This window comes from Pinus tabuliformis, chromosome 4_1 (assembly GCF_031772625.1).
Source record: "Pinus tabuliformis cultivar Carrire ecotype Pingquan chromosome 4_1, CPIR1, whole genome shotgun sequence".
Classification (NCBI taxonomy): Eukaryota; Viridiplantae; Streptophyta; class Pinopsida; order Pinales; family Pinaceae; genus Pinus; species Pinus tabuliformis.
The window spans coordinates 679,586,454-679,730,632 of record NC_142303.1 but is presented as its reverse complement, the minus strand read 5'-3'; the positions used below and the strand labels follow the sequence as shown (position 1 = coordinate 679,730,632).

The 144,179-nt window shown below is 37.2% G+C and overlaps 2 protein-coding genes and 1 pseudogene across 3 annotated transcripts; all 3 read right to left on the bottom strand.

Annotated features, from left to right (window-relative positions):
* Window positions 1-26,347: 26,347 nt before the first annotated feature.
* LOC149177923 (replication factor C subunit 3-like) lies at window positions 26,348-141,989 on the bottom strand. 2 transcript variants are annotated; one of them, XM_089423485.1, is made up of 7 exons: window positions 141,915-141,989; window positions 141,594-141,753; window positions 140,802-140,883; window positions 78,698-78,827; window positions 78,545-78,608; window positions 78,368-78,436; window positions 26,348-27,008 (listed from the first exon to the last, which is right to left on the bottom strand). In XM_089423485.1, the coding sequence occupies exons 1-7, from the start codon at window positions 141,946-141,948 to the stop codon at window positions 26,909-26,911; spliced, it is 639 nt and encodes a 212-aa protein (XP_089279611.1). In that variant the 5' UTR covers window positions 141,949-141,989; the 3' UTR covers window positions 26,348-26,908. The 2 variants fall into 2 exon arrangements, with proteins under 2 accessions (XP_089279611.1, XP_089279612.1); XM_089423486.1 differs by having other exon boundaries at window positions 141,594-141,758; window positions 141,915-141,970.
* LOC149177925 (presenilin-like protein At2g29900) lies at window positions 41,783-42,754 on the bottom strand (annotated as a pseudogene).
* On the bottom strand, window positions 42,838-44,077 carry LOC149177924 (uncharacterized). Its single transcript, XM_089423875.1, has 2 exons — window positions 43,827-44,077; window positions 42,838-43,688 (listed from the first exon to the last, which is right to left on the bottom strand). Exons 1-2 carry the CDS (start codon window positions 44,075-44,077, stop codon window positions 42,848-42,850), a joined length of 1,092 nt encoding a protein of 363 aa, XP_089280001.1. The 3' UTR covers window positions 42,838-42,847.
* Window positions 141,990-144,179: the final 2,190 nt, after the last annotated feature.

Below are 144,179 nucleotides of genomic sequence, written 5' to 3'. Positions count from 1 at the left end.
AAAACCATCAAATATTAAAAATTATATTAAAAAAAAATCAAAATTAACTTATAAAATTTAAACCAAAAAAAAAATAAATATATATTTCAAAAATACACATCATTTAAGGAAAAAAAACAATATTTTTAACTTAAAAAACTAAAATAAAATAAAAACAAAATAAATAAATAAAACATTAAAAATAAATTTTAAAATTTAAATTAAAAACAAAAATTAAACATTAAAATAAAAACTATTTCAAAAAAAAAAAAAGCAAATAAAACGTTATTGTAAAAACCATTTTAAAAAAAATAAGAAAAACAAAAAAAAAACGGAAGAAATAGGCCCAGGGTGGTAAGGGTCGATTCCAGGAATCAACCCCTACCACCCCGGGCTTATTGGGCCACGAGGGTGGGTGGCAAGGGAGTTGCGCACCTACCTCCTCACCCACACCCATGGCCCAACAGCGTCGGGGTGGAAAGGGTCGATTCTCGGAATCGGACCCTGCCACCCCCGGGTCGGCTGGGCCACGGGAGTGGTAGGGGCCAACTGTTGGAGTCGGCCCCTGCCACCCCCTAGCCAACTGAGTCGCGGGGGTGGACGGCCCCGATAACAGGAGTCAGCCCCTGCCACCCTAGCCTATTTTTTTCATTTGTTTTTTCTTTTTTTTTAAATTATAATTTTTATTTTTTTATTTTTTATTTTTTAAATGGTTTTTTAATTTAATATTTTATTTTAATTTTTAGGTTTTTTATTTTTTATATATTTTTTATATCTGATTTTTTTCATGTTTTTTATCTTTTATTACTTGTGATTATTATTTTTTTTAAATTGTGTTTTTATATTTTATTGTTTTTATTTTTTTCAATATTTGAATTTTTGTTTTATTTTGTATTTTTTTGTGTTTATTTTTACAAATTAATTAATTTTTTTTTATTTTTTTTTATTGTTTTATTTTCTTTTCTTTGTTTATATATATATATTAATTATGAAAATCACCAACATTTAAAAAATATATATCTACGCTTAACACATCAGAAAATTCAAAATGTAAAAAATAAGATTGATGTTGCATCAACACTTTTCAAAATCAAGATGAAAATCACCAACCAAAAAAAAAAATGTTCATACTTGATACATAAAAAAAAAAAAAAAATTAAATTGTCAAAGATAAGCCCTCTAAAATAATGTGTTGATGTTGCATCAACATTTTTCAAAATCAGCATGAAAATCACTAACATTTAAAAAAAAATGGCCATACTTGATACATAAGAAAATTTAAAGTGTAAAAAATATGCTAAAAAAAATGTGTATTCTAAATCACAACTTTTCAAAATCGAGGGATTTTTTGCTACCTCAAAAAAACGGGTACGAGGTAATTTTCTCGTTTGATCGATAACTATGTTCAGTCAGACGAACCTGTCCAAATTCTCCTTGAACGTAGTCATGGAAATTTTTCCTATCAAGTGTGGCATGGAATGAAGCCCCTGAATCTACCACCCAAAGATCAATAATATTCTCTAATGAAAGAATCAAATCATCTTGAAACACATCACGTCACATTCGCTTCATGATTTTTCTCTTGATGTCCATCTCCTTCTTTTCCCTTTCGAGATTTACAGTGTTTCTTCAGGGGTCTTTTCTTCCCACATTTCCAACATACTATCCCTGATTTGGAATTGAATTTGTCTTTTCTTAACTTACTGCGATTTCCTAGGTCCTTCCTCTTTCCATTTTTCTTCCCTTGCAGTCAAAGCATTACTTGATGTCTCATCGGAGCTTTTCCATCACATTTCCTCACTAAGGATGGCACCAACAACATCATCAAACTTTAAAGTACTAAAGGATAGAGTTACTAATATCCATAACCTGACCATTCCAGCTTTCTGGCAATGAGCACAAAAATAACATAGCCCTAACTTCATCATCAAAATTTACCCCTACAGAACTTAATTGACTGGTAACTGTGTTAAATTCATTTGAATGATCAGCAACAGATCCGCCTTCTGACGTATTCATATTAAGTATTGGGGGTTTCCATAGTGCATTATATTAGATATCATTTTTTGGTATTCAATTGCATTAAGTGATTCATCTTTGACCATTTCCATGAGAGGTAGTCGTAACTGACTAATTTCCCATGATTTTTTAATAGTCCACTTAGCACTCATTACATCGGCAGAAGTGATGATTGACACTGTGATTTATTTCACTAGTTTCAATCCTACTTCTTCACCCTTGTGAGCATCACCCGATGCAATGAGTGTTAAATGGATTATTCAAAAATCATGAGAAATTAATCAGTTCCAACTACCTCTCATGGAAATGGTCATAGATGAATGACTTACTTAACGCAGTTGAATCCCAAGAAATGATATCTAATATTCATATTAAATAGAAGCTTCATAAGAATTTGATGTTGAGGTTTTTTCATATAGTTTTACCAATGGCGTTATTAAACCTTATTTTGTTGTTTCCTTTGAAATGTTGAATACTGTCGACGCTGCCAAACATAATTGTATTGTTCCTAGTGTCTTTCTGTCGAGAATATCTCATTTTACGTCTGTCATACTCGTCAGCTTGTTCTTTTTTCCACTTAATGGTAGGTACAGATCTTTCTTATACAAATAATCTTCCCTCTGCATCTTCCACAGCTAGCAGTTTTGGCTATTAAATTCCTCGACCCTAAACTTACCACCTTCCGCCATTGATACCACTCAAACCAGGAACCCTTCTCTCCTATGATTTTATTAGCCAAATAGACATTCAGCTCTGATACCAGTTGTTAGAAATTAATTAACAGAACAATGAATATACAAAATATTGTAGAAACACAAATACGTAAACGCATAAAAAAAGAGACACAGATATACGTGGTTCACCCAATTTGAGCTATATCCACAAAGAAACGTCAATTCCTTCCTTTTATATTTACCAGCAAAATGAAGAGATACAACCTACAGCAAATCTATTGTAATTTCCTCTTCGCTCTCATACAGCCTCCTCTCTCTCTCGCTTAGAATAATCATACACATCTGCAATACAATTCCCTCATATAAACTAAGGGTTGCTTTCTAGGGAAAAAAAATCTTAAATTAACATAACTTCTACTGTTAGATCATCTGCCTAATGAATAGCTCAAATTGACTATGAAATTACAATATTTTACAAAGCAATTTTTCATCTATTTTTAGCTTTGGGGGCATTGCCACCGAACCCCCACCAAGGGGATCATAAAATTCTTCATCGTCCCCCCTCCTTGACCCCCCTAACGACGATTAAACGTGTGTGTTGCTACCCCGTTAAAAACAACGATCCAATGCGACTGGGAAAAAAACAAATAAAACAAAACAAACAAACAAAAACAAAACAAACAAAAAAAACAAAACAATAAAACAAAACAAAACAATAAAACAAAACAAAAAAAATAAAAAAAAAACAAACAAAAACAAAAAAACAATGAGGAAGATGATCAGGCTCTACACCCAATAATATGAGTACCTTTCTCTAACGCCAAAATCTATGCCATATTGTTACTATTCAACCCACAAATTTGTGCAAAAACTCTCAAATTTGAGGAGTTACAATCTCGAAAATGCTTCCAAAACTAGCCATGTTTGGGTTTCCCATGGATGCCCCATCAAAATTCAATTTAATAATGCCTCTTGGAGGAGGCGAGAAAAAAAATATTATATGAGATATTTTGATCCAATTTTTCTGTAGGAGAGCTCATATGTTGAATAAGATTTAGTTTCTTCTTAATTATTGCCTCTACACTATCTACCTTACAAGCATTTAATGACCATGAGACAGCAAGGATGGTTTCTTGTATATTTTGTATAATCACCTCTTGAATCATTGTTACCATTCTCCTCTTCTCTCTAAAAATCCTTGCATTTCTCTCTTTCAATAAATTCCAAAGAATAAAGCCTTTCGCCAAAATCTAAGCCTTGCTGACTATGGGGTTCTTAAACATAGAAAAAATCCATTGAGAAATCAATGCCACTAAGTTCTCTCTATTCTGAGTATCAGTTCCAAAAATGAAAGAAAGAATAAATCAAACATCCTTTGCAAATAAACAGGAAATAAATAGATGATCTCCTCATCCATATTACGTCTCCTCATCCATATTACAGAGAAAACAAAGAGATGGCCCTTCAAAACCATTCTTTTTTATGCAGTCCCAAGTGAGTAGCCTACGCATCCCCACCACCCATAGAAAAAATGATATTTTCGACTAGTAAATCCCAAACCAGATATTGTGTTGAATAATGTTTTTCTGTAAACCAGAGTGCCCTGCAACAAAGGCATATGCTTAGATTTTAAAGTAAATACAAGAAAATGAAAATGATATTGATATTAAATAGTTATAAACTATTTTTTAATAAAAAAATCCACGAAAATGGAAAATTGTTGAGACCAAAAATAAAGCATTATCATTATGTAATCAAAAAAATATTCACAAGGACCTTCGATATTTTCTGAGATCCAATATCTCACACCAATCTTTAAAATAGATGATAGAATCATAAATTTCTAAGATACTCTAGCCAATATGAGGGCCTTCTTCAAAAATAGAAATACCAAAATATGGACTCTACTTTAGTAAAATTATTCACAACATTGTACTTGGTGACGTGGAATTCAAGTATTCTAATATTTTAAATAGCATTTGATTTTTTCCAAAAAAAAATGCAGAGAGTTTATTTTATTCGTCATTGGTTGAAGGTCATTTTCATGTTTTCTTATGCAGTTAAAACTTTAATGCTGCGCTTATTTCTAGGAAGGCAACATTTTTTGGAATGGGAATTGCTTATTTAATTAGAAAATATGCAACACGTATATATTTTCCTAAATTATGATGGATATGAAAGTTATAACCATCAAGTTATAGTTTTCATTTTAAAATATTATCATTACCTTGCTTAAGTTATTATTCATATCTAACCATGTATGGCATGTGTTTCAAGTTTATGTGTACAATTCTAGCCAAGAAAGATGTTAGATTGGATTCAAACTCATAAAAATATTCATGTGTTTCTATTCCTTTGATTTTAATGGGAAATGTTTTTGTAATTTTGTAATTTTTACTGGAACTCATTTATAACTGTGACATTTTTTTTGTAAGCAAGCAAAATTTCATTAACTTACTGAAAATTTAAATTGAGCATGTTCAAGAAACAAACAAAACCTATCTAACCGAAAGCTAGCATGGGGATGACCATCTGCCCTAAAGTGGGAAACTAGATGATCTCCCTAAGAGTCTTGAGACCAGTTTTTAACAACAAAATACTAGACTAGCATGTAAAAGAGACAACTAAATAATAGAGACCAATTGAAAGTGATTAAGGTCATGTTGAGAATTACCTAAAGGGATCATCTTGGCCTTCTAGTAACCATGGTGGTCTTTCCCATTCAACGAGTGCCCCTCCAGTGTTGATGTTGGCTTCATGTTGTGGTGCCTCTTCCATTGGATTGTTTGTCGTTGCTACCTTACTAATAGTGGCTTGCTCCTTCACCTCGTTACTTGATAAACCTGGTTTTCCTTATTTCCTGTCCTTCCTTTGCATAGGCCCCAACTTCTCAAGGTCGGGCAGCTTTGCACCCTAAAAGATCGAATTTGGGGACTAGAGGAAGAGGGGTCTAATTTGTCTGGGGAGTTGGAGGAGGCAGGAGGCAAGGTTGGTGGAGGAAACTAAATTCCCAGAGCTCCATCCAAAACTCACAGAGCCGACCGAACTTGAACCAGATGGAAATCTAAATTAATGATGATGGCATCCACAACAATAGAACTTCTTCCTAGTCCCTCAAGTGTCGAGCGAGCAAATTTATAACTACCCAGTGACCATCCCCTACATTTATTGTTTCCTTTGCTTCCATCATCATAACCATTTTCTTGAAGCATTTTTGTAGGTCCTCTTCAAACTGATATGCTCCATTCCATGCGATGGAGGAGGAGGTTGACTACCCTTCCTCTCCCTCCTCTCCTAGAGAAACCGCATTCAGGAACCATATTTGTCTGGTAAGAATGGTCTCTATCATTCCCTCCAAGCTTTGTGTCCCTCTTAGTTCTACAAATGTTGGAATGAACAGCGACCTACAGAGCTCTACAATTGCTTTAATGAGTAGTCCCCTGTGGAGTAAGGTCGATATCTGCTTCCAAAGTCGAAAATGAATGTGTGGTTCTTAACATCCAGCCACCCCATCCCCTGCAATGAATGTGGTCGATGAGGGTGGAAAATGGGGAGTGTTGCCATTCCCTCGCTTTAAATGTGCTACAGCGAGTTGACATGGGAGCATGCTTTATCACAAGTCATCAATGGAGAACATGAATCTAGGGTTATAACTATGACTTTTATTTGACAAGGTTTCTATAAATATTTACAAATGGCTAATGTTTTGAAATATAACAATGTTATCAACTTAATGAAAAAATTTCAGAGTTCTCATTTTTTTAGAGATCCCATTTAGCGGTTACCTTTACCTATGTTTCACAAAATGGTGTTACCATAACACTTCAGTTTTTCAGGACAAAATTCTTACAAAACTTTCAATTTTCATTTGAAAAGTTACAGAAAAGAAAACATTAAAATCAACAGCTGAAATAGAAAGTGGTGCTCATAACATAACCCTTTTTTATATTAAAATTACAACTTGGCTTGAATCATGCTCTCATCTACGATTATCGTTTGAACAAAAACATTAAAATCAACCAATGAAACTAAAAGTGGTGCTACTAGTAGCACCCTTTTTTCATAATAGTTAACATCACAACTTGTTTCAAATCATAGCCTTGACAATTGGTATCAATGTGAATTGAACTCACAAAATCAATCTTTGAATCAAACTCTGGCATTATAAGTAGTATATTTGGTTTTTCTTAGAATTGAAGTTGCATTTTTTATATCATTATCTAGAAAATTAACATGGTTACAAATAAAATTATAAAAAACAATTATGATAATTAATTAATTGATTAAAAGGAAAGAAAATAAAAACATATTTAAAAAAAATGAAATTGAAATATGAAAAAAAATCGAAAAATATTTTTATAGAAAAACATTTAATCAAAAATTCATAACAATAATAACAACAATAAATTCATATATATATCAAAAATTTCAAGTGAAATGCAATGGGAAATTATGAAAATTTACCTTCACATAGCTCCATTTCTTTTCATTTATATTTATATTTATATTTACTTTTGTTTTTTATTTTTTATTGTATCTTTTTTATTTCTAATTAAAAAATATGTATATTTTTTAATTAATTTAAAATTTTATTTTATTTTATTTTATTTTATTATAATTATTTTTAATAAATTTATATATTATTTTATTTAAACAAAAAAAACAATTAAAATTGATTTACTATTATTATTTTATTTTTTTAAATAAAATCTATTGTTTTTTTTCCTTTAAGTTGTTGCTTCAAAAATCTCAAGTGAAATGCAATGGGAAATTATGAAAATTTCCCTTCACATAGCTCCATTTCTTTTCCTTTTTATTTATATTTATATTTACTTTTGTTTTTTTGTTTTTTATGGTATCTTTTTTATTTCTAATTAAAAAATATGTATGTTTTTTATTAATTTAAAATTTTATTTTATTTTATTTTATTTTATTATAATTATTTTTAATAAATTTATACATTATTTTATTTAAAGGAAAAAAACAATTAAATTTGATTTATTATTATTATTATTTTTTAAATAAAATCTTTTTTTTTCCTTTAAATTGTTGCTTCTTATTTTTAAATTAAATTTGTGAGGTTTTTAATCAATAACTTTCATACAAAAATTGGGTTAATAATACACCCTATCACCAACTATGATATATCTTATGGACTTATTTTTGTAATTTTCAATAGTTAAAGAAAAAACCAAAATAATCATATGTAAATTTCTTTTTTTCTTGTTTTTTATATATTTGTTATTTGTTTGTTTGTTTTACTTGTTTACTATTTTTATTATAATACCATGATTTTAAAAGCATTGCATTTTTAAGCCTAGAACAAAAATTAAACATATTATTTGTAACACCCATTTTTCTAGCTTTTCACCCAAAGTGAATTATCCTTCATTTATGGCTCTCTGAAAAAATAGAGGTTATCGTAGATAGACCCAGAAGTGAAAGTAGAGGTTGAGACATAGGGAAAATTCTAAAATTCTAGAAGAAGAACATTTGAAAATATATTGTTATTTTTTAAATGGAGATTAAAACTTGCTAAGCTACAAATATGTGCCCAAAAGCAATTTGTCAGAAATTATTCAAAGATGCACTTATGAGGCAATTTTGATTAGATTATGCATTACAAGATAATTTTAGATGCAACAAATGTGTTGGCTTATCTTCATCATGATGCTAACCACCAATTGTTCATTGAGATAACAAATCCAAAAATATCTTGTTGGATTAAAATTATGAGGCTCACATTGTAGATTCTGGAATTGATGAGATTCTTCGAGTACATGCCAAAGCCTACTGGATGTTTATTATTGTTGGCACTTATGGCTATATTTCTATAGGTTCTTGTGAGGTTGTCTTTGGGATTCTAATTCATGACCAAGAGTGATTATGCAACCTTCAATATCATCCAAAGTATACACATCAACTATTTGATGAAATCTCTTCATGCTCAAACACTTGATAGTCAAACGTTTGATGTATTGTCAACATGTAAAGTAAATATTGACATTGTTATTATCAAGAACAAATTTTAGTTGATGATCAAGTATCTCAATGGGAATACCATGTTTTTTTGGGTGTATTCAAGTGATTCTACAGCATATTTAAAGTATCAATTAGAGTATTTAATGAGAGTCCATGTGGACCATCAATGTATCTCTTTTTAGGGAAAACGACTGCTGAAAAGTGTTCGTTCTTCATAATGACATGTGTAATTGTGATTTTATATAATTGATTAAAAGAAGAAAATAAAGTTATTTTTGTGGTACTTGATTCATGGGTTTCATGATCAAGGAATTTCATTTTAGTTAAGGTTCCCATTAAGAACGTTTAGGATTTATCATCTAGTCATAAAAGTCAAATTGAGTCAATGTCATGTATGAAGGACCCATCTTGGGCATGTTACATTTTTTATGAGTCATTAAAATAAGTATGAAAACCCTCCAAGACAAGCACAAGACCTCTCCTTCAAGTCGGCTTCAAAAAGGAATAATAATATCTATTCAAATGACACGTCGGCCTAGCTTGATGACAAGTCGGCTTATTATCATGGAAAACAACTATAAATAGGCCATGCGGCCTCATTTCAGAGCAAGGATTTTCGGTCAAGGTCTACAATAACAAAGAAGTGTGAGAAACTTAAGAAGGAAGCCTCCTCACCAGCGAAGAAGGAGGGAAGATATCCGAACTATTCGAGATATATTTAAGGTTGTCTCTTGTCACTTGTGTGAGGAAGGAGGCAGGATTTGTTGCAGAATAGGCCGACAAGAGTTCTAGATGGTCTGAGGCTAGTAGGGTCACTTGGGTAAGTCAAATCAAGGGAAGATTCATTGAATACATCAAGTCGAAGTATGTAAGGAAGTCTCCCCTCCAAGCAAAGTGATAACAAGGTACTTCATGCATTACATGTGCTGCAAATAGGGTTGTTGAAGCTAGCAGGTCTAATCTAAGAAGACTAGACCTATAAAATAGCAGGTAAGGAAGGAGAATCAAGTATATTGACCATTGGAGAAAGGAGTTAAAATAAGAGGTCTTGTGGCTTGATCTTGGAGTGGAAAATAGGTCAAGGGTTTTAGCCTTGGTATTAGTCAATTGAAGTCTCTATAAGAAGAAGAATTTGTTTGGTTTTTCCTCTCAAGTGGGAGAGGTTTTGGCCCTCACTGATAGCCTATATTTGGTGTCTCTTGTCTCTTTATGGTTAATGCTTGGTATGTGTTTGATGAAGAATAACATTATAATAAAATAAGTAAAAGAAGATCCTAATCAAGAGTAAAAAGCATTCACAAGCAGTTTTATATCTAAGAGAAATCACCTAATCTCCATGCCCTATATTTATCAACATGGTTTCAGAGCTAAGGTGACTAAATCAAGGAAGGGAATTTTATCAAGGGACACTCAAGGATCAAATCTTGAGGAAGGAATAAAAGAAAAGATAATATTGAAGAAAATATCTACAAAGAAAGCATCATAACCCTAGATCAAAGAAGCCTACAAAGAAGTATTGGCAACATCATCAAGAAAAAGCCTACATCTACTCAAATTGAAGAGATCTATGAATCAAGACTATTCAAAGGAAGCTAGATCAAAATGTGTTCTAAGGCGATCTCTCTCTCTCTCTCAAGAAAGACGCCTACCATTGAAGACATCATCAAGAAGTCATCATTGATCTTCATCAACAAGACTCCACCATCAAAAGATCCTAAGGGGTCTCCCTCTCTATGGGATCAAGGATCATTATTGAAGAAAACTATCTTCATCAAGGAAAAGATTTATATTCTCTATATCATCATCAACATCAAGGAAGAAACAATAATAAGAAGAATCCTATCAAGTAAGTATATTTATGTCAACATCTGAATCTGTCAAAATGTCTTTTTGCAAGGAAAGAAACAAATTGGTTGGGGTTTCAAACTATCTTGTATGGAATAAAAAGATAGATCTTAATCTCATTGAAAATGAGGTTATGGAAAATGTCAAAGGATCTATCACTAAACCAAGAAATAAATATTCTCACGCTCTTGCAAATTATATGAAAGGGGAAGTTAGGGCTCAAAGGATTCTCATAGAATCCATCAAGGATCCCCTCATCCCATATGTATCCAAACTCGAAACTTCAAAAGAAATCTATGACAAACTAGTAGAGTTGTATTCTGTAAGCAGTGTTGGAGAAGTCATCTCATTAATGAAATAACTCTACAAGCTGAAGATGTTAAGGGAAGATGGAATAACCTCATATTTTATGAGGATATCTAAAATTCGAGATCAACTACAAGATCTAGGAGAAGTCATGTCTAATAGAGAAATGACTACAACTGTATTAAATGCAGTACCAGAGGAGTGGGGTAACTTTACTTCAAGCATTTATGGTAAAAAACAAGCTACTTCATTCCAAGATCTATGGTCACTGTGCAAGATTGAAGAATCTAGACTAAAGGCCAAATCTGATGTGGGATCAAGTGAGAAAAACCAAGCTTATGCTTCAATGACAAGAAGAAAGGGAAATTTTGGAAATTTTGGTTCTCGGAAAAAGAAAAGGGACATGTCTAAGGTTCAATGCTATGGGTGTCAAGAATATGGACACTATAAAAGGAAAAGAACAAAAGAGAAAGAGAAAAAGGTCATATCACCAAAGAAGTGGAGGAAGTTGAAAAGAAGAAGCCCAAGATAGAGGAGGTAAGAGATCTCTACTATCACTGAGATAGTCTGCCTCACCTAAGTTCTTTTCAAGTTCCTAAGTCTTATGTTGTAAGATATGGCCATCATGATTCAGTAATAAAAATGATGGGATGCGTGAAGGCATCATAAAAGCATTGAAAGCAAGATCTCGGGACATCATCATAGAGAATCATGAAAGATGGTTAGAATCTATGTAAGTCAAGGATATAGCTCTTGGGAATCTCGTTGGAAACATAAGTGGCAAGGTCATATAATACAAGGTTCATCATACATATGTCAAAAGGAAACATCTGCTAATGGGGATACTTTAGATCCTCAAGATTCTCTGATGGAATATTCATTGAAAGGTTCACCGATCATGAGGGGAAGCAAGTGTTCCATCAAGAATTCAAAAATTGTGGAATTCATGGGATGGTGGTATGATGACATAAAAGAGGCAGGGCAATAGATTGAATCTTTTTCAATCAACGGAGCTACTATAGGAAGTTTGGATGACCCAAAGGAAAATGAGGTATGTATGCCTATGTTCAATATTAAAGAGTCATGTCATATGGTTGCAGGTAACATGGATCAATGCTCTAACTTGAGAGCATAATCAAAAGGAAGGATCTCCTCCCTTGAAGGAATGTAGGAATGTGTGGGTCACACATTCACTAGATGAAATCAACATAATATGTCCTCATATGAACTATGAGGTGGTTTTCATTAAATGGAGGAACCCTAATTGGAATTTCCTGAGAATGAAATATGTGGAGAAATGAAGGAAAAGATCGTGGAATATGCAACCATGCTAAAGACAATCAACATTCGGAAGACCAAGAAGATTTGACTAGGATATCTCCATGAAAGATATGAAGACTTTGATGGAATTTGAAAAAGAAAGAGACCCTTAACAATAGATATATCTTTTGGAGATGTGTCGATATGTATGCAGGATGTGAATGCAAGCTAGATGTCATGATGAAAGACCATCACAAAGGTAACTTTGATGTAACTGTTCATTTCTTATTTTTGAACAAATATCTGGATGGGATTATGCAGGGTTGTCGAGGGAAGATCTATGGATATATTCCACCATCGATGCCCAGGTAGTAGGATGAAATATCCTTATGGAAACATGGCATTGGGAAGGCAGAATGGCATGAAGCAAAGCCATCTATGAATAGATGGATCATTTTCTGATGATGACATGACCGACTCGTGGATGAAAGTGATGGGTGGTTTGTGCCCTATGAAGAAGTCCCAAACATGAAGACTCCTAGATAACGAAATGAATTTCATGACATCATGAAGAAGAGTTCTTCAAGCAACCGGTTGTCCCATCATCTCCACCTGAGGAGGTGATGTAGGTCCCTAACTAAGAGGGAGCCTAGAAACAAGTTTCTTACTAGGTAGAAACTTGGAAGAAAAATTCCTAAGCCAAGAGGGAGCTTAGGTACATTCCTTCTATAGGAATGAGTACATTCCTTTATTGGAATAGATATGTCTTCCTTAATTAAGAGGAGGAGATAGACACACCACTCTCATCTTCACTTGGGAATACAAAATGGAGGATTGGGTAAACATCTGACATCTAATACTCTGAGGATGAGTTAGGGCATCCAAGATATGAGTTATCGTACAAGACCAATATTCTTTGAGGACTAGAAATCCAAGATAAGAATGGTCCTAGTGGAACACACCCTGAGAACCCAGGTGAGGTATGTTCCGAGAGAGACAATGATGAGGGTGTTTATACATCATTGGCCTCACCAGCATTGAGCTCAGATCTCATGGAGAGATAGATTTGTTAGTCAAGGCCTTGCTATGTGACAATGTTGGTTGATATGATGCTAAACAAATGGGTTACCGATCTAACTCTTCTTATGAGAAATTATTCAAGATTGAGAATGACCAAGTACGAGTATGAATACCTCCCTAGTTAAGAGGGAGTGTTGAAAAGTGTAACTAGGTTCGGTCTTCATAATGACATGTGTAATTGTAATTCTATGTAATTAATGAAAAGAAGAAAATAAAATTATTTTTGTAGTACTTGATTCATGCATTTCATGATCAAGGAATTTTATTTTAGTTAAGGTTCCCATTGAGAACCTTTAGGATTTGTCATCTAGTCATAAAAGTCAAATTGAGTCAATGTCATGTATGAAGGACCCTTCTTGGGCATGTTACATTTTGTATGAGTCATTAAAATAAGTAAAAAGCACAAGACCTCTCCTTCAAGTCGGCTTCAAAAGGAATAATAATATCTCTCCAAATGACATGTCAGACTAGCTTGATGACAAGTCGGCTTATTATCATGGCAAACAACTATAAATAGGCCACTCGGCTCATTTCAAAGCAAGGATTTTTGGTCAAGGTCTGCAATAAGAAAGAAGTGTGAGAAGCTTAAGAAGGAAGCCTCCTTGCCAACGAAGAAGAAGGGAAGATATCCGAACTATTCCACATATGTTTTAGGGTTGTTTCTTGTCACCCGTGCAGGGAAGGAAGGCATGATTTGTTGCAGAAGAAGTCGAGAAGAGTTCTAGAAGGGCTGAGGCTATTAGGGTCACTTGGGGAAGTCGAATCAAGGGGAGATCCATTGAATACATCAAGCTGAAGTATGTAAGGAAGTCTCCCCTCCAAGAAAAGTGATAACAAGTTACTTTATACATTACATGTGCTACAACTAGGGTTGTTGAAGGTAGCAGGTCTAATATAAGAAGACGAGATCTGTAAGATAACAGAGAAGGAAGGAGAAGTAGTTTGACCATTGAAGAAAGGAGTTAAACTAAGAGGCCTTGTGGCTTGATCTTGGAGTGGCAAATAGGTCAAGGGTCTTGGTCTTGGTATTCGTCAATTGAAGTCTCTATAAGAAGAATAATTTGTTAGGGTTTTCCTCTCAAGTGGGAGAGGTTTTGGCCCTCGCTGATAACCTATATTTTGTGTCTCTTGTCACTTTATGGTTTATGCTTAGTATTTTTTTTATGAAGAATAACGTTATAATAACATAAGTAAAAGAAGATCCTAATCAAGAAGTAAAAAATATTCACAAGCAATTATCTATCTAAGAGAAATCAGCTAATCTCCATGCCCTAAATTTCTCAACAACGACTAGTAGCTCAATCCTTTTTATCGAACTATATCTTATGAAATGATTCAACTATCGATTAGGTCTTATAATTCGATGAGTGGTAGGCACTAAGGTCTCTTCAAATTCAAATTGCATTCTCTAGGTATTTAATAGTTATCAACCTCCTTCAATGGATGTGTACTTATGAATTCACATGACATGTATAAACAATTGTGAGACATCACTCTAATCCAAGAGTTTTATGTAGTTCATTTTTATTATATAATGTTGCTTATAAGAAAGTTTTAGAAAAATGCTCTTAGTTTTGGGAATGAATACAACTATTTATAACTCCTTGTTTCCTAGAAATTAACCCAAGCTCTATGTCTACTACTGGAAATGTTTGTCACTTTCGGTTCGTCTTCCCAATTTCCCCTTACATTTCTTGGCACATGATGATTATAAATGATATTGGGAATAGTTTGGGCACTCACATTTAAAAAAAAAAAACACAATACCATGCACATATGATTGACTTTATGTTGAGATTGACTTCAATAACGGTCTTACAAACAAAATGATTTTGAAATGGAAAAGTTTAGATGGACTCGGGTTTTGGATTATGAGAATATAGCAATATGATGTCATACTATCATCTTCCAGGATATTTACAAGATTCTTGTCCTAATGCACGAGCTCATTTTTCACAGAAAAAGGGATAAATCTAAATAAAATAGGTCTTCCAAACAAAATGATTTTGAAATGGAAAAAAAAAAATAAAAAAATATGGACATGGGTCTGGGATTATGAGAATATTGCATTATGATGTCATATTATCACATTCCAAGATATTTATAAGATTCTTGTTATGATGCACAAGCTCATTCTTCATGGAAAAAAGGGTCTAAATCTAAATAATAAAAAAATTGGACATTTCTGCCTAACGAAAAGAGTAAAAGGATGATGAAAAGCAAACACAAGATTGTGTGAGAGCTAGCCCTACTTGTCCAAAGTGTTGCTTGGAGAATTGTGTCTTGGAGGAAAAAGAGGAAGACAAGGATATTGATATTTCCTTTTGATGATGGAAATTGTTGTACATGTTGACTCTTATAGGTAAATGAAGCAATTTTGTTTATCTCACACCTCTTATTCTTGTATAGAATTGGTTGCATTTCCAGTTAGTGATCTAAGTGGAAGGTGAACAATGTGGATCCTTCTTCATAGGGGTGGCATGAGGTTAAAAGAAAGTGAGGTCCAAAAAGAGGAGGATTGAAGATTATTTTTTGCAAGGTAAGTATGACATTTACATTAATTACGTGATTTATTTTGTTACTATAGTGTTCCACTATTTTTCTATCATATTTTTTATATGCTCTTACAAATAGTGATTTTTATTTTAAATTAGATAGAAAACAATATATATATATATATATATATATATATATGAACTCATATTATATATTAAATTAAAATTAAATAATAATAATAACAACAATAACAATAATAAACAGAGAAGGGGTGTACTATTAAGGCACTATCTGATGTGAAGGTTATAGGTACCAAACTCCATGGGAAAAAATCCAACTATGTTAAGCTCTAGTGTGGCACAGGGTGCAACCCTCAGGGGATTTTGACAGCTTAAATGCCCCTAGTTTGTGGCTTCTCAAACCAAAAGTTAGATCTGTATTCATCTCAAGGCTCACACCACTTAACAAACAAATAATAATAATAATAATATCAGTACTAATAAAAAATTTAAAAGCTAATCAATTTAATGTTAATATTGATAATTTTCTCATCATACATATCAATGCTTAGATTAAATATAAAATTTCAATATTTATAAATATTATAAAATAATATTAGAAATAATGTAATAATAAGTTAATTTTTTCTATATGTTTTCTATAATGCTTAATTTCTCTCTCTCAAAGTTTTAACTTTAAAAATTAATAATCTTAAAAATAATATAATATTAAATTATTTAAAACTAATAATATTAAAAATAATATAATATTAAATTAACTTTTAATTTATAGCAATTGGATTTTTAAAGTGATATGAAGTTTTAATAATTTTTTTTATTAGAAAATAAAAATAATTTAATATTAAGTAAAATCCTTCTCTAGTATTTAGGGTTTCTTTATTTAAAGTTCTTAATTTAAAACTTAATAATATACATGGAATATTTTTATAATAAGTGGATTTTTAAAATTTTATTAGAAATTTATGATAATATAAAAGTTGTTTTTTTTTAAATACAAATATAAATAAATGGCTAGTAAATGTCTATATATAATAGTAAATGTCTATATATAATAAGCATTAAAGTAGGGTGATACAAGTTAAAATTAAAAAAATCATAAAACTAACTAAATTATAATTTTATTATTATTATTAAAATATATATATATATATATATGAGTTAAAAACATATACATTTAGAAAAAACATGGCATAAGATCTTTATCTATGGAAATTTATTCCAACCTTATCATGGAGATTCTTAATTTGTAAATAGACTTTGTTATGATACCATGGACCAATGTGATGACCTATCAATACTAGGAACTAAGAATATTTGATGTTTCCTTGAGCTAATATGGATAACAAAAAACTGTTATAAGAGCTCTTATTCATTTGATGTTTACTTGAGCTAATATGGATAATAGAAAAGTGCTATAAGAGCTCTTATTCATTTGATGTTTCCTTGAGCTAATATGGATAGCAGAAAGGTGTTATAAGAGCTCTTATTCGAAGAAGTTGGTTCTTGTAGTCATGGGTCCTAAAATATACCAACCACTGACATCCTTATGCATAAAATAACAAGGAAATCTTTAAATCCTAGATATAATGAATGGAAACTAGGGAATGTAGGTTGCACAGGATAATTGCAAAGTAGGAAATTATGGAACCCTTATGTAGTAGAAGTAATCTACCAAAAAGAGAACCAAAACTTCATGGAGTGATGTGGCTCGTGTAATAGAAGTGTCATTTTTTGGAGCAATTCATATATATGTTTAAATGGTTGTTGTTAGAAAATTAATTAACAGAGCCATGAAATGCATAAAATATTGTGGAAACACAAATATAGAAATGCATAAAACAAAAGAGACATGGATATATGTGGTTCACCCAATTTGGGCTATGTCCACGGAGAAACAGTCAATCCTTCCTTTCATATTATTCAGTGAAATGAAGAGATACAACCTACAACAGATCCACTGTAATTTCTTCTTCGCTCTCACACAGTTTTCTCTCTCTTTCTCGCTCAAAATCATAATACACAACCACAATACATTTCTCTCATATAAACCGTGGGTTGCCTTTTAAGGCAAAAAAAACCCCTAAATTAACATAACTTCTACCGTCAGATCATCCGCCTAATGAAAAGCCCAAATTGACTATGAAATTACAATATTTTACTAGGCAAATTTTCATCTATTTTTAGCTTCGGAGGCACTCCCCTGAACCCCCACCAAGGTGGGCTCATAAAATTCGTTCTCGCCCCCCCAGACCCCTCTGACAACGATTAAACCATTGTGTTCCCGCTCCATTAGAAACAGGGATCCAACGAGGTTGAAACAAAAAACCTTTGAACAATCAAAAAGATAATCAAGCTCCACACCCAACAACTGCAGAGTATTAACCAACAACTTATGTGTAAAGAAGCAAAGAAAATAATGAATTTTCACAAAGCATTCCATAAGATGGATTTGCCCTATAATACGTTGAAATTGATTTGAGAATAATTCAATGAAATGTATAACTATTTTCCAGAAAGGCTAGGTTGACGACAACTAGAAATAAGGGCATGAGATGCCATGAGACGGATGTTGAAGTTACTAGAAAATATTGCAGAATGATTGTAGTAGTAAATATGAATTGTGGGATGAAATCAAAGTATGGAATGCTGAGTGCATTTTGAGTTTACAGAGGGCAAGAGTGGAAACTAGAACATAAACTTTTGCTATTACTTTGAAATGGGAACCTTGAAAATGCATGTGAAGTGAAAATTGTATCAGTGCTTATCATTGGTTGCAAGAATAGTCAAGTTTGAAATGAAGCTATATGAAGTTGGAGTAACATAATTGCAACAGTATCATGTGTTGGAAAATGTTGAAAAATAAATTTGATATTAGGGTAAGATTGACCACAGAAAGTATATAGGAATGGCACTTACATTGTTAATATGTGGTACAAATAAAGAAAGGCCCCTAGTTAGGCTTGGCTAGAATTGTTCCTGGAAAAGGAGCAACCATGCACTAGAGAGAAAATTGGAAAAATAACTCAAAACCAGAATTTAAAAAGAAAAATGGTTACCATGGTTAAATGGGACATGAGGGATGCCCAACATCACAAAAGAAGCTGCAAATGTTAAGTTGTTCTAGCAACAATTGAAAAACAAGGGCAACAAGGCAGAATTGATCAAGAGGGGGATTTCTCACTTTAACCTTATTCATTTTTAGAATAGAATTGTATGTTTTAAGGAAAGTAACAAGTACAAATTTTATATATGTAAAGAATTGGTAATTGGAGAGAAACACATGGTTGATAATCCATGGGGTGATTGGAAATAGCCTACGGAATTGGGCTAGCTATGATGTGAAATTACATGTTATGCATGGAAGTTGGAAGGGGGAACCTTAAATCTTCTCTTCTTGTTTAATTATAATTATTAAAAATATCAAAAATTGTTATATTTAGCCATCAGAATGTTAAGAGTGTGAGAGAATAAAATAACTAAAATGAATATGCATTAGTAAACATATTGAGAAATATCATGTGGCAGAGTGCATTTAGATATGCGTAAACCTCTGGAATATTGCATAAGGATTAGATTAATATTAGCATGTTATATGTCAAGGGTATCTCAAAGTGATTAATTGAGGATAGTAATGCTATGTGATCAAAAATGGTTGAAGCATGGCTAACGATATTGATGATACTATTGCATATAATAGTTGCCTTCTAAAAAAATGATAAGGTCGAGAAAATGTGAATTGATAAGTTGGTGAAAAGATCGTGTGAGCCTCCATAGGTCACCAACTAATCAAATAACATCAAAGATGAAGATGGCAGCCATGCAAGCATATTGCATGTGTTGAAGAATTAGGCAATAATTCCTTCACTCATGAATGTCACAGAATAAGTTGCTAAGTCTATGTTGTGAATACAATTGTGTAGATGTTACCCGGTTGAGCATGGTATATGTAGAAAACCTTAGGCATATGAGATTATAGTAAACTAATTATGCATCTATATGAATAGAATGTTCTTCTTGTTATGTTGGTGAGGAATTAATAACGAACGCAGATCAAGACCTCTACCATGCTATGAGAATGGATGGCATATGAGACAATCTTGTGTCAACCCATAGTGATGTTGGATATGGATAGTGTTATACAAATGTCCAAGGGTTTTCCTACTTGTATTATTGACATGGAGTGTAACCTTCTTGCCAACACTACGAACATCAACAGAGAGGAAGGGTTTCCTAAGTAACAATAAAGGAGAAAAGAGATATGCCTCCTAATACACCTAAGACATTGTTTAGTAGAGAAGTGGTAAACTCCTATTGTTATGTTGGGCTAAAGAGCAAGGAGTCTAGATGGTCCAAAAAGTATTGAAAGGTGGCTAGATAATATGCCAAAGTGTTGTCTAAACCTTTTAATGCATCATGGTGAAATAAATAACATAAATTTCCTATTCTTGAAAGAGATGCAAGGATGCATTGATAGATGTGCATGAATCAATTATGTAAGTGTGCAAATTGTGGTTATGCAAACATACATGAAGGCATATATGCTTGAATGTGTTGTGTGAATATATGTTTTTTTTATGTTTCACTGCAATTAATACAACAACTAAAATTATGGAATTATTGGTAAATTCAACAATTTTGAGATCAATTTATGACTTGTTATGATGTTGCAATGACATAATGGTATGCTAGAGTAGTCATAATGACATAATGGTATGCTAGAGTCGTCATATTTGAATGGACTAAATGAAAACTTTGTTAAGAGATTGGAGTTATGCAAAGTCATCATTGTTGAAAGATGGAAAGCCCAAGAAAAGGGCCACTGAGATGACACTAGAACCTTATGGTTTTCACAAGTTATAAATTTATTAGAGGTTGTTAGCAAATGCCTAGTAATAAGTTGACACTCTTCTTACACACAAAATCTTGGCAAGATAGACCATTTTAGGCATTGATTAGCATATAAGGACATACTTGAGCATAGAAGGATGTGCGGCAAGAAATAAGCAACTTAAATGAATCTAATGTGAGAGATTCATGTGATATGATGGCCACAACCAAGGATGGTGTGTAGAGAGGAGAATGACTTGAAGCTTGGCCAATGGAAGCCTTATGATGCAAAAACTATAGCCATACATATGTACTCGCTTAAAATTTCATATGTACTTTGTGTTAGGACCATGCATGGTTATATTGTGGATTGAAAATTCCTATGGAAGGAATAATTGTTTTGCATAAACATATTCATAACAATATTTATATTGATAATGTAGGTACATGTTGCTATGCTAAGCCCTAAGATACTTATCAAGATAGTGAAAGCTAACATAGGTGTATTGTGTACAAAATAACCAACAGCGATGTAAAGTTGCAAAGAAGAGGATGGCATTGAATATGTAGTGGAATAATAAAGCAGCGACAAGGGAGCGAACAGACATTATGAAAAAGCCATATATGTGTTTAGTTTGAATTCTTTTAATGTTAAAAATTGTCATTACCCTATATAATGATTATGTGAACATGGAATGACTAAAGGTCTAACTCTTGAGAAATCTAGGGCATTAGGATTAAGTGATTTCTCTTCTATTAGTGATTGTTTGTGAATGTGTTTTACTTCTTTAGATTAGGATCTTCTTCTTGTTAGATTATTAGTATTCTTCATCAAACAGTAACCAATGCATGAACATAAATAGACGAGACAAATAGCCAAAACCTCTCATTATTTGAGAGGAAAACCCAAACAAATTCTTTTTATAGAGATTCCAATTGATGAATACCAAGACCAAGACCCTTAACCTATTAGCCACTCCAAGACCAAGACACGAGTTCTCGTAATTGTCTTCTCTTCTTGACTCCTCTCTCGCTTCGACATAGTTATCATCGAGACCTCATCATTGTTTCCACATCAACTTCTCGTCGTCATATTCTTACTTTTGTAATGGTCATCCTTCGAACTATGATAGATCCATTACCTCTAATTGTAATGGCATCCTTCTTGTTGTGATCACATTGACCCTTTAACATTGTAGAGGGGCACATAACTTACAATATTGTAATGGCACTGAATCTGTAGTCTTCAATATGGTACTGATCTTAAGCTTCCTCCATAGCACCGAAACTCTCTCACAACAATTTGAAGTGATTGTAATCTGAACTGTATAGATATCCTTGTTTCTGATTGTCTCTGAAATCTTAACCCATTACATTGTCTTCTATTTGAATCCGAATTTTTCATTGTTCTTGCTTACCCGAAGATCTCAGAGAAATCCGCACTGTTGATTGTAATCTACCATCCGAAAATCACAGAAGAATCTGAACTCTGAACTATGATTTATGCAAAGTGCTTTCACCCTATATATAGTGGTTGTTCTTCATAAATAAGTCGACATGAGCCATGTGAACCGATGTGTCTCCATAAGGTAAGGTTGACATGAGATCTTCACTTCATTTGGAGGTCGACTTCAAGAGAGGGATTTGTGCTTGTCATTGGAGGGCTTTATATATATATGACACATGATCAAGAAGAGCTCTTCATACATGACATTGACTCTAATGTTAAATCCTAAGGCTCTCAATGGTAGCCACTAACAAATAAAATCTCTTGCTCATGAAACCCATGAAGCAAGCCTTACAATAATAATTTTATTTTCTTCTTTACATCATTTACAAAAGTCACAATTACATGTCATTACGAATACTGAACCTAGTTACTCTTTTCAACACTAACAATGTAAAATGTAAGATTGTACATTTAATAATAATTAAAAAAATGCATCACTGATTGAAGAGCGGGGCACAATACTCGGAGCATATGACTCCATAAGAGGAGAAAGGCAAGCGGACTTTTTTTTGTAGGCTAGATGGAAATATTTATATTACGAGAAAATTGATTTTACATTGATAGCAATCATGTCCCAAAAAATTGTGGGAACCTATAAACTAATAGACTGACCATAACTTATTCCCATCGTTCCACATTTATCCAAAAAGGAATACAAGATACGCTTTAATAACATACTGACTAATTAGCCCATTGAGAGTTCCAGGCAATGGATTTGTTGGGCTTGAAAAAAGAAAGGCATGTGCACATATAGTCTAATACACCATAGAAGTTGCCATGACTGCATAGTAAAAATAAACAAAACATAGACCAAAAGGGATCAAGTGCCATGCAGAACTACTAGTCTAAGACAATAACTGGAGAGATGGCATTAGAGTTGCCTTGAGGTATTTCCTCTTCTGGTGCGTTGATGATAGTTGGAGTGTGAGGCTACAAATTGAAGCCAGAATCAGAGTCAAACACCACGAAGCGTTCCACCTAGTTCATACTGGAGACTAAGTCATCCAAGTGTACCTTATGTCCTGGAGTATCCTTTTGATCTCCTATCCTGCAAATAACTGATAATGATCGACTTGCTTATCACGGATGACCATGTGAAGCAAAGTCTTCAATTGTCAGTGTAGTGCTACTAAATGAAGAAAGGGTAGTCTTCTCTGCGGAATTTGCTTGGATCTGGAGTCCATCTAAATGTGGAGCCAGTAATTTCATAATTTGAACAGTAAGCTCGGTCACCAAATTCCTTGGCTTCCAGGGGAAGAATCTCGTTTCTAACATCAAGAGGGACAGTATCGACATGATATGTCATAGAATGCCAACCAAAAAGACGACGACGCCATGAAGTGCCTGCAACACCACCCCTACGACTAGGTTGGCAGAGTCGAGGCACCATACGAACAGTTATCTAAAGCAAACTTGACAAGGTTGGGCAAAACACAATGTAACTAGTCGAATGAAAAAACCCAGAGAACGTAAGCACCACCCAACCCTAATTACGACAGTATGATGAGGGAATCAACTGAAGGGTGTAGGCATTGGCGAGATTATGAGAACAGGGTTGTATATATTGTACAACAAACCGTATATACCCTAGGCCAACCACCTTAAATTGACAATTTTTGGACATGACGCAACAGGTAAGAGAACTGCAAGTTGACCTATGGAGTTGTGTTATGAACGAATTATCAAAACCACTATGAAAATGTTCCTAAATACCACACACCGCAAACAAGGACTGGGCAATTGAATGAGATGCCTACCAAGTCTAGGATTTGACAAGATGTAGAAGGCAATACAGTGACCAATTCGAATGAAGGACATGTTGTATTGTGGACAAATGAAACAAAAAAAATGAGCACCTCATACCCAAACAAAATGGATAAGAATGATACGAGTCGAGAAGGAAACTAGGACATATGCAAATAGGTTAACAAACATGTCTCTAGTTCGCAAAGCAGCAGCGGTAGCGAACCTAGGTTGTAGTCGGGTGCAACTAAAAGTTGATGTGCTTCCACAATCACAATCTGGAATATCCACCACCCTATATAGATATCCTTATATTTATATTAAATAAATTAAAGCAAAAAAAAAAACTCCCAAGCAGCATGTATAACAAGCCAAAACCAATGTCTGAAGGAGTAATCACACTGGAGAGACAAGTGAGTGCCAGTGCACACATATTAATGCCTACATTAAACACTCCAAACATGTGTGCACTGCCCTAAGATACCTCCATTATCAAACTCAACTGTTGGAAACCATAAACCAGAAGAATGTCAGACGAGAACATGCTTCCCTCCACCTGCCTCTCTTTAAAGTGATATGACGAAATCGACAAGGGTTGATTGTAAACACGATGGTGGGAGGGGCGCACGCATACACCCACTCCAAATAGGTGGTGTCGTTTTATAGGTACATGGAGGAGATACAAGGGTCTCCATCAGGATATGTTTGATTAATCGTTGTTTTATTAAAGCCTTATAGTTTAGTGCATTGAGATAAATGGATCTCCATAAAGATATGGTGTGTCTCTATGCCATGCAAACTTATGATATACATTTTTACCATGCAAATGAATTGTGGTAGGAATTTGAATGTTTTGGGTGTCATTCAAATTAACAAAGAGCCCTAATTATCATAAGCTTAGGTTACCTCGTGAACTATCATTCAAATGGGACAAAAAAAGAGACTTTTTTCTAAGCAAACTACTATTGTAATCGAATTATCACAAACTACAACCAAGAATTATCAGAAAATTACGACTCTATGGAATAATAATAATTGGCACTGGCATTCGTTACAACTAATAATCCTTCGAATCCCAGTACTTTAGATTTCCTGGTCAACTTGTGATGGAATCTTGTAGGGGAGTGGGATATTTAGAAGGACAATTGCACAAAGAACGGGATCTCATTCCTTGGGTAGTACAAACAGATGGGGAAAAGAGATATGGATTTGCACTCCTATATGAGTAAATATTCTTTGTGAAGCTAGGAATTGCAGTGTGAGAAAACAAATCTGAACAAACCATAAGAAATTTCATCCTCAACTCAAGAGTAGCCTTCGTTGTAGAGAGCATTGGGGTAACAAGGAGCATATGGTTTGGTGGAATGGCTTTCTGAATTAATTGGAGATAATCTTCCCAAAAAGATGTGATTTTTCAATCGTTTGCCTTCATTACTTTCTATATTTTTTGTTTATTTATAATTGTACATAGTTTTCCCTCAACACTCTTCTTTACACATTTTGATAGTGCATTGGCTTGTTAGTGCCGAATATGACGTTGTGGCATACCAATCCATGCTCTCTAGGGTGACCAAGGTACCCACTTCATCAAGATCTCAAATTCACCTTCACCAACCAACGGGAATTCCAACTACCAATGGAAATGTGTCCAGCACACAAAACATGCATATGCAAATAATCATAGGTTTATGATCTTGAATAGAATTCATTTAGACATGCAAATTTAATTGGTTCACCCACATATTTAGAATTTAAATAAAATGCACACTAGCAATTTGAGTCCCCAATCCATATCTATGAAATGGCATAACTCAAACAAACAAACAAAAATCCATATTCAAAAAATAGTTGAAATTTGAACAATACAAGATAAACCCGAGTATACTTATCTTTTATCAAAATTTTGTCCAAAACACATATTATAAAGGAGAAATTAAACGCCCCCGACCCCTCCCCCCCCCCCCCAAACCCAGCTAAAATTGTAGATGCCACTCTTGAGGGCTACGAGGCAACCATGGTGAAGGACCACGAACTTGCTCTAGGTGCACAATGAGGATTTAGAATTTTAAATCTTGTAGGACATTTCTTCACCTCTAGATGGCTGATGGTAAATATGAACCATATTTCCAGAGTGCACACTCACTGAGCATCATTTGTTTGAACTAATGGCCTATAAAATCTATTTGGTTTTGAAGTCTTCAAATAAGTATTGGCATGTCCACAAGGGTAACCCTATTAAATCAAGCCACCCTACGTGATATTCAAGTCATGGCATCCAAACCTTGATGCTTGAATTGTGATTCTGAAACGAACACTCTGTTGTTATGTTGTATCAACATAAAAACACTGCAATAAGCCAACCTCAAAATGGGTTCGCAGTTTTAGTGCATATGCCTTGCTCACAGATTGGCAACATCCCTTTACACAACCAAGCCTTTAATATTATTAACACGAACAAAAGGGAATTCAGGAAAATCTGAGTGCACACATATTATCAAAGCAGTACACAAGGTAAAATATAATGCATCATTACAACTTATAAAATAGCGCATCTTCAAAGACCAAATGTAAAACCGCAAAGACACTACCATCATTTACCATCCATGAACCTACCAACTAAATGACTGTTTACCATTGGGAATAACTATTATGAAAAAAGTAACAAGAAGGACACTAGCATCTTCAACAAATTGGCTGCTGATGTAGAGTATTTTACTAGCCAGTACCTAGTCCTGAAGCACCAAGTTTTACCAAGGAGTTCAAAACACAGGCTATTGAAAGATTAGAATGAATACCACAATTTGCAAGGGCATAAATAAGCCTCAAATAATACCTAATACATAGAAACCCTTAACCTCAATATCCCTAGGATAGTGAGCACATTCTAACATGAACTAACATGACAAAGGTAGCAGGTTGATTTCAACATGAAATACCCCAGTATCATTGATTCCTGAAATGTACTCATCTTCATCATCCATAGTCAACAATAAGAATGCAAGGTGTTGCTTTACATCACAAAATCAGTGTGGAGTTGCTCCTTGTTGCTCATCCCTTCACTTTCAATGTACAATTTCCATGAAAAAGAAACAAGCACTCGCAAAAAACCCCTTTACTGCATACCTCCCCTCCCCCGCCCTGTACCTGGAAATGAAATTCTTTAAAAGTCACTTGGCAGCTGCAACCAATGCACAGCGAGCATGTGTAAAAGCACTGACAAGAGATCCAAGTTGCAGTTTCTCACTTGTACCAAATGCCAACCTATACCTGCAAACCATGAATGGGAAAACAACACAATAAAAAAAGTGTCAATTTTGGATTAATGGATAATCAATTTTCAACTACAAAACATTCAGAGCACATTTGGGAACACTTCAAAAGAAAATCAACATGGATCTCAGGTAATCAAGAAAAATGCACGTTAGAAATAAACAGAAACAGAAACTGCAGGTCATGTCAGAATATTTTAATACAATATTAAAGAAACATCAAATCAAGTTGGCATTTGCATCTTAATTGACTATAGAAAAGACAAGAAGGTAAAAAAATTGGAAGAAATTAGCTTTACATGGCTTCAAAAGAGTAACATTTGCTGCGCAAATCAAAAAAGGTTAAAAAAATGCTTTGTTTTGGCAACAAATCTCACGGAGCTGCAAAGCACACCTTATTGAGACAGAAACAGCACAGCAAGAACTATTCAAGATGACAAGACATTGTCATGATAAACAATTCAAAGTTTACATCATACATGTAGATGTGGTTTAAAGGCAGATTAAACAACATAATAAACACAGGATTTAATAAAGATTCTTTAAGGATAGAGGAATATAAATGCAGTGCCAAATTAGGACAAGTATTTTCTGATGGATATAACTTTACAAAGGTTAAACAAATCCAAATTTAAAGCTTGACCTTGGAAAATAAAAGGGATTTCTGTTAATTTTTCTGGGAAACTAGCACCCGCAATTCATTAACCTAGCAAATTGCAGATCTACTGAATGAAAGCAAAGCTAAGTTCTTAACTTAATTGGTGGAAGCAAATTTCACAAAACCAAACTCAATCACAATGATACAAAACAGATTCTGCCCAATCAATGTTTCTTCATTAATATTCAAAACTTTCTTGGGCTCTTGTCCTAGGATAATGGCCCAACTGAGAAAGATTACAGATACAAAATTTCTCGATCCCCTTGGCTGATCTAGACCTCCAAGTTTCCCTTCTGCACCTCCTCGAACTCGACACACTAGAGTATCCCACTCCTCACTAAGCAACTCTCTCAATGTCTTGTGTTGTTGTATGGTGTGCCTTCTCCTCTCTTAGCCTTGTTTTATAATTTTACATTCAGTGAAATCCCTAACCCTAATCTCCAAAGTGATTGACAGCCGAGATTAGATCTCAGCTCACTTGAGATCAAGGGTTGAGATTAAAACATAATCATTAAAGTAATTTAATTTACTTTTCCTAAGTTTACATTAGCTAAATTAGCCAACATAATTAATTATGTGTTTTTCCTAAAAGTTAGACTTGGACTAAGTTACAAAAGCAACTTGCTAACACTTCAGCAAGTATCCTAAGGAGACACTGTAGACAACTTCTTACATGCCGAAGGCTTGTATAGAAGTACCTGCCCAAGCTACAAACATCAACACTCCCTCAACAAGGGAGGTATTTCTATCCCCTAGAGCTAGCTTTGATCCTGGAACTACATTTGCGACCTTGGCTACTCCCTCAAAACTAGAAGCCTTCCTTGCCATGTGGTCTGAAAACATCCTCGAAGCCCTACTCCCCTTGGTTTCGTTCCTAGAAGACTCTTGCTCTTGGACATCTTGTAAGGTCATTTCATACCAAGAGACCTTGACAAACTTGGAGGAATCTATTGACTGCTCCTCCCCACCTAAACCTTAAGACTAAATCCCTCTGAGCCGACTCAACCTTCAAAACTACATGCTCCTTGTTCTTTGTCATTGTTTTACTTCATGCCATTGCTCAAATAGGCTAGCCCTTTGGCCTATACAGATTGCTCTCATTAACTCCTATGATGTGGCCCTAATCAAAGTTAGATCCCATGTGTCTAACTAGTGCTTGTCTGTCCTGAAACACTACACAAAATCCCTTCTCTATCATAGAAACTAAGAGCAAACTCCACCTAAATCCTAGCATCCACAGCGTGTTCACCTCCAATTTGCCTCCTTACTCAAGCTGGAATATCATTGTTCCAACCCCCTTCACTGCATGTTTGGAATCAACACCAAACTCTACATGCAATTATGAGTCCCACTCAATCATGTTGTCAAATAGCTCATGTGCCCATATCATATGCCATGTGGCTCCATTGTCTAGTAGCCACACACCCACTGGCAATGTGTCTAAGCAAAGGTAGGAAGCAAGTGTGAACTCAATTTCAAACTTACTAGCAAACTCCTACTACGCTTCTCTGTCGCAACTACAGTTGATTGTGTGCCCTTTCCACCCTTATTCCTCTTTAAACATTGTGAGGCATAGCGTCACTTCTTATGACAAGAAAACCACTTGACCTTAGTCAAGTCCTTCTTGGATTGTGAGGTTGACTCCTCACCCATGCTGCTCAAACCTTTGTTCCTCATAGTTCGACTAGCAAGAGCAAGATTCTCATCATCCCCACCCTTTTTCTATCCTCAAGATGACGATTTCTACGAGATTTCCTTATAAGCGAAGTCATCCCATGGTCTACTCCAATTTGATAGTCTCTCATATTAGAGCGTCTATCAGAAAGGTAACCCATGGTTTTGTGAACCCGCTCAAGGCTACCCTTACAAGCTCCTCATATAACACAACTACCTGAACGACTCCAAGCTCATCTTTAACTTGTTGAATACTGATGGGGTATGATGCCACTGTGTCTAATTCAGTCATCTTGGTGTTTCTTTGCCTTTCCCTCAACACCAATTTTTTATTCCAATAATCACTCTGATATAGACTCGTCCACGCAGTCCACAACTCATGGGCACTATTCTTTCTTGAAATGTGAAGGATCACATGAACCTTCATAGCATCCACAATGATATGTATACCTTTCACATATTTCAAATTATGCGTAGCCGAAGTTGTAGCATATGTAGGAGGTGTAGCTTGAGCTTTTACAAAATCTCATACGTTGCTCTCCACGAGAACCAACACTATTCTCTCCTTCTATGGATTGAAATTATAATGTTACAAATATAATTTATATAACAATAGAATAAATATAAATAAAAAAATAGTAAATCATAATTATAGTTAATTAATGATTAGTTAATGAAGAGGCATGTCTTAATGGACATGACCATTCATGAAAGAGCACCTGCCTAGGTATATAAGCAGACCCTCATTGTAACATTCAATCATACTTGTACATTCATCCTATTAATAAAATATTATTTACAAATACATTTATGTATTTTATATTAAAATCACAAACACTCTTAAGTTTTGTCGCTTCAGTGGTATCAGAGCCATGCGAGCCTTTGGATGTTATCCGCTGCACAATATGCCATTAGATTATGTCCTGGAATCATTAAGCAATTAAGTGAAATTCGAGAATCGTTTCAGGAATTAAAAAAGTCATTTGTAGAACATTCAGCATGTCTAAAGGGAAAGAACATTGACATGAATGAGAATGATAATTGAAGTGGGTATATCACAGTTGAGGATGAAAGCAGGGAGGAAAAAAATGAATCTACAGAAATTATTCATGAAGAATCACTACATTTTGCAGAAGATCATGAAGAGGTTATGCCAATTATGGATTGTGATAATGATAAAGATGACATTCCAAGCTTAGGAGAAACTATTGAAGAACATGATAAAATTAATTCTATGTCTCAAGAAATTAGAGAAGCGTGCCCTAATCACGATCACAATCAGAATCAAAGTGTCAATAAATCTTAATTATTTACAATCACAATGCCTTCTACTCCTACATTGCCCACAGATGAAGTCACCTATACACTTGAAAAGCTAATGTTGTCCTCTTCATCAACTCCAATCAAGTCTTCTAATTCAATATTACTCTACATCCACTCCATCAAAATCACCTTCAATCTTACTGTGTATTTCAACTCCATCCTTCAACTCCACACTTCTTCACTATCAGTTTCTCTTCCAACTCCAAGCCCATTGAGGTCTCCTTCCATATTGTTTTCTCCTTCCACCCTATTGGGAGCCCCCTTAATAAAGCCCTTTCCTCTTTCATTAACCCCAAAGGTTCTTCATCCAACTAATAATGACAATTCTGATGATTCCTCCAACAATTTGGAGTTTGAGGATGAGGCAAAGGATGTCTCCTTTTTTAAATTTGATGTTCATGGTGGTCGCAAAGCTGCAGATTTTGTTGCTGAAAATATTGGAAACAATATTGTCAACGCTTTGCTTGGGCAACGAAAGATAAATTACAAACAACATATGATGAAGATGACTATGACTATGGGATTGACATTATTAATAAAAATAATCTTCTAGACCAGAAGAATCTTGAGGAGGCTGTGAAAGTCGAGTACTTGAGAACAGATGACGAGTTTTTGAAACAGGGTGTTTTCGGCAGTACTCCTTGTGTCACTGCTCTCATTATATGTGGTAAGTTAGTGGTTTCCAATGTTGGAGATTGCAGAGCGGTTATTAATACAAGAAGAAGGAGGAAGTTAAATGAAAGTCTAAGACAAGCAAGTGGTACAGCAGTCGTCATTGCCACTGCTGCCAAAGTGTAACCATGGTACAGTTGTAAAACAAGCAGCTTCTTCCACTGCAACTTATCCCAATATCCAAAATGTGAAGGAAAATCTAAAGCAGGAGGACAATCCAGCTTCGTCTTTAGCTAAATTCCAATTCAACAGCTCTTGTGTTTGTGAGCAGTCATATATATATATATATATATATATATATATATCAAACATTGTGTATGATCTAGTCCGTTTGCATCCACATGGCACCTTGTTCAATCGTATCGACCTGGAAGACATATTGGACAACCATTACAGACCTGAAGGGATTAAAACGGAGACTAGCAGGCCTTTCAACATATACGATATTCAGCCCCAACCCCAAATTAGAATGCAGATGCAACAATGTGTGGTCTTTAGAGACTACGAGTATAACGTTGCAAGTACTCAAAACGTGTTTATATGGCACTCGGGCATGATACACGACTACTCATTTGAGAAATTTACAGAGACTATTTACAGAAAAAAAAAACAATCGTCATTGTGATGGAAAACCCACATGAATCCACAAAAAGAAATGTGAACGAATTAGCAAGTTTTCAATCTCGTGATTCCTCAAGTTCTCAGAAACGTCGCCACCCCTCTTCTCTTATTTGTCTAGGTGTCCCTCATTCTACATCCTCTGCTTCTTCTGATTCAAAGGATTCCAATGCTGACACATTGGAAGATGCCACCAGCTCCAGCAGGAGAGAGAAAGAAGATGAAGAGAATGGTGAGGATGAGTGTGTTTATCCAGATGTATACAAATTTGTAGAGGTCATTGAATCTCCAGAAGCTCCAGTGTATAAAGAGTCAAGTGTTGAAACACTGGGAGATCAAGAAATTGGTGACGAATATGATTTTGCAGATGAATATAGATCTGTGGAGGTCGTTGTATCTCATGAAGCTGTGTAAAATAAGTATTTATGCGACCGAGGCTTTGAATACCTTACAGGATTATATGACAGTGAGGATAGGGATTATGAAAAATTATTTGAGGGCGAAGAGAAGAATTTATATAAACAATTCTGCAGAGAATTTATGATTTACAATCCTCAAGTTTCTGCTATCACCACAGTCAACACCCGACAATTTGTTCATGAAGAGAATTCCAGTCCTTTCAAGGGACAAGAGGATGAGGTAGAAAGAAAGTTTTAGGATTTCATGTCAGATGTTACAGGTGATGGGGATGACATTGTCAGATATTTACGATTCAAAAACAACAACAACGAGGTCACGGTTGCTCTGTCAATGGAGGAGATTAAAGATCTAGAGAAGAATATATCCTTCATGTCTACGGGACAGCATATCAATACTTAAATTCATTATCATCTGAGCCAATTTCCAAGAGAAATCCAAGAGCGTGTTCACCGATGTTTTGCATACATGATAAGCGTCAACATGAAAGAGCTTAATGATTGGAAAGACGCAACGCCTCTCTGTATTTCGTTGGACACATTAGACATCCAAATGAAAGAAGTTGATTTCAATATAATTCCTCTACTATATGGGAACCACTGGGCTCTGGCAATCGTACGTGGGTTTGGAAACCAAATGGATGTAGAATTTCCTGGTGTCCATTACAAAACTCCATGTGTATTGCACTTCAACTCGGTTAAAACCGTTGGGATAATAAAATGTCATAAATATGCCATAGCAAAATTTGTTGCTAAGAAGGCCCACATAGAACCAAATGAGTTCGAATGGCATGAGATAAAGTCTCCTCAACAACCGAATTCTGAGGATTGTGGGTTTTATGTTATGAGATTTGCAGTGAGTTTTTGAAGAACATAAGTTCAACACAACCAGTGCCAGTACCCGATCGTTTCCACTACAAAAATTCTTCAAATTATGCCAAGGATGAGGCGAGTGATCATAACGAAGGTCCAAAAGAAGGCTTGACTACAGTTAAAAGGATTTATTGTATCAATCAACAGAGATGACAGGCATATTGTGAAGATTTGTTACTTGGTCGAAAGTACAGAAGGAAATATCGGTATTTGATTGATGCAAGGCTCGTTTAAAAAAAAATGTTGACAATGATTTTCAATTGGAGTCTACTATCTATAAATTATTCCATATGGAACAGACTAACCATGCTAAACACATTTGTCATAACCATATCATACATTTGAACGCAGTTGTCACTAGGGACACAACCGTACAAATCCTTATGGTGACTATTAGTCATAAATATAAATAAAAGGAAGAAATTATTAGCGATTAAGCTTTGAGGACAAAGCTTTTTGAAGAGCGAGGCAATGCTACAAATATAATTTATATAAAAATAGAATAAATATAAATAAAAGAATAGTAAATCATAATTATAGTTAATTAATGATTAGTTAATGAAGAGGCATGTCTTAATGGACATGACCATTCATGAAAGGGCACCTGCCTAGGTACATAAGCAGGCCCTCATTGTAACATTCAATCATACTTGAACATTCATCTTATTAATAAAATATTATTTACAAATACATTTGTGTATTTTATATTAAAAGCACAAACACTCTTAAGTTTTGTCACTTCATATAAACACCCTCCAACTTGTCCTTGAACCTCAGACTAAATGTTGCCATCTAAAAATCAAAAAATCATCTGAAACAATTCTAGTTGTCACACATTGATTGGTACAATCTCCCTCTCCTTCTCTCCTTCTATGGGTTGACCTCCACCAATCACTTTGGGTCTTGATCACACCTCTGTCATCTTGCCTATGGATTTGTCTTCCACAACCCACTCCCAACAACTGCTCACACAACCCTATTTGCATCTTGTTGTTCAACAACATTGGTGTCTCAACCAAATCTAGTAGTCGTTCCACTGCATGTTATCCACTTCACCAAATCTGACCATGGCTTGTCAACCATCGTCTAGAATTTGCCCTTCTACCCACAGCAATCCTTTACAGCTTGTATGACGTTCTTGCATGATGACTATTCTCGTGTAGGTATGGATAGCACTACTAGCGATTGAATGCCTATGTTGTTGCAGCCTATCAAGCCCTATCCTTCTTTTGTCTACACACCAACCAGCCCTCTATCTAGTGGTTGGTTGTTGTCATCATTGTCGAGATCTGCTACCCTCTCGATAGCCCTGACTACTTGCACTTGCGCTCAGCCTCTCTTCTCCATGCGCCACCAGTTTCCTCAGCGGAATCTGCTGTCATTTTCTCTCGACTTGCACTCCTTAGAGCTCTGTCAATCGTCTATTCTATAGCGGCCATGTGAAGTTTGCAGGCTAGGTTTTCTCTATGTTGTTGGCTTTGCACTCTGGTGGGTTGCTGGCCATGGAAGCTAGTTGCTATGTGGGTATGACATCCCACTCAAGGTTGTTGACCCCCCTTAAAAAAGATTTAACATTTATGTTATTTAATTAACGTTTAAAACTCATCCTTTTCCCTCTGACAACACAGACCTGATATGGCTACCCTCTAACAACACAGACCTGATATGGCTATATATATATATATATATATATATATATATATATATATCTTTGTTGCTCAATCTCTAGTTGTGTTATCATACAAAACTTGATCTCTAGTTGTGTTATCATACGAAACTTTTCTTTACGTGTAAGATCAATTTCTTTTCTACCCTATACGATCTCAACCCTTGCACACTTCATGTTGGTTTGTATTGCACTATGGAAAACCTATGGCTATCTCCCTGAGGATTTTCAATGCTCCACGATGTAAATGGCCCATATGCCTTGCCATAGGTCCCAAAGGTCTCGGCCCTAGTCATGACCCACTCTACTACTCAAGGTTGTGGTTGCCTCAAACTATAGCCTATAGTGGTTCTTCACCCTCACTCCAATCTATTTCAAGGCTCTAGAATTTAAGGTCTTGAGGAAGGTCTTTCCTCTGTTGAAGATAACCTCAAAACCCTTTATCCTCTAGGGCCGAAACTGAAAATTAAAAAAAAAACAAAAACAAAAATGGTTCTTCTTAAGGCCTGGAACATAGAGGACATCCTTGAGATGAAGAGGGTTACCATACTCCCTCTCAAATCTGACAATACCCATGCCCTTGGTCAAGTACCTACCATCATCTCCTAGCTCAATGTGAAACTGCATGTCTTTCTCCAACAATTGGCTGAAATATTCCTCATTCTCAGTCATATGGTTGGAAGCTCCACTATCAATGAACCATATGTTCTTGGCTACTGAGCTTGCCATGCAAGATATAAGCGAGAACTCTTCCTCAAATTTGGAGCTAAACTCGTCCACCTTTGTCAAAGTTGCCACTCGGTCCTTCTTGGACCCCTTCTTCCTCTAAAGACACTTGGTGGCGTAATGTCCAAACTGATGGCACTGGAATCATTTTATCTAGTTGAGATGTTTCTTCTCTTTCTTCCCTTTGGAGCTAGACTTGGCCCCTCGTACGCTCGTCATGCTCTTGGCCTTGCCCCCTTTTCCAACTAGGGCAAAGTTCTCCTCATTTGCATGCTTTACATGACCTACAGATCTAGCTTGCCATCGAATCTCCTCTTGAACATAGTGACCCCACAATTGTTCCCTGTATGGAATCTTTTCTCTGCCACTCATTGCATCCTAGTGTTGAAATTTGTTTGACAGCTAGAATTTCTTGTCATGATAATTACTTGTGACTAATTATATATGTTTTCCATTAGTATCTACTTCATTCATTAGATCATCAAGCAATTATACAAATGCAATGCACAAAAAGACAAGAGACACCAGTGATTAGGTTAGAATCCAGGGAAAAACCTAAGGGGAAAACCAATCAAGTCTTTCCTTATAGATTCTTAGTCAACAAGAGAAATTCAAGTCAAACTAATCAGCGATCCAAGTGCCAAGTCAACCCTCCAAAATCTGTCATGTTTTGTCTACAAGATAGTCAATCAATCTGCCACATCTCTGTTCTTTTCCTACAAAGATAGTATTCTTCCTGTAGCTCACATTACTCAAAGATACTAGTCTCCTTGTGGCTCACATCAACAGAGATAATGTCCTTCTTGTGGCTTGCATCATTGCATAGATAATATTCTTCATCACACTGCTTCTATACTTTTGATATTCTTTGTATTGATTTTGTCATGCCTCGATAATAGTTATTGAACTATTGCTTGCCTCAGATATAAACATTGAATTGTTGCTTGACTCAAAGATATACATCAAATTGCTACTTAGCCTTCTCCTTTTGCTTCAGCGAGGATACTCAGATTTTTCCTTATGTATTTCGTCCTTCTTCATACTTTTTATACTTCAGAGATAGATGACTTGGATGATGTGTGTTGTGTATTTCAAATGAGAGATGTGAATAGGTTTTATATAGTCTTCTTCCACAAGTGAATGGGTGTGTCCCTGAGCAAGCCGACATCAACTCTTGGAGAGCTGACTTGGCAACTTGGTGAGACAAATGACTTAGACAAATTCCGAAATTTATTTCTTTTGCAAGGGTCATGAAGAACACATCGTTCTAAATTTTCTTTCGACCAATATAAAGCATGAAGAACATCCTTTGATAATAAAAATAATAATAATATTTTTTTCTTCTTTTTATTTTTACATAAAATACATATTGACACAATGAAATTTATAAAGACTGAACCTAGTTACAATTCCAACACCTAGAAATTATTGTTGGAAACACTGAGCAGGGATGAATCAATGTTTCCTAGCAATTTGTAACTTATTAATCTTCTCAGAGCATTATTTAATCTTTAGAATCAATTAAAATCATAAAAAATAAACAATAGACACAAGAAATTTTAGGTGGAAAACCCCCTCCCGTGCAAAAAACCACCTAACGCTTCTCTAATGATTTATGAGTACATCAAATGCTTCAATTCCAACTAAAAAGGGAATCCCCAACTCCCTAGTACTCTAAAAAAGCATTCAATTCCCCAGCACCAACTAGAAGGACACTCCAACGCCCTAGTTTTATCAGCAAATGTTGAAAGGATGCTCCAACACCCTAGTAAGCTCCAACTTTACCTAGCACCACTCTACCACCCCAAAGCGTTTTCAGGCCCCAACCTGAAGGTGACTTCAACAACCTACCTAGCACCACCCTACCACATTGAAAATGATAATGAATTTACTACTATGGACTCCCATACCAGGGATAATGGTCCACTTACAATAAATCAACTTCTACAATTTAATGTGGGCTCTCGTACCAGGGATAATGACCCACTTACAATAATCCTTTCAGATCTTGACACCCTTATCTCAATGAACTGACAACCAAGTGACAAAAGTACTTGTTGATGATACAATGAATGCCAATAACCCTTACTGCAGTTAGAGTGAATGCTTTGTCTGTCGAGAAATCTAGGGCATGGGAATGGAGTGATTTCTCTAGCAATGATAACTATTTGTGAATATTTTTTACTTCTTTAGATCAGGTTATCCTTTTCTTTATATTATTATAGTGTTCGTTTTCATCAAACAGCTACCAAACCATAAGCAACAATGGGACAAGAAACACAAAATATAGACAATCAGCCAGGGCCAAAACCTCTCCAACTTGAGAGGGAAACCCAAACAAATTCTTCTTATAGAAACTACAACGAATCCCAAGACCAAGACCCTTGACACGACAACCTCTCCAAGACCAAGACAAAAGACCCTTCTTCACTACTAGTTCTTTTTTCCCAAGTCAACACTAGTCAAACTGACTTGCCTTCTTTTGGATCTCAACAACCCTTCCAATTTCGAACTCTTGGATCAGACCTGCAACTCTTGGCCTCTTCAAAAACCCTAGTTGCAGTGTGTGTGAGAGATTTGTCCCTTAATTCCCTTAGCTTTAGGTGGAGACTCCTCTTGCAATTCAGCTTGAGAACCAACTTGATTTTCTCCCTTAATCTGACCTTCTAGTATGACTATAATATATTGGCTCCTTTTGCAGTAGATAACACTAATTCTTCTCACACGTGTGGAGTATATTAACCCAAAAACATATCAGAATTAGCTCAGTTATGATCATCCTTCCTTTGCTTGGAGATTAGCCTCTTCTCTTGTGATTTCCGCACTTCTTTTCTATCCTTTTATGCTTGATCGAATGGTGTGCTAATGGAGGTAGACTCCTCATTATATATAGTGGATTGTTCATCAAAATAAGTCGACTTCACCTTGTGACAGAGCCGACATTCTTGTCTAGAATAATCTTCATCTCTTTTGAAGGCCGACATGAGGGAGTGCTTGTGAAAAGGTCTTGGAGGGTTCGTGACACAAATATCTTCTCCTTTTACAATGTGTAACATGCCCAAATGCTCTTCAATACTTGACATTGACTCAATAGACTTTATGACTTGATGACCAATCATAATAGATCTCAATGGGAGCTTCATTTATAAAATAAAATAAAAATCCTTGAGCATGAAACCCATGACTCAAATATGACAAAATAATTTTATTTTTTTCTTTACATCAATTACATAAAATCATGATCACACATGTCATTATGAAGACCGAACATAGTTACATATTTCAACACTCCCTCTTAACTAGGGAGTTATTCATAATTCATACAAAGTACTTCGACTTTCTTAATTTGAAGAATCTCATAAGAAGAGTCGGATTGGTAGCCCATCTGTTTAGCATCATATCATCCAGCATTGTTACATAGCAAGGCCTTGACTAATAGCTCTATCTCTTCACACGATCAGAGCACAATGTTGGCGAGACCAATGATTTATAGACACCCTCATGATTGTCTCTCTCAGAACATACCCTACCTGGGTTCTCTCAGAGTATGTTCCACCAAGACTATTCTTATCTTGAATTCCTAGTCCTCAAAGAATATCGGTCCTCTACGACTACTCTTATCTTGGATTCCCTACCAAATCCTCAAAGAGTATTGGATGCCAGATGCTTACCCAATCCTCCATTCTATCTTCCCAAGCGAAGACAAGAATGATGTGTCTATCTCTCCCTCTCAATTTAGGGAGGACATACCCATTCCTATAAAAGCAATGTACCCAAGCTCCCTCTTAATCTGGGACTTGCCCAAGCTCCCCTTTTACCAGGGACTTGTTTCCAGCGACTTTCTCGATGGAGATTGTGGGATAAACAACTACTTGTAGAACTCCTTCCTTCAATGTCATGAATTTCTTCTTTGTCATAGAGTCTACATGTTGTGGGACCTCTTCGTAGGGCATAAGACCATCCATCACTTTCATCCATAAGTCATGTCAGTCATGTCATTATTCCTTTCATTGGAAACTAATTCATTAGTCCATATCTGGCCTTCCTTCATGCCTTGCTGCCATCACCATGTTTCCTTAAGGACCTTTCACCTGCCACATGAGCATCTGTTCTAGAAGACTTCCATAGTTCTTTCCCTTAACAACCCTGCATAAGCCCATCCAGAAATTGTTAAAAGAATAAGAGATGATCATTAAGTCAAAATTACCTTTAAGATAGTCTTTCATCATGACATCTTTTTGTTTGCATAAATATCCTGCATACATATTGACACATCTCCAAAGTATATATACTGTCAAGGGTCTCTTTCTTCATCAGGGTCTTCATATCTTTCATGAAGATATCATAGTCAAATATTTGGGTCCTTGGATGTTGATTGCCTTTTCCATAGTTGCATATTTCATGATCTCTTCCTTTCTTTCTTCACAAATTTCTTTTCCAGGAACTTCCAATCAGTGTTCCCCCATTTTTTGTCAACCACCTCATCTTTCATATGAGGATATACTAGCAATTGTCCCAAAAGGTACAAAGAGAGGCCGATAATATTATTAAATTGGAATTGTTGAATTTTTCTATAAGAGTTAATTGGTTTGTGGAAAACCTTGTTTTCTTGGAGTAGATCATTGTGCAATTATCTTTCTAAACGCTCTTTGTCGTTTGATAAAATAATCAGAATATTGTTTTCAAATTTCCATATATTTCCTCTTGCAGTAAATTTCAAATACAAAATCAAATTACAGAGTATATTGCTTTGCCGAAGGAAATGATAAGAATAGAATACAACATAATCAATGCTATTTGTGCTGAATTTATCAGTTTACAACAAAGAAAATTTGGCTTCCCTTGTCAGAGCTGAGTTGATTTGTGGCCTCACGATATCCAGCAGTCTATTTAAGGGTATTCAAGCTAAGTGCAACTTTGGGGATTGGAGTTATTCTGCTCTAATATCAAAAAAGAAAAAGGTGAGTCGTGATCTGAACCACGAAAGCTTCCATTACAAGACGAGTTAAGAAATAAAAAATTACACCCAAAGAAATTCAAACAGGGAAAGCAGGCAAAGCCTTCTGACAGAAGGCCAACAGAATCAATGTTACACCGAGGCCTGCTATTATGGCAAGGTAGCATGTGTAAACTGTCATGTAATCATACATAGCTGCCCTTCCAACCAATACGCTGTAGAATATGAAGTCACCCAATCCCAGTTTAATTGCACCAGATGCAGAAAGCCCAATCCCATCCCGTTGGTATGTATCTGTGTGTGTAAAATCTTCAATCCCATTTGGGTGCAACCTCCCCTCACTATCACTATCAGTTTGGGTCAATAATCCTTGTAGTGTAGAAGGCAATGGCAAAGAACCCACTTGTTGATTCACATATGTGGAAGAAGGAGTCCTCACCTGGTGATTTACGAGGGGAACTGATTCCTCTTCTGCTGGTGTCTCTGTGTCTCCTTGAACACAACTCCCCTCCGCCTCTTCGACTGGTTTCCCACTTTTGGGTAGTCTTAATTTTGGTTTTTTCTGCATTATTCCATGAACCTTGGCTCTGAACTACAGAGGCCAGAGCCTCCTTGTCTCATTTTGTTACAGTAATAGATTTTAGACTTATTTAGAAAAAAAAAAATTAACTATATATTAAACTAAAATATATTATACTAGGTATATATATATATAATAATAATAATAATAATAATAATATATAATACTAGCAATTGTCCCAAAAGGTACAAAGAGAGGCCGATAAGATTATTAAATTGGAATTGTTGAATTTTTCTATAAGAGTTAATTGGTTTGTGGAAAACCTTGTTTTCTTGGACTAGATCATTGTGCAATTATCTTTCTAAACGCTCTTTGTCGTTTGATAAAATAATCAGAATATTGTTTTCAAATTTCCATAGATTTCCTCTTGCAGTAAATTTCAAATACAAAATCAAATTACAGAGTATATTGCTTTGCCGAAGGAAATGATAAGAATAGAATACAACATAATCAATGCTATTTGCGTTGAATTTATCAGTTTACAACAAAGAAAATTTGGCTTCCCTTGTCAAAGCTGAGTTGATTTGTGGCCTCACGATATCCAGCAGTCTATTTAAGGGTATTCAAGCTAAGTGCAACTTTGGGGATTGGAGTTATTCTGCTCTAATATCAAAAAAGAAAAAGGTGAGTCGTGATCTGAACCACGAAAGCTTCCATTACAAGACGAGTTAAGAAATAAAAAATTACACCCAAAGAAATTCAAACAGGGAAAGCAGGCAAAGCCTTCTGACAGAAGGCCAACAGAATCAATGTTACACCGAGGCCTGCTATTATGGCAAGGTAGCATGTGTAAACTGTCATGTAATCATACATAGCTACCCTTCCAACCAATACGATGTAGAATATGAAGTCACCCAATCCCAGTTTAATTGCACCAGATGCAGAAAGCCCAATCCCATCCCGTTGGTATGTATCTGTGTGTGTAGAATCTTCAATCCCATTTGGGTGCGGCCTCCCCTCACTATCACTATCAGTTTGGGTCAATAATCCTTGTAGTGTAGAAGGCAATGGCAAAGAACCCACTTGTTGATTCACATATGTGGAAGAAGGAGTCCTCACCTGGTGATTTACGAGGGGAACTGATTCCTCTTCTGCTGGTGTCTCTGTGTCTCCTTGAACACAACTCCCCTCCGCCTCTTCCTCCTCTGTGACAGCTATTTTGAAACCCTGAATAGAATCCTCATGAGGTAGCAATGCAAAAGCAGAGGCAGTGCTCTCATCGCATCCTAAATTCAAGGATTTCAATAATGCAGATCTCGAACCTGAACTTGTTGGTTTCTTCCAAATGTTTCCCATCTGTTGTTGCGGGAGGGCTTTTTCTAATCTTTGCACGGATGGAGGAAGGGAAGGGTTTATCAAAGCTTCTTCTTCTTCTTCATTTTCAGTAGCTAGAGGGCGACTGCGAGGAAGAAGCACATTTTCATTTTCACGCTCGGGGACAGCGATGTGGGGTTTTCTCGTAACAGGGCGAGCCTCATAAATCAAAGTAGGGATTTCCTCATCTCTTGAAATAGCGAGCTCTACCAAAATTTTGAGAGGGCCACCAGGGATGAGAACAGCAATAACATCATATACTGCCATTGCAACAAGCATGCCTATGAGTACCAAGTAACCCTGGGTGAAAATTATGGGCACTTTGCACAGGGAAACAAAAAACACCCCACAACAGCAAAATTAAAAAGCACAACCCCAAAAGTAAAGCAGTGAATGGGTATAGAGAAAGCTTGCACCAGAAGCACGGCCACGCCCCCACCCATATAACCCAACACAACGAATGCTGCAAAACCCATGTAAAAACAAAGAAACTTCGTGCATTTGTAAATGAAAAGGCATACCAACAAGAACGTGACCACTGTGACAACAGCTACAAATACAAGGGTTAGTATGTCTACAGGAGTCAATTTTGGTTATTTCTGAATCCAGGTTATTAATTTTGCGTCCCTTACACTCCAATGAGGCTGACTGTGTTCCCGCCTGATCTACTGCCTTACCTGGGCCTCTCATTGCCTTAGCCTTTTCCTTTCCATTTTCTACAACATTCGGAAAACCACCTTCCCTTTCAATTAAATCAAAGGCGGACTTCTTTGCCCGGGTTTGGTTGTCTAATTCAATATTTTTAATACCGTCTTCGCTTTTAGAAATATTGAAGTCCTGTCCTGAAAGTTTCACTGTTCTTAGTTTCCTAATCGGCTCATCCAAGTCCTGAGGAAACCCCGGACCAGTTTCTGTATCAAAAGAAACTGTTAGCTGTTGTTCTTTGATGTGGTCGAAATTTTTGGAATTATTTTCTGGCTCCTTAATGCTGAGAGAATTGAACCTGTCAAAGGAGGCCCCAAAGTGCTTATGTTCCCCAAACATTTCCAGGCACAGATGGCATGACCACCATCTGTAATTAGGCCTAACTAAAGGTGGAAGCGGAGGCTTTTGCCCTTCTCTTAGACTGTCCTCGAGTAGGCTTTCAGACAATGGCCAACATTTCCTTATGTCCACACTTCTAACTTTTGCAACATATTCACTGTATATCCAAGAACCATGAACGCAATAATTAAAGGGCAAAGAAGATTCATTTTGAACTGTCAGCTGCTATCATTTTTATGAAACAATCAATGGTTAAAAGCAACAAAGAGAGAGTATAGGGCATGCGTTAACCTACCGTATGGAGAAACCTTCGCATAGGACGCTTCTGCCGTTAATTTTTCGATGGAGGTCTTGGGAAAAAATAGCTGGATTTCTGAAGGTCACAAAACCATGATCAACTTTGTCAAGATTCCGACGGTGAATACGAATTTCAGATAAAGCGTTCTTGACTGCAGTTGCTGGCCAATTAGATTCCGTATCAATCTGTACATTTTGCAGGTTCAGAAATGGTCGACTGCCATTTGGAGGAATTTTGTCCCCACCCATAGATGGTTCAAGAACACTAGGTAATACTCCACTTCGATTGTACTCTCCCCCTGCTTTCTGCGTAACTGAAACCCTGTTCTTTAAAAGGCACCCGAACGACCCTACTTGTCATTAGCCTGCCCAACCATAACATATCAGCATTGACAGTTTGTGTGAATCTGGTATTTTAATGAAGTCCACGGTAGTCCCATTATCGGGCATTCAAGTGTCAGACGAATTCTACAATGCCATCAAAATATGATCCCAAAATTTCAATATCTGAGAGAATAAGAATACATCCTGCAAGATAAATCTATATCCCTGCCCTAAAATGGAGTATGAATGTTAAGCCTATGGAAGGTCAAGACATCCCGTTGTAAAACAAAAGTATCGGAATAAATTTATGGTGGAAACCCTGCAAGATCTGTTTACAGGAAAGGTTTTACTAGGGCGTGTTCAGGCAAGGTTTCACAACGGCAGTACTGAATAAAAAAAATAAAAAAATAAAAATAAAAAAAAACAAAAAACAAAAAGGTTTCACAAGCGCGATGAAGCCCGTGACCGTGGCCCAAAGCAGCACATAAAGGCGGAGAGAAGCTTTGCAGGAGGGGGTCGATCCGTATTTTCTGTGGCCCAAAGCAGCAGCACAATACAAACGCAGAAAAGAAAAGGAATCAAAAGAAAACAGATTAACATGAGTCGGTGAAAATAAGAGAAAAATGAAGAGCAGGATGGCTCACCAGGTAAGAATCGGAAGATTGTTCATCATATATGAGAGTGGCGAAGAAAATAAAGATGATGACCAGTTAAGGAGATGATAGTGACCAGGTTCAATGCACAGCAGGTGAAAAGAAGGCAACTCTACCGATATTTGGAAAAAGCAGTCAAAGCGCAGTGCATGCTTGCCAGATGCGCGGGACTTCAAATCAATGGTTGAAAGTGTCTCACTTGATCGAACGGAGCAGAGTAAAAGTGTTGACAATTGTTGATACATAGGAAGGCCTATCGACCTAATTATGTTGATTTCATGTAATCAATGTGTGACCCATGCCTTCCTGCATCCTTCTAAAGGAGGGGATCATTTCTTTTGATCATGCTCTCGAAGTAGAGGATTCAAAATATCTACAACCATATGACATGACTTAATATATACATGTGTATACATACCTCATTTCTTCCTTTAGGTCATCTAAACTTCCTTCAGCAGCTTCCTTGATTGAAAGGACTTCAATCCCTTGTCCTACTTCACTTCTTTCGACATCATAGTAAACCTTCCAATGAAGATTCCAGCAAAGGACCTTGATCATCCTCATCCAGCAAATGCTTTTCTTGAATGATGTATGATGAGCTTTTATACTAGATGACTTTATTCTTACTTGTGCTTCTAATATGGTTTCCAAGAGCTACATCCTTCTATAGGTGATTGCATTAGACTTATATTTTCAACTATCTTTCATGCTTCTCTATGATGATGTCACGAACTCTTGCTTTCAATTGTATGCTACTATGATGCCATGATGCATCCTGTCCTGCTTCTTAGTACTTCCTATCATGATAGTTATACAACCAAACAAATAGAAAACAGAAACTTGAAAAGAACTAGGTGAGGAAGACTATCTCAATCATAGTGAAGATCTTTTACTTCCTCTTTCTTGGATTATTTTTTTCAGCTTCCTCCACTTCTTCGGTGATATGAGCTTCTTCTCTTCCCCTTTTGTTATTGTCCTTCTTGAGCTTAGGACAATCTCTCTTGTAATGCCCATATTCTTGACATCCATAGCATTGAACCTTTCCCATGTTCTTCTTTCTTTTCTGAGGAATAAATTTCCCAAACTTCCCTTTTCTCTTTGCTATGGTAGCATATGCTTGAGTTTTCTCATTTGATCCTATATCAGTTTTTGCCTTCAGCGTTGTTTCTTCAATCTTGCATAGTGACCATAAATCCTTGAATGGAGTAGCTTCCTTCTTCCCATAAATGCTTGATATAAAGTTACCCCATTCCTCTGGTAGTGCATTTAGTACTACGTAGTCATCTCTTTGCCAGGCATCATTTCTCCCAGATCTTGAAGTTGATCCCTTATTTCAGATATCCTCATAAAGTATGAGGCTATTCCTTCTTCTTTTGATATCCTTAGCTTGTATAGTTCTTGCCTTAGCGAGATTACTTCTCCTGCAGTGCTTACAAAAAACAACTCTACCAGTTTGTCATATATTTCTTTGGAAGTTTCTTGTTTAGAGACATATGGGATAAGAGGATCCTTGATGGATTCTATGAGAATCCTTTGAGCCCTTGCTTCCCCTTTCATATATAGGGAAAGTGCTTGAGCATATTCTTTTGGAGGTTTGGTGATTGAGCCCTTGACATGTTCCATGATCTCATTTTCTATGAGATTTAGATCCATCCTTTTCTTCCATGCAAGAAAATTTGAAGCCACAACTAACTTGTTTCTTTCCTTGCAAAAAGACATTTCGACAAGTTCGAATGTGGACATAAATATACTTACTTGTGAAGATGCTTCTTCAACTCGCTGCCTCCTTACATTTGGTGATGATATAGATAATAGAAAACTTCTCCTTGATGAAGATAGTTTTCTTCAAGAGTGATCCTTGGTTCCAACGAGAGGGAGATCACCTTAGAACTTTTGATGATGATGACAACGTCCTTGTTGATGATGATGACAACGTCCTTGATCTTGCTTCTCTTGGATGAGTAGACTTCAAGTTACTTTGATTTGTAGATCTCTTCAACTTGAGTAGAGGTAGGATCTTTGTGGTCCTTTTTCTTTGATGATGACTTGAGCGAGGATCCCAAGACTTCTGGTGTAGGCTTCTTCTTCGATCTAGGGTTTTGACACTTCCTTGTAGATCTTGACTTCAAAAATGCTATTAGGCTGAGATGATCGTTAAGATCTTCTTTGATGCCCTTCTAGAGTTTCGGTCCTTGAATGCTTGAGTTTCTCTTGATGAGCTACCCTTCCTTGATTTGTTACCTTATCTCTGAAACCATGTTGAGAAATCTAGGGCATAGGAATGGAGTGATTTCTCTAGCAATGATCACTGTTTGTGAATACATTTTACTTCTTTAGGTCAGGTTATCCTTTTATTTAGATTATTATAGTGTTCTTTTCCATCAAACAGCTACTAAACAATAAGCAATAATTAGACAAGAGACATAGAAAATAGGCGATCAACCATGGCCAAAACCTTTCCAACTTATGAGGAAAACCCAAATGAATTCTTCTTCTCATAGAAACTCCATGTAACGAATACCAAGACCAAGACCCTTGACACAACAACCTCTCCAAGGCCAAGTCACAAGACCCTTCTTCACTACTGGTTCTTTTTGCCCAAGTCAACACTAGTAAAATCGACTTGCCTTCCTTTGGATCTCGGCTACCCTTCAAATTTCGAACTCTTGGATTAGACCTACAACTCTCGACCTCTTCAAAAACCCTAGTTGCAACATGTGTTAGAGATTTGTCCCTTAATTCCCTTCCTTGATTTGTTACCTTATCTCTGAACCATGTTGAAAAATCTAGGGAATAGGAATGGAGTGATTTCTCTAGCAATGATAATTGTTTGTGAATACATTTTACTTCTTTAGGTTAGGTTATCCTTTTATTTAGATTATTATAGTGTTCTTTTTCATCAAACAGCTACTAAACAATAAGCAATAATTAGACAAGAGACATAGAAAATAGGCGACCAACCAGGGCCAAAACCTTTCCAACTTATGAGGAAAACCCAAATGAATTCTTCTTCTTATAGAAACTCCATGTAACTAATACCAAGACCAAGACCCTTGACACAACAACCTCTCCAAGACCAAGTCACAAGACCCTTCTTCACTACTGGTTCTTTTTGCCCAAGTCAACACTAGTTAAATCGACTTGCCTTCCTTTGGATCTTGGCTACCCTTCAAATTTCGAACTCTTGGATCAGACATGCAACTCTCGACCTCTTCAAAAACCCTAGTTGCAACATGTGTTAGGGATTTGTCCCTTAATTCGCTTTGCTTTAGGTGGAGACTCCTTATGCAATTCGACTTGAGAACCAACTTGATTTTCTCCCTTGATTTGACCTTCTAGTGTGACTCTGATATCTCGACTCTTTTTGCAGTGGCTAGAACTAATTTTTCTCGCTCGTGTGAGGTATATTAACCCAAAACATATCAAAATCAACTCGATTATGATCCTCCTTCCTTCGCTTGGAGATTAACCTCTTCTCTTGTGATCTTCGCACTTCTTTTCTATCCTTTTATGCTTGATCGAATGGTGTGTTAATGCAAGTCTAGAATAATCTCTATCCCTTTTGAAGGTCAACATGAGGGAGTGCTTGTGACAAGGTCTTTGAGGGTTTGTGACACAAATAACTTCTACTTTTACAATGTGTAAAATGCCTAAATGGACCTTCAATACTTGACATTGACTCAATAGACTTTATGACTTGATGACCAATCCCGTTGGGAGCTTCATTTATAAAAATAAAATTCCTTGAGCATGAAACCCATGACTCAAGTACAACAAAATAATTTTATTTTTCTTCTTTACATCAATTACATAAAATCATGATTACACATGTCATTATGAAGACCAAACCTAGTTACATATTTCAACATTGTCCTTCTGTGAGTACTGATAATGAAGCAGGTATCAAATGAAACTAACCGTGCTAACACACATCCAGAAGTCTGTAAAATAAAACCTTGGCTATTGTAGGTTTGGAACCCTATTACTGTCATCAAAGTCCAAACTTCAAGCAATATTATCTGCCACACCTTTGATGAAGCATTCTATAGGAGTTAAGGTCTGACCACTGATGTCTTTACCGTCGTTCAACTTTTATCCTTCGTTCTTTCATTGCAAGACAATGATGAGACTCTGTCTGGTAAATGATAGGTTACTGAAATAATGCTTCTAAATGCTTTGAGTGCTTGCTAATTCACAAATGCTTTCAACCTATATATGTCAAAGCTTTGCAGTAGCAATATATCATTCAATGAAGAACTTCATTCCAGTTTGTAAGCTAAAAATGTATTTTCGAATCCAACTCTAACTTTCAACACTGCCTTCTCACTCTTTACTATAGATTAATTGAGGCTTCAATAATTCAAACAGGAGGACTCAATAGTTGGTTATCATGATAAGATCAACATACCTATGACTTCAAGGCCAAAATTTTAGTGTTGCTTCTTCTATACTTATAGGTTACAAGGTCGGCTTAGCTAGTACGTAGCTTGAGTCTTGATTAGGCCACAGATATATACAAATAGCACAATTTATATTTCATTGTAGGTGTCTTCTAGTTAATGAGTCGAGCAGTCCCGAGACATACACTTGTAAGCTTCAGAGTTCAATGGTTTCTCATGTTGCTTCGCTTGCAATGGAGGCTACTTAAGCTCAGATATTTAGACTTCTAAAGGCGGGAGTTGCAGTCCTAAGATAATGGCAGTTCTTCAACATCAAACTTCCATGCGGTTGGAGGATCAACCATAAGAAATGAGGCCGCACACCTCAAGGTTACTTCAGTTCGGTGCCTTAGGACATTGTCACAGTTGTAATTTGAAGTTTGAATGATAGGAATTAGCCAAGCCCTTACTAGAACTTAATCCGCATATTGATTGTCGCTACTCATTCTTAATTCTCTGGAGCTTCAAACCACATACAAGGGTTTCTTATGCTTAGATCCGCAAGATTTGAATGGTATAGCAAGTATGCCTTAATCTTGTCTCAACGAACCCAAGATTTAATGCAAAACTTCTACAACCTTCACTCGACAGAGATGCCATAGAACTTCCTCCTTGCCTCAGAAAATGGTGCCCTAATGAGACCCCAAACTCCTTCCTTTTGCACAAGAATATGAAAGCAAGACCATTCCAAAACCATAGAATAAAACACTCTCCTGATATTTCGTTGTCTCTATAAGGGCCAAGTTAGATTTCAAATCTTAATTCCAAAAGAATAATCGTTTTGTTCATTACATATTGGAGGAGAGATTTCATCTCTTTTATAGACTTTGAAGGGGCTTCAAAAAGATGCAAAAAGTTCCTAATTTGAAGGGAGACTCCAAATTTGAAATTCAAATTTTGAAGGGAGACGCCCAATTTAGGGCCTTGACAGTTGATCTTAGTTTGCCTTTTAAGCCTAAAACCACTTCTTTTTTATTTATGATTTTAAAATAGATTTGTAAAATCTTCCAAAATAAACTTTTGCCATAAATAAGAATATTTTAATCTTTTAATAAGAGCCTTGTAGCTTTGACCAAAGAGATGTTTCCAACTCAACACCCTATGGGATTTTTCCACAAATTGGGTCCTTCTTCAAACTGGAAAAACTCACAAACAGTGACTCGAATCTGCTTGACGAGGAGAATCCATCAAGGAGGATCCAAACTCGAAACATCATGAAATGCCATGTCATTTTAGTTGACAAAAATGTAGGGGATCTCTTGGTGTTGCTTTCGTTGACATCAATGACAACCACATATCAATAGTTATCCCACGATTTGTGAAGCCCTAATAGTGCAAGACTCACAATGTCTGCTTTAGGCACTGTCTCCCCCACACCGGCAAGGTCGTCCTTCACTTGGGTAAACCTTGCGGGATAAGAGATTAGGGACTCAAACTTACCCATTTGGATATTTTTGAGCTTGTCCTTTAGCAAAAGTTTTCTAGCCTCACTGGAGCCCTTGTATAAGTTCAAAATGGTTGTCCGCATTTATTTGGCAGTCTTCTTGCCGGAAATATTTGGTACAATGTGGTCTTTGACTCCCTCAAGAATGATCCTTCTTGCTCTGGCATCATTCTTGTTATGTTGAGCCCACTGCAAGGGGTCGGTTGGTGTGGCTACTAGGTTCTCCACAAACTCATTCACACCCTGCTCCTCAAGCACCACAGTGATCCTCTCCTTCCATGAGCAAAATTTTGTTTCTCCCTCCAAAACTGTGTTCTAGTCTCAAACCATGGTAAGGCATCCTACTGGTCGAATTCTTCAAAAACCCTAGCGTGTTGGCCTAATTGGAAAATCTATGTTCTGTGGGTCAAAACCCTAGGTCACACTATTAGAAACCCTAATGAAACCCTTCAATTGTACTGCACCTCTCCTTTGCGCCTTAAACTTGTTCTTGAGTTCGAAACAAGGGTGTTGGTCTTCACTTAGAGATGTGGATTTGATACAATGTTAGTTTTCTTAAAACTCAACAACTAATCTATGAACTATGTTAAGAAAAGAGCTGAAAACTGAACTTTAACTTTAATCCACAAATATATTGAGTTTACTAACTAGCATGCAGCAGAAAAATAAGGAACAAAAGAAGAAAACTCACCATAAAATTGAACACAATAAATTTTACCCAGTAGACCCCAACTAGGGGAAAACCTACAAACTTGGTGGGGCTTCTATTAGGTTGCTTCAGCAAAAGTATTGTTCAGAAAAATATAACAATAAAGGGAAAACTTCCCTTTGGCTCTGCAAATTCATCAACACATTGATACACCCTCTCTCAACCTCATGGCCCAGTGAACCTATACATTGTACGAATTCGTACAGCTTTGTATGGCATGAATACGACCTCTTCTACACCTTGAATATGGCCTAGATGAAGTATATTGGATGTTGGGTAAGATCTGAAGCTTGAGTGCCTCTCTTTCTCCCTTAATCTACATTGATATGAAGTCAGAGATCACTGAAACCCTAGCCAAAAGTGTTCTCTTATTGTTTCCTTTAGCCACCAAGTGTCTAGTGCATAAATGATCCAAGTGAACGCCCTTTCTCCCTCTTAAATATTGACATGGGCTCACAATTTCCACAAAGGGCTAAGATTAAATCTCCTTGGACGGTTGTGATCACTCTAATTCTTGACTATAGGAAAATTTAAATTTTCCTAAGTCAAGGAATAATAAAATAAGTATAATTGCGCCTTGATCCCACGTGTGGGTCCCTCTACCAAATTTAGTGCACCTAATAAATCTGGTTGAACCCCTTCCTCCTCTAACTCCATTTAACATGAATGTCATGAGTTGTTATGTGCATGATAATGACAGCAATGACCACTTGCACAAGAAAGCAAAATGCAAGATAAATTGCTTGGACAATAAATATCATATTGTGTTATAGGTATCTATAAAAAGAATTCATAGAACCAAAATTATTATGTGCTAGGATTGGTGAAATAATTATAATGTCTTCTAAAAATAGAAGTACAAAGAGGAAACAGAAACGACTCCTACAATAGGAGTTATGATTACTTTAATGTACCTTATCTTTTCCATCTTACTAATTCTCATCATGCCCTCGCATCATGTTCATGTTATCAACTCAAACAGGTGCTTCTGCATAAGCAAGGTGTCTAGCATGCAAAAGATGTCAGATTGTCTCTTTATGTGCTTTCTTAAGGAGAGTGATTAATATGATTTCTTTACTAAGTCTAACTTAGGAAAAGCACATTAATTAATTTAATTGATTAATGTTGGTTGTTGAGCTAAATTTCTAAGAATACATAATTTAATTACTTAAGTGACTTAGATCTAATCTCTACCATTGATCTAAGTAGGTTAGGAATTAATCATTCCCATCTATCACTTTGGAGATTGAGGGTTTTGGTTTTAGCTACATTTTTGCCAAAGGTACGTGTGACACTAGTGAAAGCATTAATCAATCAATGTATTTGCAATTGCTCAAACTCGTCAAGGACCGTGTGCTCCAAGGACTCGTAAAATCCAGCTTTGACCTCCTCAATCTGATCTTCTCCTATCCAAACCTTGTAATGATAGTTTGGGTCCAAGAAATACCCAACTAAATGGATAGGGCGACGGGGTTCACTGTTCCATCTATTATCAATGATCACCCAAATAGACCCATACTTACCTACTCTATCATTGTAGGCTACTATTCTATGCTCATTTGTTTGATCCATAGCCTCGTAGATGTAACAAATAGTTTTTCCCAATCCCTACTACTCTTTTCCAGAAAATGTTGTCAAAATTTTATTTGTGTTGTCTTTCCCATCCAGTTTGTGAGCCCCCTAAGATACATTACAATCATCACTTGAAAACACTTACTACGAGTTTTGTGCTTGTGAAGGGAGAAATTGCATTATGAGAAAGTGAGTTGCAAATCTCGTGAACGCAGGCCTAACAAGCACTTTGCCATTCTTGATATTCCTCATTAGGCTCAATACTTGTGAGTGGATGTAGATGTATTTTGCGACGCACTTAACATGCTCTACAGTATTCTTTATCCAATTCACTTTGTTTATGTCCTCGAGCATGAGGGCCATGCAATTTGTAGCAAGTGGGATCCAAAATATGGTCCTATATTGGGACTCAAGCATCTTACCAACAAGAACATAGATTGAGGCATTATTTGTGATGACCTAAACAGCATTTTGCTCCTCCGCTATCCTAACTGTCACATTCAAACGCTTAAATAACAAGCTTGCATCTTTCACCCTATAAGATCCATCAACTGATTTCAGAAACATGGATCCTTACGGGCAAGAAACAAACAAATTTATGATAGTACGATTCTTTCCATCAAAACATCCATCCTGCTTAGAAATCAATATGTTGGTAGATTAGGGTTTATTCCTCTTGATAATTACTTGTGAATATTTGTTGGATTTTATTTCTTTTATTATATCTTCTTCATCAAGCAATTACCAAAATATAAAGTACATAAAAGACAAAGAACACAAAGATGTAAGCTCCAAGGCAGGGCAAAACCCCACAAGAGGGAAAACCCAAACAAATCCTCTTCTTATAGAATTAGATCAAAGTGAGATATCCTAGACCCAAGACCAAGACTGAAGTCAACCTTCCTTCAAATCTCCTCCAATCAAATCAAAGTCAATAAAAGTCAACGTTGGTCAAACCTTGTTGAGTCTGGTCAAACACATAAATTCAAACCTATAATTCACAAAGTCGCCCAGCACATTCGCATGTGTGAACAAAAACAAGCAAAAAAATAGAGTTCTTCTCTCTTTTGATTTCTCTTCTCTCTCCTTGACCTTCGCTATTTTTCTTCTTCAATTTGGCACAAGAATGGATGAGTGTAATGAGTGATCAAATGAGATCGAAGTGTCTTTTATTTATAGTTATCCAAGAGGTCGAATAGGTGCCTCTTCTAGGCCTACTTGTCGAGGCACGACCGACTTGGTCTTGTGGGTGACAAATTGGCTTGTTTGACTCAAAATAAAATATTTTTCTTTTCATACAAATAGTCCAAATGGGACTTTGCCTCAAGTACATTTGTTTGATTCATGACAAATTTTATTTTGACTCAATAAACCCCAAAAGCATGAAGAACATGCTTTGGCTAGAAAATTAATAATAATAATGAATGCAATAAATAAATATAATAAATATTTCAACAGTACATTTGAGTTACATTATGTAGACCGACACTAGTCACATTTGTTGAAGGAAAGGTAACTAGGTTCGGTCTTCATAAACGAAACTTTGATATTTGTACTTATTCAAGAAAAGAAATATTATTTTTATAATACATGTCAATGAGTTTCTTGCTCATTGAAATAGGTCTAGCACTATTTAAAGTGTTATAGGGGAGTCAAATAGTCAAAAGAATAAGTTGAAGACCTTAAGGGCAAGTTATACGTTGTATGTATATGTATTATGGTCAAGAGAACACCTCCAAGCAAAGTCACAAGTCTCCTCCTAGCAATGGCACCATCAAGAAGCTCATTCATGCTCACAACTCCACCAAAGAACCATCTGAAGTCCACTCTACAAGTAGGCCCACAAGCAGCCAAACAAGTCGGCCTAAAGGACAGACAAGTTGGCCTAAATAGGAGGGACAGACCTCTATTTATAGAGGTTGTCCACTCCACATACAACACATAACTTGAGCTCTGAAATCCGCAAGAGAAAGAAGTGAAGAAGGAACGAAGGAAGTCAAGGAAAAAGGTCTAAAGGGTGCAGCGAAGAAAGGAGAAGAAACAGCAAAGGTTAAGAGATTGTTCTTAGGGTCATACATAGCCGCACGTGCAAAGGAAGGAGGTCTCTTTGCAGCTATAACAGCAGTAATACATCAGCTCAATCCTTATCACTGTTTGGGTTAGAAACTAAGGTCTGCAAGGCCTCCATCTAAGAGCGAAGGAGAAGCCCTCACCAACGAAGGAAGAAGGAACAAGATCAAAGTTAAAGGGATTATTTTCTAGGGTAGAAAACAATCATACGTGCGAGAATCAAATCTCTTTCTGCAGTCACAACAACCCTACATTAAAGTCATCCAAGTTAGTTGATTGGTGAAAGGAACCATCATAAGGAGAAGGGTCTCATCATCTTCTCTAAAGCAAGGACTACAAAGTTACAATAAGGTGAAAGAAGAACGAGGTGCAGGAGGAAGAAGGACAAAGTGTCGAGAAACAAAGTGCCGGAAGAAGTGCCAGAGTATGGTGCAGAAAGGAGTGAAGACTTGACTTGTGCTTGGAGGATCTCTTTGTCAGGGGTCTAGGGTTTGGCATTGATCAATAGAAGCTTCAATAAGAGAAATTCACTAAAGGGTTTTCCTCTCAAGAGTAGAGAGGTTTTGGCCCTAGTAGACAACCAACATCTTGTGTTCTTGTTTTTATGTTTTGGTAGCAGTTTGATGAAGTACACACATATGCACTAATAAGAAGAAGAAGAAGAATAAGCTAACAAGAAAAGTAAAAAGACTCCACAAACTGTTATCAAGTAACGAAGAATCACACTACACTAATTTGCCCCAGATTCTTCAACAACATTTTCAACACATCCAACATGATAGTACAACCTATGTTGGCCCATGACTCTCTAAACTCCTTCAAACATTCACCTATAGATAAAACCTCTTTTTGCAAAAGAAATCACCTCAACTCATGCATACTAGGGCCTTTCAAGACCTTTCATGCAACAACAACAGAGTCCCACATAGCTCGGTAATAAGATGAGCAAGTAACATTGAAGGGGATATCTGCATCATACAACCATCTGGTAATTTATTCAAAAGAAACTTCTTTGCATTGCTTCTTCCAATGGGTATCTAAATTGGGTTCAGTACGGCTTGGCTAAGAGGCGCTAACAAAGCCGAAGCTAGCGGAAGGTGTGAAATAAAGGCAAAACCAATCTAATCGAATGCTATGAACCATTTTTTGCCAGCCATGTACCAAAACAATTGATTTAGCACTAGAACTAGCCATTTCAATATAGAATTGGCCTTAAATCACAATACTAGACTCTAGTGCACTAATGATGTTAATTTAAAGAGACCCCACCCCTTCAATTCAATCACTCTAGTAATTAAGTAAAAGCAGTGTTCCATGGGGACGCATCCCCCAAGGTCGGGTGCACGCACCCCTCGCACCCCATGCACCCAGGACAGGGAGTCTACTGGGGGTACGTTTCCCCACGCACCGTTTTTGGGGAGTCTTGAGGAGACGCAAAGGGTTGTGTTTCCCCAATGTGGGGAACGAGACTCCCCAAAAGGGGTGTGTCTGTGCGCCCCCCCTCAAAATTTCAGTGTCTAGTATATAGTATATGGTAATATACTAGCATGTTTTTCTTTCAATTTAGATTCTAGAATGATGAATTTAATTTTTAAATCAATGTAGAATGTAGAATGTAAAATGATGAATGATATGGATCAATGTATTTGAATATTTCATTATTAAATTTTTTTATTGAATCTCATGGTATGAATGAATAATGAGTATGTCATATGAATGATGTATGTATCAAAATGAATGATGAGGATGGATCAATGTATTTCATTAATTAATTCAATTATGAATTTAAATTTTATGTGTGGATCAAATTTAAATTTTCAATGTATTGGTATCCATATTACTATTAGTCAATTTAATATTTATGCTTTCATTATTGAACAATGAATATGAACTTGAATTTTATATATATATACACCTCGACGCCCCCCCACAACCCCGAAATTTTCCTAAAATTTGAGGGTACTCCCACACGCCTGTGCGTCTCCCCACACCCACGTCCCCCCGCACCAGAGTCTTGGTGGAACATTGAGTAAAAGTGACATTCTCCTTTATCTTTGATTTTCATTCTTCTACATAAAATTTTAACATTACCATTAATTGTTTTGGGGTGTTTGAGAGTGGTTCCAACATCATTAGGTTTCATATGGAAAAATTAATTTTTTAGATCCCATTCAAAACTTATCAAATTCCAAGATTTCAAGATTTGTGATATTGCAACGTTTACATCGGATTATATCATGTATGAGGGTATGGAACTAGCATTTAATCAAGAGCACCAAAACTTCTATGTACCTCAATGTTGGTGGCATTGATTCTTGAACTCCTTTGTCGTGACCCTAATACAAATTTACCAATCACTCAAACAAAACCACTGATTTGACAAGGTACACTGTTTCTAACTTATTTTATTTCTTAGAGGATGATATTGATGATGAGGATCCCAATATAGACAATGATTTTGATGAAAAGTAGTTATTTGTTGTAGCAAGATTTTTTTGGACTCTAGAGGCCATTTAGAGCCTCTTTGTTGATGTACTTTTGGTTCAAATATGGACGACAATTGATGTTATTTTGCTTATGTGCACCCTTGCCATGCATTTGAGAAACTTTGCATATTTGTGTATAATGGTTTGGATTCATATGGACGCACATGAAACATATGTTTTTTCTTTTTTAATTTGAATACTTTATATATTTTTTGGTCAACCAATTTTTTTGTCCATTTTTTACGAAATCAATCCAATTCTTATTTATGGGGTCAACAAGTTTGATGATCGATCCGATTATGGTAACATTGCTTTGAAGTGGTGCGTTGGTCTTGTACAAGTTGTTTGAGTATAAAAACAAAGGACACTTGGGAGAAGCATGTAGGCACTAGAAGGGCTTGTTCTAACTTCTACTTCATTATTGTTGAACTTTGTTTTAAGGTAGATTAAATCTTGAAGAAGTGTAAATTTCGACTTAAAGAGCGACAAATTTTATCGAGTTTCTAATTTCACCCCTTGGAAGCTTGGACTAAAGATGCTTTTAGAGAAAGTGAAGATTTGGGAGCATGTTGAGAAAGAAACAAGGAATGAATTGAGTAGGGATGTCTTTCTAATGTCATGAGATGATACACTATGCTCACCAATATCGGAAGTATGGGAATGCCAACCAATGTTCAATTGGTATTGTTGCAGCCTTGCGGATGTAGATTAAAATCCATCTCAATTTGAGATGACCTCCTCCACGACCTCTTGTTTATCTTTTATCACTGTGTCTAATACTGGATTGTATGTTGACGATGGGGGATCAAGACATGTGACTTATGATAAAACATTATTTAGCATACATTAGGAGAAAGAGGGAGAGGTAAAGGTGTGGAGTTGAGCAAAGATGCTACTGATCATGTGAGATAAGTGAACTTCATTTCGTTCAATATGCCATTAACTAACGTTCTTGAATTGCGTGATGTTTTATTTGTTCTCATGTTGAAGAATCTTCTTTCCATTTCTTGTATGAAAAATGATCAATGAAAAGTTGCATTTGAAAGATAGCATTGCACAATCAATGATTGTAATTTAGTTAGTCCAAGGACTTTGACCAGAGGCGTGCTTAAATGATGCCCTTTGGAGATTGCATGTAGATCATGTGGCACTTTTATATTTTGGTGAGAGAATTGTAGACTTGAGGCAAATGTAGAGCATGTATGGAAAGATACCATGAAGACAAGTTTAGAACCCCTATTGTGGAATCAAGCAGTGATTTTAGGCTTGTAGTTGATAGGACTATTGTAGAGTACAAGAACAAGGTTGTCAGACTCTCTCGAATAAAGGAAGTGTTAATTTTCTCCCCCAATAAACGACAAATTGTTTCCTAGCAATTTTCCTTGTTCAAATTTAATTTTTCGGCTTGCTAAACAAAATGTACAACGAGAATTTTAACTAGTAGATAAAAAAAATAATTTTCCATGGAAGCAAAAATTCAATAAGCCAATTTCATTAACAAACATGCAGAAAAAAATTCCATTTTGATTTTTTTTTTCATTTATCAAATCTCCAACATAAAAAACCCTTACCAAAAGGGAACATAAATGGACACCAAGGCAAAATCACACACCAAAACCTAGAAACTTCTAGTTGAGAAATTTTTCTTCAGCCCTCAATATTACTCCCACACAATGTACCACTTAAGTTTGGTTTTCACCTGCCCACACACTGCTACAACCTACCCACACACGTGCAAATTTTTGAGCAGTTTTCACCCCTTGGCCACATTGTATGGTTTCTTGGGATCAATCTATAGCACACATGTGTGCCTTCTCTACTACAAAATCACTTGTTCTATATTTTTGTCTTGATGCTCTTCATTTTCTCCTTCTAGTAGTTGCACACTTCAGTTAATATCCTTCTCCACTCCATCAGTGAGATCCTCAATTGTCTCAATGTGTCTTGTGCTCAATAATATGTCTTCGCCCTTAGCCCGACGTTCTATTTATAAGTTTGAGTTACTAAATTAACAACCCTAATCCCCAAGGTGATTGATAATTAAGATTAAATCTCAACATCACTTGAGATCAACAGTTGTGATTTTTCTAATTCATTATTGCAGATAACCTTTGCATTTCATTAGATTAAACTCTCTTTTCTCATAAAAAGAAATCACTTTAATAAATAAAATAATTGCTAAGGCTAAGACGTAATCAAGCAACTTTCACATGCCTTCATACTTAGGCCTGTGTAGAAGTACTTGCCTGAAATACAAACATCAACAAGTTGAAATTGATGATACTTTTGCTTAAGGATTCTTTTAGAAAGAGGGCGTTGACCTAGTTAACATTGATGGAGTAGTTCTTATAAGTTTTGAGGTGCATGGGTGAGACACCCACAATCATGGGTCGTCGACAATTTTGGCCCATGATTATAACTTGAGGGATGATGGAGTTTGGCAGGGTACTAGTGATCCAAAGTTATGTTACTTTAGATTGACAATTGGTCAACATTATCTAGAGACTCAATCGTTGCAATGGCATCTAGCATTGTTGAATATAGTGATACCTCTACAGCTTATGAGAACTACATTCAAACATGTTCAAAATTGGTAGCTCATAAGGTATTTCTGAGTGGAGACCTTGGGGGCTTTGTGGGCAAAATACCCAAGTTTGGGGTTTTGACACAAAGGAATGGGCTTGGAACCCAAGGAGGTGAATTTAATATTCTAATTTAATGTTAAGTGGTTGTTGGAGATCACTTGAACAACAAAGGACATACTTATGGACCTAAATAGAACAGGCCAAGAGGAATTAACCTAGACAGCCTTAGAGTTGCAGCAAAGAAGAAAGAGGTTGAATTTCTGTGTTTTGACAGGCCTAAAGAGGTCGCGTTAACCTCAAACCTATGCGAGCCAAAACAAAGAAAGAAGAAAGATTGATGATCTCTAAATGAGGGCCACTTGACTTGTATTTATAGTTATCCAAGGGTGTCAAATTTCTCTTTTGGGTCGACCTGTCCTTTTTGTGCACATGGGGGTTTCCATATTAAAATATATTTTTCCTTAACCAAATTAAATTCTTCCCAAGGCTAGTAAGGGTCTTCCTTGATGAGGAAGATTGTCCAAAGGAGGGAATTTGTTCGAGTTTCCAAAATTAACACTCCCTCTCAACTAGGGAGAAATTACCAACTGCAATGTATCACCCATGACATGTATCTCATCAACAAATGTCGTCACTGCATATCTCGGCTCATTTCTGCTCATCTTTGTTCATCTTTGCTCATCTCTACTTATTTCTTCTTATCTCTATTTGTATTTATTCATATGTTGAACACTCTCAAATCTAAAAGAAGAAGAATTTGATATTGGAGGGGAGTCCAAGCTACTACCCTCTATCCATCAAGGAGCACATCTCAACCCGGAATCCAATGAAAATGAGGAAGGTCCTATGGGGCACTCTCACCTCAATTCATCTCATAGGGAAGCATACATCTTCCACCCTATGTCAGGTAATAGGCAAGAGACAATGTCTCATCCATCCTATTGCATGTTGATCTTCTTTGCAATGACCCTCAAGATTCATGTGGTAGAACACCTTGCATCATAAGCTTGGGTGAGATACCTGACTTACCAAAGGTAAGGATCACACACCCCCAAGCCTTCTTAACCCGTTGGCTAGATGGGGAGCTACAATCCCAATAAGCACAGCGTGTGGGTATGATGCAAAATGCGGTATACTCTGCTAGACCAAGATAAGGGAGCTACATCTTCCATCCTATGGGTGACAAATATGGGTGATACCCTATTGTCCATAGATCCCTCAACACCAAGAGCCCTACATCTCAATTCATACCTTAGGAGCTCAAACAAGGGGGAAGAGTTGTCGTAGTGTCCTCAATCAACCCCGCTCTTTGTAGGTCAGAAACATATCAACGTGCTCATATTTGGTACTTGCTTAAAATAGCTCAATCACACTGTCTCATGCATTTTGTTTTCCCGCTCATGGAGGACATTACATCAAATCATGTTAGAATAAATATATGTCACAAAAGAATACCTTATTCATCCTCCCTCTCACGGAAGCCGCAACCACAAGCTTAAGTGTTAAGTTATGGTATGTTCTATGCTTATAATAGTTTACTTCTTTTTCTTATTATATTCCACAGATTAGCAATCACATGTACATAAAGTAAAGTGCAAATAGAACATTAAACAATCGACAAAAAACAAGCCAAGACGAGACACAAGATGTGGCGGCTAGCTAGGGACAAACCCCACAATGTGTGGGGAAACCCTTTGATCAAATCTTCTTTTATCTTCAATAATTCAGCAGAGAGAAATAGTACAATAAATCTTATTCATATCAGCAGTAGCAAACCCTAAATCAGCGGCATCAACATTAGCGGCTTCATCATCAAACTAGAGCAGACAATATCTCACAAACCGACTGTCAGATCAGCTTGATTCCACCACCAAACATTGCGGCTTCCATAGGAGGTTCAAATGAACCTACAGCGCAGTTCAGATGAGGAGATCTTCTAGTCCATGCAGGTCAATCTTTACTTCTGCAGTTGCAGCTTCAGTTTCAGCAGCTTCCAGCTTCAAACTAGGGCAGTCGATATCTTGCAAACCGCCCGTCGAATTGACTTGATTCCACCACCAAAAGTTGTTGCTTTCAGAGGAGGTTCAAATGAACCTACAGCGCAATTCAGATGAGGAGATCTTCTAGTCCACACAGGTCAATCTTTACTTCTGCAGTTGTAGCTTCAGTTTCAGCAGCTTCCGGCTTCACATGTGAGGGAGAGACCATTTTCTGCGCAGTAGAGAAGAGACTCTTTTCTGCGCAATAGAGAGACAGAGATGTGATGAGATGAGTGAGTCCAAATGAGGAAAAGTCCTCCTGTATTTATACACAATGTTGGTGTTTGAATAGATGCGATTGTTGGGCTTTTGAGACTACATGAGTTGTAGGTCGGCTTGATAATAATTCCATAATCAAAATAAATTCATATCTTCATGAATACTTATCGAAATCGGATGATCTTTATATCAATCCTACACCTCTCGATGAGAGGAATCTAATAAAAATATTATCAGCCATGAATAAGATGACCCACATGAAGTTTTGCCTTAGTTGCCAATTTTAACATTAAGCTTGTCTCATACAGTAACATTGCCTCTATATATGAAGATATCTCAGTCCCAGCTATATACGGGATTCTCTGCCAAGCATATCCTACTTAATATTTCCACAATATATCATTGTCATATCCAGAATCTGATCAAAAGGCTAACCAAAGAGCTTCCTCAACCAAATTGCCCCACAGCTAGTCATGCTAGTAACCATGTACTCAACCTCGATCGTGCTTAAAGCTACGAACTTCTATTTCTTGCTCATCAAAATGTCATGGCAAATTCCAAACTAAAGCAGCACATAGATGTGCTCTTCTTGTCAATAATGCTTTCCATCCCAATCATCATTAGTGTATCTATGCAGTCACATATCCCTGGAAGTATATTTCAGACCAACATTGATCGTCCCATGCGTATATCAAAAATGTGCTTGGCGGCAACCCAATGTGTATGAAGCAACTTAATCATGAATTGACTCAAGTCATTCTTTGCACAACATATGTCTAGATGGGTGTTACAAGGAACATCAACGCTTCAATTAATTGTCGGTTGCCAAGTCAGGTTCAGCAATAACTCTGCATAACTTCTTGAAATTTAATTCCATCGGGGTGTCCAAGGATTTGTATTTCATCATGCCCAATAACTTTACGACATCTTTTCCTTTTCCAAAATTCTAATCTTAGAAAGTAGTGCATCATGCCAAGATCTTCCATCTTGATCTCAGAGGCCAACTCCCTCTTACTTTGATCATCAAAGGCTTGTTACCTTCTAAGAATAGATCGTTAACGTATAAAACCAAAATAAAAGGCATACCTTGGACCACTTTTGAAGCAGAGATTTGAATCGACACATCTTCTAGGCTTCACCAGGTAACTGTCAATGTGGACATGCCAGACTTGGGAAGCTTGCTTCAAACCATACAATGCTTTCTGCAAACATAATACTGACCAAACCAATATGCTCAGCCTCAAACAAATTAATATTGTGCAATCAAATCAACTAGGATTGTTTATCAAGCCTTAAATGCCAAACCAAAACTAATATCAAAGCTATAAAAGTTCCTGCCAGTATCACTGTCAAACTCTTCAGTCCAAGAGTCAGGTAGAGCTCACACCCAAATATCAGGTTACAACTTTATCTATTGTGAGGTCAACAACTATCATTAAGCAATATCAAACTTCATCAGACCATCCACATAATCATAATATGAATTATTTATGTCCCTAGATGTGAATGTATACACCAGGATAAGTCATAAAAGTTTTATCCATACATTGTGAGATCACTACATATTGAATCATAATTGTTTACACTTCAACCAATGTGTCTAGCTCCAATGATGCAAATACTGAATCAACATCGAATACCAATATTAGTCACTAAAAGTCATTATGCCCACATAGCATTAGCATTCCACATCAAGGAAAATCACCATTATCAAGTACCAAGTCAAAACCTAAATTGTTTTCATTGTGAATTCAATCAATCCATAAGCCGAAACATATATATGAATTTTCAAGCATCATGTAAAAATTCCAATACTACTCATCTATATCAAGTCAATTCAATAAGCTAAAGCTTGTCAAACCCTTGCAATTGTTACGAACTACTATCATATACTAGCTCAAGTGACCAAGTTAAGGCAAACAACATACTAATATGCATATTTCAATCCCCTCCAAACACAAGATTGGCCAAGACATTCACATTCACTTTAATAAGTCAAAATTATGTAGATCTTAAAAACCTCCCTGCTCATAGAACTCTCCATCATCTGTTCCATGTATGCAGCTCTGTGATATTCCTATTGTGCTCCTGGTCTTATGCATAATATTTTAGTTTGTGTGTCCTACAGTGTCAACCGCACCCATAGGCCTTCTTCTGTGCTATTGGAAGGATTATAACCGCACCCTTAATCCTTTCTCCTAATGGTTGGGGCTTGGACTAGGAGAAATCTTCTCTCCTAAAATCAAAACCTGCCAAAACCTTTTTCAACAACATCAAATGTTTATTCATGTCTAGAACCTTCTTTTCAAATAATAATAGGTATTAAAATCTCATGAAAAGTTTCTCCCTCTAAATGGGAAGCCACTTCAGTCATCATCATTCAAAACATAAACCTTTCTATAATATTGTCATGCATCAGCAACACTATCAGGTCACAGAGTCAAACTATATCAGGTTCTAAAACATATATTCACCATAGTCATAACATATTATCATCAGCGACTTCGACATCACATATGACATCAAACTTCTATCAAGGATTAGTGTCATATAATTAGGGCAACTGACAAGTGTATCATCATACTTCAAGGATCACAATCACTACATTACTTCTTTATCATATCAAGTCAAGGCACCCATTCATATTTTCTAAGCTTTATCAAAAATAAGGTCAACAAGAAGATCCTGAGTATCCATCTTATTGTTACACTTTCATCATTAAGGTTATCATGCTTATCACAAGCAGTATCAAGTGCACCAATATGTCACATGTGCCAAAAATCAAACTTACTTTCATATGTATGCATGCGTCATTTATCAAGGTGACATACCTTAGGGCTTAGCTTGCCTTCCAATCTTGCAACTTAATCACAACACTGAACAATACACTATACTTACCTTGTATTCCTCAGATACTTATGCAACTTGTAGCTCTTATTTGTCCATGGCAACTAGATCACTTTGTCAACTTTTAATCACGTGCCTCTTTCCTTTTTCTAGCACTAGCTCTTCTCTTCCTACACTAACTTTCTTTTCTTGCACTTTAGATGATCCTCAAGAAGGATCTGCTTCTCACATCTCATCTAGAGATTAGAAGCATTAGATACTCATTCATGCAGGAAGCAATAATCAAATCAATACATCTAAACAAGAATAGAATCACAAAAAAGTAACATAAATCTAAAAGGTACTTATCTTTCAACAAGTAGTGATCATCTCCCTCTTGAACCAGCGTTCAAGAGTCATTACTATCCATTATCAATATAACATTGTTTCCTTCAACATATTTCAACCAACTTCATTAGCAATCAGGCCTAATTGACACTATCCTATCTAGGGTTACATCAAACCAGTGCTAGAACACCTCCACACTAATCATGTTAAGGTTTCTAGCTTGTATACCTCAAACCTTTCTAGCTTGTATACCTCAAACCTTTGTTATAAACCAAGGTTTCTTCCAAACCCTAACCTCATAATATCCATCAAACCATAATAACCAAATTCCCTAGGGTTTCCTTCAAACCCTAGCATATTTTAGGTCTCCTCCATATTCTCTTGCTTTCGTCAATGGTGTTTTCATAGCGGTGATCTTAATGATTTTTCTTCAGCCCAGCTCTGATACCATGTTAATTTTTCGTAGGGCTATATTGTTCTTTGCTTCAGATAATTGCATTTCATTATTTACATATTGAATTCACCCCACATCATCATAACATTATTCAGCAACATATGCAACTATATAGAAAGAACAATATCATCATCAATGCAGCAGAACATAAAGGAATAATAGAAGAAAAGCATTCACACATAGAGACACCAAGATTGGTCGGAGACTAGGGAAAAACCACACAAGGGGGAAAGCCCTTTCAAATTCTTCTTATTAGATTGTCATTGAATGTTTCGGCAAAAAGAGAGTACAATGATCCATATCTTCAACCACAAAACTATCTAGTAAAATCAACTAAACAACATCCAAGAGATGAACCCAACAATGCTAATATTCAAAACCATGATTCAGGAGCTTGTGGTCAATTGTCATCAACTATTGAAATCTACAGTCAACTATCAAAATCAAACCCTAGGTTCTAACCACACATAAAGAGAGATGTGTGTGTGGCAAGAACCCTCCAACCACACTCATAGGCTTGCGTGCCTGGGGTTGCAACCAAAAATATCTTGTAGCATCCTTGCGGCTAAGAACCAAAAACCCTAATCACACATGCGAGTGCCAGCCCCTGCAATTTCAGACCTATGCGAAGCAACTTCCGCAAACCAACCTCATGCCTGTGCGAGCCAAAACAAAGAAAGAAGAATGATCGATGATCTCTAAATGAGGGTCACTAAACTTGTATTTATAGCCATCCAAGGGTGTCCAATTTCTCTTTTGGGCCAACTTGTCCTTTTTGTGCACATGGGGGTTTCCATATTAAAATATATTTTTCCTTAACCAAATCAAATTCTTCCAAGGGCTAGCCAGGGTTTTCCTTGATGAGGAAGATTGTCCAAAAGAGGGAATTTGTCCCTGAGTTGCCAAAATTAACAAGTCGCAGCCAAGGAAGGAAGAGGTTGAGTTCTATCAGTTAACAAGGAGTCGAAGTTTGAGGTAGTCGAAGTCTGATCTATCGAGCAAAGGCCGAGGAGACCTAGTTGCAGCTAACAGCAGGTAGGGTCAATCCCTAACAAAGGGTTGGTCAGTTGTTTTAGGTCAACCACAGCACTAGTTAGGGTTGGTTGCGAGGCTAGAAGACCTGGACGATGTCTAGAACAGCAAATAGGGTCAAAAGTGGAAGACCAGTTGAGACTATGTGCTAAGAATAGGCAGGTTTTGTGTTGTTTGAAAGGAGGTTGAGGCTACATGAGGGTTGTCGCAGTCAGAACAAGGGTCTGGATAGTGCTAAAAGTAGTAGAGGTTTGTGTTGATTTTTCATAGTCTTCTCAACTGATAAATACTTCCAATGATATTCATTTAGGTTCTCTTGTATTCACATTTATCATTAAGCAATTACGCTAAAGATCTTCAATAGTATAACAGTAGAATCATAATGAGACAACCAAACAAGAGACAACAACATTTACCCTAAAAAAAGTTAAAAACCCACATGGGGGAAAAACCGACAACCTTTTTCATAGAGAAATCATTAAGTTCAACAAAGATACATCTTGTCAAGCTAATTAGTAACATAGCTCTAGTCACACCTGGTCAAACTGCCCTTTAGATAAGTCAACCACTGCCCAATGAATTCAGCGTGGTTTGAACTGCTAGGGCCAAACTTCAACCTTCTACGGTGCCCAAGAATCTCGAACATGTTGTTTAGAGGTGCCCAAAAAAACATTACCTCATATCTTTCCATACTTTGACTCGTATTCGTCCAAGACTTTGCCTCAAGTTCGTCCAATACTCTGCCTCAGATGGTCTGAATTCTCTCTACCTTAGATAATCCAGATTCTCTCTGTATAGAAGATCATCGAGTTGCTTTTTGAAGTCGAATGGGTGTGACCAAAGTGGGAGGCCAACCTGACTTCTTGGAGGGTCGACATTATGTTTTGACGCCAATAATTCAATATCAAAAATTCAAAATTTCCTTCAACACGAGGAATATGTCTTACATTCATTTCATATATTTCAAGGGCTAAAAATATATGAATACCGACCATAGCTACAAAATCCAACACTCCCTCTTAGCTAGGGAGGTATTCATAATGACTATCAAGATGTTCTCATGATGACAAATTTCTATGAGAAAAGGTTATAACAATTAATCATCAACATCAACATCATTTAATAACCTGGTTAGCAACTCTGACACATGGTAAATCAACAACAGCGACTAGTTACCATAATTTCGGTCGGTACCTTTGACATATGGTACATCATCACCATAATCCTGGTCAGTACTCCAGACACATGGTACAACATTAGCATCAACTAGTCACCACAATTCCAATCCCTCTGGCACATGGTATACAGAGTAGTCTTGTTTCACCATCATTCTAGTCAATATCTTTAACACATGGTGAATCTTCAAAAAGACCTCACTCTTCATGAGTAATTATGAGCCCGTTGTTAAATGTGCACACTCTATCTAGAGATTATGAGCCTAATGCTAAAAGGCACCCGAACAATTGAATGATATGACCATTCTTCCTAATTTCGGTCAACATACTTGAAACAAGAAGAATGACTATCCTCTATCAAACCATTTTGCCTAATTCCGATCAACACACTTGACATAAAGAGAATGTCTATCCCTAAAGCTATCAACACTCCAGACCATTCTCCTAGTCAATCTGACCTAGAGAGAATGACAGGCCTTGATGTTGCAATTTCAAAACTCCCTCTTGCTAAGAGATACACTCTCAATCATTCCAAGCTTGTCCTCTAAGTATATAGACTTCATCCTAGGACAATATGCTTGATTGTAGAATAGTATTGGAGCCACACCGCTTCCTTTCGTACCACATCTCAATACTAGATCTCAATGTGCTTCGACCTAACATCATGATTGTTACCTGCACTCGATCAAAAAATCTTGCAAGCAGTTTCTGAAACCATACTGCTTCTCAACTTGCCAAATAAGCTACAATATACTCGGCCTATGCAGTATTGAGTGTGACAAATGTTTGCTTCCTACTCCTGATATGGGGCCCAAATTGAAGCAATATCTTGATGAACTCTTTTTGTCTTTTGCACTCTCTGCCCAATCTAAATGTGTATCCCTGCAGTTGTACTTCATTGTTTGAGACATATCTGAAACCATAATTGGTTGTGCCATAACCAACTTTACCATGCTAGTACTTCAACACATTTTGAGCCACATGCCTTGGCTCAACCATAAGTTGATCAACTACTTTCCAATCACCCTCACTGGGTGCTCTTTCTAAAATAGACCCTGTTGTGGCAATCCTGGTTGATCCCTCTGCCATTGTAGCTTTCTAGACATTGTAGCATATCAGCAATCTAGCCTAACAATGATAGTCCATGATCCCCAAAAATTTCTAACGAGTTTTAAAGTATTATTTTGTTGTTATTATTGATTATAAAAATAATTAATATACAAGTTAAACATATACACATCTAAAAAAACATGTCACAAGGCTTTTACTCATGGAGATTCACCCCCACTTTACCATGGATATTTTTAATCTGTAAATAGTCTTTGTTACACTAACGCGTGTCAATACCATAGTGTTAATTTTTCTTAGGGCTAGATTGTTCTCTGCTTTAGATAATTGCATTTACAAACTTTTCATCATTTACATATTGCATTTACCCCAAACATCATCACATCATTAGCAATTATGAAGAAAGAACAATAACATCAACAATGCAAGAGAACAAAAGGAACAACAAAAGAAAAGCACGCACAATAGAGACACCAGGATTTGGTTAGTAACCAAGGCAAAACCCCACAACGGGGAAAACCCAGAATTTAATTCTTCTTCTTCTACTAGATATTCACCAATTCTTCAACTGAGATACATCAACCGAGCTCATAGGGCCAACCCAAGTCAGTTCACAACTATGTTTGTGCACTGACATTCAATAATCAAAGAAAGCTTCTACTATATCATTGTTGCAAGAAACAATATCATCATCAAGGATTATCACATCTGCTGGGCTATATCAAGTATATCATGCAATCAAGGAGATGATCCATCCATCATTGTTGTATCGAAGTCACAGCCATATTGAAGATACTTCATCACAATTATACCAAGCCATTGCCATGTCATCACTACCATAGATCAATGTCCAAGCCATATCCTAACATATGATAAATCAAAATATCTGCCATGTTTACTATATCATGTCACTGGCATACATACATTAAGAGTCTACTATATCTGTTATACGAATCATTGTCATATACCATAACGGTATGTGCCATGTCATACATATTGTCTACCATGTCATACATGATGTCTGCCATGTCATACATACCATAAAGGGTGTTTTCCATGTCATACATATTGTCTACCCTGCCATACATATTGTCTGCCATGTCATGCATACATATTGTCTGCCATGTCATACATATTGTCTGCCATGTCAAATATATTGTATTTGATACAAGTTACTTTCCATATCTTGACATAGTATCAATTTCAATGTTATATACATACAGCTACCATGAAGTAATGCAATCCATAATGATACGAACCATAGTATAACACATATCAGCCATAGAAGTAAAGTGAAGTAAAGCAATCCACTGAGAAATACATGGCACAATAACACTGAAAGATGTGTGGATATATATGCTAGCCAATGTCCGAGCCTTAGTAATAGAATGCAGTGTTGATAATATTGTCGATATATCGGCAATATTTGAAAATATCACGATATTTTCAGCAAAACGATATATCGTCTAGTAAATATCGGAATATTTTACGTTTTGAAAATATCGCAATATTTTCAAAATATCGGCTTAAATATCACCATATTTTGAAAATATTGGCTAAATATCATTATTGCTTTATATGCTTAAAAATCTGAAAGAAAAAAAAAATTGATTTTTTGTTTGGCGGTTTTCGATATTTGTCAATATTTTTGCTGATATTACCGATAAGAAGTTTTCAGGACCCTCGCCGATATTTTGCCAATACCGATATTTTCAACACTAATAGAATGTGACCATTGTACACATTGCAACCAATGAAATGCGACTATTGTAATTTAATAAGAAGTGACTACTATGACTATTGTAATGTACCCACTGTAATTAATACGTCCACTGTATTTAGTACGAGCCATTGCAAATATGAACCACAGAGATAGTGTATGTGGATTACCCAGAATGCAAGCCACTTAGATGTCTTTTGTGAATCACCATTTACAAAAAAGATGTGTACTATACCAAGATGCAAGTCACCGCTGATGTATAATGTGAGCCCCAACATATATATGTCAATGCCCCACCAATAGATGTGAATTACAATGTGGTAACAAGATAATGTGAACCATATAGAATACAAGTTATGATAAGAGCGAGCCATTTAATAAAAAATACGAGCCTCTGGATGATTACTATGCAAGACATAGTAAGATGCCTCGTTATGTGAGCGCGGAAGATAAAGATATTATGCCATACAGACCACACAAAATATCCCAAAACAAAATCCTTTCATTCGATGCATCTAAAGAGCTTTCATCAATCTTTATTTATATTAAATGATGGGAGATATTTAATATCAACGTAACCCTTGAGTGGCTGACTTCAAATTTGGAGGGGCAAATATAAAATTTAAATTTCCTTTTAAATATATAGTTCTTTTTCCTTAATAAGTGATTGCCCAAATTTGTGTCATGAGAATAATAATTTATTTTATTCAATTTGACTCTTCCTTGGGGAAGTTGGGATTCTTTTGGGGCTTAGGGTTTCCCTTAGGGGAAGTTCATCCCAAAACTACCCAATTTCAACACTCCCTCTTGGCTAGGGAGGAAATTCCATCGCTTCATAAGTCTCATCTTGGATGACATGTCTCACTATAAGAAGGCGAGCAGCAGCATCATCATCATTACATCTCATTTTGCCTCATAGAAGAAGAAGAATGCACCATCAAAGGTAGGGGAGGTCAATCCTCAAAACCCTACTAGTCTCCAAGTCAAATCGTATGACCTCCATCTCAACCACATCAACAACACATCCATCTCATCATATCTCATCTCAACTTGATTCCTTCAATCATCCGTTGAACAATGATGTATCGATCTAAAGAAGAAGAAATATCATAACGGAGCTTCCAACTACCACCCTATATCCAATTGACAATACACAGGATATGACTTACCATAGAAGGTAAGGATCATAGCTATCCTATTGTCAAGACAACAGGCAAGATACTACTTACCATAGAAGGTAAGGATCACAGCTATCCTATTGTTTGTTGACCTTCCCAACTTGACCCTCAAGAGTCAGTGGTAGAACACATGCATCCCTTCACATGGGCAAAATACTACTTCCATAAATGGAAAGGATCACAATTATCCCAAGTTTCCTCACCCATTGGCCAAATGGGTGGCAATCCCGATTCCCAACAAACCAGTTTGTGGGTAAGATGTCGAATGGGGTATACTTTGTCAAGTCCCAAAAATGACAATCAGTAGGATACAACTTACCATGTGGTAAGGGTCGTGGTTATCCTATTGTCAAACAATAGGTAGGATCCTACTTACCATGAGGTAAGGATCACTGTTATCTTATTGTCTAGAGTTCCCTCAACCCCAAGAGCCCTTCGACTCAATTCCTCTCCCTAGGAGCTCAGACAAGGGGGGAAGAGCATAGCTCAGTATTCTCGATTAGCCCAAGACCCCTTCCTTTCATCAGTGCCTTCACTAGGATTATGGTTGTTAGTCCCAACCATCGTGCACGACACCTAGAGAACATCAAGTCAACCATGAACTTCCATACTACAACACAAGGATCCAATTGTCTGCTTGCTCATCAATCAAAATGTGATGGAGTCTCATTTCTCATTTCTGCACCATATCTCGAATAAAGTCATATCTTATCTCAATGTGCTTCAACCTGTCATGAAACACATGATTTTTTGCATATCAAATCCCATATCATAGTTGTGCCCAACATATGCTCAAACAACTCTCCAAAGAGCTTTCTCATATTGTCTTGTAGCCATCCATGCCAGTAATAATGCACACTGCCTCTCCAAGAAATCATTCAGGAAACTAGGGCAAACCTAAGGCAGCGCTTAGATGTGCTCTTTCAGTGAACAACAACCAGTGTATCCATAAAGTTTGTGGCAGTGTGTTTCAGTTCATGAATGACTACATTGTCTAGGTTTCTCGATACCATTTGTGCAACAATCCAATATATACATCCAGGCTCTGTATGGCTCAAATAACATGTTGCAAATCAAGAATCCATCTAGCTGTCGGCTCATCATGGGATTCCATCAAAACTATATCTCAAGAGGAGTTTCTTTCAACTACTTTAGTGTAGCTCTATCAATACACTTCTCATGATTAGTAAGTCATCATCTCTTTGCTGCACTTTCAAATTCAAGATATTGATCATCTGAACTTAGGGGTTGACTCCCTCTGGAACTGAACAAGAAGACAATATGGTCCTGTCATAAATAAATTGTCAGCATATATAACCAAATATCATAAACATGCCTACAACACTAAAGAGAGGTTGGTGTCTACATCAAATGACCATCAATCCAAACATGCCAAAAACTAGAGGGCCTGCTTGAGTCCATATGGGGCTTTCTTCCATTCGTAATTATGAATCCTACCTCATGTGCCTCAAAGCATTGAGGTAGCTCCAAGTACACTCCGTGTAGACATCATGGAGGAAGCCAACATTACAAACATTTGATAATAGAGCATTCGACAACAAGTGCTAGGATCTCATCATAGCCTTCTTTCTCTGAGAGCATGTTTCATATCATAATTTGAACCATATTGTGGAAGCATCAGATACTAATGCATCTCGTCATCTAGTATAGTCCTTGCATGAAGGACATATGGCTCTCAGCATCATATCAGACTATTGCACTCAATTTATTCCCTCTGAGTAGGAATCTTCTCCAATCATAGTTATCAACCAAGGAGACTACAACCCTTCCGTCAGGGTCTTGAGCCTCTTGTCCATTTCATGTGTCATTCAAGTCATGGGATGCCTCCACCTCTTCCTCATCTCAATATAGAGGACTCAGTCCTCACAGACATCAGATATACTTGTGATCACATAACAAGAGCAGAAGCAATAAAAGTAAATAATCATAATGACAGTGTACCTGGTGATGAGGCAGGATTGTCTTTCTTTTCTAGATGTGAGTGGCTCCTACATTATCCTTCTCCAACTTCCTCTTGAAGTTTCCTGCACCAGTTCCCTTTTCGAGCTTGCTCTCCCTGCACTACTCTGCATCTTGATGATCCTCAAGATGGGTCACATCTTCATCCAACAAGTTCGTGAAACCAATAAAAACACTTATGCAGGAGGAATCACCAATAATATAAAAGACAAAGAAATGAAATGAGTCTTGAAAATACTTATCTTTAATGTAGATTGGTGGAGGCTCATAGCTCCCTCTTGATCATGTCTCCCTCTTAGCCAGCGGGCATCACTATCCATTGATCATATGTCAGTATCTTCTTTAGAAGAGATGCATCCTCATGAATATCACTTGTATCCTTTCACTTCTTTCATCGGCAGCTAAGTCCAACCATCAATTGTATACGATGACCACTGAAACTGCAACATACCCTTCTCACAGGATTTCTCTGAATCTATATGGGCTTCTCACTTACTATGTCATATCAAGAAGTTTCTCTCTAGGGTTTCTTATCCAATGTCACTTCAAGGGTTTCCCCCAAACCCTAACCTTCTCTTGTAAGAAAAAAGCTTCCTAGGGTTTCCTTCAAACCCTAGAATTCTTTTAGGTCTCTTCCATCTTCATTTGTTTTCATCATCAGTGTTTGCAAGGGGTGATCTCAATGACTTTTCTCCAACCCAACTTTGATACCATGTTAATTTTTCTTAAGGCTAGATTGTTCTTTGCTTCAAAAAATTGCATTTACAAACTTTTCATCATTTACATATTGCATTTACCCCATAACACCATAACATCATTAGCAATTATGTAGAAAGAACAATAACATCAACAATACAGCAAAACAGAAGGAACAACTGAAGAAAAGCATGCACGATAAAGACACCAAGATTTGGTCAGAGACCAAGGCAAAACGCCACAAGGGGAAATCCCATAATTTTATTCTTCTTCTACTAGATATTCATCAATTGTTCAGTTGAGATACAAAGTGTTGCAATGAGATACATCAACAAGCCTCCTAGGTAGGGCCAACCCACGTCAATTCACAACTACATTTGTGAACTAAAATTCGATAATTAGATAAAGCTTTTGCTATATCACTATTGCATGAAACACCATCATCATCAAGGACTGTCACGTCCTATTGGGCTATATCAAGTATATCATGCAGTCGAGGAGATGAGCCATCCATCACTGTTGTATCAAATTCACAGTCATATTGAAGATACTGCCACATTAGATCATAGCTATACCAAGCCACTCCCATATCATCACTACCATAGATCAAGGTCCAAGCCATATCCTATCATTGTGATACATCAAAATGTTTGCCATGTCTACTATATCATGTCACTGACATACATACATTAAGAGAGTCTACTACATATGTTATATGAATCACTATCATATACCATAAGGGTGTATGCCATGTCATACATACTATCTGTCATGCCATACATGTTACTTGCCATGTCATACATACCATAAAGGGTGTCTACCATGTCATACAAATTGTCTACCATGCCATACATCCATAAAGGGTGTCTACCATGTCATACATACCATAAAGGGTGTATGCCATGCCATACATACTATAAAGGGTGTCTTCCATGTCATATATATTATCTCTGATATAAGTTACTTGCCTTATCTTGACATAGTATCAAGATCATTGTTATATACATATAGCTATCATGAAGTAAGGCAATCCATAATGATACGAACCATAGTATAACATATATCAGCCATAGAAGTAAAGCGAAGTAGAGCGATCCACTAAGAAATACATGACACAATAATACTGAAATGTGTCGAAAAATGCTAGCCACTATTCGAGCCTTAGTAATAGAATGTGACCACTATAAGCGTTGCAACCAATGAAATACGACTACTGTAATTTAATATGTAACTATTGTAATGTACCCGTTGTAATTAATGCGTCCATTGTATTTAGTACGAGCCATTACAAATATGAACCACTGAGATAGCGTATGTGGATTACCTTGAATGCAAGCCACTTACATATCATATGCAAATCACCATTTATAGAAAAGATGTGCATTATACCAAGATGCAAGCCACCGTTAATGTATAATGTGAGCCCCAACAGACATATGTCGATGCCGCATAGATAGATGTGAATTATAATGTGGTAACAAGATAATGGGACCATATCCAATACAAGTTATGATAAGAGCAAGCCATTTAATAAAACATGCGAGACTCTAGACGATTAATAATGCGAGACACGGTAAGATGCCTTGTTATGTGAGCGCAAAAGATAAAGATATTTTCCCATGCGGAACACAGAGAATATCCCAAAACGAAATCTTTTCATTCGATGCATCTAAAGAGATTTCATTAATCTTTATTTATATTAAATGATGGGAGATATTTGATGTCATCATAACCTTGAGAGGCTGACTTTCAAATTTAGAGGGAGATATATAAAATTTAAATTTCTATATATATATATATATAATCTAAAGAGATTTCATTAATCTTTATTTATATTAAATGATGGGGAGATATTTGATGTCATCATAACCCTTGAGAGGCTGACTTTCAAATTTAGAGGGAGATATATAAAATTTAAATTTCTTTTTAAATATATATATATATTTAACTTTAATAAACAATTGCCCAAAATTGTGTCATGATAATAATAATTTCTTTTATTCAATTTGACTCTTCCGTGGGCTTTCATTTGGGGCTTAAGGTTTCCCGTGGGGGAAATTCATCAATACCACATGCCCAAAAAACCATAACTCATTTCAAATGACACTTGCTCATATAACAATTTTTTTAATTAATCAATTTAATTAAAAGAGCAAAAAGGGGCATAACTACTTTGGAGATAAATCTTAACCTTTGATTTGTGAATAAAACTAAAAATATTCTTAAAATTCCATGGAGGATAAACCCCTACCATCCACCTAATAATTATTGACAATTAAATTAAAATTCTGGAAGCCCTATTCCCAAATAGACACACCTATCCGCATAGTTACAACTTCCACCCATTTTGCTTATGCTAACTCTTCATTAAAACACCTTGTGCCCCCACTCTATAGCCTGGCCATCCTACCTTTTAGGGAAGCCCCCTTGAGCTGGAGAAGAGCCAACCTAAAGATAGAGGAAGAGCTATTGAGCTGACAGTGGGTAGCATTCCTAACTTGGATAAACTAGCCCCTTGATGCTTGGGAGTTTACTTCATGTGTGAGTGCTTGATTTTACTGTAAACACATAGTTCTATGGTCATGATATTTGTTAGGCTCTTCACATACAGTTCCAACCACAACCCTTGACACACAATTTTGGATTCTGTATAAAGCTTTTCACACAAAGTTCCAGTTTTCTTTATCCTTTTGACCCTTGACACAGTTAGAGGACCAACCCTTTAAACATGATTCCAGACAACCATACTAATTGACAGCAGCAACTTCTTGCAGCCATCTTCTATGACATCCCCTGATAGATGTAATATTAATGACGAGATGGTCACGCTCCATATTTCCAAAAAAAACACAGCCACAATGCACATTCTCCCTGCTCACAGCATATATCAACTCTTTGACTTGGCAATACATCTCTTCTGCATAGTCTCTCATCTCTCAGTGCTCAAATAGTGTTCTCATAGCTATCCTCCTTACCCATAGCTAGAAACTAGGGGTTATGAATGTGTTATGTAGTTGTTTGATAACTGAATTTCGAGCAAGCAACATTGGGTTGTATTTTCTGCACAAAGCACTGGATTTATAGAAAATTTGGTCAGCTATAATAAAAGTAAGTAATTAGGCACGCACCACATATCCAAGCTTCTCAAATGAAGTAGGTGCCCATTATGTCTTTACCTCATTGTAAGCAAGTTTGCTGCACTTTGTCTTCATTACATCTCAAAAACAAAATCTTGGACATTGGCCAGTATATATTTGATTCAAGCATTACATCATATCTCTTGTATGGGACCTTGGCTTTGAGTTCCCACCAAGATACTTTTGTTACATGAAATATTTATATGTGCCTGTCAAAGTGAGGGGTAGTACAAAAATCTTTCTCTTTGGGGATAGAATTAAGTAATATATTCAGAATCGAATGTACAATGAATAGGGTTTATCATAATAACAAAGAAACGTAGATACAAAAATCCAACAGAAACTAGTTCACCAGCATAGAAAAATGTCTTAAAGAGAAACATACTCAATGTCAGCCAAAGCATTAATCAGTTGAACACGAATGGCTGCAGGCATTTTGATATTGAAAATAAACCTGTAACCCACAGATTTGAAGAGTATGAATTAAGAATACAATTATACAAGACAGTTTCAGTTAAAAACAATGACAAAAATGGAACTTTTAAGTAAAACATCTACTCACAGTGGAATTTCTCTTATAACATCAACAAGAGCCAGCCCCTTACTAGTCTTCATTTCCGAAATGTCTTATACTAGTTAAGGATGAATATTGAAATCTGCATTCATATCTAAAATAATAACCAGAAATCTCCAATGCAAATGCACAGGGGGATACAGTGATAAGCATTTGTAAACGACTCATTTAGCAACCAGAATGATATTTGTTCAATATCCTTGGGCATTGGATTCCCCGTGCACAGGTAGACAGCTTCTTCAGTTACATGAGGAGAAGCCATCTGTGTAGACTGTGTACAAAAGGACAAGACAAGGATTGTCAACTAAATAAACACAGATGATAATCAAAACTTTGAGCTATGCTCCATAACATAATATATCACTGTGCATCCGTCATGCTTGCACAAAAAACTACTATCATATAATCTTAAGAAACTCAAAAGAATTGCAGAAAGTTATGTTTATTGCATAAAAATGTATGCAAGCTCTGGTAAAAGATAGAAAGTTCTGGCACCACCCGATAACATTCTCCATATATGCAAAGCAATGGAATAAAAAACTTTGTCTAGTTTAAATTTAATGAGACCATTATTTCTCATTGACCTGAAATAGCATATTTTCAACATAATAAGTATTCCAGTTACGACTAATATGAAGAAATCCATTTGAAGACCAGTGCCTTCAGAAATTAAAAATGGATGATCCAAGCAGTATAGAAGCATAGAGAAACAATAGGCCCATCCCAATAACACCATATATGTGAAGGGTCATCATCTCATGCATGAATGTTTTCGATAAGCCTTCAGAATTTAGTAAAGAAAAAACTTCATAAAATATCTTCTACAATACATAACCTTAGTCAACAAGATTTGTGCATTAGGTGATACTGTATAATCTAAGAATCCATATATAATGACACCCCAAGGAACCTTCCCTCAAGATTATGATTGAGTGACATAACATCTAAAACACAACACAATGTTTAATACATAGGAAGTGCCTGCATGGGTCATCCAGATATCAAGATTTCAAACAATGAGGAAACCAACAACAAATTAAAGCCTACATTGTATTGGCCTCAAGTACATCAGTGTTGCCTGTTTATAAAGTAATGGGACTCATGTTGGAAATATTGAGAGGGGGGGTGAATCAGTATTTCTTAGCGATAGGCACTTTTTAATCTTTTTCAGAGCATTAGTTAATTTTCAGTTATTATTATTGTTCATCTTCAGATAATCATAAACACTAATCCACATTAGACAACACCATACAACAATGCAGAAAGATAAAACAGTGGACACAGAGATTTTCAGGTGGAAAACCCCTTCCGGGTCAAAAACCACCGAACACTTATTAGTAATTGCCTTCTCCTCCTCTTAAAAAGAAAAGCAGTTACATCAAGTTTTCAGCTACAACTAAAGGAGGCTCCAACTCCCTAATTCACAAGCAACAACCTGTAGGACGCTACTAGACCCTAATAACCTACTGCAACCAGAAGGATGCCCCAACACCCTGTAAGTCAGGCCACAACCTGACGAGTGCCCCAACACTCTGTTTACCAGTTGTTGTCGGAAAGGATGCTTCATCGTGCAGTAGTTTATCAGCCCCAATTGAAAAGATGCCACAATGCCCTGTGCAGGCTACGACCTGCCCTAGCACCACCCTGTCGCCCTGAAGTGTTCTCAAGCCACAACTCGAAGATGACTCGAAATCACCTGCCTTGCACTACCCTACCACCCTGATCAACAGGCGGACCACGTTTCACAATTTTCACATTGGATCCCCTTGTGCTCTGAATCAATATAAGTATGTCGTAATGAAGAAAATGTGTATCTTATCAAATCCTAGTGGCCACTGACTACTGCACAATCATGCTCAAGCTTGATCACTGCACAATATTGTCCAAACTGATCACTGCACAATACTACTCATCAAAACCTGACTACCAACATTGCCAAATCATCTGTCAGCTACACAAATTAACCATTGCACATCATAACTGAACCACTGCACTACTCACAAATTGGCTACCATCAGTGTACCAAATTGCCTGTACTGCTACAAATATTGAACCTAAATCTTTGATAATGGCATACTCCAAGATGCCTCAAGTCATCCCTATGTCCTACTACCAATGCTCTCAAGTTTTGCTCGCGGAGAGCTACTAACATATGTCTTTTCACTGTTGATCATTGCTCACACAATACTAAGCATCTTCACGTCAACACATTGTACAACAAGATGACATTTCCCTCAAGGATTTGTTACCTGAAGGCTTTTGTACAAGGCCGAAATTGATTATTAAAGAGTTCATTATAGTTTGGAGATGTGTATCTTCAAATCTTCACTCCATTGTCGCTATCTTATGCCTCGCTCCTCCTCTAATTGACCTGCAATAAATATGAACGACCCAGCTAAAAGGAATTGAACCCTACCAGAGTAATTTCTACATCAATTTCTTTTTTAGGTGACCGAATACTTCAAAACATTTTGTCATGAAATTTGTTGAGTTTGATATAATTTGGGAGGTTTTAGATCTTCTTTTATAATGTTTTGGAGGGACATAATTAAGGTCTTCGTAAGGTATACGTTGGAGAGCCTTGAATTCTTTTAATTGTTGAATATTCAAATAATCATAATTAAATATTTTATCATAAGCCCTAATTTGAATTAATGCTTCCCTTTTGTGTAGGGTTTTAGGATTTAGGATTTAATGAGTTTGGAAATGGTTTCAATAAATTTGTAAGGGCTTCCTAATATAAACGTTGGAGAGATTGAAGCTTAAGTTACCTCTTAAAGATATTAACTTATTTAGTTTAAAACTCATAATTAGGTACCTCAATTGTTAACGAGGGCTTTGGTAGAGGAAATTAGTTTAGTAATTAGTGAGGGATGCCATTGTAGGTGCCTAAAAGCTTGATACCCTTTTCTTAAGACTTTATTAAATCAATAAACCCCTTGAGCTTAATTTGGATGCCCACAACCAATAGAAATATGCCAAGTCACCACCCCTTGGGGTTTTAGCCCAAAAAGTGGGGTCTCTGACTTCAAACGCATTTATCTCTCAAACCAAGAGGACTTATGTGGCATACCACATATTACCAGAAAGATATCAGCGAGGAGAATCCAATGATATGGATCTCTAAGTCAAACTCAATGGTTTGACACTTAAAAAAACCTTGACAAAGTCGAGTACATCCTCAATTCAGGGAACCCAAACCCTAGGTCTTGGGTTTTCAACCATCCAATAGTGTAGCCTTCAACATTGACGTAATCCAAACAATTCTAAGAAAAATTCATTGTTCATTTGACATCAATGACAGTTGTTTCAATCAAAGTCAAACCTAGTCAAACCCCAGGGTTGACATCAATGACAACACCATCCAACAATCCCCCTCCCCTTTGACATTAATGGCAACACACATACTCCTTCTGTGACTACAACTCCCCCTGACATCATGCTTCACTGCCTCAATATTTCAATATCCTTCTCAGGTTTTTCTCTCCTCCTTTGACATCAATGGCAAGGGTTACGCCTTCGGAGAATTTGCTTGCTTCATGTGGACCTATTATCTGCCTATGCTCCCCATGACGAGAAGCCTCCATGTAATAGTCTATCAGTGACGATCCTTGCGGACATGTGTCAGGTATATGCTTCCCTTGAAGAGAAGCCTTCTTTTGTGAACTTGTAATCCTTCAATTGTTTTATTCCCCCTTAACCTGTTACGAAACAGCCATCTTGTTCAAACTATATGTTTGTCAATCGTAGACTTGTGCCATATATTGTTGCACAGACTCCCCCTCTACAAAGTTCAAGGAGTCAATAAGCTAGATTGTTCAAAATAGTGATTTACCTTACGACTCATCTTGACTCGATTCTGCACAACCTATTATGAATCCTGAAGGCATGACTGCCGGGACTTCCTTGTCTTTCTACACTTCTTACTAATCCTATACTTGTTCTTCCTATATTTGTTCTTTCTGTACCTATTTCCTCTGCCAAACCTTCTAATTCTCGTCATTAATATTCATGATTGATTCCATTTTTTTTCTACAGTGACGAGCTATGTGTCCATAATTGTGACACTTGTAACATTCCATATCTGAATGGTACCTACATTCTTGAGCTATGTGTCCATGATTATGACATTTAAAGCATTCAATGTCATCCATAGAAGATGCCATCTGGTATCTGTCTCGAGAACATGCAAACTTTCTTCTAAGGTTTTGCAAATAATAGTTGTACCTACCAAATACGTCACAATCCCTAGCCATATGTCCATAGTTAGCACATAAAAAGCAATAACCATTAAATAAATGTGCGTACCTAAATGGTTCATTCGGATGCGATGGTCCTTGATAGTTGTACATGTCAACAACTTTACAATTCCTGGCCATATGTCCATAGTTCGCACACGAAAAACAATAACCATTAAATAAACGAACATACTTGGAAGATTTGTCATTCTTCTTTGGAGGCAATGTTGTAGTTTGTTGTCATCCTTTGTTCTTAACTGCTTTGGTCTTATTCTCTAGAGTTGAAACATTCTTCTTTGGCTTTACACTTTGATCAACTTCCTTCTTAGAATCATCCTATGAAGATGTGAAGCTTGTGCCTTCATCAACTGGGGCTTTACCAGCTTTAATTGGCTTCATTTTTTCTTCTTCATCTGTCTTATCTTGTAAGTGTTCTATTTACGATCCCTTGAGTTTGTTGCTCTCATCATGGGTTGCATTAAGTTCTCCTTGCTTTTGAGCTAGGTCTTTCTGAAATATTTCCTTCAACAATTTCCTTCTTTCTTCTGCTTCTTCAACCTATAGCTTGATAAGAGAGGCCTTTCCAACTTCTATGTTGAGTATCTGTATATGTTCCTTTTGCTTCTCAATCTCAATCCTGAGCTTGCATAGTTCAGCTGAAGAGGTTTCCAATTTCTTTTGCATTTGGTCAACTACGGATATGTATCTTTGATCAAATTTCTTCCTTTCAATTTTTGCTTCTTGCAACTATTGTTTGAGTCTTGTAATTTCTACAAAGGTTGTGTCGAGTTCTTGTTGCTTTTGTTGGATTTCTCTCTTGAGGTCTTGTGTCTATGTATTCTTTACTTCTTCCAATTGAGTTCTAACACTGTTAATCATCTTCTCAAACTCTTCATTTTTCTTGATGAGTTCTTTTGTTGTCTTCAAATCTGCATCCAAAAATCTTGTCTTTTCTTTTCGACTTTTGAGTTCCTTTATCACCTTGATCACTTGATTTTGAAACTATGACTTATTCATTTCTCCAATTTCTTCATCATAATTAGAAGGATCTGAATTTTTAATAACATCTTGACCTAATTGTTTTGTTGAATAGAGATTATGAAGCTTTTCCCAAAGAGATTTAGCTACTGAACATTGACCAACTTCTGTTTTCACGGAATTTGGCAAAACATTCAAAATTACATTCATGGCCTTTGAATTGTACCTTTTAGCTTTGTCGGTAGATGTGTTTCCAGAAACCACTAATTCCCATACTCCATATGCCTACAAATGTACTTCCATCCTGGATTCACATATCTTGTTATTATATACATCAAAATCAAGGGTTGGCACACAATACTCACTTTCCTTAGATTTTGTTGTCCCTGTAACTTCCTTTGAAATCCTTGCAACTTGCTTCTTTAACTTTCCCATCTCTATGCTCTAAAAATTGTCTTCAGGCGGTTAAGTTATTACTGAAGGAACCAAACTCGGATACCAATTGTTGGAAAAACTGAGAGGGGGGGTTAATCTTTAGTTATTATTATTGTTCTTATTCACATAAATATAAACAATAATCCACGGTAGACAACACCATACAACAATGCAGAAAGATAAAACAATGGACACAAAGATTTTTAGGTGGAAAACCCCATCCAGGTCAAAAACCACCGAACACTTCTTAGAAATTGTCTTCTCCTCCTCTTAAGAATAAAATTAATTACATCAAGTTTCTAGCTACAACTGAAGGAGGCTCCAACCCCCTAATTCACAGGAAACAACTTGTAGGATGCCACTAGACACTAATAACTTGTTGCAACCAAAAGGATGCACCAACACCCTATAAGTCAGGCCACAACCTGATGAGTGCCCCAACACTCTATTTACCAATTGCTGTCACACAGGATGCTTCGTTGCCCTGTATGTTTATCAGCCCCAACTGAAAGGACGCCACAATGCCCTATGCAAGCTACAACCTGCCCTAGCACCACCCTGCCGCCCTGAAGTGTTCTCAAGCCACAACCTGTAGGTGACTCCAATCACCTGCCTTGCACCACCCTGCCACCCTGATCAACAGGCAAACCACGTTTCACACTTTTCACACTGGATCCCCTTGTGCTCTGAATCAACATATGTTAGGGTCCCACCCTAACCCCCTTATTTATGTCATGGGATCACGTCATAGTCAAGAGTCAATAAAGCCCATATTAATATTTGTAAGTGGTTAACCCGCAATTAATGACCGGACCACAGTTAGTTGCAAATGGGCCGTAGTATTAGATAGATGGTATTAATAAAACCCACGGTATTGGCCCGTGGTATTGCATGTATGAGTCATATATAAAGGATAGAGACTCCCTGCGAGGAGTATCGTGTCTTATTTTGTAGTCGAGCTCTGCTCTATTGGAGGTTGCCCCCTCGAAGAGGCAAGTGAACATTACTCTCTGAATAATAAAATCATTGCTATTCTGTGTTCTGGGTATCTTTTCTTCGCATATTCTGTATTTGGGTATCATTTTGCAGGTTAAGAGCATAACAAGTGGTATCAGAGCACTTTCCAGGGCCGGTGGGATCTCCAATTCTTAGCAAAAAAAAAGTTTTGGCTAGAGAAATGTTCCGGCGTCTTTAAACCACAGGATCTGTCGTTGAGCGCATAAACCTGCGGATTTGGGGAGGCATGCACGCAGGAAATACAAGAGGTGGTCACGTCTGTTGGACTCCCTTGTAACCCCTGTGGGTACCCCTTCGAGTAGTAGCGCATTAGACAGAACCGCGCACGGACTGTCTTCCACGTACCCTCTGGGTATATCGGAAGCCCCTATGCTCCCTTGAAGCCTCGCCATAGATAAACCGTCAATCGTCTTGTGGCTACAGTACACCGAGAACAACACTCGGAGAGATTACTCGCCCGTACGATAGGGTAGTCGGGTTGTACGGCTAAGGGTACGGTCGATCCTCCTTAGTTAGAGCGCTGAAACATTGGGCCGAGTACTACTGCCAGACCCTTATGTATATTGCGATCTGCAGCACCTGACACTCCTCAAGACCATAGTTCCCTTTTCTATCGGGGGACCGCACATCATCTATTCCAGATCCGTTGGTGCAACGGGGTGCAGCAGTAGCCGACATCAGTCCCGCAGTCTCGAGTTCGCAGATTAGTCATTCCGATATATTAGAGCTAGCCGATCCGCAGCAGCAGTCTGTTCCGCCGCCCAGAGCTATCCGATCCGCCATTCAGATCTCTCAGATCCACCAAATCGGAGTTGTTGTGAAGGGTTCCTATACCGAGGTATAATTTTCGCAGGACTTTTGGCCGCATTGACATTTTGAGGATTTGGCGACTGCAGTATTGGTCAGGAAGGAGTAAAACTTCCAGGGCGCTTATTGGTGATCTAGCCCATCAGAATCAGGACGACGAGCTGAGCACGGTGGTACCATTCAATTATTAGTGAAAATTTTTAGGCGGTCCCAATTTTTCATCAAGTTGGTGTATGGTAGAAACTAGAGCTCAAGCAATGGCCAATGAAAGAATGGACGAACTTGAAAAATCCGTCCAATCCATCAATAAGCAGCTTACCGGACTATGTCTCCAGGTCCAGCAATTAATCCCGAAGGGCAAGGAGCAAGCCCAAGAGGAGGAGTATAATGACAATGAATACAATGAGGGTGAGTCTAGCCACTCTCCTCACGTCTGGCACACCCACCCACCACCCAGTCAGCAACCTCCCAAGTTGGATATGCATAAATTTGACGGTTCTCACCCGTCCGCATGGATAGCACAAATGGAGCAGTATTTCAAACTGAATCATATCTTAGATGATGCGACTAAGCTTATGTTGGGGAGCATGTACTTGGACAATGAACGGTGGCAATGGTGGGAATGGCATCAACGTTGCAATGGACCTTTTAAGACTTGGACCCAATTTACCAAAGCTCTTCGAGACCGATTTGAACAGGAGGACTCTTTTTTGGGTCGTCTTACTAAGCTCCGACAGACAGGTACAGTGGATGAATATATTACAGCTTTTGAAGCCTTAGCCTTCCGCACTTGGGGTCTCTCAAATGTGTTCTACACGGAATGTTTTATCAGTGGTCTTAAAGAAGCCATCAAAGCTCAAGTCTTACTGCACCACCCTCCCACTTGGACAGAGGCTTGCAAGGTAGCCCGTAACGTGGAACGTGCATTAGCAGCCCAATACAGTCGCCCAAATTTCCCCGCTAAAGGTCGTCCCCCACAGGCTCACAACACGACTCAAACACTTAAGGTCCAAAAGGTGTCACCTGCGGAAATGGCTGAAAGAAGGAAGCAAGGACTATGTTACTACTGTGATGAAAAATACTCCCCAGGTCATAAATGCAAGGAGCCCAAATTTTTTCAAATAGATGCCACTGACTACAGCTCAACAGAGGAAGATCCACCACTTGAGGAACATGAGGCGCTAGAAGAAGACAACCCAAAGAAGAATGTCTCTGACGAACCAGTTATTTCGCTGCATGCGTTGGCAGGGATTTCTTCCCCTCAAACTCTCAAAATCAGGGGTTTTCTTAAACATCGCCCAGTAGTAGTCTTGATTGATAGTGGAAGTACCCATAATTTCATCCATCAAAAAATCGCAGAAGCAGTGCATTGTTTTGTACGAGCAGTTTCTAACTTCCAAGTCCAAATTGCGGATGGGGGCACAATGAAATGTGAAGGCCGTTGTGAAAATGTCAAACTTCAAATGGGGGATTATCAGTTGAAAACCCACATGTTTGCCATACACATGGGGGGTTGTGACATTGTCCTCGGCGTTGAATGGCTCCGCACTCTTGGGCCAATCACAATGGATTTTCAGGAGTTATATATGAGTTTTAAGCAGAACAACTACACACATACCCTCCATGGACTCCAGGCGGGAGCCCCCTCTATCATCAGCTCGCATCGGATGGAAAAGTTGTTAAAAAAGGGCAATCATGGAGTGGTAGCTCAATTTAATGCCATCCAGGTCGTCGAAACCAAGTCTCTGCCAATTCATCCTGAGATGCAACAGATTCTAAATAACCATCTGCCGGTCTTTGACAAGCCTCATGAGCTTCCACACTAGCGAGCGGAACACGATCATAGCATCACCTTGGTTCCAGGGCCCAACCCCCAAATGTGCGGCCATACAGATATCCGTTCACCCAAAAGAATGAAATAGAAAAAATCATCAAGTAACTTTTGGAAGCAGGTGTCATTCGTCCCAGCATTAGTCCTTATTCATCCCCAGTGGTCATGGTGCTCAAGAAAGATGGGGAGTGGCGGATGTGTCCCAACTTCAGGGCCCTCAATAAGTTGACAGTCAAAGATAAATTTCCCATTCCAGTGGTTGACGATTTGCTGGACGAACTCAATGGGGCTCAATTCTTCACTAAGCTGGATCTTCGCTCAGGCTACCACCAAATTCGCATGAAGGAAGTCGACATTCTCAAGACTGCTTTCCGAACTCATGAAGGCCATTATGAGTTCCTGGTCATGCCATTTGGTCTTTGTAATGCCCCCTCTACTTTTCAAAGTCTTATGAATCACATTCTCAAACCATATCTCAGGAAATTTGTCCTTGTCTTCTTTGATGACATCCTCATCTATAGTGGCACTTGGGCTGCACATCTTCAGCATGTAGATCTACTTTTACACCTGCTCCGCAAGCATAAATTATTTGTCAAAATGTCCAAGTGTTCGTTTGGCATGGAAGAAGTTGAGTATTTGGGCCAGATTGTGGGGCGTGAAGGTGTCAAGGTGGACCCCAAAAAGATCCAGGGAATGCAAGAATGGCCTCAACCTAAGACCTTGAAGAGCTTGAGAGGATTTTTGGGTCTCACAGGCTATTATCGTAAATTTGTCCGCAACTATGGCCGCATAGCGAAGCCCCTCACTCAACTCCTAAAGAAAAATTCCTTCTTCTGGAATGAGAAAGCACAACAGGCATTTACCGCTCTCAAAAACGCCATGTGTTCCACTCCAGTCTTAGCACTACCTGACTTCACCAAATCCTTTGTCATTGAATGTGATGCTTCGGGGACCAGTATTGGGGCGGTCTTAATGCAGGAAGGGCGACCTTTGTCCTTCACAAGCCAACAACTAAGTGGGAGGAATCTGGGCCAATCTACCTACGAAAAAGAAATGATGGCCATCTTACATGCAGTCGAGACCTGGCGACCTTACTTATTGGGGCGACGTTTCCAAATCCGCACAGATCATCACAGTCTTAAATATTTTTTGGAGCAACGCCTATCCTCCCGACAACAAAATAAATGGCTCGCCAAAATGCTCGGATATGATTATGAGATCATTTACAAGAAAGGGAAAGACAATAGTGTAGCAGATGCATTATCTCGCCAATTTGAGGAAGAAAGTACTCTGCTAGCAATTTCCCTCCCCATTCCAGAATGGATTGAAGAGGCTCGCAAGGAATGGTTTTCACACCCCGGGCTATCCCAACTCATTTCTCAATTGTAGGTAGATCCAAATTCCACCAAGGGCTACTCGTGGCAGGATGATGTTCTTCGCTACAAGGACAGAGTCGTAATATCCCCAACATCCACCCTCAAAGGTCGCATTTTGGCAGGATTGCACTCATCGCCCATTGCAGGACATTCGGGCTTTCAGAAGATGTATGCTCGCACCCGAAGATCATTTTTTGGACAGGCATGAAAAAGGACATCCTTACTTTTGTAGCAGAATGCGATGTCTGTCAACGCCACAAAGGGGAAACCGTCAACACTCCAGGCACATTACAACCATTGCCCATTCCGACATCAATTTGGACGAAAGTTTCTATGGATTTCATTACAGGTCTTCCAAAGTCCGGGAACAAGTCAGTCATCATGGTGGTTGTGGACCGACTATCGAAGTATGCTCATTTCTGCGCCCTACCCCACCCATTTACACCAACTTTGGTCGCTCAATATTTCATGGATCAGATTTTCAAATTGCATGGCATGCCCACTTCTATTATGTCCGATCGCGACCCGATCTTCACCAGTAATTTTTGGCAGGAACTCTTCAGGATACAAGGCACTCAACTAAAACTCAGTACTTACTATCATCCGCAAACGGATGGTCAAACTGAAGCCGTCAACAAATGTCTAGAAACCTACCTTAGGTGTTTCACTTCAGAAAAGCAACACCTTTGGGTACAGTGGTTACCTTTGGCTGAATGGTGGTATAACACCAACTATCATGCCACCACCAAAATGACTCCCTATGAAGTAGTATATGGTCAACTTCCGCCTTCCCCTACCTCTTATCTCAAGGGGTGCTCCAAAGTACAAGCAGTGGATCAACTCCTACAACACCGCGCAACCATGCTCGCCCATCTTAGAGAGAAAAGCAACACCTTTGGGTACAGTGGTTACCTCTGGCTGAATGGTGGTATAACACCAACTATCATGCCACCACCAAAATGACTCCCTATGAAGTAGTATATGGTCAACTTCCGCCTTCCCCTACCTCTTATCTCAAGGGGTGCTCCAAAGTACAAGCAGTGGATCAACTCCTACAACACCTCGCAACCATGCTCGCCCATCTTAGAGAGAATCTTCATCAAGCTCAGAACCGCATGAAGCAACAGGTAGACCAGCATCGCTCAGAGCGCCAATTTCAAAAAGGGGATCAGGTCTTTTTGAGGCTGCAACCATATAAGCAAACATCACTCAAAGACAAGGGTTGTCAGAAGCTATCTCCAAAATTCTACGGATCATACCAAGTACTTCAGCGCATTGGAGAAGTGGTTTACAAGTTGGCTTTGCCACCTACTGCAAAAATCCATCCACTTTTCCATGTATCGTGCCTCAAGAAAGTGATCGGGAACAATTGCCGAGTTCAAACCAGTCTACCTGAATTGGACGAAGAAGGGTCAATTTGGCTTCAACCCGAACAGGTTCTAGACACAAGAGACAAACAGCTGCGCGGCCGCATGATTAAGGAAGTCCTCGTCAAATGGAAAGACACCTCTCCGGAAGATGCAACTTGGGAACCAGCCACTATTCTTCAGCAGTTTCCGCAGCTTCAGCCTTGAGGACAAGGCTAGTCTTAAGGGGGAGGGCATGTTAGGGTCCCACCCTAACCCCCTTATTTATGTCATGGGATCACGTCATAGTCAAGAGTCAATAAAGCCCATATTAATATTTGTAAGTGGTTAACCCGCAATTAATGACGGGACCACAGTTAGTTGCAAATGGGTCGTAGTATTAGATAGATGGTATTAATAAATCCCACGGTATTGGCCCGTGGTATTGCATGTATGAGTCATATATAAAGGATAGAGACTCCCTGCGAGGAGTATCGTGTCTTATTTTGTAGTCGAGCTCTGCTCTATTGGAGGTTGCCCCCTCGAAGAGGCAAGTGAACATTACTCTCTGAATAATAAAATCATTGCTATTCTGTGTTCTGGGTATCTTTTCTTCGCATATTCTGTATTTGGGTATCATTTTGCAGGTTAAGAGCATAACAACATAAGAATGATGCAATGAAGAAAATGTGTATCTTGTCAAATCCTGGTAGCCACTGACTATTGCACAATCTTGCTCAAGCTAATCACTACATAATATTGCTCATCAAGCCCTAACAACCAACACTGTCAAATCAACTGTTAGTTGCACAAATTAACCATTGCACATCATAACTGAACCACTACACTGCTCACAAACTAGCTACCATCACTATACCAAACTGCATGTATTGTTGCAAATGTTGATCCCAAATCTCTGATAATGGCATACTCCAAGATGCCTCAGGTCATACCTATGTTCAACTACCAATGCTCTCAAGTTTTGCCCACAAAGAGCTACCAGCATATATCTTTTCACTATTGATCACTGCTCACACACTACTATCCATCTTCACATCAACATGTTGTACAACAAGATAACATTGACCTCAAGGACCTGTTACCTGAAGGCTTCTGTACAGGGACAAAATTGATTATTAAAGTGTTCGTTATAGTTTGGAGATGTGTCTCTTCAAATATTCACTCCATTGTTGCTATCTTATGCCTCTCTCCTCCTCTAATTGACTTGCAATGAATACAAACCACCTAGCCAAATGGAACCAAACCCTACCATTGTAATTTTTGCATCAATTTCTTTTTTAGGTGACTGAATATTTCAAAATATTTTCTCATGAAAGTTTGTTGAGTTTGATATAATTCGAGAGGTTTTAGGTCTTCTTTATAATGATTTGGAGGGGCATAATTAATTCGTAAGGTATACGTCTGAGATCCTTGAATTCTTTTAATTGTTGAATATTCAAATTATCATAATTAACTAACTAATCATAGGCCCTAATTTGAATTAATGCTTCCCTTTTGTGTAGGGTTTTAAGCTTTAGGATTTAATGAGTTTGGAAATGGTTTCAATAAATTTGTAAGGGCTTCCTAATATAAACGTTGGAGAGATTGAAGCTTAAGTTACCTCTTAAATATATTAACTTATTTAATTTAAAACTAATAATTAGGTGCCTTTTAGGAGGGCTTTGGTAGAGGAAATTAGTTTAGTAATTAGTGAGGGATGCCATTATAGGTGCCTAAAAGCTTGATACCCTTTTCTTAAGACTTTATTAGACCAATAAACCTCTTGTGCTTAATTTGGATGCCCACAACCAACAGAAGTATGCCAAGTCACCACCCCTTATGGTTATAGCCCAGAAAATGGGGTCTCTGACTTCAAACGCATTTATCTCTCAAACCACGATGACTTATGTGGCGTACCACATATCACCAGAAAGATTTTGACGAGGAGAATCCAATGATGCGGATCTCCAAGTCAAACTCAATGATTTGACTCTTCAAAAACCCTCAACAAAGTCGGGGTACATCCTCAGTCCAAGGAACCCAAACCCTAGGACTTGGTTTTTCAACCATCCAACAATGTAGCCTTCAACTTGATGTAATCTAGACAATTCTAAGAAACATTCATTGTTCATTTGACATCAATGACGGTTGTTTCAGTGAAAGTCAAACCCAGTTAAACCCCAGGGTTGACATCAATGACAACACCATCCAGCAACTCAATCCTTGCATGCCATAATGTTTTCCTATCAACAGCAACACAGATAGAGAATATTTTTCTTCCGATGGAAACAATTTAAAAACTTACAGTTTTACATATAGTTGCCTGACTGTTGCCTTGATTTATCTCGAAGAATGCACGAAAATCAAACAAATCCATATTTTACATATACTTTGCAAATGCAATAAACATGTGTTCTCAAAACTCTAAATGTCATTTGAGAACAATGATTAATTGATGATCAAGCCTAGATGTATTGTCAAATGCTAGGTGAAACTACAGATATTCTCATTAGCATGCAATACAGAATGTTTTCACTTGTAAGTGAAGAAAATGCCCTAGTCGCACATAAGACCTGCAATCTTTTAGTCTAGAAAGTACACTTTGGAGCTGGTTTTCTTTTCTAAAAGTACTTACTATACAATATGGCACCCTGGAAGGATTCTGAAGGTCGATGAAAGGGGTAACTCATGCCACCACGATTGATTCCTCCTTACATTTATACACTCAGGATGTTGGACCCCCATCAACTACTCACATGTCTATAGCACCTACCCTAGAATCTTTTGCACTCCATAACCATCATTATCACACACCTATGGAATGATGGGCTAACCTGGGACATGTTACTCCCCTTGAGGATTGGAAACACCTAATAGGGTTGTTGACCTAATTATCCCTAATATAAACAAGGCAACTCATTTACATGTCTTGATCTAGTAAGACATTTGAAAGTAAGATTTGTGTGAAGTATTCTTGTGCCCATAACTATAGGTATGGTCCACTATGATGCATTAATGCTTATTATCCCTAAACGATTGTTGATTTCACTTGATCTTGAGAGGTTTTTGTCAAATGGTGTCATCACAGTCGCTGACACACCTCAAGAGATGAGTTTGCTCCTTTTTCTAACACTCAAGAGGTCGTTGTATATAGTCCCAAGAGAAATTATGACTTTGATGAGTGTGGGGCTATGTGATGGTTCCACATGGTACTTGTCTCTCCTAAGAACCCCTAGATGCTAAAACATCGAGCCACTGCTAGTTTAATGTTGGAATTATTGATCACCTCCAAGCTGGCCTTAACATTGTTTGATGAGTGTTGCTTGTTCTGAAGCCCAAATAATGATTAGTTGCCTTGAGATAACATGGGAGGGCTTGCACATCACTTCTAGACCCCAACACTTGAGCATAATATTGCCACGTCAATATTATTCCCTTAAGAGGGTGATATAGGGCACAATGGTGATGATGTCATGATTGTGGAGGCATAACCATTGCACTTGGAGTGTTCCTTAGAGTATGGAGCACTCATGATCCATTTGTCACTTGTGACATATTGAGCATTTATGCAAGATCACGTCATAGTGGAGGACAATATTTCCCATTCGTGTCGGCTATTTTGGCTTTTATTGTTATGCTTTTGAGCTAAATTGAGGTTGACTTGTAACCCCACTTGTTGAACACTCAAGCAAACTTGTTCCATGGCTTAGACTGTAAAATTAGTGGAAATAAGGCAAGTTAGTCCTAATTTAAATAGAGGAAGCCTCATTCCTTTTTCATCATCACACATTCATCATTTTCCTTCCTCTAAAGAGTGTGAATAAGTCTCTTGTCTTTATTTTGGGCCTACATGTAGTGTTTTCATGGTGCTAGTTCTCTTGGAGATGGATTTTTGCTTGGAGATGTTTCCTGGGATTGAATGAATTGTTTCTCTTGGAGAATTTTGTAAATTCAATGCCTATTTTCTATATCTTAGATAGTGTATTTGTGTAGTAGGGTTTCTATTTTGTGCCAGGACATAATTGATAAATCTATCTTGAAATTTTGCTCCTTTATGACATACAAACTTGTTCTCCTAAAAACCTTTAACAAAACCCCAAGTGTGAATTCCTTGAATTTAAGATTTCCCCTCACAAGGAAAATCACTAAGGTTCTAAAAGTGGATGCCCTAGTCATCCCCCCTTACTCCAACGAGGTCGTTCTCATTTATCTCTACCTTGGAAGAATCCATCAAGCCCATTTTGGATAAGACACTAATAATTAAAGGATTGATCAATCTCCTACTTATTAAATCTATCCATCTTCCTCCTTTTTCCTAGATACCTAGGGTTAGGGCTAGGGTTTATGTGGAAAATTACTTAAAATTAAACTTATGTTTGATGTTTTATGGATATTAAAGTAGGAAATACATTAATAAATCACACTATAACAGCCATATAAAGTAAATGGTCGGTAAACACTAATAGGCATCAATCCATGATAAGCATCAAAACACAATACATCTTATGTTGCAAAAAAATCATAAAACTTAACTAAGTTATAACTTTATATTAAATTATTATTATTGTTAATTATTAAATATATATATATATATGAGTTAAACATATATACCTTTAAAAAATTATGTAACAAGGTTGTTAACCATGAAGATTCAACCCCATTTTTCCATAGAGATTATTAACTAGTATAGAGGCTTTGTTACAATACCATGGCTTATCAATACCACATGCCTAATAAACCATAACTCATTTCATTTGACATTTGTTCATGTGACATTTTTTAAATTAATAAATTTAATTAAAACGGAAAAAAGGGCATTACTACTTTGGAGACAAGTCTCAACCTTTGATTTGTGACTACTGCTAAGGATATTCTAGAATATTACACAAATGTTAAATTCTTACCATCCACCTAATAATTATTGATTAGTTAAATTGATGTTCCAAAAACCCTATTCCAAAATAAACACGCTTATATGCATAACATGAACAAAGATCTAGCATTCTTACATGTTAACCATCTTCTTTAGGGTTGACCTCATCATTTATTTGTTGTTTATGCATTATTTCAGCCATAAAATTCCATTAAAACCCTATATCCTTAGTATTTATATGAAGGTCTCGCATCCCTTGTTAATTATTTTTTGAAAGTCCTTTTCTCTAGGTTTTTATATGACATTGTATGCCTCATCATTGAAAATCTGCAAACCCCTAACTTATAACAGCCCTGTGGTCAAGGAATAGAGTACCTTAACTTTGGCATAGATTATTAAGCCTTCTAGGCTCCACAAGTACTGTATCCCAATTAGTACACCTCAAATCATTCACATTGAGCCATTCTCATTGAATATCCTTTAGGTGGGAATTTAGAAAAGCCTCCCTTGTGGACAAATAACACTAAAGAGCAAGAGAAAAGTTGTTGAGGTTACAGTGGAAACCGATTCTCTTTTTTACCTAAGGTCTAGTTCTACCTAGTGGGGCATTGTGTTGAGAAATCTAGGGGCAGCTAGATTAGGTGATTTCTCTTATTTTGATCACTGCTTGTGATGTATTTTTCTTAACTTGATTAGCTTCTTCTTTCACTCGATTATAATTAGTGTTCTTATCATCAAACAGCTACCAAACTAAATAGACAAAAGGACACAAAATGTAGGCTACAATCTAGGGCCAAAACCTCTTCTCTTGAGAGGAAAACCCACAAGAATTCTTCTCTTCTTATAGAATGTTCAAATGATGAATTCCAAGAGCTATGACGTTTGACAAGACCCCTCCAAGACCAAGTCAAATTTTCCTTTGAAGACCCCTCCAAGACCAAGTCAAATTTTCCTTTGAAGACCCCTCCAAGTCCAAGTCGAACTTGCTCCAAAACCTTTAGATTTTGGCGTTTCCTCAAAATTTCGGCTTTCTCTTTTTGGACTGCAATTTCGACTTCTACTGCAGAAACCCTAGTTGGCACGTGTGAAAAATTAATGGTGAATTCTTCCTTCTTTCTCCTTTGTTGGGATTAGATTTCCTTCCTTGGTAATTTGGCTAGTATTCTAAACTGATGTGTTGAAGAATGTCACGAGTGTTGGTCTTCATAATTGTATTTGAGTCATGATGTAATGTATTTGTCAAAAGAAAGAAAAAGAAATTTTATTATTTACTTATTAAAGCATGGGTTTCATGATTGGGTCAATGGTTCTTAGGTCAAAGTTGTTGAAAATTGTAACCAGGTTCGATCTTCATAATGACATGTGATTAGATTTTATGTAATGAAATGTAAAGAAGAACAATAAAATTATTGTATTGACTTGCTTCATGGGTTTCATGAGCAAGAGATTTTGTTTTTGAGTCAAGGCTCCCATTGAGGGCCTTTAGGAATTATTTGGCATCTAGTCATAAAATGATAAGAGTCATTGTCATGTAATGAAGTCATGTTACACCTTGTAAAAGGTCAAACTTATCTATGTAAAGTATCCTCCAAGACCTTGTCACTTATCCTCTTCAAGTTGGCCTACAACGATGGAAGAACTTGTTAGAAGAAGTCAGCCTAACTACTTGTGATCATGTCAACCCAAAGGACATGTAATGAAGTGTATATATAGCCACACTCGGCCTCACTTAGAGGCAAGCTCGACAAGCATTCGGTCAAGCAAAAGTACGAAGAAGAGGTCGAGTAGAAGTGCGAAGAAGAGGCCACATAGAAGAAGTGTGAAGAAGTGACAAGAATGATTCTCCTGGGCATTGCAAAAGAGAGTTTCTTCTGGGCAAGCAAAAGAGAGTATCTTTTGGGAAAGTGACGGAGAGTTTCTTCTAGGCAAGCGAAGAAGAGTTTTCTTTTGGGCAAGCGAAGGAGAGTTTCTTCTGGGCATAGCAAAGGAGAATTTCTTCTGGGTCCAACGAAGGAAGTATTCTTTTGGGATACTTGTTTTGGGTGACCGACCTAGAGCTCAAGATCATAGAGACCGAGATTCTCTACGAGAAGCAGAAAAGTAGTGTGAAAGATAGAGACCGAGTTTCTCTAGAAGAAATAGAGAAAAGCAGTTCGAGATCAAGAAGAAAGTCGAGAAAGGGAAGAGCCAGAGCATCAAGGTTAGTGACAAGGCTCTTGGGAGGATACTAGAGTCAAGGGTCTTTGTCATGGCCTTGGTACTCATCAATTGAAGATCTAGAAGAAGAATTTTGATCAGGTTTTCCTCTCAATAGGTGAGAGGTTTTGGCCCTAGCTGACAAGCCTACATACTATGTCACTCGTCTTTTATTGTGCATATTAGTAATTGTCTTGATGAAAAGAACACAATAATAACATAACGAAGAAAAGATTATATGCTAAGAAGTAAAAGTATATCACAAGCAATTATCAAGCAAAGAAATATTTTAACTATTCATACCCTAGATTTCTCAAAATGGTTTCAGAGCTTAGGTGATGAAGTCAAAAAGGGGCATTCAATCAAGAAGACATCAAGCAGTGTAAGAAGGATCGTAGCAAATTCAAGGGTTGCCAAGGTCAAGATCTCCAAAACCCTAGATCGAAGAAATCTACACCAACAAGAGTCTTGAAACCATCTTCAAAAAAGGAGGAAGACTAAATCATTCAAGGAGGATCGTGAATCAAGCTCTCTCTCATCAATCTCTCAAGAAGCAAATCCTCTATCAACATCAAGATTAAGGAGGAAGCAAGCATCAATTTCTCAAGTAAGTCTATGACTATATCTGATAATAACAAAATGTCTTTTTGCAAGGAAAGCAATAAATTGGTTGGGGCTGCAAATTTCCTTGCATGGAAGAAAATGACAAACCTGAAGATTATTGAGAATGAGGTCATCAATCACATCAAGGGATCAATAACCCAGCCTCCAAAAGAAGATACTCAAGCACATGCTAGATTCATGAAGGGAGAAGTGAGAGCCCAGAGGATTCTTATAGAATCTATAAAAGACTCTCTAATCCCATATGTATCAAAGTTGGAGACTGCAAAAGCTATATATGACAAATTGGTAGAGTTGTTTTTTGTAAGTACTGCAGGAGAAGTAATCTCATTAAGGCAAGAACTCTACAAACTAAAGATGTCCAAGGAAAATGGAATAACCTCATACTTCATGAGGATATCAAAAATTCGAGAACAACTACAAGAGCTCGGAGAAGTCGTGTCAAATAGAGAGATGACCACAGTGATACTGAATGCACTGTTGGAAGAATACTTCAAGTTTATATGGGAAGAAAGAGACTACTCCATTTCAAGATCTATGGTCACTTAGTAAGATCGAAGAAACCAGACTGAAGGCAAAGGTTGATGTTGGACCAAATGAGCAGAATCAAGCATATGCTACTATGACAAGAAGAAAAGGGAAATTTCGAAAGTTTGGCCCTCAAAAGAAAAGGAAGAACATGGCTAAGTTAAGATGCTATGGATGTCAGGAACTTGGGTACTATAGAAGAGATTGTCCTAAACGTAAGATGGACAAAAGGGATAGGGAAGAAGCCCATATTACTGAGGAAGTGAAAGAACCTGAGGCAAAGAAGCTTAAGAAGGAAGAAGTAAAAGATCTCTACTATGACTGAGATGATCTTCTTCATTAGAAGGAACTTTTCATTTGTAATTTATAGATAGGAAGCAATGTAAATAAGATAGGATGCATCAGATTATAACATCATGGTAGAAGCATTAGAAGTAAGAGCTCTGGACATGAGAAGCAGAAAAAATGTCTGGAATAAATTCTATTGATTACAAAGAATAAGGGCCCTTGGAAACCTCATTGAAATCTCAAATAATACTTATAGAAAGAAGAGAGGTCATCATCAACTGGATCATCATACAATAGTCAATAAGGAAACATATGTTGGTTAAGGATATGAAATATCCTCAAGTTTCTCCAATGGAATCCTCATCAGAGGATTCACCGATCTAAAAAGAAAGCAAGTGTTTCATCGAGAATTCCAATTCATGGGATTCAAGGGATAATGGTATGATGACATAACAGTAAAGCAGGATAAAACTTGTTTGTTAAAAGGAAGTTGCTACAAGAAGTCTGGATGACCCAAAGGAAAGATGAGATATGTATGCTTACATAGATTATTATGAAGGTCATGTCATATGGTTGTAGATAATATGGATCACTATTTCCATCTTAGGAAATATGATCAAAAGAAGAAAGGATCTCCACCTCTGAAAGATTGCAGAAAAGCATATGTCACACTAGATGAAATCAACATAATATGTTCTCATATGAATCATGAGAACGCTGACTACAATTAAGGAACTCTGATCAGAAGCTCCCGGGAATAGTGTGTGAAAAGAAAGGAAGAGATCGTAAAATATGCAACAAAGGTAGAAGGCATTCAACATCCAAGACCAAGAAGGGTTGACTGGAATATCTCCCAGAAAGATATGGAGACTCGAATAAGAGTCGGAAAAAGATGGAGACCCTTGACAATGGATATCTTTGGGAGATGTGTCAACATGCATGCAGGATGTTGACACCTACAAGAAGATGTCATGATGAAAGACAATCACAAAGGTAATGTTTGATTTAAGTGTTCATTTATTATTATTTTTAACTAATACCTGGATGGGCTTATGTAGGACTGCCAAAGGGAAGATCTGTGGATGACTTCCAAAAAAAGCATATAGAAGGATGTAAGATCCTTCTGAAAAATATGGCATAAAGAAGGCAGCATGACATGAAGCAAAGCCAGATGGAAACCTGATGGATCACTATTTGATAAAAGGAATAAGGATATGACTAACTCATGGATGAAAGTGATGGATGGTTTGTGCCCTATGACGAAGTCCTCAAAAGATGAAGACTCCACAAAAAAGAAGAAATTCATGACATCAAAGAAGAGGGGAGTTCTTCAAGCAGTCGGTTGTCTCATCATCTCCACCTGAGGAGTTGTTGTAGGTCCCTAGTTAAGAGGGAGCCTGAAAAGAAGTTTCTTACTTGGAAGAAACTTGAAAATTCTTAAGCCAAGAGGGAGCTTAGGTACATTCCTTTTGTAGGAATGAGTACATTCCTTTATTGGAATATGTCCTCCCTATCTGAGAGGGAGAGATAGACACATCATTATGGTCTTCACCTGGGAAGACAGAATGGAGGATTGGGTAATTATTTGGCATTTGATACTCTTTGAGGATGAGATAGGGCATCCAATAGAAGAGTAGTCATGGAGGACCGATATTCTTTGAGGGATGGGGAGTCCAAGATAAGAATAGTCTTCATGGAATACACCCTGAGTACCCAGGTAGGGGATGTTCCGACAGAGACAATGATGAGAGCGTCTATAAAACATTGGTCTCTCCAACATTGAGCTCAGATCTTGTGGAGAGATGGAGTTGTTAATCAAGGTCTTGCTATGTAACAATGTTAGTCGATATGATGCTAGACAAATGAGTTACCAATCCGAAATTCTTCTTATGAGAAACCAAGTACCATTATGAATACCTCCCAAGTTAAGAGGGAATGTTGAAAAGTGTAACTAGGTTAGGTCTTCATGATGACATGTAATTATGATTCTATGTAATAAGAAGAAAGAAAGAGAACATGTGAATGTTGTTGATGAAGCACCACCTAAGAGAAACAAGACTGAAGAATCTAAAATCAAAGATCTATTTGCCAAAGACTCTTAGGGAATACTATCCCTTGCATATCCTTCTATCTTAAGTTTTGCATTATTTTCCTTTATGTTTTGATTTCTAAAGTTTGTAGGTCTAACATATCTTGTTAAAGCATCTTTGAATTATTTCGATAAGTTGTAGGTATGCCTCAAAAGGATTGGATTAAGAGAGAGCCCTCACCATTTTACCAAAAGATAAGAATCTTGCTCCTTGTCTCCTCTTTTATGTTTGATTTCCCTCTCATATCAAGATTTGTTTGTATATATGCTAATAACTATTTATATTTTCTTTGGTAGGAAAGATTGCAGAATACACAAAGGTTATGGAGGAGACTTCAAAGGCTAAACTTGAAGCATGGAAGAAGTTATGTTGTAAAGGAAGCCCTTCAAGAATTGATGTCCTAAGAGGTTTGTTAAAGAACAATTCAAGGTATGTCTTAAACTACAAGTTTTGTTACAAGGTTCTCTTCATAGAAAAGGTATGTTAATTCTCTTTGAAATTTGCTTAACATCACTTACATCGTTATGTCTACAGTTTTGAATCTTAAAGATTATTGTTAGGGTGATTAACCATTAGATTGAATCTACCCTCGTTATACTATCATTTTGATCATTCTTGTGAAACCCTAACCTTTAAGGTTCACTATAAAACCCTAGGCCCTTGATGCTAAGGGTATGTCAATGTTAATAATGTTGAAACCCTAGTCATCTTAGGGTTATTGATGAAGTCTAGAAATCCTATTTTTTTAGGTTTAGGGTTTTGTTATTGTTATGATAGAAACATTAGTTCTTTAGGGTTTGTTGTTAATCTCTAAATTATATATTGAAACACTATCTTTAGAGTTTGGTGAATTAGGATTTATGAATAAAACCTTTGTAATAGTTATAGTAAGATCCTAGGAATGAAGCCCTAGGTGTATGTTCGTATGTTTGATCGAAACCCTAACCCGGTGAAAACTGTTGTATATCTAACTTTGATGTTTGTGTCTTGAGTTTACCTAGTAAATATTGATGTGAAATGCTTGTGCATCCTAGACATGTATACGCAAGTATGCTAGCTTAATGATTTAGTTTGTGAAATATAGGGTTTGTAACAAAACTCTAGTAGAGATTGATATTCTAGAATATGATGATATTGTTTTCAATATGATTTAGTTTTGATGATACAAATATGGTTTGCAACAAACCCTAGTAAAGTTTGACAAATAATTTTAAAAGCATATTGTTGAAGCCTTAGACATAATGTACTAGGATTGGATTGTTATCGAATTGTTGAAGCTTGTCTCAAAGATGGAGTCTACAGTTTATGACAAAACCCTAGCAAGAAGTTGAAGTCTAGAATATAAAAGATATGACCTTTGTTGCTTATGAACCTAACCAAGTTTAGGTATTTAATGTCTAAAGTTTGAATGTTTTGATGCTTCCATTGTAATGACATGATTTTGATATAGTTTACTTCATGCTTCTGTATATTTGTATTTGGTTGTACTTGTTATTAAAGTTTTGCAGGTACATAATCTTCAAGATGTTGAAGATGTTTATAATTGAAAACGATAATAATAATGAGCATGATGAAGGAAGCTATAAGAAAAATGATGATCAAGATGACCTTGATGCCATAAAAAAGAAATCAGGTCTTGAAAGAATGAAGTTTCTGAGAAGTTATGTAGTTGTTGATCTCCCCAAGTTGAGAGGAAGCATGGATAAAAGAAAGGGTACATCTCTCCAGTTGAGAGAAAAGGGTACATCTCTCCAGTTGAGAGGGAGGGCATATTATGACAATCATAATGAATACATTGACGTAAGAACGAAACTAAATGAATGAATGTTCTTTATTCATGAAGTTATAAATAAAAGACTTGAGAAGTATTGAGACTATATTTGGTATTGTTGAAGAAATGGAAAAGGAAAACCTCTGATAAGATTGAAGATGATATAAGCAGCGTTTGAATGATTGAGGACCCCGAAGGTTTGTGTTTACTTGTATATATACATTTGAAAGTTTATTACTAATTGGGGTTGTGATTGTGCAAAATCTCTCCACAAAAGTTGAACGTTTGAAGCATGTTTGGATTGGTGGATATATCTGAATTAGTTGATTAGGAGAGATAAAGCATCTTATGGCAAGATGCTTGGGAGGACATCTGGTCGGCCTATGTGTTGATGTCTAGATCCCGAAGTAGGGAGGGTGGCGTTGGTCATGGAGCTCCGACCTTGGATACGCACCTAGATCCCTAGGTTGGTGGTAGAGCTTAAAAGCCTAATGGTACCTATAGTGGCTAAAGCTTGAGTCCACCATAGTCCCACCCGATTATAGTACCCTAGTCAGGTATCTATTGTCACTCACTGCATTATGAGTTTTCAGTTGTCCAAAGTACCAAAGAACAGTGAAGTTTGAAGACACCTTCTGAGCCACAAAAGCTCTCTAAGCTAAATCGAACCCACTCCATCGGATAGTGCTCGGAATAAGATTTCCAACAGTATGGGGAACTCCTCAAAGGGGCCCTGGAATCAGAAGATATGGCCTGTTAAATATGGGGGTTTTGTTGCCTTGAAATGAAGGAGAAGAGCATATCGGAGGTTCGAGAGCCCATCACAAATCGCTATCGGCCCATTCCCCTTTGTCATACATCTCCGCTCATCTCCCTTATCCTTTTGCGATTGCGATATCGCATATCACAAAGTTTCCCGCTCACCACAATAGAGCTTTGTCTCCCCTCGCCGATTGCGATATCGCAAACTCCGCCGATATCGCATATCGCAATTTCCCTGCCAATTGTCACATCTAACTCCCTTCTCCACCCGCCGATTGCGATATCGCAATCAGGGGTCGCACAAAAACATAACTCCCTCCTCCGTTGAACTCCCTTCCGACTTGCGATTGCGATGGACCCAAAAGGTTATGTATTATGGTTTTGAGAAATTTCAAATCCGGCATATTGGGAAATCACCCTAAAATCAGTGTTAAAGCCCCTTTTCGCCTTCCAATGGTGATATACGAGTCTTGGCTCCGGATGCGATATTTTACGTGTGTCATGCTTTATTGAAGGTTCACGTCCGGACAATTGGCAAGCACTATGAAATGTGGTAAAAAGGCTCTCTTCTGCATTTGCGATTGCGATATCTCAGGTGGGCCCAATCTCACATACCTGTGATCGCAATTGTCAATGGGAGGCACTCCCGTCTTGTAAGGACCTTTAATGTAAATCCCCAATGCGATAGGTCTATGATGTAGTAACGCAAAGCTTTAAAGGCATGGTGGGTCGACAGCTGAGGCATTTAAGAAAGGAGGTGCAGCATTCAAAATCGGCATGGGTTGACCCAGAAAGGCCCACTGTGACACGAAACCAGGGTCAACGAATACAGAGTAAATGAAGACATGGAAGGTCAAGGAGGCTTGATGATCCAGCATGGTGCTCCATACAGAGGAAAGACGCAGTACTGCCCAGGCGCCCTCTACATCTATATTGTGGTATTAAACTGATAAGATGACCGCTCCCAATTTTGAAGAACGGACGATCCAAGCAGTAAAGGCAGAAGTGACGAGACCAGCTGAGCAGCTAGAGGAACGCACGATGACACATGTGGCCTGACCGGGGGTTTTCACAGGAACAACAAAGGGATACTTCCTCCCATCATCTCTCAGTTTTCTTTATTTCCGATTATTTTGTATTTATGTTTATTTCCAAGAAGGATCAAATCTTGATTGTAATCATTTTGGGCAGCAGAGCCTTGCATGCCAAGACAGAGAGTCTGTGAGACAGTTGGAGCTTAGGCGAAGATATTTTTGTAAACCATTGATTCAAAGCACCCCCTTCTCTGTATAAATAAGGGAGAGAAACACTTAATACAAGTTTCGGAATTCTGCACCAGCAATGGTCCTAATTCTTGGGTTCCATTTTGGTTCTAATTGCTTGTTCATGAGGGATCAGAGCGATGTATGCCGAATGTAATGGATTGGTTATTTGGATCAAAGCGATGTATGCCGAATGTAACTCCCTGGTGATTCCAAGCAGATCAATGCGGAGTATGTTCTCCCCTCTATAATCGCATTCCATATATGTTTTTCTTCCTCTAAGATAGTGTGATGAACCTGTCGGTTTCTCCCTTGTTCATGATTATATATTTGTTACCAAGTAGCAACAATACATTTACTTAAGTACATGTAATATGCACATATTTGCTTGAGCTTTTGGATACAAATGTGCCCATGAGTATATGGCTTGAAACTCAGACTAGTGCCCCATCCCTGCCGCTCTTTCATCTCCTCCCTCTTCCATATTTATGTTGAGACATTTCCGCCTAGGATTCTGTTACAACCCTATGCATCGAGTCCCCTCCTTTCTCTCTTCCTCTTCACCTTTACTAAAACGTCAATATAAAGTTACCTGTTGTTGTGTGTCAGCCACCAGAACAAGACATTTCTCTTTGAGGTTGGCTCGATTTACCCCCTGAGCATTTGGATCCATGTATCGGCTTGAGTTTACCTGGATGACAGACTATTGAACCAAGCCCCCTTTATTCTCTTTTAATTACGTGACAATTGGAGTGTTGCAAAAACCCCCTCACAGATAATCTTCCATGCACTCCTCTCTTTAAGATGTCCTAGGCACTGGTCTACAATCAACCCAGAGGCTGTCTCTAGGAAGCTTTCTATGTCTCCCGAAGCACTCGTGCTGCAGGTGTCATTTAAAGCGACGACAGTATCTAATCTGTAGCATTATGTGCATTGTAACTCTTCATAGAGTATATCAATTGAGATCTTTAATGTACCTTTTTATATATGTAGTTATGAATACCTCCCAAGTTAGGAGGGAGTTTTGAAGAATGTAACTAGTGTCAGTCTTCATAATTGTAGTTGAGTCATGATGTAATGTATTTGTCAAAAGAAAGAAAAGGAAATTTTATTATTGACTTATTAAAACATGGGTTTCATGCTTGGGTCAACGACTCTTAGGTCAACGCCTCCATTGTAGGCTTCTAGGGTTTATATCAAGTGTCCTTGTCCATGTCATAATGTAAAAGGCCCTCCTTGGGCTGCATCTATCAAGAAAGAAATTTATTTTAATGTACAATAGGTATTTTAGGTCTCCTCCACCAAGTCATCTTCAAGAAGGGCAAGTCGGCCTCATCAAGGGAATTCGACCTCACACAAACACTATATAAAGGCAACAATTCGACTGATTTTGAGCACACTCACTCAACAAGTTTGATATGTAGTTGTTGGAGGCAGGAAAAGATAGTGAAGTTGTTGGAGAAGGATTAAAGAAGTTGGAAGACCAAAATCGAGTTCTTAAGCTATCTATCTCTCACACGTGTGAACTTTCTAGATTATAGTTGGGTCAAAATTCTGAATTTGTTGGGGTCAAAATTCTAGATTGTAGTTGAGCCGAAATTTTGAAGTTATTGGGGATCGAAATTTTGGCTTGTAGCTGATAAACAAGAAGAGACTACTAAAGTTTGTCAAATCATATTGGAACGCTGACTTGGTGGAGGAGGAAGGTCTTTTAGGTATAAGGTCATGGTTTATCTCAATTTGATTGACTAGTGAAAGAGTTTGATTGGGTTCTCCCCTATAGAGGGGTTTTAGCCCTTGCTAAGTGCCTACATCTGGTGTCGTTGATCTTCATGTTTTGGTTTGATGATTGATTGATGAAGCTAAGATAAAAGAAAAACAAAAGAGAAGATAATAAAACTATAAGAATATCACAAGTAATTATTAACACAAGAAAATCTTTCTGCCTTTCCGATTTTTTAACATGATGTGACACCAAAATTTGGCTTCTTGTAGTGACCGCAATTCGACATTGCTGCAACGAAATTTTGCCCTAGTTTTTCTCACATGGAGAGAATTAGCCCAAAACAGTCCTTCAAAAATTTGATTTTCTTTCCTTCCTTTTGTCTTCTCCTTTGCTAGGTATTAGGTTCCTTTTTTCTTCTTTTATCGAACTTTTTCTTCCTTGAAAATGAATGACCTTTGATGAGGTCAAGTTCTCCTTATATATAGGTTGCTTGGATGCCCTCAATAGGCCAACTTGTCATCGTTGTGTAGGCTGACTTGTTGACTGCATGATGACAAGGTCTTGGAGGGTCTTTTATGACATTTTTGACTTACATAAAATTTCTTTGATTTGATACATGATGCCCACATGGGTCTTATACATATTACAATGATTCAATTGACATCTTTGACTTAATGACAAATCCTAGAAGCACTCAATGGGTGCTCGACCTACAAATAAAATAATCTTCGGCATGAAACCCATGTTACAAAATAAAAATAATAAAATTTCATTTTCCCTTTATATCAAATACATAAAATCATGATTACATTAGACATTATGAAGACCAGACCTAGTTACACATTTCAACGCTCCCTCTTAACTAGGGAGGTATTTATTGTTCTCCTTGCATAATGAAGTCATTTGATTTGAAGATTGAAACATAAAAATATAGAATACTTACTTGTCAAATGAAGATGTTTCTTTGATGATGATATCTTCAACGTGATGCCTTCTTGATGATGTTGAAACTTGATATTAAAAGATGTCTTCTTGATGATGATTGCTTCCACTACTCCTTTGATGTTAACAATAGAAGATGCCTTCTTTGATGATTGCTTGACTATATTTTTAGAAATGTGATCCTTTCTTCAATGTGAGGGAGATCACTTTGATTTCTTTGATGATGATAGAAATGCTTCTCCTTGTTTCCTTTGGATGTAAAAAGGTAGAGTTTGGAGACTTCAAGTGTAGAGTCCTTCTTTGAATGAAGGTAGGGTCATTGAGGTTTTCTTCTTCTTGTAATGATGTGATCCTTGTCCTTGTGATATTGATGAATGGTCCTTCTTTATGCCTTGACTATCATTGTGCTCAACCCTTATGTGTACTTCTTCAACTGGATGATCTTCAAACAGCCACTTCATCTTGTTGTTGTCACCTTGGCTCTGATTCCATGTTGAGAATCTAGGAGAGCTAGATTAGGTGATTTCACTTATTTCGATAACTGCTTGTGATGTATTTTTACTTAACTTGATTAGCTTCTTCTTTCACTTGCTTATAATTAGTGTTCTTATCATCAAATAGCTACCAAACTAAATAGACAAGAAGACACAAAATGTAGGCTGCAAGCTAGGGCAAAAAGTTGTCCTCTTTAGAGGACAACCCACAAGAATTATTTTCTTCTTATAGAATTTTCAGATGATGAATTCGAAGACCTATGACCTTTGACAAAGGCCCCTCCAAGGCCAAGTCAAACTTTCCCTTTATGAGCTTCTCTCCTACAAAGTCAATGCCATTCAAACTTGCTCCAAAACCTTCAGATTTCTGCCTTTCCTCAAAATTTCGGCTTGCTCCTTTTGGATTGCAATTTCAGCTTCCACTGCAGAAACCCTAGTTGGTACATGTGAGAAATTAATGGTGAATTCTTCCTTCTTTCTCCTTCGTTGGGCTTAGATTTCCTTCCTTGGCAATTAGACTAGTATTCTAAACTGATGTGACAACAAAATTTGGCATCTTGTAATGACTACAATTCAGCCTTGCTACAATAGAATTTTGCCCTAGTTTTTCACACATGTGGAGAGAAATAGCCCAAAACGGTCCTTTAAAAATTCAGTGTCCTTTCCTTCCTTTTGTCTTCTCTTTCGTTAGGTATTAGGTTCCTTTTTCCTTCTTTTATCGGAGAAGAAAATGAATGACCATTGATGAGGTCGAATTCTCCTTATTTGTAAGCTGCTTGGATGCCCTCAATAGGCCGACTTGTTGATTGCATGTTGACAAGGTCTTGGAGGGTCTTTTACAACATTTTCGACTTACATAAAATTTCTTTGAAATGAACATGATGCCCACATGGGTTTTATACATATTACAATGACTCATTCAATTTCTTTGACTTAATGACAAATCCTATAAGCATTCAATGGGTGCTTGACCTACAAATAAAAAAACCTTGAACACAAAACCCATGCTACAAAATAATAATAATAAAATTTCTTTTTCTCTTTACATCAAATACATAATATCATGATTACATTATACCAGTGTTGTTAAAATCGCAATAATATCACGATATTATCGCTTTATCGCGATTTTTTCCCGAAGCCGATATTATTGCGAGTAATACTCGCGTTTTTTTTATACGCAATAAATTGGGAAAAAATCGCAATCGCGATTTTTTCCCAATTTATCACCGAGGGTCGGCGCAGCGCGGTTTTATAAGAGATGCTAAATGTTCGAAATGCAATTTTTTTTTAAAGAAACAAATAATTTTTGAGTGGGGCAGCTTAATGATCAAGTCTAGGCCCTAGTATTGATATGCTATTCATGGTAATGTTAAATTCTTAGAGTAAAAGTGACATTCTCCTTAATCTTCATTTTCATCCTTTTACTTAAATTTTTAACATTACCATGAAATGACTTAGGATGTTTGAGAGTGGTTCCGGCCTCACTGGATTTCATATGGAGAAAGTAGAATTTTAGATTTCATTCAAAATCCAGCAGACTTATCAGTTTTTCAAGATTTCAGGATTGGGAGATTGTAATGTTTCCAGGTGACACCACCTGCCCGGGCTACCCCTGCCACCAGTAGAGGACGTGATCTACCTCCTATAGCTCCTACTTCTAGTTCTTCAGCTTCTAGAGCACAGCAACTCCACTGCCAACTCCACCAGCACCAGCATCTACATCTAGAGGGAAATGGAAAGTTGTGGCATTTTCTCGCAAGAGGGGCAGAGGAAATCAATAGGATTAGACTTTAGTTATTTTCTTCATTTTATTGTATATGACATTATGACATGATGAGATACATTATTATATTTTTTGTTGATATTTTGAGGCTGAGTTGGGACTCACGAGTCAGGGCTTACTATTCAACACATGATTCAATGTTATGTGTGATTTTAGCACTAGAAATGATATTAAACATCTTATATATTAGTTCTTTTATCATATTTACGTGTCAATGTATTTATTTTATGTTGTAGATGGTTTAGATATTAAAAAAAAAATGAAAAAAAATGAATATTTTTGTACCAAACGATTTTTTCCCGATAATTACGATTTTTTCCTTGCGCTGATATTATCCCGATAACGATTAATGCAACATTGCATTAGACATTATGAAGACCAAGCCTAGTTACACATTTCAACACATTGCACTAGGCCTATTGATTTTGCAGCAACAAGGACCAATAGAACCAAGTTTGGTGTTGATTTTTATGTAGCGTCAAGAGATATTCTCGCATGCCAAAGAGGTCTCCAAGTCGTGTTGAAAAAAGTGTAACTAGGTTCGGTCTTCATAATGACATGATCTTTGTAAATGATGTAATAAAAGAGAATAAATTAATTTTGTATGCCTTACTACATGGGTTTCATGAGCACGAAGTGTTATTAGGTCAAAGACTTATTCTTGATGTCTTTAGGATTTATTAATAAATTCAAAGAGTCAAGTCATGTATGAAGGAGCTCTTTATGAGCCTATGTAAAATGTGTTCTAACCTAGAGCAGCCCTCCAAGACCAAGATTAATCCTCCAAAAGCAAGCACAAGAAGTCTACAAGCAAAACAATAAGAAGATCATCATGTCGGCCTCAAAATTGAATTAATTAGCTAAATGGCAGTCACGTCAGCTCAATAAATAGACATGTCGTTTCACACGTTCAAGTCGGCTTGCATTTATGGACGTAATCACTATAAATACCCAGTCAGGGTCAGTGCAAAAAGGTAGAAGAGCATTCACATTTTTTCTCTGAATTTTCAGATGGGTATTAGGTGCAAGAAGGAGAAATCTCAGACAAGTCTGCAGCTCTGGATGAGGACAGAATCTTGGCATATCTCTGAGATCCTTCACATGACCTTAAGGTTCAGATTTCGGATGAACAAGACCACTGTAATCTCGGATGGTACAGCAAGGACTTCGGATGACACAGTGAGCTGTGATAATAAAAGTGAAGCCCTTGTATATATATCTTTGTAGTCTCGGCATAATGAGAAGGAGTTGTAATGACTGTGACTATCACAGTCTCGGCATTCATTCCATTTGCAGTGTCATACTTGATGGCCACTACCTCAAACACAGTCACTGTTTAGGTATCGTTGTCAGAAGAAGAGTAATAGTGATACAGTCTCGGCATAGCTACAGCAGACCTCAGTGCAAGAAGAACCTAGTCTCGGTGAAAGTGCAAACACAGTCCTAGTCTCAAGTAAGAAGAAGGATCTCAATGATACTTTATTTTGACATAAACATCACTGTCTCACAGTCTTGATGAAGAGGATCCCTGTGATCAATCCATCTTGCATACATTCTAGGATAGTCATGATCTCAATTGTAATCATGATCTTGATGGTGGTTTAAAGAGGATCTCGGTGCAGTACACATCCCAGAAATAATCATGTCCTCAGCATAATTGCATACATATCAGTCATGATCATATTAAGGATAAGGTCAAGATCTTGCTGAAGGTTACTACAGTGATGGAGATCTCAATGAAGCAATCATGGTGCAATAGTGATCCAGTTGAAGGAGCAGTCATGACATAACAATGATGATGATGATCTCAGCAGTGACGAAGAAGAGGATTGGTGTCTTGGTCTTGGAGTGGCAGAATAGGTCAAGGGTCATGGTCTTGGTCTTCATCAATTGGAATCTCTATAAGAAGAATTTTGTATGGGTTTTCCTCTCCAAGAGGGAGAGGTTTTGGACCTGGGAAAAAGCCAAATATCTTGTGTTCTTGTCTCTTCGTTTTGATGGCAGTTTGATGAAGTAATCATTCACACCAATAATAATAAGAAGATCAAGCTAAGAAAAATTGTAAAATAACTTCACAAATTGTTATCATGCTAAGAAGAATCACTTTAATTTTGATTTCCCTAGATTCTTCAACATGGTATCAGAGGGAAGTTCAGAAGTCAGAGGAAGGGCAGAAAAGAGACATTCAAGGATCAAGTTTCAAGCAAAGCATCAAGGCAAGTTGTAGGAATCAAGATCTACATTCAAAAATCAAGACCTAGATCAAAGAAGCAGCCTACAACAACAGTCTACAACAGCAAGGGTTTTGAAGAACAACAGTCAAAAGATGAAGTGTTCAGATCTCAGGATACATGGCAACAGCTTTGGTGACTCCCAGAGTTTCGATCTACAACATACCTGTGATAGTCACTATCTCAGATTGAATCCTTTTCTATAAAGAACACAGTCCTGAAATCTCGGATTCTCAAAGCTTGATGATTCATACTCAAGGGCATATAGAAGCAGATCATCCACAGCATAGTGCTCAGTAATGGGTCTCTACACATCATGGCAAGCAACCTCAAGTCAATGTTGCATACTACAAGGTTCCTTATGTAGCCCAATTATATCAGAAATTTGTCGGATATATAAATCAAGATAGCTCGAAGGCAAAGAAGGCAATCTTCTTATCAAGGATCTCAGTTGGAGGAAGCATCAATACATCTGCTCCAACTACTGCCAACATGATCAAGGTGAAGATTTCATCTTCACATCTCAAGTAAGTATTTTCATTAATCATTTTTCGTAAAATGACTTCATGACTGCAACGAGAGCTATAGATAGATGGGTCATCAAAGGTCCTTGCATAGAATAAGAAGGATTGACAGAATCCTTATGGAAAGGAGAAGTCAGTGAATAAGTCTCCTTTGAATTCATGAGAGGGAACTCTTAAAAGTCCTCTCATCTCTACGTAGCAACAAAGGAGACAGAAAAGAAATATATGAAATGTTATAAGACGTACTCTCTGAAATGCAGTAAAGAAGGTCATCTTCATGAGATCTCAATTGGGAGATCTGGGGAAAATGATGAGAAGATAATCATCATTGATATTGATAAGCAACGTAACAAATGTCCATGAACAAGAAGGTTACCTCAATCAACAATTTGTGGTCTCTATGCCAGATAGAGAAAGACAAGTTGATGGCAAAAGTGTTGAAAGGTTGAAGGACTCTAATATGTGCAGAAAGGAAAGGGAAGGTTCACAAGACAAAATAGTACTATGGAAAGATTATGGAGAGGAGCTCATATCGCCGAAAGGATGGAGGAAGCTGAAGAAAAGGGCAAAGGAGAGAGGGAGTAACAAACCTCTACTATGAGTGAGATGGCATCCCTCACAAAAGGGTCCTATCATAAGTCCTTGCAGATATGACCATGATAATAAGATGCATCGTGACATCATGGATGCACTAAAACAAGTGTTCATGATATCACCATGGGAATCATGAAGGGCATAATTCGTGGCAGTCTAACGTGAAGGATGTAGCTCATGGGAACCTCATTGGACATTAAAGGAAGGGAAGAAGTCATCCAGGTCAAAGGAAACATTTGCCAGATAGGGATATGCAAGATCCTGAAGATTCTTTGATGGAAACTTCAACAGAGGATCCACTAATCTAGGGAGGCAGCAAGTGTTTCATCAAGAAATCCAACTTATGGAATTCATGAGATGATGAAATAAGAAATGAAGCAAATCAAGGGATTGAAGATCTCTTCAATCAAGGAAGCTACTGGAAGAAGCCTAGATGACCTAAAGGTAAAATGAGGTATGTATGCTTGTATTTGTATTTAGTATTGTAATGTCATGTCATATGGTCGCTGGTAACATGGATCAAGCATGATCAAGAGGAAAAGGATCTCCTCCTCTGAAAGGATGCAGAAAGGCATAAGTCGCACTAGATGAAATCAACATAATATGTCCTCATATGAAGTATGAGGTGGTTGACTACAATTAAAGAAACTTTGATTGAAGGCTCCTAGGGATGGAAGGTGTGAGGATGGAAGAGATCGTGAAATATGCAACCACGATGAAGGCAATCAACATCCAAAGGATCAGGAAGATTTGACTAGGAAATCTCCCAGAAAGATATGAAGACTCTGATGGAAATCTGAAAATATGAAGAACCTTGACAACAGATATATTTGGGAAATGTGTCAACATGTATGCAAGGTGTTGATACCTACAAGAAGATGTCACTGGAAAAGGCCATCACCAAAAAGGTAATATGTGATTTGCTTTTGGTTTCTGACCTCTTGGAGAAAGTTTGGGTATGTGTGCAGGGCCATGGTAAGAAGAGCTGTGAAGGATGTCACAACTATGTACCTTGTGATCTAGAGCAATCATTGTTGAAGGAAAAGTGAAGATAGATGGCCCTATGAAGGAAGCCCCATATGTAAAGCCAAGGAGGATACTTCCCAGGAAAGAAGGAATGACATGATGAAAGAAAGTGATGGATGGTTGAACCCTACATATGAAGAAATTGTTGACATCGAGGTCTTGGATCATCAGTCAACTAGAAGACCCTATAAAGTACTGATGATAGAGTCCCCATTTAAGAGGGAGCTCTGAAAGGTTCCTATGAGTAAAGGAACATGATTAATTTTCTGAGTAAAAAGAAACTTGGAACTCATCCCTGGTTAAGAGGGATAGTTAGACACGACATTCGTGTCTTCAGTTTGGAAGAAAGAATTGAGGATTGTGTAATCATCTACCATCCAACACTCTTTGAGGATGTGGAAGGGCATCCAAGACAAGAGTGGACAAGAGGACCAATATTCTTGAGGGTTGGGAACCCAAGATGAGAATAGTCCTAGTAGGGCATAGTTGGAGAACACCCGGGTGGGTATGACCCTAAGAGAGACAATGACAATGCATGTCTATCAGTCATTGGTCTTGCCAACATTGTGTGCTCTGATCTAAGTGAGAGATAGAGCTGTTAGTCAAGGCCTTGCTAAATGAAAACAATGTTGGTTGAAATGATGCTATAACAAATGGATTGCAAATTTGATTCTTCTTATGAGAAATTCTTCAAATTGAGAATGACCAAGTACCATTATGAATACCTCCCTAGTTAAGAGGGAGTGTTGAAGAAAGTGTAACTAGGTTCGGTCTTCATAATGACATGATCTTTGTAAATGATGTAATAAAAGAGAATAAATTATTTTTGTATGCCTTGCTACATGGGTTTCATGAGCAAGAAGTGTCATTAGGTCAAAGACTTCTTCTTGATGTCTTTAGGATTTATTAATAAAGTCAAAGAGTCAAGTCATGTATGAAGGAGCTCTTTATGAGCCTATGTAAAATGTATTCTAGCCTAGAGCAGCCCTCCAAGACCAAGATCAATCCTCCAAAAGCAAGCACAAGAAGTCTGCAAGCAAAACGATAAGGAGATCATCATGTCGGCCTCAAAATTGAATTAATTAGCTAAATGGCAGTCACGTCGGCTCAATAAATAGATGTGTTGTTTCACACCTTCAAGTCGGCTTGCATATATGGACGTAACCACTATAAATACCCAGTCAGGGTCAGCGCAAAAAGTTGAAGAGCATTCACATTTTTTCTCTAAATTTTCGGATGGGTATTAGGTGCAGGAAGGAGAAATCTCAGACAAGTCTGCAGCTTCGGATGAGGACAGACCATCGGCATATCTCTAAGATCCTTCGCATGACCTTAAGGTTCAAATTTCGGATGAACAAGATCATTGTAATCTCGGATGGTACAGCAAGGACTTCGAATGACACAGTGAGCTGTGATAATAACAGTGAAGCCCTTGTATATATATCTTTGTAGTCTCGGCATAGTGAGAAGGAGATGTAATCACTGTGACTATCACAGTGTTGGCATTCATTCCATTCGCAGTCTCATACTCAATGGCCACTACCTCAAATAAAGTCACAGTTTAGGCATCGTTGTGAGAAGAAGAGTCATAGTGATACAGTCTCGGCATAGCTACACCAGACCTCGATGCAAGAAGAACCTAGTCTTGGTGAAAGTGTGGACATAGCCCTAATCTCAAGTAAGAACAAGGATCTCAATGACACTTTATTTCGACATAAACATCATTGTCTCATTGTCTTGATGAAGAGGATCCCTGTGATCAATCTGTCTCGACATCAATTCTAGGACAGTCATGATCTCAATTGTAATCATGATCATGATGATGGTTTAAAGAGGATCTTTGTGCAGTACACATCCTAGAAATAATCATGTCCTCAACATAATTGCATACATATCAATCATGACCATATTAAAGATAAGGTCAAGATCTTGCTGAAGGTTGCTGCAGTGATGGAGATCTCATGAAGCAGTGATGGTACAACAGTGATCCAGTGGAAGGAGCAGTTATGTCATAACAATAATGATGATGATCTCAGCAGTGATGAAGAAGAGGATTGGTGTCTTGGTCTTGGAGTGGCAGAATAGGTCAAGGGTCATGGTCTTGGTCTTCGTCAATTGGAATCTCTATAAGAAAAATTTTGTGCAGGTTTTCCTCTCCAAGAGGGAGAAGTTTTGGCCATGGCAGAAAGCCAAATATCTTATGTTCTTGTCTCTTCGTTTTGATAACAGTTTGATGAAGTAATCATTCACACTAATAATAATAAGAAGATCAAGCTAAGAAAAATTGCAAAAGAACTTCACAAATTGTTATCATGCTAAGAAGAATCACTTTAATTCTGATTGCCCTAGATTCTTCAACAAGTCGGCCTCGGAAAGTTAAAATAAAATTTATTTTTGGAGCACCATGTCAGCGCAACGCATGAAAGGATGTGTCTATTGGGTTAATTTACACCCATTCGACTAGTATATATAGATGACGTGACATCTCATTTTCTCCGCCAAGCAAATTTCTTCTTCATCTTTCTAAGGTCTTTTGGACAGCCACACGTGTGGAGAAAAGGAGGACAAGTTCATTGTTTGACAGAGCTATTTCTCTCTCTATTTGACTAAGTTTGACCAAAATTGACTGAGCTACAAGAGGGTCACGTGTGCATAGGCATTTGACCGCAGTTAACCATAGGAGCCATAGGGCCAAAGTCTAACCACAGGCTAACTATTTGACCAAAATTGACTTCTAAGCATTTTGGCTACTTTGACCAACATTGACTTATTGCTATTTTGACCAGTTTTTTACTATTATTTGGATGTACTTGGCACAATTTTCTAGACAAATTGTTGATTTGTAAACGTTGTTGAATAATAATTTATCCTAAGAAAAGTTGTTGGGTTTTCTCCCAAGGTTGTGTTTCCCAGGTTAAAAATTTTGTCTCTATTGTGCCTGGTTGTCTTTCTATGATCTTTATTGTTTTTGCTGCATTTACTATTGATATTATCTGAAGTATAATTGCTCGATGATATCAATGGCATAAGGATATTGTGTGAAAATCATTAGGTAGTAATTATGTGCCAGAAAATAGTATTCTATTGTGCTCTTGTAGAAAATTCAACATGTTATCAAAGCTTTGTTGAAAGAGCACCCATTGAACTCAGCATAAGAGACAAGTATTCAAAATGGTGCCATGTAAAATGATGGATGGTGTCATTCCAAAGCTAGAAGGAGCTAAGGAGAAAGCCCATGTCTTCGCCCTTTAGGGCATTATTACTAATAGTCGTGATGTTTGGTTGGTGGGCGGTGGTGCTTCTAGTCACATAACAAGTTTTTGAATTCTCTCACTGATTTGATAAAGAAGGATTTAGCATTGCAAGCGAAACTCGGAGACAATGCCAAGTATGCAGTAAAAGGAGTTGGGCCAACCTCGTTACAGCAAGAGTCTGAAGATTCACTACACATGAAGGATGTTTTGTATGTACCCGGATTGAAGAAGAATTTGTTCTCTATCTCAACACTAGAAGATAGAGGTTATCGAGTTGCATTTATGGATGGTCATGTTCTTATATCACCTAACAGCTCAAGCATGGACTCAACGAAAGTGATTAGTGTCCGAGAGGAGGTCTCTATAGACAAACAGGACGACCAACCCAGGCAATGGTATGTGACAGTATGAGTTTATGTGAGTTACGGCATCGAAGATTTGCTCACATCTATATACAAGGCTTTAACTACATTGAGGCAGATGGTTACAGGTCTTCTAGAACTCCAAGTAGAACATGATGGCATTTGCAGGGGTTGTGCACTTGGCAAAGAGTTCAGACTCAAGTGAAGAACTTGCTAAGGAAGATAAAAGTTTTGAGGTTAGCCAATGGACGGGAGTATACTTCCAAGGACTTCAGTGATTTCTACGAGGCGGAGATCAAGAGGGATTGGATAATTCCTTACAATCCTCAACATAATGGACTTGTGGAAAGGAAGAATAGCACTATTGTGGAAGCGGTGAAGGCAATGATTAATGATCAAGATCTACCCATGTTCTTCTGGGGAAAAGTTGTCACCACAATTTTTTATGTTCAGAACTGAAGTCCTTATAGAATATTGGAGGACAAGACTCTTGAGGAGACATTCACAGAAGTGAAGCCAGAGATCAATGATTTAAGGATCTTTGGTTGTCTAGTATATGTTCATGTGCCCAAGGAGAAGAGGAAGAAGCTAGAACCATATGGGAAGAAGGGTATTTTTGTGGGATATAACGAAACTTTAAAGACCTACAATATCTACATTCCAAAATAGCATTTGATTGAGGTTAGTTGGAATGTTATTTTTGATGAGGAGGTAGCCTTCAAGAAGTCCAGAGAGTCCCACATGGAAATTGATAGTGAAGAGCAGGAGGCTCCTAAGGTTGTAAGTACAATTCCTTCTATTCTAGTTATTCATCCTTTAGATGATCAGGAGGCGTCAATAGAACCAACGGACCTACTCAGAGATGTTGCAGGAACCAAAAAGAGGCCAACATGGCTTCGTGACACTTTGCAAGATGCAAGGAGGCATGCAACTCCCCGTGGTACTTTCAGGGAGAGCAAACAACCACAGAGGTACTCAAGTTATATTGTTATGAATAAAATAATCCATAAAATATTAACTAAATAAATAATAAAAATATTAAAATAATAATAATAATAAAATAATTAGTTAATTAACAACAACTATTAGATATGAAGGGTTAAAGGGTCTAATGACATGACCATTCACATTCGTGGCCAATCAATGCCTATATAGGTAATTGTCACGAAGGGGATGTAAACATCATTCATTCATTCTCAATAATAAGAAATTACTTGTATACACTTATTTACATATAAGTATTTTGCATACTGGAGTTTTTCTCTAACAGTGGTATCAGAGCAGTCAATTCTTGGTCACTTTACACAAGACATTCGTACGCCACCACATTCTTGTTCTGCTACTCTTTGTTCTTCGCCATAATTGACTATGTTTTGTCGTATCATGTACTGAGCTTTCGTATATCATCCAATGTCTGAACGCTTGTCTCCCTACTGCCACACTTTGTCGATACACCGCTAGTTCGCCTATTCCGGCAACCAGCGGCCCTTCATCTTTGTCCTCTGAGTCATCCACAACCAACCGGCACACTGACGTCATGTTCCCCACGTTGATCCATTTCCCACGCCAACACATCCTTGACAACATTTGAACCTCGATCGTCCTTTGTTTTTTCTTTTGTCAACTCAACCATCACGACAAGCTAGCGTCCTATCCGTCACACATGTCGATTCCTATTAAACTTAGTTGGTCAATAGATAATCTTATTATATAGTTTAGTTTAATTATAATAAAAATTATATCACTGACATTATATATATATATATATATATATAGTTAAATAAAAAGGAGACGAAGTGGGTTCTGCCAATAAAAAGAACAAAATGGTAAGCAACGAGGAGTTACAAGTTGACATTAACCACTATAGAGACGAAGTCAAGAGTGTGTGATATTGTCTCGATAACTTAGAAAAATCACAAATAGAATTTAAGAAAGAACAAAAGAAGATGTCGTTGATTATGGAAAAAATACTACAAAGAGACGACAAAATTGGCGACACCACCAAAAGACTCAACAATATTAGCCAACAACTTAATCAATTAATGGAGAAGGCAGACATGCTAACAATTCAAACTTTTCAAAGACCGTAGTCTAACCCGCAAAACAGAAACAATCATGAACATGCAGATCTGTCTGAGATATGCTTTTTAGGTAACCAAGATTACACTAGAGTTCCAAAAAGAAACCATCAGCGAATTAAAAATGAACTAACAAAATATGATTGTAACGATCACAGAGGAGTTGTTGTTTGGGTCCACAAGATGGAAGGAATTCTTGGAGCAAACCCACCATTAAGTGAAAAAGAAAAGATTATGACTGCCTCCAACACCTTAGGAGGTGAAGTTTATGACTGGTTCCTCTGGTAGACAAAGAAGTGTGACATCCATTCTTTTCATTAGCAAGGATTCACTACAACATTACGAAAAACAAAAAAAAAAATCATGATGGGGGCAACGACGACCTATACAACAAATTTATACATCTCAAACAGAAGGGCTTTGTAAGTGATTATACCCACGAATGGGAAGTATTAGCGATACGACACAACAGATTCATTGAGGATCAACTATTGAAGATGTATATTTGTGGACTAAAAGACTATATTTGTGTTGAATTGAAATTATGCAAGCCCAACACTATTGAAGAGGCTAGACATGCAGCAAGGCTGATTGAACAAAAAAAAAGCTCAACAGGCCATCGTTCACCAAGCAAGATGAAAACCAACAACAATACTCAGGTAAGAAAAAGATAAACAAATGTAGATATTGTGGAGATAAATTGTTATCAAGACACGGATGCCCCAATAAGACATTACATAATTATGAAGTTGAGGAGTCAGACTCTTCAAATAATGAGTCAAAGAAAAGGATAAAGAAGAAAAACAATTGTCGCAAGTGTGGGCAAGACTGGACACCAGGACGTAAATGTGAAGACATGTCCCTACATTACTGTAAAATAGAAGATGGAAGGCAACCAAAAGTACAAAATCCTGATGAAGACATCACTATAACGTACAAAGCAAATTCAAACACTAAGGAAACATCACAAAAAGCATCATTAGCTGCAATCTCATGTGTCTAGCAAAATCAGGATGAAGAAAGCAATTTTTCAAAGAACCAAAAACAACAAGCAACTGCAAAATACATTCCACCACAAATTTGAAAGCAGAAAACCTAGTCTCCAAGAAGAAAGGACCCTAAGCTTACAGCACCAGCAACAAACATGACGAAGAGATTATGACCTAAAACCCTGAAGCTTTAAGGGATCATAAGAGACAAAAATGTCAATATACTAGTAGATTTTCGCAGTACTCATAATTGTATAAATATTGATCTTGCTAAACAACTTAATCTTTGGGCATTTGTGTGTGCCCAATCAAGGACCTGACCATGATTGTTGCTATTGGGCAATGGTTTGAGGAAATGGGAGAATGTCACAAGGTTTCAATCTAAATACAAAAACTAGAACTACAGACAGAACTATATGCCCTGCCGCTCAAAGAAATGGATATAGTGTTAGGCACAGAATGGTTAACAAAGTTAGGAAGCTATACTACAAACCTTGAAGAACAGTTCATGGAGTTTAATTGGCAAGGTCAACACTATAAATTATATGGTATTAACGCTCCCAGCCTCAAAGAAGATACAAATATATGCGATAATTTCACCAGCACACGAGGCTCAAACAAAGTCAAACCCATAAAAGAAAATAGACTTCATTCCATAGCAACATGTTCAACTAGAGAAAACCATGCTTATTATGCTTTAAGAACAACGCATCTCTGAGGGGGTGGCAATGTTATGAATAAAATAATCCATAAAATGTTAATTAAATAAATAATAAAAATATTAAAATAATAATTATTATTATTATTATTATTTATTTATTTAACAACAATTATTAGTCATGAAGAGTTAAAGGGTCAAATGACATGACCATTCACCTTCGTGGTCAATCAATGCCTATATAGGCAACCGTCACGAAGGCAATATAAACATCATTCATTCATTGTCAATAACAAAAAATTACATATTTACACTTATTTACATACAATTATTTAGCATGCTGAAGTTTTTCTCTAACATATATGGCATTGATGAGCCACATCATTGATTCTAAGCCTTCCAATTATCAGGAGGCAACATGCCAACATGTTTGGAAGGATGATACCATGATGGAGGAGGATCAATCCATCATGAATAATGATGTGTGGGAGATAGTTTCGAGACCAGAGGGGAAGTCAATGGTAACTTCTAATTGGATCTATAAGACCAAGCATGAAGCAGATGGCAGCAACAAGAAGTACAAAGCAAGATTCGTGGCAAGAGTGTTCTCCCAAAAAGAGGGAGTGGACTATGAGGAGACATTTACTCCAATCGTCAACTACACTTCTATTAGATCTATTGTTTCTCTCACTTTTGTTATGGGCTGGAAGATACATCAGATGGATGTAAAGACCGCATTCCTCAATGGTGTAATTGAGGAGAAAGTGTACATAGAGCAACCTCAAGGCTTCAAGGTACATGGGAAGGAGTCCCATGTTTGCAAATTGAAGAAGGCTTTGTACAGACTCAAGCAGCCACCCAAGGCATGGTATTCAAGGATTGATGGATATTTGATGAGTTTAGACTGCACCAAGAGTGTTGCAGATCTTGACCTTTACTACATGATTGTTGATGGTGATCCTCCAATTTTGGTGTTGTATATTGATGATTTGTTCATCACAGTTATAGATAGACACATTGTCAGGTGCAAGAGGAAGTTAGCCTCAAAGTTTGGGATGATGGATCTTGGCCTGATGCATTATTTTTTGGGATTAGAGGTGTGGTAGAGACCTGATGAGATCTTCCTCTAACAAGGGAAGTACATTGTCCAAATTTTGGGAAAATTCAGTATGATGAACTGCAAGCCCATGGCTACACCTATGGTGACGAATCTAAAGAAGCCAAGTGATTCTGCTTCAAATTCAAATTTGGTGGATTCCATGATGTACAGGCAGTTAAATCGATCCTTGATGTACCTAGTTGACACCAAGCCAGATATTTGCATTACAATGAACATCGTGGGCCAGTATATGGTTGAACCAAGGCATATACATTAGGTCGAAACAAAACATTGTTAAGGTACCTGTTTGGTACAGTTGGATATGGTTTGAGATATGTCTCAAGTGGTGAAGTGAGGCTACAGGGATATATAGATTCAGATTGGATTAGGAGTACAAAGGACAAAAAGAGCACCTCGAGGTGTTGCTTCAACTTCGGATTAGCTATGAATCTATGATAAGGAGTTTAGCAAGAAGTAGACTTATATTGCACTCAGTACATCAAAGGCAAAGAATATCGTTGCTAATCCCACAAGTCAAGAAGCAGTGTGGCTACAAAAGCTACGTGTAGAGCTACTATTTGATCAAGAGCTTGGGACGACCTTGATATTTTGTGATAATCAAAGTTGTGTTAAGCTTTCGAAGAATCCAGTTTTCCATCATAGGTCGAAGCATATTATGATCAAATACCACTTCATCTGAGACATGGTGCAGGGAGGAGCAGTGAAACTCTAGTATATATCCACAAACAAATAGATTGCAAACATTCTCAACAAGCCTTTGTCTAGAGAGAATCTTGTATACTTCAGAGACAAGCTTGGCATGATGCAAAATGTCTCCCTCATTAAGAGGGACTGTTGATGTCATTGTAGGATCGGGAAAACCATCTCCTAAGAAGCCAAACGGACTTGGCTGGGACATTCGACCAGGGGTGAATGGCCTAGGGTAACTACAAGATTGGACAAATCTTTTCCTGAGAAGCCAGAAGGACTTGGTTGGGTCATGTTGATTTGACCAGAGGAGATATATGAAATTCATCTGAGAAGACATAAAGGACTTTGGTTGGGCCATGTTGATTTGGCCAAGGTTGAATGGTGCAGGGGTCGTCCTCTCCTAAGAAGCCATAAAGGACCTTAGCTAGGTCATGTTGATTTGACCAAAGGAGATTCATACATTTACCTGAGGAGCCATAAAGGACTTTGGTTGCGTAATGTTGATTTGGCCAAGGGTAAATGGCCTAGGATACTCATATTGCCTACTCTAGGATGGAGGGATAAATAGACATGCACCAACATGGCAAGCTCATGAACTTTTATTTTGGAGGAGAAATTTTAGCTAAGGGGAAATTTGTTGCAGTTAAAGAGAATACCTCGCTCGCTAAGAGGGACTGTTAATTTTTGTGTAGCATTGAGAGGTATTTCCACATGCCAAAGAGGTCTCCAAGTCAACCTAAGAAAATTAAAATAAAATTTATGTTTGGAGCACCATGTCAGCCCAGCTCATGAAAGGGTGTCCCTTGGTTTAATTTACACCCATTCGACTAGTATATATAAATGTACATGAGATCTCATTTTCTCCACCAAGCGAGTGAAGCATAAAAAGTATGCTGAAGCACAAAGATTGATAGCTTGTAGACTTGAATGTAAAAATACACACAGGTATTTAATAATAATAATTTATTAATATATAAAATTGTATAAGATGATATAAGATTACAATAAGGACCTTGCTTTTATACCTTAGCAGGTGTCCTTTCATGAATGGGCATGTCTTTTAGACATGCCTTTTCACTTAATTTAATGACTATTTAACCTAAATAGTATTTAATTATTTTAATATTTATATTTATTTTATTTATCTAATAGTTATCAATTATATTCATAACATAGCCTCTTCCTTCGGAAGCTTTGTCCTCAAAGCTTTACCGCTGGGGTTTTTCTTCACTTAGTATATGTTTTCTCGATTTATGTAATGTGACCTTCCTCTCGTCTTATAGCTAATCAGTGATATTTTTTTATTTTATTTTTAATAAGTCTATTTTTTTTAATAATTATTATACATATACAGATATATATATATATATATATATATAATTTTTTTATTTTTTTATTTTTATAACTTCAATTTTTTATTTTTTTCAATTATGTGTTTTATATATATATATATATATATATATATATATATATATATATATATATATGTTCACTTCTGGTTCACGGATACCCATGGTCAGTGGGTCCGCTACGTCCAGGGTTGTTCAATGCTAGGGTGGACCCCACCCGAAGGGGGTCACACCCCTCGGCCTATTTACTGACCTGACCCCAAGAGCTTTCGGGAATTGACCCTGTGACCTCCCGATTGGCGAGGCACTGACTTGACCGATTAAGCTAACTCTTGGGGCTATATATATATATATGACTAACCCAATTGTCATTTGATTGAATCGGGTTATGTTGTTGACAGGGTGCGACTATTAGATGGATGTGGTCGATTGGGAAGAATGAAATGGTGGCCGACTGTCGGGTGTGGATAGAAAGATAACTATGGGAGGACGGAGCAAATGGTAGTGTGTGAGAAAACGAGGGCATAGACTGGCATACAGCCGTTGAATTGATGGCAATCCATACGACGACGGATTGTGGTGGATCGAGACGAGACAACAGGCGGAGGAGATGTGGTGCTTGGACTGCGCACTTGTCATCCTTTCCAAATCCAGTGAAGAGAAAGAGTTGTAGATCGTTGATGGCCTCGTCCTCTCGGAGAAGATTAGTTGTGAGGTCGAGCTTGCAATAATATTTGGTGTGCGCACCGGCTTCAGGAAAGATTTTAGTGGGCACAACGTGGACCTCATCCATAATATCGTCGCGCGTGATTGACTGGGCTCCGCAGGTCAAGCATTTCACTCGGCTCTGCAGCGTGCCGCCGAAGATTTTTTTAATAATGGTATCTGGTAATTCCCTTTGGTCATCCTCTGCGTCTCCATTTTGTTGCTTCGCCATTTCTACACAGACATCGTCGCAGACTCCGAGGACATATGTCAGAAATTCGTGGGCGTCTTCTTGTCTTCCATGGGCAAAATGTTTTGCAAAAACGTGGAGCGAGTTTTTAAATTTTTGGGGAGAATCGATTGCGCAGGCGGTTTTGCGAGACCTGACGATGCGTGTCTCCAGCAGGCAGAATGGGCAGCCGCCATCGCCGTCTGAGGTGGACGAAAGAGTGCAAGAAGAAGAATGTTGTTGTCTGAGACAAAATTTTGCGAGGGGCGGAGTGTAAGTGAGACACTGCAGCACGCTGTTGAGATAACAAGAATTGCCAAGATTCAAGAGCCCTGTCGGTTGTTTCAGACGTTGACTTTGAGCAGAACTTGAACTTGAACTTGTACCGCAACTTCCACTTTCTTGCCGCCGGGCTAAGATTCTTTTCATCTTCATTTCTCTCCTGCTGCTCTCCAGATCACCCACATTAAACAATTCAATGTCATCGTGCAAATGAGCAACGATAGATAACGTTGCTTTCACCCAGTGGGTAGAGGGGTGGGACAAGATAAGAGCATGGCCACCAGATGCATTGGTCGTTTTTCATCAACCACGGCCTTTGTCGGATCACCCTTGCTAATTTGCGCAAAAAGTGACCTCCGGCGTTGCTCCAGTACAGAACCCACTGCTACGGCGAGGTTGTCCTTGTTGGAAGCGAAGTGGAAGACAGGGCCGAGGTCGTGATCTCTAGAACACTTGGGCATTTTTCTATAATAAATTTCGCAACCTTCACTTTTATCATCAAAATCAAAAGTAGTAATCATCATATCTTTAAAACCCTGTTTTTCCTCAAGAGCCACCAATGGAAGATTTTCATTAACATCTTCTTCCAACCAGGATAAATCTAATATCTTTTCATTGCCAATATCTACAACAGCGTGCTCTTGTTCCGAGGTCATGGATGATAATTTCTCATTGACAACATCTTCATTGTTATGATATTGTTCATCTTCTTGTTTCTCACTGTCACTATTCTCTTCCTTATTATTAATTTCCTTTTGACATGATTTAACTTCTTGAAATGATTTTTCTAAATGTTGTAATGCCTCTTGAATACTAAATGTTCAACGTAATCAAGATGTGAACGTAATGGCACATTGTGCGGCAAAATACGTTCAAAGGCCTGCATAATTATATTGTGTGCCATGGCTCTGATGCCACTGAAGCATAAAAACTATGTTGAAGCACGAAGACTGATAGCTTGTAGACTTGAATGTAAAAATACACACAGGTATTTAATAATAATAATTTATTAATATATAAAATTGTATAAGATGATATAAGATTACAATGAGGACCCTACTTTTATACCTCAGCAAGTGTCCTTTCGTGAATGGGCATGTCTTTTAGACATGCCTTTTCACTTAATTTAATGATTATTTAACCTAAATAATATTTAATTATTTTAATATTTATATTTATTTTATTTATCTAATTGTTATGAATTATATTCATAACCACAAGTTTTTTCTTCATCTTTTTGAGGTTTGTTGGACAGTCGCCTGTGTGGAGAAAAGGAGGACAAGTTGATTGTTAGACCAAGTTTTTTCTCTATCTATTTGGCCAAGTTTGACTAGAATTGACTGACCTACAAGAGGGTCGCACGTGTGCAAGAATTTGACCGAAATTCTCTGCAATTCACTGCAAGATCTACAAGGCAAAAGTTTGACCGCAGGTGAGTATTTAACCAATGTTGAATTTTGAATTTTTGAGCATTTTGGCTAGTTTGACCGGCATTGACTTGTTGCTACCTTGACCAAATTTTGACTGGTATTTGGATTTGTACTTAGCACAGATTCTAGACAATTTGTTGATTTGTAAACCTAGTTGAAGAATAATTTCTCCAAAGAAAAGTTGTTAGGTTTTCTACCAAGGTTGGGTTTCCGAGGGTAAAAATATTGTCTCTATTGTGCATGGTTGTCTTTCTATGATCTTTATTGTTTCCGTTGCATTTATTCTTGACATTTTATGAAGTGTAAATGCTCAATGATATTAGTGGCATAAGAATACTATGTGAAAATCATTAGGTAGTAATTATCTAGCGAAAAATAGTATTATGTTGTGCTCTAGTAAAAAATTCAACATTTGGGAGGTTTCCAATCGACACCAACCTCCCAAACTAGACTTAACTATTCTTGATCATGCACTGGTTTGATCCAATCAAACCAATCAGTTTGACCAATTTTGTACCAATGTGCCTCCTTCCCCCAAAAAAACCAAAAATTTAAAATATAAAAAAGCATAATATAAAGCCCTACAACAACCCTAAAGCCTAATTTTGATCTATTTAATATGACGCCTCCTATTAGGAATGGACTTATCTAAGATGACTTGCAGTGACTCCCATCGTCATGGGATATAAACATTTGAATTGAGCCTATTACCCATCAATAGTGGGTGACCCCTACAAAAGATTTTCTCTCCTAGATTTGTCTTCAGTTGGCAACCAGTAACCACCAAATAGCTCGATGTACTTCTATTATCCACCACCTGAGCTAGCCATTGTGTGCCCTCACTCATCTGTTATGATTGTATGTTTGAAGGTGGGCCATCCAACCCCCAAGGTATAGTTTTTTATTATGTAATTTGGTGTTTAGGCTTGCTTTTCTTGGGAAAATTTGGACATGGATTAATGGGGAGATTTGGCAAAAATAAAGGGCTTTGACTGTACTCTTGTTCCCTTACCTCAACTAGGGGGTTAATCATGTATCCTAGTCCAATGGGATCTCCTTTAATGGATACTAGCTTTAAGAGAGGCACTACATGGGAAACCATGTTTTTGGTTGCGTGGTCTTGCTTCCTGATACCATATATTTCACTCCCCTTTGCTCATTACAAGCCCTTTCCAAATTTTCCTCATCTAGGTCTACATTTGTCCATTGGGTCCACAAGGTGTTAGCCTCGCCATCCCCTTGTCCATACCTTGGGTCGGGCCTAGAATGATGCCTCAAAGGATGATGCAGCGAAAAAGAAAATTTAAAGCATAATATGGCTACATACAACAGGAAATGTACCACAAAATGCAAAAGATAGTGGGGACAATAAAAATTAGCACTTGGGCAAAAGCCAAACATGAGCTCTACCCCTTACCATTATAGCCATCACCCTGGTTCTTAGGGCACCTAAGAGTGCCCCTCTCATCATTAAGGAACCCATGATTGTCCCAAACCTCAGTGAGCGATGAACTTCCCCACCTTAAGGGGGTAAGCACTACTACGTCTTCCACATCATGCTCACATCCCTTTGAGCCCGAGCAATAAAAATGAAGGAAAATCAATAAAAGGAAAAGGGCATATAAAGAAGGGTGGAAAAACAAAGGTCAAGGTAACTCATGTACCATGATTGCTCCCTCCTACATTCATACACCCAACGTATCGGTTTCCCACATCATAGTTGCCCGTGTACCATGGCATGTGGTGTGGAGCCTCCCCTATTGCCCCACTCTGTTCCATTGCTATTTCACATGACACATGCCATCTGATGGATATACCATGGACGTATCATTCCCTTAGAGGTTAAAACCACCTAATAGGGTCCTTCATTAACCTCTCTTGTCAAGGAAGGTAACACCAATACATATTCAAATCCCATTTGGAAGGGCATGCTACTATGAACTGTCCATTTCTGCCCCTGATTAGCAAGCTTATTTACTCAATTACACTAATGAATTGTTGTATTGTAAGGTGAGAAGAGACGCATTGAATCTTATACAGGATTGCAGATGGCTTTCCATTGTGGACTTTGTCTTCCTATACCAGGTCCAAGCCCTCCAAAGGGTCATAGTGGCACTTGTAGGGTGAGCGTTGAGAGTTATGGGCCTCCATCCATGCCGACCATTGATTGCCACACCATGGACTTCTTCGGCACCACCACCATGCCCCAGTTATACAGAGACGGTGATGCACTCGGACGACGTTGCCCAGACAGCTACACATTGCACCTGACACTTGGCGGTTGATCCAAGGCCTAGAGGAGGTTTTGTCTTTCTTGAGGAGACATGGGAGCACATGTGTTATCTTCTATCCCTCATTGATGGAGCATCGACTTGATCTTGAGCCATTTGGAGACCCATGAGACCCATTTGGAGCCCACAGAGAAAAAATTGGGGTTAGGGGATGTTTTGCAACATTTGGAGGGCATCCCCCTCTTATTCATTATTTTTGAGGCCCTCACTCACATCCTTAGAACACGAGGACTCAATGCTCCCTTTTAGGCCTCCACGTCCGCCTAGCGTGGCCATAACAAGCCTTATTCGACTTATTTTATGAGCTATCATGGTTGGCTTGTGACCATGGGTAGGAAACTAGACATTTTAGGCATTGGAGGAGATTTGTCTTTTCATTTTTTACCTCCTAGAACATGTATAAATACATGAGACTTAGTCTCATTACAAAGCATCACACTTGAGATTTTTTTATGGACTAGAAGAGAATTTCTATTTGGAGTTGGTTTGGAATCATTTTGGAGTCTCTTTCTCATGGTATAATGGATGGATATACTTCACATATTCAAGTAAGTACATTTTCCTATTGACTATCTTTTTGTGAGACTTAGTCTCATTACAAAGCATCACACTTGGGATTTTTGTATGGACTAGAAGAGAATTTGTATTTGGAGTGGGTTTGGAATCATTTTGGAGCCTCTTTTTCATGGTATAATAGATGGGTATACTTCATATATTCAAGTAAGTACATTTTCCTATTGATTATCTTTTTGTATATCTCTAATGCATGGAATTCGTTCTCATAGTGAAGATGTGTGCCCTAATTTATTTGACATGTTGTGATATCATGATCTTGGGAAGTTTTGCATGTGTTACTCATTGATGATATGAAATGAATGTTCCTAGTAGAGAATTCTTGTAATTTGTCAATGAAACTCCATTAACTTTGTTTAAAGAGGGTAATTGTTGAAAGTGTCAACTAGGGCTCCTACTTTTGGCCTCTCCTTAAGGACCTAATTAGCTCATCTAAAGCATTTGTGACTCCATACACCCAATGGTCAAGGCACTAGTCCCATCACTTGGTGGTCATTTTCCTTCTTTTCTCTTCTTGAATTCAATCCCCTTAAGTATAAGGAGGCCCGCTTAGGGCTTGATGTGAATTGCATTAGCGAGGAGCTTTTGCAAAGTCATTTGGACAACCTTTTAAGTTAGTGTTTCCTCGAACTCTCCTTCAATTTTGAGGCAATTCTCATGGTGGATTCTTCATAAAATCTGATGTCCTAGCCATCGCATCAAGAGGGAACCCTAGGTGCTAATCCTTCAACTTGGGGATTCTTTGAAGGCTTGTGCTTAGCTACTTGTTGAAAAATATCAATTATAGCCATTTCTCTTGTCTACCCTGACCTTGGATGAACTCATACATCGCTAAATATCCCAACCCTAAGTCTCTTGTAGCCTTCCTTTCAAGGCAATTTTTCTTGGAAAGTCTTCCTAGCTTCTCCCAAAGATAGTACTTTCATTGAACCTTTCTATTGAATGAGCCACATTGCCTCATTTTAAATCTATCCTAGACATATCTATTCCAAGTAAGGGATACTGGAACTCCTCTAAGCTCTTGTCGGTGAAAATCTGAGAAGAGCATGACACTTACGCTGTGGTAACAATGGGCCTTTGTCCCAAGGTGTTGTTGTGCCCTCTAGCTTTTGCCTCTTTACAAGGCCTACTAGTTTGTGTAGCAACAAGACCCTCCGGGGCATTTAGTCAATATGTCAAGCATATCACTGTAAAGAATGTGGAGGATCAAGATTCAAATGATTATTACTATGATTTTCTTGTAGATTATGGTATGATTATTTTGGACTCCTAAAGCCATTTAGAGCTTCAATGTTAATGTATTTATGTTCAAATATGCATTGCATTGAGTGCCATTTTGCAACATTTCACCCCTACAATGCTACATGCATGAGAAAAATTTGTATATATATATATATATATATATATATATATATATATATCGAAATTGGTAAAAAAATTGAATATTTGTCTATTATTTAGTTGACCAGTTTTTTGTCCAATCTTTTTACCAATTTCGATATATATATATATATATATATACCTTTGAGGGTCAAGTCCCCATCGTTAAAACACCTTTGGTATTGAGAGGTTACAGTTTCAATTCTCTTGATGCTCTTGAGGTTAGGCTTCATGGTTGAGACAACAAGAAGTGATCCCTTCGAGTGGATTTCCCTGGTACAAATATTTCATGGACGTTAGCACTCACCAATCTCCAAGGCCCATGAACCAGATAGAAAAAGCATAGAATAGAAAGAAAGGAAAAAATATAGCTATATAAATAAATATAGTCGACGAATTTTGAGTCCAATTGTTTTACTAGTTTTGACTTTTGGGGCCAACCAATTTTTTCATAATAACACTTGTTTTAGCTCCTTTACTTAGTAAAACAACAATGTATGAGTCTACTCCTATATCACTCATTGTTTACAAAATAAACATCTTTTCCCTATCTCCCCTACTTCCTTCCATGCTCCAACATTATGGAATTTATCAATCCCACATGTGTACTCCCAATGTTGCTCATTCCTCTATATGACCTCATCACCACTTTCATATTACCCACGAACCTCATCTACACAAGTGTCGCATTACCATATGATTCCCCTTACAAAAAAATAAGGTTCTAGAGAAGGAGATTTCCATCCCAAGTCCAGACAAAGATGACTAAAGAATAATATGACCATTCTCTATCTAGAAATCACAATGTGAAGGACTGTGAAACATTAAATGTACTTATTAACACAACTCTAATAGAGTAAAGTCTACAAATCCAATCTTCCCTAGCAATCCAATTATATTTGTCAATAGCAAGTTGAATGCAATGCAATTAAAGTTGACCAATAGTAAATCTCAACACATACAAGATGTGAAGGCACAAGTAACCAAGGAGTATAACAACATTATCTTTCAATGCAAAAAATGTCAACAATGCATATCAAGATTCTTTCTCATTTGTCCAAAACACGAGATCAATTAGATACAAAAATAAGCCCAACAAAGATCTTCTTTGAAGGCAGTGTTAATCTTCCTCTTCAAGAAGTTCAGATTCAAAGTATAAGAGAAGAATTTAAAAAGGAAATTGTTCAACAAACATGTTCATCATTTGAGTGAAAGAAGAGGCCTAAACATATTAACAAGTAATGTCCCCTCAAGAGTGTGATGCCAAGGGTATCAAACCCTCATACAAAGCATCAACCAAGCATATAGCAATATCCCTTTTGAGATATTAAACAATATCAAACATCTCATCCAGGTGTAATAGGTGAGCTCTATATTTTTGCCTAAGATAATCTCAATCAATATTGTCCACTTACAACGATTGCAACATGATAGCACAAAGAGTCTAAAGACTATAAACATAGTCAATATGAACCTATTGCCCTAAAGGAAGACTAAGTCTCCATATCATGGATCCATAAAGCATGCTAAGCAATGGAAAGTATCAAAACTTGTTAAGACATCCTAAAACAAAAAAGTATTCTCTCTAAGAGTGACAAGGAGGCATAGCCCTTATATAGCCTAATCTCTACCACTAGACATAGATTAAGTCTTTTTCTCAAAAGATATGTAGCAAGAATTAACAATATCCCTTGTCAACTTTGAACATAAAAGCAACAACCCAATATTGTTAGCACTTTATTGATGTTATTGATGAAAATGTACTTGGTTCTACCAAGGTTAACCTCCAACTACTTGAATCTACAAGAGGAACAAATTGTTGTTGTAGCCCTTCTAGCCTACATATCCTACATAACCTTGGATTTGAAGTCATATATGTATGTGTGTACAATTATATTAGCATCCAAGTACAGTAAATATTGACCATAATGTGTCTTATCATAATAATGTTGCAATTGATTAGGAAATCAATGGTATAGATTCGCCATGGCATGTCCTATCATAATAATGTTGCAATTGTTCAAGTCATATGCTTCACCTAAATCATGGGTACAATAATTCATATGAGAAGTCTAAGAATGTGGGAAAAACTAATCTATGGGGTCAAATATGGCAACAATTAGTTTCTTCAAAACTAAAGCTCCCTACAAGGATTTGAGTGACTAATTGAAGGCATGCAAGAGCTCGATCCTCCTTCAAGATAGAAAAGACATTCTATATTGATGGCAAGAATTTTGACATTTTAGTGTTACAGACTTCCATGTCATGAATAAATTTCCAAAGCTAGTAAATAATCACAAATGAAAAAGTTTCATTGAACATTTTTATTTAATGATATTAGTTCGATTTCTCTCATTGATTAACAGCTTAGATGGTTCAAGTTGCATCTTAAAATAGCAATATATTCAAATTCCAGACCAATTTCACAAAGAACCTATTTTTACCATAAAATTATCTCTGAAAAACGATATTCCATTTTCACAACTATGATAAGCATCATCTTTTATGAAAAATTATCACAATTAACTTAAAGGTCTGATTCCCAAGAAAGTACCTTTATTAAACATCCTAAATAGAAATAAAGAAAATCACAATGGTCAACAAGGCTAGCAAGTGTTACCATTTCAAAATTTCAAGTCTGTTTTTGCATTTTCAGAGACATTATTTCCAACAATATTATTCAAAGGGATAACAAGGAAATCAATATGATATCTCTCCTTTGAAACAATGGAAGACACTTACATATTTGGAGGTGTATTTTGTGGTTGAATTCAGATATTTGGAACCATTAATGCACACACAGCAGCGATTCACCTTTTGGGGCATTTATCTACACATGTTTATGTGTATTTATGTATTGGAGGGTGCCTTTTGAGTGCCTTCAAAATTTTCAATTAAATGTTACATATTTAGAGGCATCACTCACCATTTGGGGGACATTTAACATTGTAGAAGGCAGTTCTATATATTTTGAGGCAACATGAACCCCTTGTCACATCCCATGAGCAATATTCAACACATCAAGAGAAGCACCTTATTTTAGGAGTGCAAGCATGGTCCCAAACTCATCTTTTGCACTTGAAACTACGCACAGGATCTTTCTCATGATGTGTGCTTTGCAAAAATGGTTTATATCAGTAACACATGAATCTCCAATCACTCGTGATTAATCACGAGTCAAACTCTACTCTGCCCTCAAATGATCTGATTCAACTCTGGGCGAGTCAAACTTGCGTTTACTGAGTTTGACTTGTGGTCAACCCAAGTTTGACTTGCGACTCACCGATTAATTGCGATTTAGGTGACTGAGGCGATTTTCAACCGTCAACTCGGCGAGCACGGGTTTTAACTTTTAAGGATCCCGCATTTTTCACTATGTGGTTAAGTTACGTTAAAAATTAAACGTTGGTCTATAACTTACTTCTCACTTCTCAGGCCCGCAACTCATACATCAAGAAGGTAATAGAGTCGTAGTGTAATAGAGGTATAGTGTGCAGTGTGCTCCAGTGTAGCTTCAACGTGTACTATGTCAGAGATTTCGCTAGCAAAACATTATCGTATCATTTCAGCAACAATCAAGAGATTTCAATTACTGCGTTTTTACTGATTCGTATACAGTATTTTATAAAATTTTAGAAGCAGATGCTTCTAGTTCTATGTAGTCACTGGTAAGGAATTAGGACTTAGTACTTTGGATCATGTTTGGACTCATGACATATATGAGATACTTATTCATTCATGATATTTGGGACATCTATTGATATTATGGATTGTTTGGAGTCTGGACATGGCTTTGTTGAATATCAATGAACAATGTTTTTTTTAATTCAATATGTGTATATCTTTATTTATTGAATTCACCAATTTTTTCCCAATTTTTCCCCGATCCGATTAAAACTCTTCGCTCTTTTGCCTCGCCGACTTATTGCCGATTCCGAGTCTGGTAACATTGGTTTAAACTTTATATTAGTTATTTATCACAATTGTTAAGGATCCAAAGGAACAGTTTTGGGAGAACCCTAGCTAGAGAAAAGACAAGTGGCATGTATACATAATTTAGGCAAGGATCATGGCTTGTTTTGATGAGCATTCCACTTTCCTAAGATATTTGTTGCTTCTATTGTTGAAGAATGGGCACATCTTGAAGAATGCCTTGCATATTCAGCTACCATGTAGCATGTAGTATTATTTTATTTGAAAAGAAGTTAAGATTCATTATATATGTCAGACTTCCTTGTTATGGTAACATGTTTTCTTGATATGAGAGAGGAAGAAGAAGATCTTAAGGAGTGCCCACTATAGGGAGGTGACACAATGATTTGTAAATTTCCATGGATATCCTAGTGGAATAGAGCATCACAACAGATCTTATAAAATTATTGAAATCTTTATGTCAATTTTTCCTTAGATTCTAGATTTCTTTAGATAGTTGATTTTAATTAGATGAGTTGAAATGTTAGAAACAAACAAAAAAAATACATAGATTTTCCCTCAGAGACCCTTACGAGAGTAAACTTAGCTAAAAGGCGAGGTTTGCTTTACTCTCTTTTCTCCGGTATGGAAAATGTGCTAGTACAAAGAAAGAGGTACCTATGTATGGAGATACCAAAATCCTATGGCCTATATGGTTGTTACAGAAACTTAACCTCCCTCTATTTTTCTCTCTATCTTCCCACTCCCAATTGCTCTACCCAACTATGGAACAATACAATATTCAATAGCATAGAACATAACCCATACACCTAGTAGCCTGCTATTTAACATAGCCCAATAACCAACTAGGGGTAAGGTCTAACTCCCTCAACCCCCAATTAGAGTTACGGGTTTGAACCTTCTAGAGTCTTCTTCAATCTCCACATGTGGCTAGTCAAATATGCATTAGTAATGTGGGCTACCATGGCATCCAAATGTACCATGGTGGTCAACATGGTAGGTCAACTTGCGAGAGCACAACCTCTGCACACGAACTCTATTTGACATGATTTTTGCATTGTTGGAAAGGTCTCTGAGCATAGAATAGAGCCAAAGGATCTGGCACAACAGAGAGTTTTTGGACCCCAAAAAACTATTGGAAAGGTTGAAGGGGGTGGGGGGGAATCAGTATTTCACATTTTATAACAATTGATTATCAAAACATTAACCAATAACATCACATCAAATAGACATAGAAATTATATGAACAATTATATTTATATTACAAGGGAAGCTACAACTTCCGGCTTACCAGCTACAACTAGAAGGGCTACAACCCCAAGATTTATCAGCTCCCACTAGAAGGAGGCAACAACCTCATGAAGGAAGCTACAACTTACTTCACTAGCACCACCTTGCCACCATATAGAATAAAAAATAATAATAATAAATCTTCTTGGGCACTCGTATCAAGGCCAATGGCCCAATTACAACTTCAAATTTGCCCCTTATCATGCCAAAGTGTAATCTGTAGACGGTGCAACAATAAATTGCATACCTTAGATCATCAAAACCCTTACTTATATTCAACAACTTGCTCCAAGAGCTCAGAATAAGCACCAAAGGTTTGCTACCATTATCAAGAGGTATACTACCATAATCAAGGTCTGCTTCAAGAAGGGGTCAACTATAAGTTCAAGATCTGCTACAAATCATAATGTCCAACGTCTGCCACAAATCAAAGTACAACTTCTGCTTCAAGACTTTCTACAAGTATTAAAACCTGCTACCAAGTTTGCTCCAAACTTCTTCAGTCATCAAGATTTGTTCAAGGAAGATATTTCAATCTAGATGCTTCATTAGACTCCCTTTGATTATGCTCTCCCTTAAGCTTCCTTTAAACTTCCTTTTTAATAACACAGACTAAATAAATTTATGTGTGCCCTAGAACAGCTTCAACAGAACACAGGATACATCCACAGGACCAGTCTTGAAGAACCAAGATCAGGCAGAAGGATCACTTCGGATTTGAAAAATCAATCACTGAAGGTCGCTTTTGTTATGCCCTAAACAAGGATGAACTCAATCACAGAAGGAAGGGGTCCTGAAATAGTGCCACAGAGATCCGTAATGGGTTTGCCTCAAGACCAATGAGCTTAAGCTATAAAATGAGCTTCAGGAGGGGCTCCAGTAAACCTCAAACTAGGCTAAATTTTGGCCATAGAGGAGGTCGAGATAAGCCTCAGGCCTGGTGCTAATCCAAGCCTCAGAACAGATTCATGAAGGCCTCAACAAATGCAAATATATGCTACAGATGCCTGTCAAGAAGAGGGTCGAGTAGGCCTTAAAGATTATCCTTCAAACCTATTGTTCAACCATCAAATTTGCCTCAGACTTAGATCAAAAATTCATCACAGGAAAAAATGGGACAGAAACACCTCCACAGAAAGCTATATCAAACGAGTTATAGAACTTCAGACATCCGGCCTCCTTCAACAAATCTTCAATGAAGCTCGAGCATCAGTCTTTCTTGCTTGGTTTGCTACCTCAGATCCCATGAATTTTCCATGCAATTGTGCTCCACGGTTGGCCTATATATACGCCATTTGGTGGTGCCCTTAACTGGGGCTGACTTGAGCACATAATGATATTTTTATGAATGATCATAACTGTTCTTGGAGCCAACCTGAACCCTTATTAAGCCCAACCTATACAAGGAGGCTTTAGGACACTTTAAAAATCAATTTTTTCCTTTCTTATAATCTCCTTTCAAGGCAGATTTGAACCAATGAATTTAGGCTTCTTAATTTATAAATTTTGACCTTCCTTTTAGGGCAGCAATGAATGTTAAGGCCAAATACCCTTGGAGCAAATGTGTTGGTGCAAAACTCATTGATTGGGGCTTCAATCTTTAAAACTTAATATCTCTCCAACTAGGAGGACCCACAAAATGTGCCACCTATTAAACAAAATGGCTTGACAAGGGCTACCAAACTAGGAGGTCCTTGCAACCAAATTCACTTGATTTGTGCGTTAAATCGTCAAACGAGTGCTGGCCCATTCACTCTTTGAAATAAATGACAATTTATCCAACAAAAACTTCATTTAAGACCTCAAAATACCTCCAGAATGTTTCAAACACCACTTCACTAATTTGGGACCTGTCGATAAAAATGAACCTGCAAGCCTCCATTTTTTCCACTCTGAAAGAATTGAGATAGATGACAAGTAATATAATGATCCACTCTGGATCAGACAGTAACAAGGAAGTATCTAACGCATTCCCTATGTCCAAATAAGACCCTAGATGATCAATGACTTGCTTCAAGAAGACTTTTAGACTTTTCTACATCTTTTATTGTCATCTTTAGAGGAAAATAAGGATCCAGGAGCTTCCAAATAAAATTTTATTGTAGAAAAGCTGAAAGTGAATTCTACAAAATGAAGTGTTCTGTCATTTGTAAATCAGAAGGTCAAGAGGAGGAATACCCCACCGTGAAGCCAAGAAAAAGTCCATGTTGCAGGCTAAAGGGAGGAAAAGCATTTGATGGAGTATGTTTTCTTCTTCTTTCTTGTTGATCATATTGACGCTTGGGGCTACCATGTTAAATCTGCCAGTATATCTCTCCTTTCAGGGTTGTTTTGCAATTAAAAAAGGGTTTTATGAGGCGTTTGGCCTTCTTGATCTCTTGATGTAACCAAACTTGCCCGTGAAGAAAAGGCTGCATGTTCACTCATCTTTGACGACTGTCTTCTGTCCCTTTTAGCATTGATGGTTGCACTATATATTAATTGTTTAGTAGGAGGTGGAATGACATCTTTATGAGTTTTTCATTCTGCTTTACGTATCAATGAGATAGAATTGATCAGTAGGGTTTATGTACTAGTAATTATATAACTCCACTGATATCTGGAAGCTTCTTGACCAAAATATATGTACTTGACTCCACTCACCCAAAGGACAAGGAACTTAGTCTTGCTTGTCTTATCACTTTATTATATAAAAACGGAAAAATAATTCAAATCTAGGTATCTAATTTTTCATTTCAGATTTACAAGGACAGACTTGTAGTCTTATTAGGGGATACCCCCTTGTCCCTAAGTAGAGTTGGCCTAAAGTGAGAAGGACAACCAACGAGGTGACAATGGGCAGCGTCCTCTAGTTGCCCTAGATTTAGTGCTTGATGATTGGACTTATCTGTTGAAATGCAGATCTTTTTAAGTAACAGCAAGTACATCTACATCAACAATAGGTTGAAAAAAGAAAAACATTTGCAATGGTGGATAAGACTAGCAAGTACATCAATAAAAAATCAATAAGAGCAGATATAAAATGATTCACAAAATTATAATGGAATGAAAAAGTCTAAAGAGCTTGCACTTGAAAGCCCATGCAAATGATTAAGTACAACATCTCCACTTGACTTTAGGCATATCATATATAGGCCAACACCATAAGTTGAATGAGAAAAAAAAATCAACTGTTGAAGGGAAAGAACAAAAATCATAAAGCAGTTTTTGTCTCTGACCAGCAGCTTGCCACAGGTAAAACGTTATTCTAACAACCCAAGCAAAATATTGGCACTCTTAAATGACTTTGGAACATAATTTGGGTTTGTCATGAGGGATTTTTAATATGAAGAATGGTAATAAACATAGTGGACTCACTTTGTTTGTAGTTTCTTATTGCTACAGGGAAAACGTTATTATAAGCATCCAATCAAAATATTGGCACTCTCAGATTACTTTGGAACATAATTTGGGTTTGTTATTGGCACTCTTAAATGACTTTGGAACATAATTTGGGTTTGTCATGAGGGATTTTTAATATGAAGAATGGTAATAAACATAGTGGACTCACTTTGTTTGTAGTTTCTTATTGCTACAGGGAAAACGTTATTATAAGCATCCAATCAAAATATTGGCACTCTCAGATTACTTTGGAACATAATTTGGGTTTGTTATGAGGGATTTTTAATATGAAGAATTATAATAAATATAGTGGACTCACTTACTTTATAGTGTTCTTATGGTACAAATGATTTCCCACAGAACTGGCCATCCAGAAGAGCATTTCAAAACTAAACACTAATCCATCCATAATGGCATGCATGTAAATATTCAAGTGTCCATGTTAGTTAAAGAAAATTTTGAAAAATTAAAGATCGGCTTGGAAGCTAAACGCAATATGACATTTGAACCTGCAAAATATTAAGAGCCTTTCTCATGTCACCACAGCTAAGCCTCACTATTGCAGACAAGCCATCCTCTGTGACATCAAGCCTACAGCACCATCCAACCAAAAAAAGGATCAATCCCTAGTTAGACTTATTGGATCAAATATAGAAAGTGAACATAAATCTGCATCTTACAACGATGAAAACACTGAAACACTTGAAGCTTGATTATAAAAATCACTCTATTGGTGCCACCTTCATTTTAGCTGCCTTCTAAAGGGAGCAACAACATGCAATTGTTGTAGAACTGGTTACACAACCATATATTTGCTTGTCAAGACCATTCATGTGAACAGTGAACCAATCACTGCTACAATGAATTCAATCCAAAAAAGTATTCTTCAATTATTTGCAATATTGCTACCAATTTAAAAATTTTAAAGCATTAGCTAACCAGACATAGTTACTTTGGTTAGGAAAGTCTAAACATGCTCTGCAAAATGTATGATCCTTTTAAAAATACAATAGGGAAATGCAGAGAGTTGTGACAAAGGAAGCTTTTCATGTAACAGCTACAACAGTCTATGATCAGTGCAGCCTAGAACAATTTCTAAATTAACATAGCTATAAAATAGCACAGGTTGACTGCATACGAGGGAAAAAACATTGAAATGAATTTTACAAAGGATCTAAACATAAAGATAATTTATCGGTTTGGGAATGAAGTTATTTCCCCAAATTAAAAGGATGCACGGTTGTCCATGCAATAAACATATATCTTTATTATGAAATCAAAATAACAAAGAAAAACCTCACCTTTCTTCAGTTATGACATGTCGTAGCCGCTCCGTAACATTGGCAGGATCAAGAGGAGCAAACCGAAATCGTGTGCACCTTGATTGCAAAGCTGGAATAATCTTATTGACATAATTGCAGATGAGAGCAAACCTTGTGCTCTTTGTGTATTTCTCCATAACTGTGCTGAGAAATAGAGCTATAATCAGCACACGAGAAACTCAAAAATCCAGTACTGCTTTCTACACAAGAAACTAATCCATGTATATTCTCATTAATCATATCTACCATTTTTCTCAAACAACAAAAGAATAAAATCTCAGTGCATAAGCATATGTTTACCCCTGCGCAAGGAAAACTGAGCATCTTTTGTCATGGCATCTGCCTCATCCAACAAGACTAGTTTTACACTCGACTTTGCACTACAGCAACAAAAACAACAAAGTCAAAGTTTTAATCACATCTTTGAAGCCAGCTTTGCCTACATCGATCAGATAATATAGTAATTATCAGAGAGAAGAAACACATCTATGCCAACATACCTCAAACACTGGACAAGCTGATTGTAAACACTGGTAAATTTATAAAACAAATACTAGCAATGAAGCATTTAAAAAAAAAAATTAATATTCTCTAACAATTTGATCATAATTCAAATTTAAGTAATATGTGATTTCAAGAGGCTGCCAGTATGCAGTCATTGCAATTATTGACTATGTATGTGTTAGACTCGAGCACAACAATGACCAGCTTCTACATCATGCTATCTATTATTGAATGAAAATTCTCAGATCATGTGTCTTGCACAAGCATTTAAAGATATCCTAAGAGATTGATAATTCCAACTACCATGAAGAGCAAGAACTATCTGACACATGAAAACCATACAGATATAGCATACAGGATTGATAACGTGAAGTAGCTAGCATAGAAAGAATAGACACAAACATCGGACCGCAAGTTCTCGACAAGAAGATCCAACTATCTCAAAGACGTTCTCAATAGAACTGCTCCATTCATCGCATTCTCTGACAGATGGTAATAATAATTGTCTAAACAGGACCTAGTGGAAATCAAACAATCAATAAAACCTTTTGCACAAAAACTGCAACAAACAACAAATAATTTAGCAAGACACATACTAGAAACAAGCTAAAAGAAATGTCTCTTAAAAGCTAAAATCATTATACAGTGGAATGCAACCAATCAATAAAACCATTGGCACAATAATTAAACAACATTTATTTGAAAACATGTACCGGGAATAAGGTTACAAGCAATGTTTCTTGAAACAACAGGGAACTGATAACCCTTGCATAACTATGGTTGTTACCACGTGCCACAAACTAAAGATGGGGCTGCACAGGATGTATGCCACCACATTTGTGTTCCTATCTTCAGTCTATGTATTCTAGATTCTGCAATCCAAAGGGGATTATGCAAAAAAGATTCTAGTATGATGAAAAATGAATCATGTAAAAGGCCCAGGTAGCTTAGTATTATACTAGCGAGCTCACTCTAGGGAGTTTTTTTCCCTCAGCCCATTATTTGTGTTTTTCAACACTTTATAATCAGTTGAGTTTTTCTCCCAAATATACCACAAAGCTAGAGTGCGGCTTGATGGTAGAGTCTTAGATGAGTCCTAGCATCTAGAATTAATCAATATTACCATACTAAATCATTTCTAAAGTTCCGCAAAATTTGGTTGAGTTTAAGTGTCATATTTTAATTATTAAAAATTCTCCACTCGTTCAGATTTTTAATAATTATTTGATGTAAAATGTAATAACTATTGTCTATAGAAATTGTAGGGTGTGTCAGTGATCAAAATTAGTCCTCTACACCTCAACTTTCTATCTAGACACACTTTGAGGGTGGAAAAATGTCTTTACCCCCTCATAAACCCATTTTTCTAATTTCTGACAAAAAACGGCAAATAATTAGCCAAAAATCAACCAGAAAATAAAATGACACGAAAAATAAAAATTCTCTCCACGTGAAAATGATAAAAAAAATAAGATGGAAATTCCCAAATATGAAAGTCAATTCCATTTCCCAAGTAAATATGGCCCAAGGAAAAATTGGAAGGTCCAAAAAAAGAAAGGGAGTTTTTTTTGGTGGGAATTCCATTTCCCAAGAAAATATCCCCCAAGGAAAAATTCGATGGTCCAAAAAAAGAAAGGGAATTTTTTTGAGAAAAGAAATATAGAGATATTTTTAGTGGTCCAAACCACTCTGGGATTAAAAAAATTCTCCATCCAACATCTCCTTCAAGGAAAACATTTTTTTCTCCTAGATATCTGCGCTGGCTCATCAAAGTTTCGAAATTGTTTGGATGAGATCTAAATGTTAGCACTCAAGATCTAGACATTTCACTTGGAGAGGGGTCAACCTCTCTCATTTTTCCATTTAAGAAAGCTCCAAGATTCTCACTGTAACATCAACCTCAATTGTAATCAAACTCTTTGCTACTGAAGCTCTGTTTTGTACTGGAAATTTTTTTGAGCTAATAATAAAGAAAGTTTTTAGGTTAAAGCCTTGTGGTGTTATTCTTCTACATCTACGGTAATATTTTTCTGATTCTTTTGTTCTTAATGTTTTATCAGT

Excerpts from the sequence above, each read along its gene's own strand:
- LOC149177924 (XM_089423875.1), bottom strand. The coding sequence starts at position 44,077 with ATGGGTGGGGACAAAATTCCTCCAAATGGCAGTCGACCATTTCTGAAC. Across the intron at positions 43,689-43,826 it reads TGCGAAGGTTTCTCCATACG|TGAATATGTTGCAAAAGTTA; the intron begins GTAGGTTAACGC and ends TTGGATATACAG.
- LOC149177923 (XM_089423485.1), bottom strand. The coding sequence starts at position 141,948 with ATGACAAAAGATGCTCAGTTTTCCTTGCGCAGGG. Across the intron at positions 140,884-141,593 it reads CATGTCATAACTGAAGAAAG|GCTTGATGTCACAGAGGATG; the intron begins GTGAGGTTTTTC and ends ATGGTGCTGTAG. Across the intron at positions 78,828-140,801 it reads AGGCTCTTAATATTTTGCAG|TCTACACAGATGGCTTCTCC; the intron begins GTTCAAATGTCA and ends TTTTGTACACAG.